A 144,179-nucleotide genomic window follows, 5' to 3' on the forward strand; every position below is an offset into this window, starting at 1 on the left:
ATTCACATCATACATGCACATATAGACACATTATAGATATTATTAATATATGGAGAAGCCGGCAGCAGCCTCATTCACCTCCCAGCTTGTCTCCCGTCCAGCTCCTCCTGGTCATGTGACTGTGCTGCGCTGATTGATGGCCACACACAGTGCACACTGACACATATCTCTCACAGGAGTGGCTGAGGGCTACAGTATATAAATGACAGGAGGGGCTGGGGTCATACGGTAGACATTACTGGGGGCATAGATGTTACTGGGGTAACATACAACTCTGTGGGGCATACACATTGCTGGGTTGGGTGGCATAGAGCTCTGTGGGGCCACGCATACGGCTCTGGGGGTCCTATACAGCTCAAGGGGGGGGCACCTACTGCATTGAGAGAGCCCATACAGCTTAGAAGTGGGGGCCCATACAGATAAGGGTGGGTGTAACATACAACTCAGGTGCAGGGGAGCCCCATACAGATTGGTGGGGGGTGGAACATAAAACTCAGGTGGAGGGGTAGAACATACAGTTCAGGTGGGGGGGGGGGGCATAAGCTGTGCTCAGTGTGCTGGCTCCTCTTCATCTGTGGGACTGGAGCACACTGCGCTGGAGCTCCGCCCACATATGAATTTCAATGCAGGAGGAGCATGGAGCATTCAGCAGTGAATGCTGTGTGCTAGTGTGAATTAAAGCCCAAGCACTGCAGTTGCCGGAACTCAGCCTGGGGCCTGCAAGACTGAAGACTGTGAGTGGGCTCCCCAGCTGTCCATGTGTGACGGGTGCTGACGCCGGCCCTGGTCAGTTGGACCCAAGTACATATCTTTTCCACTTATTACACATACCACACGCTCAGACGCTAATTATATGAAACAGTCCAAAACTTTTAATAAAATAACAAACATATATACAATAAATCAAACTTCTTTTATAGAGGTTTCATTGTTCTTGAGATATGTATGCACATAGTAACTGCAAAGACATTAGATAACCATCTAAACTTCAGGTATAATCATTGACAGAGTATACAATGCCTTTTCTGGTATCACAATATTAATGTCGTATCCTCAGGATTAATATCGATCGGTGTCTAACTCCCAACAAACAAGGCAGTGAATGGAGTGGAGACCGAGCTTCCTGTTTACACTGCAGGTGGACTGGGTGGTGTAAACAGTGAAGACCACCACGGTCCCTTCAAACATTGGTGGCATTTGCAGAAAGTTAGACTTCCACCCAGGGGCAGACATATCAATGGTACAGCCTGAGTGGCTGCCCAGGGGCCCCGAAGGTTAGGGGGCCCGTTTCTGCCCCCAAAACAAGAGTAATTGTGCATTTTGATGAGTTATTGGGCTTTACAAGTGCCCATATAGTGTTCTTGCATATGGGCACTCTTCGGTGTGTCTGCCAGTGCTTCCACAGATTTTGAATAATAAAAAAAAAAAAAAATGTTTGTGTAATGAACTCGAAACGTATTTTGCTCTCCCCCAATAATAACTAACATACAGGATTGCAAGGGGACAGTCTTATACCAATGATATTTGTTGAAGTCTCCTTTACTGAGCTGGGACTGTTATCCTGTGGACATTTTTGCAGGCAATCTGAGCAGAATCCCTGCAGGAAATAAATGTATGAGCCTCCCGGGAGGTCCAGGTTGCACCATAAGAACAGTGCTGTGATCTGTAGGAACATTTTATGAATATCCATTGATGGGAGCAGCTTCATTCAGTGTGAGGTAGTGCATCCAACAGTACTTGTGAACTGGATCTTGCTGTTCAGTTAGGATATGGAGGATGGAATGGAGTTCTGATTCTTCTGTTCCTCTGAAAGAAAATATAAATAATCTGAAATATGCCATATATTAGTAAATCAGAAGCTGTAAGAACTGCATTACATGGTTGGTTACAGATCACTACTAAGTTAGCAGTTTGAGCCCTTTAACTTAAATTTGGCATGATCCACTGGCAAATATCGCAACAGGATCCGGCAACAATAAAATGACAAAATGAATAAAAGGGCACCCTGCTGTTTCCTGACACCTTCCTTTGGGGAATCTAGAGTTTGGAGAATGTGGAAGGTTACGCTATGTAATGAAAAATAATGCAATACAAGCTAATTAGGACTTTTGACTGCTCTCCCTTAACCCCTTCACCCCTGGCCACTAAAACACCCTAATGACCGGGCCATTTTTTGCAATTCTGACCAGTGTCACTTTGACAGGTTATAACTCTGGAACGCTTCAACGGATCCTGGCAATTCTGACATTGTTTTTTCGTGACATATTGTACTTCATGTCAGTGGTAAATTTAGGCCGATACTTTTTGCGTTTATTTGTGAAAATTTAGGAAATTGTGCGAAAATTTGGAAAATTTCGCAATTTTCAAACTTTGAAAATTTATGCCCATAAATCTGAGAAATATGTCACACAAAATAGTTACTAAATAACATTTCCCACTTGTCAACTTTACATCAGCGCAATTTTCGAAATAAATTTTTTTTTCGTTAGGAAGTTAGAAGGGGTCAAAGTTCATCAGCAATTTTTCCAACAAAATTTACAAAATATTTTTTTTAGGGACCACCTCACATTTGAAGTGACTTTGAGAGGCCTAGGTGACAGAAAATACCCAAAAGTGACCCCATTCTAAAAACTGCACCCCTCACACTGCTCAAAACCACATCCAAGAAGTTTATTAACCCTTTAGGTGCGTCACAGGAACCAAAGCAATGTGGAAGGAAAAAATGAAAATTTTACTTTTTAACACAAAAATGTTACTTTAGCCATAAAATTTTCATTTTTACAAGGGAGAAAAGAGAAAGTGCACCCTACAATTTATTGTGCATGTTCTCCTGAGTACGCTGATACCCCATATGTGGTAAAAATCAATTGTTTGGGTGCACGGCAGAGGTCGAAAGGCAAGGAGCGCCATTTGAATTTTTGAACACAAAATTAGCTGCACTCATTGGCGGACGCCATGTCGGGTTTGAAGACCCCCTGAGGTGCCTAAACAATGGAGCTCCCCCACAAGTAACCCCATTTTGGAAACTAGAGCCCTCAAATATTTTTTCTAGATGTTTGATGAGCACTTTGAACACCTGGGGGCTTCACAGAAGTTTATAACGTTGAGCCGTGAAAAGAAAAAAAAACTTTACCACAAAACTGTTGCTTCAACTAGGTAGCTTTTTTTTTCACAAGGGTATCGGGAAAAAATGCAACATAAAATGTATTGTCCATTTTCTCCTGAGTACGCAGATACCTCATATGTGGTGGAAAGTAATTTTTGGGCGCATGGCGGGGCTCAGAAGAGAAGGGCACCATTTGACAGCAAAATTGATTGGAATCATTAGCGGACGCCATGTCACGTTTTTAGACCCCCCCCCCATGGTGCCTAAACAGTGGAGCTCCCCCACAAATTACCCCATTTTGGAACTAGACCCCTCAAGGAATTTATCTAGATGTTTAGTGAGCCCCTTGTACCCCCATGGGCTCCACTGAAAGTTGATAACGTTGAACCGTGAAAATTATTTATTTTTTTTTTATTTTTTTTTTTAAATTTTTGCAGCAACAAGGTAGCTTTTTTTTTTTTCTTTTTACAACGGTATCAGGAAAAAATGCACCATAAAACGTATTGTGCAATTTTTCCCGAGTACGCAGATACCTCACATGTGGTGGAAATCAATTGTTTGGGCGCATGGCGGGGCTCAGAAGACAAGGAACGCCATTTGACTTTTCAAACGCACAGACGCGGTGCACTGATCGGCTGCTGCAGGACGCACGGTCGGATGAGATACAAAAAGCGCTGGGGATACGGAAAAAAAAAGTCACGCCAAAAATTGAGCAGGGATGTTGATCCGCGCTCAGCGGGACGTACAGACAGATGCGATACTTTTTTTTCCGTATCCCCAACGCTTTTTGTATTGCATCAGTCCGTGCGTCCCGCCGAGCGCTGATCAGGGATGCACATAACGGATCGGCATCCCTGCTCAATTTTTGGCGTGACTTTTTTTTCCGTATCCCCGATGCTTTTTGTCACGCCAAAAATTGAGCAGGGATGCCGATCCGTTATGTGCATCCCTGATCAGCGCTCGGCGGGACGCACGGACAGATGCGATACAAAAAGCGTCGGGAATACGGGAAAAAAAGTCCCGCCGAAAACTGACCACGGATGCAGATACATTATCTGCATCCCTGATCAGCGCTCGGCGGGACGCACGGACGCATGAGGTGTAAAAATGGACAGGGGATAGAGGAAAAAAAGAAAAAAAAAAGTTATACTCACAGTACCCAGAGGATTTGCAGGAGGAACAGAAGGCAAGGAACAGCTTTACAGCAGCAGCCAGCAGGCAGGAAGTTGGACAGCTCAGCAGAAGACCCAGGAAGAAGGACCCAGCGATGGAGGCAGATGTGATCGGCCGGTGAAGACAGGTAAGAGGACGTCGGGGGGACAGCAGAGGGGGAGGGGGAGAGCAGAGGGGGAGAGCAGAGGAGGGAGATACCGGAGGAGCTGCAGAATAGAGATCACGGGGGAGGCCGGCAGACTGGGATGTCGGGGGGCAGACTGGGATGTCGGGGGGGCAGACTGGGATGTCGGGGGGGCAGACTGGGATGTCGGGGGGGCAGACTGGGATGTCGGGGGGGCAGACTGGGATGTCTGGGGGCAGATCGGGATGTCTGGGGGCAGATCGGGATGTCTGGGGGCAGATCGGAATGTCGGGGGGCAGATCGGGATGTCGGGGGGGCAGATCGGGATGGCGGGGGGCAGATCGCAGGGGGGCACGGGCAGGGGCCATTACGGGAGCGCGCAGGAGCAAATCACAAGAGCGCGCAGGGGCTGCAAGAGAGCAGGGGAGGAGGGATACCGGAGGAGCTGCAGAATAGAGATGTCGGGGGGGGCAGATCGGGATGTCGGGGGGGCAGATCGGGATGTCGGGGGGGGCAGATCGCAGGGGGGCACGAGCAGGGGCCATTACGGAAGCGCGCAGGGGCTGCAAGGTGAGCACAATACTCACCGCTCCTGCTCCTGCTCCGTGACAGCAGCGGCAGCAGCAGCGGTGGCGTGGTACCACTAGTACCAGCCAGTGCTGCACGCTGCAGACATGTTGGGGGAGGGTCCCCAGACCAGCACAAGCCTGGGGAGGGCGGCCACCGGCAGATCAGACCGCCCCACTGCACACTGATTGGAGCAATTGCGCGTCATAGCACGATCGCTCCAATCAGTGCTGCAGGGGGAGGCCACGGTGTCTGCTTGCTTCCAGCCAATGATCGGAGCTGCTGCAGCCCCGGTCCTAGCTGGATTTTACAAGATCACACTATTTTTGGCATTTTTCTTTGCCGAAAACAGCGTGATCAATGTGATTGGCGGTTCCGATTTGAACAGCCAATCACATCGATCGACCCCCCCTGGGGTCAAGCAAAGGTCCCCTGCTGTAAGAAACAGCAGGGGACATCATTTGAAAGCCGTTGCTATGGCCACGGCAATCAAATGAAGTTTAGGCCGTAAAATTACGTCCCTGGTCGTTAAGTCACGTTAAAATAGGACGTAATTTTACTGCCCGCGGTCGTGAAGGGGTTAAGGGACCTCTGCTGCCGTCATGCCCATGTGACCAGAAGGGGCGGGTCCTCCACCAACATAGCGGATACCGGGAAGATACATTATTTTTTTTAAGTCCACGTGGTTATGGAGATGTTTAATAATAAAAGCGGGGATGTTTGGGTAAGAACCCCCACATAGGGGGATACAGGGAGGGAGGGGGTGAAACATCACAACTCCCATCAACCAAGCCGTCCTGACCAGCCGAGCCGGTCCCGCCCACCAGCCGAGCCGGTCCCGCCCACCAGCCGAGCCGGTCCCGCCCACCAGCCGAGCCGGTCCCGCCCACCAGCCGAGCCGGTCCCGCCCACCAGCCGAGCCGGTCCCGCCCACCAGCCGAGCCGGTCCCGCCCACCAGCCGAGCCGGTCCCGCCCACCAGCCAAGCCAGTCCCGCCCACCAGCCAAGCCAGTCCCACCCACCAGCCAAGCTGGTCCCGCCTAAGGTCCTTATAGCCACTGGGATTTAACCACAACTGATAAATAGTGTTGGAGTAGGCAGGATATTTTGTGAGAAGTTTGGATTTCAGCAGCAGTGATGGCGCGGTAGCACTGGATGAACATAGATGTGAGAAAGTTGATTGTACTGGTAAGTATCTTGCACAAAATATACACAGATACATACAGGTACATATTTGTCCATAACTTTTTTTTTTTTTTCACTACACTTTTTTATTTTTTTTAATCAAAACCTTACCTGTCGTCTGCGACGATGCAATAACCACACTACTATTAGAAGTAAAAGGATTTGATATGGCCTGCGGAGCCGGATTGCAGGAACATGGCTGGGCATTTTCCCCCTCAAGCACACACTTTGCTTCCAAAATGGTGAATGAGAGGGAAGAGAGAGAAGAAGGAAATGACATCAATTTTTTTTTTCAACAAGCTTTATGGGCTTGCTTCTACTGAAAAGAAACAAATCAAATCAGAACTGACAAAAATGCACCAAAAACACAGCATCATTACAAGCGTTTTTATTTTTACATTTCCAGGCTCTCTGGGACAAGGTGCAGTTTTGGTTTTTTTTTGTGACAACAAAACTGCAGCGTGCGCATGTAGCCTAATGTATCTCACCAGTGAAAGCTGCAGCGTGCGCATGTAGCCTAATGTATCTCACCAGTGAAAGCTGCAGCGTGCGCATGCTAAATGTATCTCACCATTGAAGGCTGCATGCATTTTTGGGAAAATATAGTTTATTTTAAGCAGTTATTATGAATGTGTATAAATCCTGTCAAAATTGCATTTAAAAAAAACTTGGTATAAAAATACGTGTCCCTAAAAATAAATGCATTGGGTTTCAGCACTATTAGCATGGTTGTTACAACAGACACCGATTAAACAGGCATGTATATTCACACACACATATTCACGCATGTTGTATGTCATGGGCGGGGAGGGGACGCCGCTGCTGCGCTCACCACGCTCGGGAACGGCGCTGCTGCTGCTCGGTGGCTCGAGCGGTGGGCCGGATCCGGGACTCGAGCGGCGCTCCTCGCCCGTGAGTGAAAGGGGTGGTTTGTTGGTGTTTGGGATGTCGGTTTGTGACTCCACGCACGGTCATACCTCCCAACCGTCCCGGATACAGCGGGACTGTACCGGATTTCAGCGGGTGTCACGATCGTGAGGCTTTTTGTCCCACCCGTGGCTCCGTCCACCCGCTCTCTCCCCGTCTGACTTTCTCCCCCTCCTAATGCACATGAGCAGAGCAGAGCCGAGCGCTGCTTCACTGCTCTGGCTCTGTGCTGCCGCTGTTATGGGTGGGCGGCAGCAGCACTCTGGCTGCCGGCACTTTAAATCTGCAGCTCAGCGTGCACTCACTGCTCACTGCTGGGCTGTTTGTGTACGGAAGTGCATCTGTGGGCGGAGCTACCGAGAAACAAGCTGAGCTCTGTCCACAGATAGAGACTGCAGGAAGAGCAGCTGAAGACCAAGGAATGCTGTATGTGAACCCCCCCACCTACCAGAGCTGTATGCCCCAACCCCCTCCTCACCAGAGCTATATGCCTCCAGCCACCCCCCCTCACCAGATCTGTGTGCCCCCCCAGCCCCAACACTAGATTTGTATGCCCCCAGCCCCCCCATCGGAGCTGTATGTGCCCCCAGAGCTGTATAAGCCCCAACACCAGAGCTATATGCCCCTTAGTAATATCTATGCTACCAGTAATTTGTATGCCCCACAGTAAAGTGTATTTCCCCCAGTAATGTGTATACCCCTTAGTAACGTGTATGCCCCTGTGAAAAACACAGATGCTCTTCACTGACATGTTAAACACGCATATGTCCCTTCATACTCCGTGATTCACGGCACACAGTGGTTGTCCATGTGCAATCCATGATACGTGATCCGTACTCCGTGATTGCACATGGACATATACTCACCTGCCCCCGCTCCTGCTCTCCGTGGTGCTGAAGAGTCCCGCGATTCAGCATCCAGCCACCGCTCTCTCACCTCTGCAGCTGCTTCCGGGTCGGCTCTGGCTGCATAAATGAATATGCATGCCATAATGAACCAGCCAGGAAGAAGCAGAGAGCAGCTGCCGAACTCAGCATCGCTGGAGAAGGTGAGTTGAAAAAGATTTTTATTTTAAATGTTTCTGTGCGGCAATCACGGATACGCCGCCGCATGTACGCCACACGGAGGCACAGTCAGTGAAAAATCACTGATGTGTGTGCAGATCCATTGATTATAATGGGTCTGCATAGGTCAGTGATTCTGGTACGTATAAAAACTAGCACATACATACCAGAATCACTGACATCTGAAACAGGCCTAATATGTATGCCCCTCAAGTACTGTCTATGCCCCAAGACCCTCCTGTGCTGTATGTACTGTAGCCCCCAGCCTCTCCTGTGCTGTATATACTGTAGCCCCCAGCCCCTCCTCTCTCTCTCTCTCTCTATATATATATATATATATATATATATATATATATATATATATATATATATATATATATATATATATATATATATATATATAAATTAATTAGTATATTAAACCCCCATCCTCCCTTGTGATACATACACAGCGGTGTCAGTGTGCACTGTGCGTGGCTAGGTCTGTTAAAGTGTTGCCAAGTGATCACATGCCAGGAGGAGCTGGATAGAGACAAGCAGGGTAGGTGAGTGCGGCTGCTGCCTGCTTCCCCATATTATTACCGCCAATGTGTGTATATGTATGATGTATATATCTATGTATGTCAGTGCAGATGACTGTGTATAGATTTGTCTGTTTATATGTATTTTAGGGAATTTGTCTTCAAATATGTATCGTATATGTGCGTATGCCTGTGCCCACGATCAGTACTCACTGTGCCCTTGAGGCAGCGCGTTCTGATCTGCGGGGCTGCACGTCTCCTCCGCAGGAGACCACAGCTGCCTGTGCCCACGATCAGGACTCACTGTGTCCTGGAGGCAGCGGGTCCTGACCTGCGGGGCTGCACATCTCCTCCCCAGGAGAATGCAGCTGCCTGTGCCCACGATCAGGACTCACTGTGTCCTGGAGGCAGCGGGTCCTGACCTGCGGGGCTGCACGTCTCCTCCGCAGGAGAACACAGCTGCCTGTGCCCACGATCAGGGTTCAGTGCGCTGCGGTCTGCTGCTGTGTTCTCCCTACGGAGGACGCATGCAACTGCAGAAAACAATTGATATGCTGCAGCCTGGAAAGACTCTCCGCAGGTCAGTGTTTGCTGCAGAATAAACAAGCACAGTGGGCACGGGATTTCTAGAAATCCCTCCACTGTGCTTGTACTGTACAATGCGGCGTTTTAGACACAGCAAAAACACGCTACATCCAAAATGCTGCAAATACTGATCGTGGGCACGCAGCCTTAAACAATGTGATCAGCAGTGCTGAAAAGGATTGGATGTGGGCGTGACAGATTGCAAAATGGGTGAGGTTAGGGGGCGTGGCTTAAAATTGCCGCGGCGCGCGTAGCTTTGTCCCTCTTTCTCATCTTTATATGTTGGGAGGTATGCCCACAGTGTGTGGTGAGGTTGGGGCACCAGCGCTGCTCTGTACAGGGATCCCGGGAGCGATGACAGGGAGCAGCTGGGATGTTTTCCTCCCCTCCGTGGGTAGGGGGATTTTGGTAGTCCCGGGGCCCGGAGTTATTGTCTGTTTGGTGGATTGCGGGGCTTGGCCAGGTGCAGGGTCGCGGGGCAGCGCAGTGCCAGACTGCACGGTGGTACTTACTCAGCCAGTAACGCACACGGAGTCTCTGGTAAAACAAACGACTGGATGGACGAGTCCCACAGACGGCTGCTGCGGTCACTCCCGGTCGGTTGGCGGTAACTGTCTCTCCCTGCACCGGTGTTATGTTCTCGGCCCCGATGGCTTCCCACCGGTAACCCGCTCCCCAGCTGTATGTTGGCTAAGGGAGCCCCTTTTGTTGCCCGCAGGCTCTGGCCCTGGGAGCTCTAGCTCTGGCGGTAGCTTTATCTCCCTCACGGTTTGGACGGTTGCCTTCAGTCGGGTCTTTATTGCTGGGAAACCCCGGAGGTTCCCGTCGCTGACGGATTTGATCGGTTTAACGGCGACTCCTAGCCTGGTCGGGGTCCGTAGGCCCTGCCGGATGGTGCTGGCTTCTCTTCGCTCCCCCCGATCCGGTACCGGCGTGCCACCGCCCGTCCCCGGTCCTTACGGTTGTGCGTCAATCTGCCTCTCCTGCAGACGGTCACCACCGTCTGCCAACCTTGCTGTATGTGCCCGGGCCACGTACCCGGACACGGTCAGTCTGCTCCTCCACTACTACTTCCTTCAACTCCCAACTCTCAACTCCTCTGACCTTCTTTCCAGCCTCCAGGACTGTGAACTCCTCAGTGGGAGGAGCCAACCGCCTGGCTCCGCCCCACCTGGTGTGGACATCAGCCCCTGGAGAGAGGCAACAAGGATTTTGTGTGTGCAGCTGATGTGCCTAACCGGGGTGTGGGGTGTGTTGTTGCAGTACCTGTGACGTCCTGGCTTGTCCAGGGCGCCACATGTACATATACAGTGTATATAATATATAATCTCTTGTGTTTTCCCCCACAAATAAGACACTATTTTATATTATGGGTATTTTTTCCCCGAAGAATGTGACAGAGCTTATTTTTGGGGTAGGGATTATTTCCGGTGAAACACGTGTCAGGGTAAGTTTACCACCCCCTACCCCCCAAAAGTCAGAAACGCCCCCCAGGAGAATTATACTTACCAGACCCCGGATTATGATATATGTGCCTCCCCCGTGCCAGCATCCTCTGCCTCTCGGATCCGGACCTCCTAAGGGGGTGGCTTGAGGGTCTCCGGACCCAGGGGTCTCACGGACACGCCGAATAAATGGGGGGGGGGGCCTAGATGTAAAACCAAGGTGCTGGTGGCCAGCCACCGCAGCCGGTTGCATTCAGGTTCCCCCACTCAGACTGTTGACCTCTGTCCTTTTCCTCTGCACTGACTTTGTGTATGGTGGACTGCCTGGTCTGGAACTCAGGAGTCCGCTCCCGGCTGGATGTGGCCTAAGGATCCGTGCCCGCAGACGCTGGCCCGTGGGATCTATGGGCCCTGGCGGTGACCTCCTATCCCTATCGGTGGGCTGTTGTCTTCTATGAGGGACTTTGGGTGGGACAGGGCCTCTAGTCCTGGCCTCAATCGGTTAATTAACCAGGCCGCTGGTTTCTGGTCCTGGCTTCAGAATCCGAGTACCCCCCTTTGTCCTCCGGTTTCCGGGTCGATTCCCCGTGTCGGTATCGGTGGGCTACAACCCTGTCCCGGTCCACCTCGGTTCTGCCGAGCCGTCTTTCCGTCTCCTGCTGACGGATACCACCATCTGCCACCTAGCCAAAGGCACCAGGGCTCCTACCCTGGCACCGTTAAACTTGAACCTCCTCTGCTGGAGCTACACCTAGCTCCAGCCCACACTCCTCTCAACTTGAACTACAAAACTCATCTGCTTGTTTTCCCGCCCCGGGCTTTCTAAACCCCTGGGTGGGCATGTCTATCCATCTGGTCCCGCCCACTGGTGAGTCTATCTTTCCCTAAGGGGGGTGACTAGGGTTTCATGTCGGCTGTGTGTTTCCTAAAGCGGGCTTTATACGCTACAATATATGAAACGAAATGTCGTCGGGGTCACGTCGTAAGTGACGCACATCCGGCCTCATTTGACATATCGTAGCGTGTAACACAAATGAGCGACTGTGAACGAGCAAAAATACTCACCTAATCGTTACTCGTTGACACGTTGCTCATTTTCAAAAAATCGAACGTCCTTCTGTGCTCCGGTTGTTCATCGTTCCCGAGGCAGCACACGTCGCTCTGTGTGACACCCCGGGAACGATGAACTGCAGCTTACCTGCATCCCGCCTGCAATGCGGAAGGAAGCAGGTGGGCGGGATGTTTTCATCCCGCTAATCTCCGCCCCTCCGCTTCTATTGGCCGGCCGCTGTGTGACGTCGCTGTGACGCCGAACGTCCCTCCCCCTTCAGGAAGTGGATGTTCGCCGCCCACAGCGAGGTCATTCGGAAGGTAAATACGTGTGACGGGGGTTACCGAGTTTGTGTGACACGGGCAACACATTGCCCGTATCGCACAAATGATGGGGGCGGGTGAGATCGCACATGCGAACGCACGATACATTGAAGCGTGTAAAGCAGCCTTAAGTAAGGGAAGGGTGTTGTGCAGGGGCTTATCTGTGACTACCTGGTTTTGCCGTCACTATATATATATATATATATATATATATATATATAATATATATTACTGGCTCACTGATCTCCCAGTGTCGCGGGCAGAGGAGGGGACGCCGCGCACTCCCACTGCTCGGGTCCGGCTGCTGCGGCCTGCTGCTGCTCGGTGGCTCGAGCGATGGGCCGGATCCCGGGGACTCGAGCGGCGCTCCTCGCCCGTCGGTGAAAGGGGATTGGATTTTGGGATAGTTTATTGTCCGAGACGCCACCCACGGTTGTGGTGATTAAGTGGACACCACCGCTGCTCTGTCCGGGGAGCCCGGGAGGGATGGTATGGAGCAGCCAGTTGTTGATTTGCCCCTCCGTGGGTAGGGGACTTGGTGCTCCCGGGGCCCAGTGATGGGGTTGGTATGGTGGACAGGCGGGTATGGGGCCTGTGGGGGGTGCAGGGGCAGCGCTGTGCCGCACGGCACGGAGGTACTCACTCAGCCAGTAAACACGACACAGTTCTCGGTAAACAAACGGCTGGTTGGACGGGTCCCTCGGACGGTTCACGGTGCTGATGTTCCCTGCAGTTAGCGGTGACGGTCTCTTCCCTGCACCTATGTAAAGTCTCTTGGTAGCGATGGGTCCCCACCGGTTACCCACTCCTCGGCTTCAATCTGGGCCGAAGGAGCCCTACTTTGCCCGCAGGCGCTGGCCCTGGGAAACTGGTGCCCTGGCGGTGGCGGTGTCTCCCCTTCACGGTCGGGCTGTTGCCTTCAATCGGGACTTGGTTGTTAGGAGACAGAGGTCCCCTTCACTGACGGATTTGGCAAATTATGGCGACTCCTAGCCTTGCCAAGATCCGAAAGGCCCCTGCCCTGGTGCTGACTGTTCTTCGTATACTGCTCCGGTACCGCCGGGTCACCACCCGTCCGCGGTCCTTCCAGCAACCTCCGAGCAGTCCCCCTGCAGACTATCACCGTCGTCTGCTGACCTTGCTGTCACTGTCCGGGGCACACACCCAGACCAACTTCAGGCTCACTTAACTGTTACTTTCTGTCGCGACTCTTACTGTCCTCCTTTGCCACTTCACTGTTTACTCCTTCACTTCCCTAGCTCGACTCTGTTCTGCCTGGTTTTCCCGCCTCCAGGGCTATGAACTCCTCGGTGGGCGGAGCCAACCGCCTGGCCCACCCCCTGGTGTGGACATCAGCCCCTGGAGGAAGGCAACAAGGATTTTGGGTTAGCTTGGTGTACCTGCAGGGAATGTGGGGGTGCATGTGATGTTGTGACCTGTGACCCCTGGCTTGCCCAGGGCGTCACACCAGCAGCGGTCTTAAGATTTAAGATTACAATGGTGCCCGGAGGTGGCACTTGCGCAGATGGGATCTCAGCTTGCCATTGAGCCGAGAGCTCAATCTGTGCACGCACTGATTCCGTGCGCCATTTATTTGAAGCCCTCACCGCCTGGAGTTGCCGCACTGCTTTTGTCAGTTTTCCCCAAGAGAATAATGCACACAATGTACAAGTAGCTACTCATGTCTGCAATTTGAGGATGAGACAAGTATGTTTTCCAATATAGCTATCTGAACCCATCGTTAGGCTGGATTTACACATCTGTGATTTGTGGCCCAAGTATGCACTGTTATGCACTGGCCAACTGTCCCGTGCCTATGAGGTTATTAAATTCAGGGCAGGAGACCCAGGGCCGGTCCATACCGTACTTGTGCTGTCAAAACACGGATGTCGGAATCTGGCTTTAGACGAAACTTGGGGGACCGTATATCAAGGCTCACGTATCAACCATGACTTCAAGACTGATCAGGAGCATACTGACCTTATAGCACCCCTGAATACATCAGGGTGCTACAGGGAACTGCATCCTCCCAGGGTGCAGAGCCTACCCCCATGGGTCCAAGTTCAGAGAAATCGGTGTCACCTCCATCAGCACCACAAATACCAATCAACACCTCACATCATGACCTGTCAGACACACCAGTGGGTTGGTCTAGCTGGAAAAGGGCTACCCACTTAGGGGTCAGGCAGACTGGTGAGAGGGAAGAAGAAAGAGTCTAGTAAGAGCCCTAAAAGTGAGAGTAGCTGGGGAGTGTTAGCTCCCGGGGAGCTAAAAGGACCAAAGTTGGGTCGCAGACAGTGGTCCGGGACCAGAGGAGTCGGGGACCGGTAGCAGTAACATTGGAAACGGGTGCGATGGACATAGTCTTGGAGGCTGTCTGGAGCAGAAAGCCCAAATGAACTGACCGGGTACCGAGCACAACTGGGCACAAAACCCTAGGTCAGGAGCAGATTCAATATCCTGACAATTAACCTGCAGAGGAAGGGGACCTTCAGGGACCTTCCCAAAGAGCTCAGAGACTGAGGGCATCAGCACACCGTGGGGGACAGGGTTTTCTGCAGAAAGCAACTCACTAAAGTCCCAAGTGCCTGCCCTTGGGAGCAAGTCTTCACTTGAAAACTGAAGAGGGGGACCCTTCAAGCTTCAAGCTATAGGGACCCACACGGACATGAAACTGTGCACTGAGGCAGGCTCCAAATTACTATGTGACACCGGTGGGACCGGGTACTTGGATGGGCTCCCTGCAGTGGCATCGGCACAGAAAGAATTTGGTTTACCTACAGCGTGTGTGTTTCCTTTATAAACCTCATCCAGCACCACGACTACCAGCAGTGAGTACCTTGGTCCACTGCACCCTGCTCTCCCAAAGATCTACCAATACCCCTGAGTTCAGGGCCTTCCCTACCTGTGGAGGGACTAACATCAAGCTGCTTAACTCCATCTGCCCCGCTACTCCTTACAGCAGCGGTGGTACTCCCATTACCGCAACCCACAGGTGGAGTCACGAACTTCTCCCCTGTAAATATCCCCTTTTATGGATCAAAGTGTCCGCCAAGCCGGGTCCGGACCCCGCGAGCCACAACGATCCTGGATCCGAGCAGCCCGACTAACACCGGGGTGGTACAACCTGACCTCAACAGCCTCGTATATGCCAATTCGGCTGATGCGTTCAGGAAAGGAAATCCTCAGTAAGTTTGAAAATCACAGTCCATACTTGGATTGTATTACAGATCTCTAAATTTAGCTTTATCTTAATCTCTACTGTAAGTAGTGACTCCCCATTGCCACATTGGCTTACTACAGTATACATACTCATTTTGCTTGAATTCATCTAACCCTTATCACATATATGATCATTCTTTTCATGCCATTCCTTTGATAATAACCTGTGTTCATTTTTCAGCCTTTGAATACTTAATCTTTCTTGGTTATATGTAAAGGAAGTCATACACTTAGTGGCCAGTTCATTATGACCGGTAAAATATTTCATGTGGTTTACGTGGTTATTACTCAAATACGACTGAAATAAGTAAGTACATATAAAATAATTTAGCAATTTCTACAGCCTTCAGTGAGAAAGATGGGTGAAAAACAAGACCTCATTGTGAGCATAAGAAATGCTTTGTGAATTGTCCATAAGTAACAAGTGTTAAGGCCGCTTTACACGCTGCGATATCGTTACCGATATCGCTAGCGTGCGTACCCGCCCCCGTCGGTTGTGCGTCACGGGCAAATCGCTGCCCGTGGCGCACAACATTGCTCGGACCTGTCACACTACGTACCTGCCTAGCGACGTCGCTGTGTCCGGCGCACTACCTCCTTTCTAAGGGGCGGTTGGCGTGGCGTTACAGCGACGTCACTAAGCGGTCGCCCAATAGAAGCAGAGGGGGCGGAGATGAGCGGGACGAACATCCCGCCCACCTCCTTCCTTCCTCATTGCGTGTGGCCGCAGGTACGATGTGGTTCCTCGTTCCTGCAATGTCACACATAGCGATGTGTGCTGCCGCAGGAACGACGAAGAACATCATACCTGCAGCAGCAACGATATTTGGGAATAGAGCACAGTGTCAACGAGCAACGATATGGTGAGTATTATTGCTCGTTAACGGTCGCTCCTGCGTTTCACACACAACGACGTCGCTAACGAGGCCGGATGTACGTCACGAATTCCGTGACCCCAACGACATCTCATTAGCGATGTCGTTGCGTGTAAAGCGGCCTTTAGGACCATAAAGTAAAAAGGAGTGCACACCATGCATACGGTAGAAAATAGCTACTGGGAGCTAGAACGAACTTACTGGAGGGTAGATCTGTAAACAGGTGCCAGGAGTGCAATACGGAAAATGGGCAACCCAGTGGTGACTCAAACAGGTTTTTATTGTACAGTAAACAAATTTCCTTAATAATAACCCAATCCTGGCCCTTCCATGAGGGGAGAGTCAATGTTGCGGCCTTAAACCTGCTTTACATGTTACGATTCAGCATACGATATTGTATGCGATCGTAACCGCCCCCATCGTATGTGCGGCACGTTCAATTTTGTTGAATGTGCCGCACAAACGATTCACCCCGTCACACGTACTTACCCGTCCATATGACCTCGATGTGGGCGGCGAACGTCCACTTCCTGGAGTGGGAGGGACGTTCGGCGTCACAGCGACGTCACGTGACAGCCGTCCAAAAGAAGCGGAGGGGCGGAGACCTCCTTCCTTCCGCATTTCTGGCCGGGAGCCGCAGGACGCAGGTAAGATCTGTTCATTGTTCCCAGGGTGTCACACACTGCGATGTGTGCTACCCCGGGTATGATGAACAACCTGACGTTCAATTCATGAGGAATGTTCGACGTGCGTGCGATGAAGGTTTTAACGTTCATTCGCAATCGCACGTAGCTGTTACACACTACAATGTACCTTACGATGCCGGATGTGCATCACTTACGACGTGACCCCGCCGACACATCGTAAGATATATTGTATTGTGTAAAGCAGGCTTTACTTGTACTTATGGTATACAATTAAGCAATAAAACGTAAGCTCTATATGTGCCAATGTAGTGCCCCTGAACACCTCAGGGTGCTTCAAGGTTCTGCATCCCCACCAGGATGCAGGGCCTACCCCCTTAGGAACCCAGAACCCCAGTGCCTGTAACACCAAAAACCCAAGTAATCCCAATTTCCCCCAACAAACCCCAATAAAATGGTACTTAGCTAGGGTGGGACCAATGAATGGCCGCCTAGAGGTGGAGCCACTCCAGTCCACTAGTTGACCAAGTGGAAGGGGCAGACTGGAGAGTAGTCGGGACACATGAAGACAATAATCAGAACGGAGAAGGAAGTCTGCAGGGAAAGAGAGCAGACAGAGTTGAGTAGTGACTATGGAAGTGTGAAGGTGGAAGTGAAGTGACACCCTGAGTCGGGTTAACTGTGACCTGGCACCCAGGAGAAGTGGTTGCCGGTGGAGTACTCCCGGACCTACGCACTGACTGGGTACAGGACCCTAGGACAGGAAAGAGCTTTAAGCCGACCTGTTAACACCTGCACAGCAATGGGGACCATCAAGGCCCTTGCTGACTTTAAAGAATCCGAAGACTCAGTAGCAAAGGGAGAACCGGGGACAGGACCAGAGACTCCAACCCAACAGGGTTCACGCTACCGTCAGGCGGACAGAAGTGGAGAAACCACAGAATGGGGACCCCCAGCGTTCTATACCACAGGGACCCACTTACCAGAGACAGGTGCAGGGGAAGAAGGTACCAGAGAACCAGACTGGCACTGGGACGAAGGGGACCTGGAGGCGAAACCAGCCTGCCTCGGGCAACCAGTTAACATCATCAGCAGTGAGTAAACCAGTTGCACTGAATACCTGTCTGGACTCCTTCTCCCGACGCCCACCGCACCAAACACCCACGGGGCAATACCCTACTTGTGGAGGGCCTACCATACTAGCTGCAATACCATCAGCCCCAGTAGAGACATTCCGCAAGTGGCGTCACGAATAACTTTATTCACAAATCCCCTGTAAATATCCCCATTGCAAAAAGGGCCCAGGTCATGGAACCGGTAACGGCCACCATCGTGACATTCCCAAGACGTACACTGCCTGGAACAGAGTGCCTCATATCCCTGGGTGCTACAACCCTTTTACCTGGCGTCACGAACAGGATTGAACTGGACCCTGTCAAACCGGGTGACGTGTGCCATAAAAACTGTATTTTACGTACTGTACTTTATTACTTGAAAAAACGCCGCCATTTTGCTGTGAAAAATAACTGCACCACAGCAGACCAAAAGGCGCGAAAAGAAAGCCCTTCCCCTTGGGAGTATATGGAATGTAAAACAAAACTGGAAGCAGGGAGCCCAGAGGCCCTGCACCAGAGTGCCTCCAGGACTGTTACTGACATCATGTCCGCTCCAGGGGATCGTGCCAGTGTCCCAGCTCAACCGCGAAGAGACTAGAAGCGGAGGTCTAGCGGCTGTGCTGGACTCTGCGGACGGAACACTTGCAACCAGTCAAGGAGTGGAAGGCAGAGATGATGGAGGTGGTGGCAGCCATGCGGGCTCAAGAAAGTGGAGCGCTGCTTGACCAGGCTGCACCGATCCAGCTACCGGGATCCGTCCTCGACCAGGCCGTGTCAGTACCAGAGCCAGAAAAACCAGAAGCAGCCGCAGCACCTTCTTCGCTGGAGAAGGAACAAGCACCATCTTCTCCAGTGATGATTGCCCATGCTACCACGTCATCGGGAGCCGCGGAGGAGGCCTCCGCCGGTTGATGCGACCATCCCCAGGTATCGTGCCCAGTAGCTATGGGGAACCCGATTGGCCCGCTCCCCACATTGGCGTGAATTCCACCTGCAGATGGCGAAGTTGTTAATGTTGTGCTAAAGAGCTACCAGGTGTTCAGGCCCCGGGAGCCAAAGCTGGAGCACCTGGTGCGCCAATTCGCTGTCATCCCGTACCCGGCCGGACGTGAGGCTGGTGCTTGGATGCCACCCTATGTGCCGGCAGAGCCACCAGGAGGCAGTGCAGGTGCACGGGACCAGTGCATGCAGACTCTAAGTGCTGATGCCAGGAAGCCAAGTGAACCTGATGGCCCCTACCCAGCACCATGGTAGCCGTGACCTGATATGCTACCAGTTAAACTATTGTTGTTTACTGTTGAACTGTTCCAGATTGAAAAAGTTACGAGTTTTTGAAATGTTGATATAAAAATGGACCCAGCCTGCAAGACTGGCAGCAGCCAACACAGACTTGTGTCTTGTAAATAATTGCACCAGTTGTGCCCCACCAGGGTACACCCATCCAGTGGACGTTGCTGTGGGCACCACCACCAGGAGAGGTCAGGCGCAAGATAGGTCCGCGGCCTGGTCACAAGTGAAACAGGTGACTTGCCTCCTTAGAAAGGTTCTGGGACCAAGATCTTTGGGTGGTGGGTGCAGGGAGGGATACCCAGGTTGCAATGTTGAAGTGATGAACCTCCCATGTGTGGGAAGACCTGTTATGCCTAATGTTTAACCTGTTGAAAAAAAAAAATGTGTAACCAGTTTAACTTGCAGCCCGAGGATGTGCTGGAATTAAGCAAGGGGAAATGTAGCACCCCTGAACACCTCAGGGTGCTACAAGGTTCTGCATCTCCTCCAGGATGCAGGGTTTAACCCCTTATGGACCCAGAACCCCAGTGTCGGTAACGCCAAAAACCCAGGTAATCCCAGTTTTCCCCAACAATCCCCCATACAATGGTACTTAGCTAGGGTTGGACCAATGGATGGCCGCATTGAGGTGGAGCCACTCCAGTCCACTAGTTGACCAGGTTGGAAGGGCAAACTGTGGAGAGTAGTCGGGACACAGGAAGACAGTAGTCAGAACGGAGAAGGAAGTCTGCAGGGAAAGAGAGCAGACACAGAGAGTTGAGTAGTGACTGTGGAAGTGAAGTGACACCCTGACTCGGGTTAATGGTGACCTGGTACCCAGGAGAAGTGGTTGCCGGTGGAGTACTCCCGGACCTACGCACCGACTGGGTACAGGACCCTAGGGCAGGAAAGAGCTTTAAGCCGACGTGTTAACACCTGCACAGTAAAAGAGACCATCAAGGACCTTGCTGATCCTGAAGAATCTGAAGAATCAGTAGCAAAGAGAACTGGGGACAGGACCAGAGACTCCAACCCCACAGGGTTCACACTACCGTCAGGCGGACAGAAGTGGAGAAACCACAGACCGGGGACCCCCAGTGCTCTGTACCACGGGGACTCACTTACCAGAGACAGGTGCAGGGGAAGAAGGTACCAGAGAACCAGACTGGCACTGGGACGAAGGGGACCTGGATGCGAAACCAGCCAGCCTCGAGCAACCAGTTAACATCTAAAGTGAGTAAACCAGTTGCACTGAATACCTATCGGCACTCCTTCTTCTGACGCCCACTGCACCAAACACCCACTGGGGCAATACCCTACTTGCGGAGGGACTACCATACTAGCTGCAATACCATCAGCCCCAGTAGAGGCATTCAGCAGCGGCGGCTCCCTATATATATAAATAGCCGCAACACCGCAAGTGGCGTCACAAATAACTTTATTCACAAATCCCCTGTAAATATCCCCATTACAAAAGGGCCCAGGGCACGGAACCGGGTAACGGCCACCATCGTGACATTCCCAAGATGTATACTGCCTGGAACCGAGTAAACCATATCCCTGGGTGCTACACCTATCTATGTTAACGGTACACTAAACTTGGTGCAGTTGCATTGCAACTCACGAAGTCAGCAGTTTAACTATGGTATCTAGCTACTCTCTCTCAGTACCTTATGTAAGGTGGGAACTAATGGCCCGGCTCACTTGGACATTGCACCGGAGCAAATGTTTGTTTCCCGACCTCTGATTGTGCTCTATGTTCTTGCTTCAGTGCTTGACCATGTAGTCTGGTCTTCCACTGGTGACGGAACTAGTGTACATTCTTTGGGTTCCTCTGGCTATGGTATTTGATCTTTGGGTTCCTCTCGTGGTGGTATTTTGTGTTCGGTCTTCAGGTTCCTCTGCGACGGTAGGGCTCAGGTCTTCTTTGGACTCAGTACTCTTCCAGATGATTCCATTACAGACTACATGACCTGCTGTACTGCATATGACGCACCCATGGGGTCGGGGGTTACTCATTACCGTGCAGCAGCTGTTCTCCTGGGTTGCCGCAGTTGCCTTGCCCGACTGTGACCCCGGCAGTGTCAATAAAGATGGGGATGATGGAGTAGTTGTTCATGATGCCACCTGTTTTGTGCAGCCAATATTAGCCGCCGCTGTGGGACTTTTTCTCTGGCTTAAATGATAAGGCAGCTTGGATGGTACAGCTCTCCGCAGAGCTCAGGCCCCAAGGAGGATGATGGGGGTAGTAGTCTCCTGTGGCGGAGGGGCGTGAGGTTGTGAGCGCCGGCAGTGATGGGACGACATAGAAGGTGCAGCTCAAGTTCTTTTTACTCACTGAAAACACACTGCTGCTGGAGTGCCGTGCCACGCTGTGATGGGCTTCAGCCGATCCCTGATACTTCAGAGGTCGAGGCCGGTACTTCCTTCTGTGTGTCACCTTTTTGACGGTTTCCCTCCACCCCAGCTCATGGGCTGTGGAACGAGTAGTGGGTGCCATCCGCACTCCCCGCGAACCCTGGGATCCCCCTTCTTTCCTCAGAACCTGGGTCGAGCCTCCAGCTCCAGACCACAGGCCCTGAACTATCCGTGTCTTTGCTTGCTTGTCTGTTCCTGAGTCCGACCTGACTCTGACGCTGTCTGGTGCTAACTGCCTTGAGTGCGTCCTGACGCTTGCTGCACCCGGAGCTGACTTCTGACTGACTTGTTTGTGAGATGGATCCTAACTTCCCCTGTTGGTGCCCCACCTCCTGGGTTCCTGAACTAGTGGGCAAGAGGTCCCATACCTCATAATGGCAACCCCAGCACTTACCCTAGCCCAGTCCCAGTGGAAGAGCTCCTGTGTTGTGTTGGATGAGTGTATTGGTGGTGGTTACCATTGATAACCTCCTCCATATCCAAGATGAATACTGCACCTCGGGTGTGGTGCAGTACCCTGTGGGGCCTGAGCCTGAAGCCCCAGGGGCGCCACACATACACGACTGTTGTGAATGTCAGTTATGCTTTTGCTGCTGTGAGGCTCCCTCTTGTGGCCAGGAATGTTTGGGACAGAGACCAGGTGTGCTGGAGCAATGGGCATTTCCATTGCTAACTCTCTGCCTATTTAAACCCTGGCCTCTTAGCAGGCTGAGCCGGTTAACATTGTCCTGTAGCTCACCAGCCTTTTCATCTTGCTCCAGACCACATCTACCCCAGATAAGTGCTTGGTTCTTTCTTATGTTGTTTTGTTCTTATCTGGGTTGTTAATTTATTGTGTTTTTGTCAGTTTATTTGTATGCAGGAATCTTCCCTCTCTGTTGCTTTGCTGGGAAGCTCCATGCAGCTATGTTTGGAGTTTTGCTCCTATAAGTCCATTTGTTTGTTGCTTCTTGAATTTGTAATTGTTCCTGTTTTCTGTTCATTGGTTTGACAAGAGCGGTTGATATAGGTCGGAGTGCAGATCGTGCGATCTGAGAGCCTTTTTGTACTATCAGGTATTTTGTAGGGTTTTTCTCTGGCCACCATCCGTCTCTTTCCTATCCTTTCCTATTTAGTCAGTGGGGCCTCACCTTTGCTGATCCTATCATCCATCTGTGTATTGTATTTTCCTATATCACTGTAGTCTTTTAATGTGGGGGGGGCTTGCTATACCTTTTGTGGTCTATTTCTGAAGCAGAGAGTTATTCATCCTTCCTTCCTTTAGGATAGCTAGTTCTCCGGCTGGGTTCGCGGTGCAAAGTATGTTAGTTCACCCCTCAGCTACTTCTAGTGTTGATTGTTAGTAAGGGGATGGCGGCCAGATTAGTTGCCAATCCTCTTGTCACCTTTTTGCCAATGATCTATTGAGATCTTCCATGGTTCCGGATCATAACACACGACTGCTCCCCTTGTAATTGTGGCACCAACTCCACTTCTTTACATATGCAGCCTTTTATGTTTAACTGTACCACAGTTGTCACCTGATCCGCTGTTCCCTGCTAACTCTTCACTCTAGGAAATGCGCAACTTAAGGGGGCTTTACATGCAACGACATCGCTAACGAGATGTCGTTGGGGTCATGGAATTCGTGACGCACATCCGGCCTCGTTACCTACGTTGTTGTGTGTGAAACGCATGAACGACCGCTAACGATCAAAATTACTCACCTAATCGTTGATCGTTGACACGTCGTTCTAATCCAAAATATCGTTGTTGTTGCAGGACACAGGTTGTTCGTCGTTCCTGCGGCAGCGCACATCGCTATGTGTGACACTGCAGGAATGAGGAACCACATCGTACCTGCGGCCGCCGGCAATGAGGAAGGAAGAAGGTGGGCAGGATGTTACGGCCGCTTATCTCCGCCCCTCCGCTTCTATTGGGCGACCGCTTAGTGACGCCGCTGTGACGCCGCACAAACTGTCGCCTTAGAAAGGAGGCGGTATGCCGGCCACAGCTACGTCGCTAGGAAGGTAAGTATGTGTGACGGGTGTTATAGATGTTGTGCGCCACGGGCAGTGATTTGCCCATGACGCACAACCGACTGGGTGGGTGCTTTCACCAGCGACATCGCTAGTGATGTCGCTGTGTGTAAAGCGGTCTTTAAGTTCAGTTCTTGGCGATTCTGGTTCACCGGCAGATAGTGATGTTGATCTACAAATGCTGTAGTGCATTGAATAAGAGTATCTTCTGTCAGCCACCCCCTTACAGTTATATAGGCAGCTTATAATTAGATCAAATCCAAAGCAGCTTCTCAGTGTGCAGTTCCAGCCATTACAACTCATAGGTTATGCAAAAATGGCCTAGCATGTAGAAAAGGGTTTGTAAAACTCATTTGCATTTCATCAAAAGTAGTTAATTTTCCATCATCTGCTCGGATAAAATTTGATTAGTAAGATCTTTCATTGCTCCAGAACACCAGTTGCACTCTTTCAATTGCCAGGGGCACAGCTATAATTGGTGGATGCCATCTTACTGCAACTGTTGGATTCAGAGGAAAGTACAGCTCCTAAAATTTTACATTCACAAAAGTAGTAATATAATGGAATACACATGTACTACCATAGATTATAACAACAAAAAATGCCATTTCAATGTAAAATTTCCCATGGACAAATAAAGAAAACCTGTATTCTCCAACTTCCTGTAGCTTCTGCTGACCAATCGCTGGGCATGTGCTTTGAAGGCCGGGAAGGGCCCAATAAACATGGACCTTCCTAGCCTGATAATATCAGCCCCCAAGTCCTTTTTTTTTTTTTCCATTATTTATTTATGTAATTATTAATTAGATTAAACCAAGATAAACACACTTTAGTCCCATATGAAAGCATCAAGACCTCATATTTGATGGGAAAACTACTATTTGGGTAAACTACTCCGCAGGGCTTGGAAAGGAAGAAGCATCGTTTGACCTTTTTGGAGTACATAATTTGTTATAATAGATAGTGGGATGTGATGTTGCATTTCCAGAGCCCATGATGTGCCTAAACATTGCACTCCCCCACAAGTGACCACATTTTGGAAAATACATACCTCAAGGAATTTATCTAAATGTTTGGTAAACACTTTGAACCCACAGATGCTTCACATAATTTTATAATGTTGAGCCATGAAAATGGAAAAATACATGTTTCCCACAAAAATGTTGCTATACCCCAAATTTTTCATTTTCACTAGGGTAACAGGAGAAAATGGGCCATTTCACATAGTCAGAGACCCTGAGGTGTCAGAACAGCAGAACTCCCATTAGTGACTCCATTTGACAAACTACCCCTCTTAATGAGTTAATGTACAAGTGCAGTGAGCATATTGACACCACATATGTTATTGTGACGCCCTGGACCCCAGGGGTCACAGGTAACAACACCTACCACATTACACACACACACCCATCCCCTGTGAGGACACACCCGTCACCCGAAAGGGAGACCTGATGCCTCCCTCAGGGCCAGTAGGGCACACCAGGTGGGCGGAGTCAGGCGGAAAGGCACGCCTACCGAGGAGACTACTGTCCTGAGGCAGGAAATACAAACAGAAGAGTGTAGAGTGTGACCGTGACAGGAGGTGTAGAGGAGCAGAACTGTCAGGGACCCAGGTTGGAGCCTGGGATCCCCGTAACGTCAGTCAGGCAGACGGTGGTGGCCGTCTGCAGGAGTACCGGTACAGCAACCGGCGTAAAGCGTAGGGACCGGGCCAGGGTTGGAGCCCGCCGGCCCTGAACCGGGGAGTCAACCGTTTACCGGAGCACCAAAAACCGGGTACTCAGACCCCGTCCTAGCTTAGAAGCCACTGAGTTTAGGCAAATTGACTGATTGCTGGCTGGACCTCACGGGTTCATCCACACCCAAAGTCCCGAAAGAAGGCAAAAGCCCACAGATACCGGGTGAGAGCCACCGCCAAGGGCCAAACATCCGACGGGCCAGCGCCTGCGGGCAACCGAGGGCTCCTCCGGCAGCTCAACGCCGGGGAGCGGGCTACCACTGTCCAGGCAGGGGAGCCGATAAACCACAACAAGAGGTGCAAGGGAAAGGGGCCATCATCAACCTCACAGGGGACACAAGCAGCCGCCTGCGGGATCCGATCATATCCGAACTTTGGTTTACCAGTGACTCTGAGTGTGAATTAATCGTGAGTACACTAGTGCCATCCGGGCATGACACTGCACCGCAGCACGGCACCCTGCACCCCGACAACAACACCGTCGCCAGCACGTCCCTCACCGGGCCCCGGGACACACCGCCCCTACCCACGGAGGGGCTAACATCTAGGCTGCGGCCGCAACACCAATCACGGATGAGCCCGCCTTCACTCCAGCCGCAGCAGTTGTGCGTCGCGCCACCACGACCCGGGGGTGGCGTCACGACCAGTAGGACGACAACGCGGCACGCCCGGCTACGTGCCTCGTCCCGCACCACCACCCCACTGCTTCCCGTTTAACAGAGCGACGTGGCCCCTGGTCCGGAGGCGCTCGTGCCACCGACAACCCGAGCCCGGACCTCGAGTGGCTCGGCCCGAGCAGCGGAGAGCGGCCGAGCCCCTCTCAGGGCGGTACATTATCGTTGGGCGGTGAAGAAAAAATAATTACATTTTTACCACTAAAATGTTGTTTTAGCCCTAGATTTTACATTTTCACATGAGGAAATAGATAAAAAAGACCACATAATTATTACACAATTTTTCATGAATGTCACATTAGTCCATATGTGTCTGCACAAATACTATTTTGCCACATGGTGAGGGTTGTGTGTTTCCAGCGATACCAGATGTTTATTATGTTTTTTTTATGTTTGGCATCTATCACAAACTAAAAAATGCTTCTTTTTTTCCAGTTCCACCACCTTTTTTTGAGAGCTATTTTTTTTCTATATTCTCATGTGAGGACATGTGTTTTGCGGGATGAGTTAAAGTTTTTATTGGTACCATTTTCGGGCACATAATATTGTTTGATTGCTTTCTATTCTCACTTTTGGGATGCAACATGAACAAAAAATAGCAATTCAGAAATCGTTTTTTTATTTTTATTTATTTTTTTTTATTTGTATGCCATTCTCTGTATGGTAAAAATGATTAGACTTCTTTATTTTTCGGGTCAGTATGGTTACAGTGATACCACATTTATTTCATTTTTTTAAATTTTGCGACTTTTACAGAATAAAAACAATTGCCAAAATACTGTTTTTACATCGCTGTATTCTGACAGCTATAGTGCTTTATTCACTGATGGAGCGGTTTGGCACCTTTCTTTATCGTTCCTATGGGAGACCCAGACATTGGGTGTATAGCTTCTGCCTCCGGAGGACACACAAAGTACTACACTAAAAAGTGTAGCTCCTCCCTCTGAGCATATACACCCCCTGGATAACCAGATCTAGCCAGTTCATTGCTTTGTGTTCAGGAGGCATACATCCACACATGCATTCTCATCTGATTTTTCATTTTTGGAAAGTTTTTGAAGAAAAGCGGGTCCAAGCCTGGACTCCCAGCATGTCCCTTCTCACCCCACTGTGTCGGCGGTGCTGTTAAGGTTGATTTACAAGGCTGGAGCCTTACATGCCGGGCTCCTTCACCATCCCTCGGGCTCTGGCTTGAAGTGGGAGCCAGCACGGTTCTCCTTGCTTTGCAGGAGACCGGTCTCCATCCGCGGCCCTTCAGGATCCTGCTGGACGGAGCACTCATCCCCAGGGACTTGGAACCCTGTGTCTCAGCAAGCTAAGTACCTGAGACGTTTATATTCGGGGGGTCCCGGTACTTTATTATGGTGGGAGAGTGTGCTATGTAACTTTTGTGACATTTCCGGCCGGTTCTCTGGCTGTCGCCTGAGAACCGCGCCGATGGTGCCTGCGCGCCGGCCGCATCGCTTAAATTTAGGCACCGGCTTCGCCGGAGGCCTACTTTCGATTTCACTGCCCTCGCATGTCAATCATGCAGAGGGACAGTGCGGCTCCGCCCAGCGGCCGTTTGGCACAGGGGAGGGACACTCCTCTCTGAGTACATGTCCCCTCCCCTGTAAATCTCCTTGGCCCTCCAGATCCCGCTCTCAGAGCAGGTCCCGCCCCCTCTCCTCGCTCCGGCGCCATTTTCTTAGCGTTTTTCTCTGGATCAGCGCTGGCTGCAGCATCCCTGCTAAGCTGCTTGGGGGTCCGGGCTGTGGGATCTGGAGGGCACACAAACGGTCTGGTAAGCCACAACCTCCGGTTGTGGACCTTCTTATATACTCTCTGGGGGTCATTCTGGCTCAGAGCCCCCACTTCAGCAGCATGTCTCACACGAGGAGCAAGGCTGCAAGGCTGTACTCAATATGCACTGCATGTAAGCTCGTGCTGACTGAACCGAGCACATATCCACATTGTGATGCCTGCTCTAACCTGACAATGCCTCAGCCTGGAATCGCACCCACAGTGGTCCCTCCGGCTGCTCCGGCTCCGGTGGCTGAACCCCCGGCTTGGGTAGAATCCTTCTCTAGGTCAATCTCCCAGTCTTTTGCCGACTCCATGGGACAGCTGTCCCGGACTTTGTTGAACATGCATCAGCCCCCTTCTCAGGGCGCCTCTGCTGCTAGGGCTCTCTCAGCAGAGCTCACAGAGGATTCTTCATGTGGTCCCAGACCCCGTCCTCCTAAAAGGAGACACAGGGTCCCCTCTCCTTCCTCGTCCCGCGGCTCCGATTCACGAGCTGACTCGCAGGACGAGGAGGATGCCTTTACTGGGGGCTCGGATGCTACCTCCATGTGCCCCATTGATCTGTCCGAAAGTGACGCAGATGTTAGTGATTTGATTGCGTCCATTAATTCTGTACTGGACCTCAATCCGCCAGTATCAGAGGAGCAACCCTCTCTGGCAGAAAAGCACCAGTTTACCTTGCCTAAGAGGACAAGGAGTGTGCTCTTTAACCACTCCAGTTTTCAGGCCACTGTGACCAAGCCTAGGGCCTGTCCTGACAAACTCTTCCCAAAGCGTGGTTCTGATGACCGTTTTCCCTTTCCATCTGAGGTGGTCAAGGAGTGGGCTCATTCACCAAAGGTAGACCCTCCGGTGTCTAGACTCTCAGCCCGGACCGTTGTATCAGTGGCTGATGGCACCTCTCTTAAGGATTCCACTGACCGCCAGGTTGACCTTCTGGCCAAATCTGTATATGAGGCGGCAGGGGCCTCGTTCTCCCCATCTTTTGCAGCAGTGTGGGCTCTCAAGGCCATCTCAGCTTCTCTAGAGGAGATGCATTCCCTCACCAGGGAATCTATGCCCGAAATAGTTGTCTTAACTTCCCAAGCTTCAGCTTTTTCATCCTATGCCATGTCTGCCATGCTGGAGGCTTCTCACCACACTGCGGTGGCTTCGGCTAATTCCCTCGCTATCCGCAGGATCTTGTGGCTTCGAGAGTGGAAGGCAGATGCTTCTTCAAAGAAGTACCTTGCTGGGCTCCCTTTTGCAGGATCCAGGCTATTCGGTGAACAACTGGATGAAATTATTAAGGAAGCTACTGGCGGGAAGAGTACTTCCATGCCACAAACTAAAACCAGGAAACCTGCCCAGGGTAGGAACCAGTCGAGGTTTCGTTCCTTTCGTTCCTCCAACTGGTCATCCTCTAAGCCCTCGGCCTCGTCCACTAACTCAGCCAAGGACCAAAAACCCAACTGGCGCACAAAGGCGCGTCCACAAAAGACCGCAGGAGCTGCTGCCACTAAGGCAGCCTCCTCTTGACTATCTGGCCGCGCCAGCAACGTCCTTAGTCGGTGGCAGGCTCTCCCACTTTGGCGACGTGTGGTTTCAACACGTCTCCGATCAGTGGGTGCGGGATATCATCTCCCACGGCTACAGGATAGAATTCTCTTCCAGCCCACCAAACAGATTTTTTCTGTCAACTCCCCCCTGCTCCAAGGCCGCCAACGGAGTAATTGTACCGGTTCCCGCCCGGGAACGGTTCAGAGGTTTCTACTCAAATCTCTTCCTAGTCCCCAAAAAGGACGGTTCCTTCCGGCCCATCCTGGATCTCAAGCTTCTCAACAAGCATGTTCAGGTGCGGCATTTTCGCATGGAGTCTCTGCGATCAGTCATTGCCTCAATGACCCAAGGAGATTTCCTGGCATCCATCGACATCAGAGATGCCTATCTGCATGTGCCAATTGCAGTTTCACACCAGCGTTGGCTACGTTTTGCAATCTGAGAGGAACATTTCCAATTCGTGGCTCTCCCCTTCGGGTTAGCCACGGCCCCTCGAGTATTCACCAAGGTCATGGCAGCAGTGGTTGCGGTTCTGCACCTCCAGGGGTTGGCAGTGATTCCTTACCTGGACGACCTTCTAGTCAAGGCTTCATCCAGCGCAGACTGTCAGCGGAGTGTCTCGCTCACTCTCGCCACTCTAACCCAATTTGGGTGGCTTGTCAATCTGCCCAAATCCACTCTGACTCCGACCCAGAGGCTCACGTACCTAGGGATGCAGTTTGAGACTCTGCCAGCACTTGTGAAGCTGCCCTTAGTCAAACAGCAGTCCCTCCATCTGGCGGTGCGCTCTCTGCTGAGGCCCCATCGTCATTCCATCAGGCACCTGATGCAGGTGCTGGGTCAGATGGTGGCGTCAATGGAGACTGTTCCCTTTGCCCAGTTCCATCTGCGTCCTCTGCAGCTGGACATTCTCCGCTGTTGGGACAAGCGGACTTCCTCCTTGCACAGGCTAGTGGCTCTGTCGCCACAGACCAGGGGCTCCCTTCAGTGGTGGCTTCGGCCCCTCTCTGTCTCAGGGACGCTCCTTCCTGGCCCCGTCCTGGGTGATCCTCACCACGGATGCCAGTCTATCCGGCTGGGGAGCAGTATGTCTCCACCACCGAGCACAGGGCACTTGGACTCCGTCCGAGTCAGCCCTCTCGATGAATGTGCTGGAAACCAGAGCTGTGCTTCTGGCTCTCCTAGCCTTTCACCACCTTTTGGCAGGCAAGCACATCCGAGTCCAGTCAGACAACGCGACAGCGGTTGCCTACATCAATCACCAAGGCGGGACACGCAGCCGCCTGGCAATGTTGGAGGTTCAACGCATCCTTCAATGGACGGAGGACTCCAAGTCCACCATATCCGCAGTCCACATCCCAGGCGTGGAAAACTGGGAAGCAGATTATCTCAGCCGTCAAACCGTGGACAGTGGTGAGTGGTCCCTGCATCCGGCAGTGTTTAAGTCAATCTGCCGCAAGTGGGGCACTCCGGAAGTGGATCTAATGGCATCCCGGCACAACAACAAGGTTCCGGTTTACGTGGCTCGCTCCCACGATCCTCAGGCCCTTGCAGCGGACGCTCTTGTTCTAGATTGGTCCCAGTTTCATCTGTCCTACGTGTTTCCCCCTCTAGCTCTCTTGCCCAGAGTTCTGCGCAAGATCAGAATGGAGGGCCGTCGGGTCATCCTCATTGCACCGGACTGGCCCAGGCGAGCTTGGTACCCAGACCTGCTCCATCTGTCCGTAGAGGTGCCGTGGCATCTTCCGGACCGTCCAGACCTTCTCTCACAAGGTCCGTTTTTCCGCCAGAATTCTGCGGCTCTCAGATTGACGGCGTGGCTCTTGAGTCCTGGATCTTGACGGCTTCTGGTATTCCTCCTGAAGTCATCTCCACTATGACTCGGGCTCGGAAGTCTTCCTCGGCCAAAATCTATCACAGGACCTGGAGAATTTTCCTGTCCTGGTGTCGCTCTAACGGCCATGCTCCTTGGCCTTTTTCCTTGCCGACCCTTCTGTCCTTTCTACAGTCCGGTCTGCAGCTAGGACTATCCCTCAATTCCCTCAAGGGACAAGTCTCGGCTCTGTCAGTGCTGTTCCAGCGGCGTATCGCCCGGCTGGCTCAGGTCCGCACCTTCATGCAGGGCGCGTCTCACATCATTCCGCCTTACCGTCGGCCCTTGGATCCCTGGGACCTCAATCTGGTCCTCACGGCCTTGCAGAAACCCCCCTTTGAGCCTCTTAGGGAGGTTTCTTTGTCTTGTCTTTCACAGAAAGTGGTCTTTCTAGTGTCCATAACTTCCCTCAGGAGAGTCTCTGATTTGGCTGCGCTCTCTTCGGAGTCACCTTTTTTGGTTTTTCATCAAGACAAAGTGGTTCTCCGTCCGACTCCGGATTTTCTCCCTAAGGTGGTTTCTCCTTTCCACCTTAACTAGGACATTTCCCTGCCTTCCTTTTGTCCGGCTCCTGTTCATCGCTTTGAAAAAGCGTTGCATACTCTGGATCTGGTGCGGGCGCTCCGGATCTATGTGTCTCGCACCGCTGTTCTGAGGCGGTGCACCTCTCTTTTTGTGCTAACCACAGGTCGGCGTAAGGGCCTCTCGGCTTCTAAGCCGACCTTAGCTCGTTGGATTAGGTCGGCCATATTCGATGCCTACCAGTGTACTCAGGTGCCTCCCCCGCCGGGGATCAAGGCACACTCGACCAGAGCTGTCGGTGCCTCTTGGGCTTTCAGGCACCAGGCTACGGCTCAGCAGGTCTATCAGGCTGCCACTTGGACTAGCCTGCATACCTTTTCAAAGCACTACCAAGTGCATGCTCATGCTTCGGCAGATGCGAGCTTGGGCAGACGCATCCTTCAGGCGGCTGTCACCCATTTGTGAAGTTAGGCTCCGCCTACTTCTCAGTTTTCTGTTTATTCCCACCCATGGACTGCTTTGAGACGTCCCAATGTCTGGGTCTCCCATAAAAAAAATTGTTTAAAAGAACAGAGAGTCCTCAGTGGTTGATACCTTTTAATGGCTAACTGAAAAGGAACGTCCCATAGGAACGATAAAGAAAAAGAGAATTTTGTTTACTTACCGTAAATTCTTTTTCTTATAGTTCCGTATTGGGAGACCCAGCACCCTCCCTGTTGCCTGTTGGCAGTTTCTTGTTCCGCGTGTTATCACCGGCTGTTGTTGTAGACAGAGGCTCCGGTTGTTCCGGTTCTTGCTCTGTCTTTACTTGTAGGTGGCTATTCTCCTTCAGCTTTTGCACTAAACTGGCTAGATCTGGTTATCAAGGGGGTGAATATGCTCAGAGGGAGGAGCTACACTTTTTAGTGTAGTACTTTGTGTGTCCTCCGGAGGCAGAAGCTATACACCCAATGTCTGGGTCTCCCAATACGGAACTATAAGAAAAATAATTTACGGTAAGTAAACAAAATTCTCTTTTTTTTGTTTTTTTGTGAGACAAGATGATTATTACGATATACATTTTTATTTACAGTTTTTATTTCAGAACTATGATGAAAAACTATAGTTTTTTTGCCACTTATTTTTTTTTACGGTGTTCGCTTTATAGGTTAAATAATGGGACAGTTTTATATATTGTGTCATTCTGGATGCATTGCAATGGTCATGTATTGCAATACATGAGTCTTATCAGATTACCCCAACAGAATGCCTGTTAGACATTGCCAGTGGCTGTGTCTAACAGGCCCCTATACCTGGAACACCAGTAGTTCATTGTTTGACCTCCATATGTCATGACAATGATCGGCTTTCCTTGATTTTGTCGCAGGGGTGCTGATGGGGGTGAGAGAAGGAGCCCCTTCCCATAACCTTCTAAATACCTCAAACAATATAGATCACGGCATCTGAAGGGTTAATCAGCATGCCACCCCTAGCTGTTACTGCAGGAGCTCAGCTGTCAGCTAAACCGAGGCACTGTGGTGATCGTGCTGGAAGTGCTGATATTTCAGCACCTCCCGCCGATCAAATGCTTTGATCAGGGACCGCTGTAATTGGTTGCAGCTTAAAATGTAATACAAGGCGATCAAACCATCGCATCTACCCCAAAATTGTGTCCGTAAAAATGCCATCTTAGATCACAAAATATAAGCCCTTACACAGCCCCATGTCCCAGAAATTTTAAAGCGCAATGGACCTTGGAAAATAGTGAAAAGCAACATTTTATTTTTTTTTTCTTTAAATTACAAATTTCCAAGTTATTTTTCACCACTTAAATAAAAAAAAAAAACAAAAAACAAAAAAAACAAAACCATACATGTTTGGTATCTGTGTACTGACTTGGAGAAACATTTTCTTAGGTCAGTATAGTGAACATGGTAAATAAGAAACTAAAAAACCTTTAAGGAATTGCACTTTTTTTTTTTTTTTGCAATTTCAAAGGACTTACTGTATTTTCCAGATTGTAAGACACACTTTTTCCCCCAAAACTGGGGGTAAAAAGGGGGTGCATCTTACAATCCAGATATGGCTTATCGGGGCGGCGGTGGTGGAGCAGGGTCATAAGAAGCAGAGCTCGGAGGAGCAGTGGAGTGGCTCAGGAGGGTCACAGTACGGGCTCTGTGGTGCTGCGGCGTTGGGCGCCATTGATCTGCCAGTGGGCTGGGGGGGTGTCACTGCAGTGGAGCGACTCAGGAGGGTCACATAAAGGGGTGTCTCAGCGGCGGGTGCACTAAGCTGACTGTGGTCTCCATTGAATCATCCGCGGTTAACTCGATGGACTTCAAGAAAATGGCCGCGGAGTCCTAGATGCACACACGTCGCCTTCGCAGACATTTTCTTGGAAGTCCATCTTGTCAACTGCGGACGATTCAACATAGCCCGCAGTCAGATCAATGGCAACTGCCGCTGAGATACCCCGTCCTGTGACCCTCCACTGCAGTGACACCACCGGCAGATCGATGGTGCCCGCTGCCGCCGCGACACCCCCGCAGCCCACCGGCAGATCAATGGCCCCCGCCGCTGTGACACCACCGAGCCTGCAGTATCGCCAACCCTCCTGAGCCGTAACACCCCCTCCTCTGAGCCCGCAGCATCTCTCTGCCTCCTGTGATCTTCCTAAGCTGCTCCACCACTCCCCCCCCCCCCTCCCTTCCCCCCCGGTGAGCATTAGGATTAAAAGGAACCAATCACCAGGATTTTTTCATATATAACCTAAATCCAGTGCTATACTGGCGCTATCAGGCTGATTCTATATACATGCCTGTAGTGGTCAGCTCGGATGTTTAGGTTTTGAAATCCAAAAAATTAAAGTTTATAAAATGAGTTGCTTGTTTAGTGACAGTTGCACTGGAGCAGATATGTTCATAGTTATCCCCTCCCTCTGTAAGAATTATCATATACAAACAATTCACTTTGCTGCAGGACCTGTGTCATACCCATGTGACCAGAAGGGGTGGGGCCTCAGCCAACAAAGCTTGATACCAGGTCACATGGGTTTGACCTCACACAAGTCCTGCAATGTTTGTATATGATAACTCTAACAGAGGGAAGGGATAACTATGAACATATTATCTGCTCCAGTGCAACTGTCACTAAACAAGCAACCAATCTTATAAACTTTACTTTTTTGGTTTCCAAAACCTAAACATCCGAGCTGACCACTAGAAGTATGTAGAGAATCAGCCTGATAGCGCCAGTATAGCACTGGATTTAGCTTCTATACGAAAATCCTGGTGATTGGTTCCCTTTAAGATGCAGTAGGATTATAAGACGGACCCTCATTTTAACCCCTTAACGACCGCGGGCCGTAAAATTACGTCCTAAATGACATAATCTTACTGCCCGCGGTCCTCCGGCGGCAGCATGCCGCGATCGGCACACATCTCAGCTGATTTTCACAGCTGAGATGTGTGCCTGCTAGGCACGAGCAGAATCGTTATCTGCTCGTGCCGATTAACCCCTTATATGGCGCTGTCAATACATGACAGCGCCATTATAAGCGCGATCGCGGTAAAGTTTTTACTTACCGCCGAAACCGGAAGTCACGTGACGCGATCACGTGACTCCCGATAGTTGTCATGGTAGCACAGGGTCATGTGATGACTCCTGTACTACACCTGACTTAGTTTCACTTTCGCTGTGCCCGGGGCACAGCAAAAGAGAAAGAGAGCGTATCTGCTGTTTACAGCCTTGCAGCTGTGATCAGCAGATACTGCAGAGCGATCGGAATGCTGATCGCAATAGCCCCCTAGGGGGACTAGTAAAATAAAAAAAAAAGTTAAAAAATAAGTTTTAAAAAATTAAAAAAAAACAAAAAAACCTAAAAGTTCAAATCACCCCCCATTCGCCCCATTGAAAATTAAAGGGTTAAAAAAATAAAAAATATACACACATTTGGTATCGCCGCGTTCAGAAACGCCCAATCTATCAAAATATAAAATCAATTAATCTGATCAGTAAACGGCGTAGCGGCAAAAAAATTCCAAACGCCAAAACGACGTTTTTTTGTCGCCACAACTTTTGCGCAAAATGCAATAAGAGGCGATCAAAACGTAGCATCTGTGCAAAAATGGTACCGTTAAAAACGTCAGCTCGAGACGCAAAAAATAAGCCGTCATTGAGCCTAAGATCCTGAAAAATGAGAACGCTACGGGTCACGGAATATGGCGTAAAACGTGCGCCACTTTTTTCGGACAAACTTCCGATTTTTTTTTAACCCCTTATATAAAAGTAAACCTATACATGTTTGGTGTCTACGAACTCGCACTGACCTGAGGCATCACACCCACACATCAGTTTTACCATATAGTGAACACAGTGAATAAAATATCTCAAAAACCATAGTGCTATCGCACTTTTTTTGCAATTTTTCAGCATTTGGAATTTTTTTGCCATTTTCTAGTACACTATATGGGAAAACTGATGGTTTCATTTAAAAGTACAGCTCGTTCCGCAAAAAATGAGCCCTCACATGACCATATTGACTGAAAAATAAAAAAGTTACGTCTCTCAGAAAAAGAATGGCGAAAAAAAAAAACGGAAAGCGAAAAATCGGCCGGTCGTGAAGGGGTTAACATTAAAAACTATGTTTTCCTATTTTCCTCCTCTAAAGTTGGGTTGCATTTTATAATCCAGTGCGTCTTATAAAACAACAAATACAGTAAATTTAATTTCATGCTTTCCAGTGCATCACACGCTAAGATGAATGGTGTCATTCAAAAGTACAACTCATCCCACAAAAAACAAGCCGTCTTATGGCTATGTGGACAAAGAATAAAAAAAGGTTTAGCTTTTGGAAGAATGCGAGGAAAAAGCGAAAAGCTCAAAAATGAAAATCGCCAGATTGTGAGGGGGTTAAGCCCATTAAAATTATATAATGTCATACTTACATTCTATTATTGTAGCAGTTTTTTCCCTTGTCTGACTTTATAAGCCATAAAAACCATTCCACATACAAATACAAGGGAGATCAGAATCAGCCAGATGATGCCGAGTGGTCTTGTGTAAACTGTTTTTGGAAATGAACAAACAATGATGGATGACAAGTATGAATATACAATATATGAAATATTCACACACACATATATGTGTGTGTGTGTGTGTGTGTATGTATATATATATATATATATATATATATATATATATATATATATATATATATATATTATATAATATTATATACAGTGCCTACAAGTAGTATTCAACCCCCTGCAGATTTAGCAGGTTTACACATTCGGAATTAACTTGGCATTGTGACATTTGGACTGTAGATCAGTCTGGAAGTGTGAAATGCACTGCAGCAAAAAAGAATGTTATTTCTTTTTTTTTTTTTTTTAAATTGTGAAAAGTTTATGCAGAGGGTCATTTATTATTCAACCCCTCAAACCACAAGAATTCTGTTTGGTTCCCCTAAAGTATTAAGAAGTATTTCAGGCACAAAGAACAATGAGCTTCACATGTTTGGATTAATTATCTCTTTTTCCAGCCTTTTCTGACTAATTAAGACCCTCCCCAAACTTGTGAACAGCACTCATACTTGGTCAACATGGGAAAGACAAAGGGGCATTCCAAGGCCATCAGAGACAAGATTGTGGAGGGTCATAAGGCTGGCAAGGGGTACAAAACCCTTTCCAAGGAGTTGGGCCTACCTGATAATGATTTATTTATTAAAAAATAAGCTGCATGCTGTTCCTCTTATTTTGATACACAGCCAGGATAAGCGCACAGCTGGGGGCTGCAGCCTGAAGCCGTATGCTTTTTCCGTGCTGAGTATCTTAATATGGGGCACCTTACCCCAATTTTTTTAAAATTTATTTTTATTGTACTATAGTGACCCGCACACAGTCTGTCATTGGAAGCGTCAGATACCCAGTCACATAAGGATGGGGCGTGTCTGACTGCAACCAATCACAAACGCCGGTGGGCGGGGAAAGCAGTGCATATGCAATGAAGGTAATGAGCAGTCCCAGAAGTGAATGAGTAGTCCGGGTCCGCCAATCACTATTCTTGACTCGACATAACAAAACCAATGATTATTGTGAAAATGTATTTAAAGAAAGTCTGAAAATCCCGCAAGCAAAATGTGCTACTCACATGGAACTTGACTTTCAAAGTGTAAGGAGACATTGATGAAATCATGAACAAGCTTTAAGTCTTCATGATGCAACAGATCCATTGTTCCGTTATATCCTGTAAGATTACTAATGTGGATCTCAAGTGAGAAAGGAACAGAGAGATACTCATAATCTTGAGAATCCATCACGACAAAGTGAGGCTCCACTTCAGAGTAATAGAAATATTGTCCTCTTATGTTCACTGAGACATTTAATGGCTTTCCTGCAGTAGAACATGTGCAAATTAGTTCATTATATCAAATCTTCATGAGATTACACTGAATATATTGCTTATTCGATTTTTAGTTTCTGATTGCAGATTTATTTACTCTTTTTGTACATAAGGCAGGCAGCCATCTTACAGCTTTGCTCTGTTCACAGCAGAAGGAGAAGGAGGTGAGCTGTAACCATCATCTCTTGTACATGGTGGATCTTGTGTTATTTATATATATAAATGTTACCTGTCATTGTCTTCTGCCTGTGATGATAATGAGATAACTGTGAGTGATCTATACAGAACAGGAAGTGTCAGGCTCTAATAGTCAATATAGACATACATAGTTGCAATTTATTTATTTTCTGGACACTATGCCTAATATTAATCTAACCCGTCTTCTTCTCAGATGTCATTTCATTATTATTACAGGCATTAATGCAACAATATATATAGATAGATAGATAACACAAAATCCACCATTCACTGTGATGATCACAGCTCGCCTCCTCTCCCTTCCTGCACAAGTCACAGAGAATGCTCACAACACTCTCTATTAGAAATCAGTAAACATCTCCACTTTAGCCCATGTGGTTGCTGTAAAGCAAGTTTCTAAATACTATTACAAGCTCAAGCATAACAGTTGTCCAAATAATTTTGTATAGAAAAGAGAAAATCTAGACAAATTAGAAAAAAATCATGTCCCCAATTCAGCATTGCTGTTTCTCTACTTTTCTGGAGTAATTTTCACTTTTCTAGTGATATTAGCTTTTGCACCTTATTCTCTATATACTTTGCACCACTTTTTAATTTGTTTTTTCTTTTTTGTCTTATTTGATATTTTTCCTCAACAACTTTGTTTATCCAGTCGTTTTACACAAATTCATGTTAAAAGAAAAAGGTTTGGTACCGTGTTAGCCAGTTGAAAAATGATTGATTGTTCTCAGTGAGAGAAACAAAATTAAAATTTTGTAGTTGTGATACCTTTTAATGGCTAACTAAAATAAAATAAAATGATGTTACAAAGCAAGCTTCTCAAGTCCCTTCATCAGGCATGGTATGACAAAATATATGAACAAACACAAATATATACAGAAACCGAGCAGAGGCATGGCATAATAAAAGGACATTTAAATAAAGAAACATTGAGCTTCGAAAATGAATTCTTATTTAGCTTTGATTAGTGGTGTGAGAGTTTTATTGTCCCAATATCCATGTAGGATCAGAGGCCTGGTGCCCTCAGACTCCTCAGATTCTGTAGTGTCATAAATCCTCCTGACAGGTTGAGTCCTGTATGCACAGAGTTAAACATTGTGATGAATTTGTATTCCCAGACCCTGCGATGTCTCTATGATCTGAAGTTGCCCTTTAATATGACCAGTTTCATGTGGTTTATGTTGTGTCCTGGAGCACAGAAATGTTTGGCCACAGGTAAATGGTTTTTTTTGTCTGTTATTGTGTAGCGGTGAAATCTCATTCTTTCTCTTAGTCTGTCCTGTTTCTTGAAATTAGCAAAAAGATCAATACCAGTAGGTAGCAAATGGAACTCTTACATGTAAAATTTCTGTGAATGTAGCAACATGTGATATTAAAACTTAACTTTTAATTGGGTTCAATAATATCTGTTACAAAAGTGAAAACCGTGATCCAAAACACCAAATTAAAACCTGAAAGATGATGAGGCCAATCAAGGACTATAGCGCCATCACTTTCATTCGCGTAGGGTGAAGTTTTCATTCACCCATACTATATTTCACAGGAGAGATAGAAGGTGGGATATCCTATGTGTATGTGTCCCCTCCAGGGATGATAGCTGAAAAGATGGTAGATAAAAATAACCAACAATATTGTAAGAGGTCTATATCGAGCACCCCAAACACAGTTTATCATAAATGGCTTTAGGCACATACAAATACCTGCACAGCCTATAGATCACACGCTGTGAGTTCGCAGGCTAAGGGACACCCTATTAGGCATATATCAATGAATTGCGATATCCAACAAATGGTAGCTTTTGATGAATATAGTACATGTAGCAAACATTACATCAGCTAATTGACCGAATTCTTGAATTATGCAATGATGTTAATGACATATAAATGGAACAATCTCAACCAAATCTTGTGTCTCACTGGGAGTCAAGGTTCTCCTGTGTTGCTGAAATCCATATAACAAAACAACAGGAGAGGTGGATTGGTCACTAGCCCTATTAGGGGTTAGAATGACCCTTATTTTTCTATATACAGTTCATGCCTTGACAGGGGCCGTCCACGACTGGCCTTGTTACCATATATCACAAGTGAGACAGAGGGTGGGATGTCCCATATACGTGTATCCCCTCAATGGATAACAGCTGGGGGGATGATAGAAATGACTGGCCTACAATACCATATAAGATCAATGTCAGAACCCCAGACAAAGTCTAACATAAATGACTATGGGCATATACACAAAACTGCACAGCCCATAGATCACATACTGTGACTTCACAGACTGGGGGACACCTTACTAAGCATATACCAATTAATAAACAATGTCCAATAAATGGTAGCTTATGATAAATATAGTACATGCAATAACCATTAGGTCGGCTCAACTGACTGAGTCGTGAATTATGCAAGGATGTTAGTAACATATAAATGGAACAGTCTCACCCGAATCTTGTATCCCAATGGGGGTCAAGGTTCTCCTGTGTTGCTGAAATCCATATGTCAGGATGACGGGAGAGGTGGCTTGGTCACTGACCCTGTTAGGGATTAGGCTGACCCTTTTTCCACATAAAACTCCCGCCCTGACAAGGGCAGTCCACAGCTGGCCCTGTTGTGGCTAGCCCTAAAGTCCAGACCAAGTGCCTCCCGACGCGTTTCACATCATATGCTCATCAGGGGAGACATATGGCACTTTAAGAATACTGGTGATGGCTCGATGTGGAGCTCAACCCTGCGTGGCCTGGTATCTAATTTTAATTTGGTGTTTTGGATCACGGTTTTCACTTTTGTAACAGATATTTCTGTCCTGTTTCTCCAACATAGAGACCCCCAATAGAACATATAGTGCACAGGATATAGTACACCACGTTGGACAAGGAACATGTGAATGTCCCAGGAATCGTATAGTCCTGCTGTGGGTTAGGAATCTGTATCCTGTTTTTGGTCTCTACATGAGAGCAATTTTGCAGCTTTTTATATTGCAAGGATAAGTTCCTCTTGGTGTGTCTGAGGGCATTGAGCTTCGGATCATGATGTACCTTAAATTAGGAGGTTGTCTGTAGCATAGCAATGGAGGATCTTTGAATATTGTGTTTAACCGGTCATCCTTGTGTAGAATGAGGTGACGTTTCTTGGCCATTTTTCTCAGTACCTCAAGCTGTGGGTTGTAGGTCACCACCAGAGGTACTCAACTATTTTCCTCTTTTTGTTTGTATTGAAGCAGTTCACTTCTAGGGGTCCTTGTGGCTCTAATGATCTGATCATCAATGGTGGAGTGGTAGCCTTAGTTTAAAAATGTCTTTTTAAGATGGGTTAAGTGTTCGTCCCTGTCTGCTGGGCTGGAACAGATATGATTATATCTGAGGGTCTGGCTGTAGACAATGGACTTTTTAATGTGTTTGGGATTGAAGCTATCCCATCTCAGGAATGTGGGACGGTCAATAGGCTTTCAAAACACTGATGTCTGGATTGAGCCATTTTGAATTTTTATGGTGGTATCCAAAAAGTTGATTTCTGTTTTTGATTGGTCCAATGTCAAGTTTATGCATTGAATTTTTCATGGAATTTTAGAAGCTCTTGCTCAGACTCTGTCCAGATTAAGATGTCATTGATGTAACGAAAATAAGACAATGGTTTGAGGGTGCAGGATGCTAAAAAGTCATTTTCCAGTTTAGCCATGAAAAGGTTGGCATACTGTGGTGCCATTTTGCTTCCCATAGCAGTTCCTGTGCATTGTAGATATAGTTCCTCGCCAAAAGAGAAAAAGTTGTGTGTGAGGATGAATCTGGTGAGTTGTAATACAGACTCAGAAGGGATCCCATTAGCTTCAAGAAACATTTGGCAAGTGGTTAGCCCATCTTCATGTGGGATGTTGGAGTATAAGGATTCCACATCCATCGTGGCTAAGATGGTACTCTCTGGCAGGGGACCTATTGTAGATAGTTGTTTGTTTTTTTTGTGTGGTTTTGGGTTTTTTTTAAATGTCAGTGGTGTCCTGTATATAGCTGGCTGTCTTCCTTACCAGTGGCTTAAGGACATTTTCTACCCACCCAGAGATTTTTTTTCAGTGAGTGTTCCCACCCTTGAGATAATTGGCCTCCCTAGGTTACCTGGCTTATGAATCTTGGGAAGCATATAAAAAATTCTCATCCTTGGATTCTCTGGTATTAGGTCCAGAAGGTTTGTGGAATCTGTACCCAGACATCTGATGACTCTTTTCAGACATCTGATGACTCTTTTCAACTCCTTCACTACACCAGTCTAGTGTAGTACTGTATATCCATCAGTTGTCTGTTTGCTTCTTTAATGTAGTCCTTTCTATTCAGGAGAACTATGGCGCCCCCTTTATCTGCTGGCTTAATAGTGATCTCCTTGTTTATCTTCAGGCTGTGGATTGCCCTTCTCTCCTGCACAATGATGTTAGATGTTTCTTTTGCTTTATTGTCCAATATCGTGGACTGTACCGAATAGCTAAATGAGTCAATATACTGGTCCAAAATGGTGTTGCGGCCAGGAGGAGGTGTCCAGTCAGAGGTTTTCTTGCTCTCTATTTTGATTTGTGTTTGGCTGTTTGGAAGCCTTAACTCTTCTTTAACATCAAAGAACTCCTTCAGTCTCCAGAGAGGCCATACTGGGCTCTGCCTTAAAAGGGAGGCCGACATGACTGGGTTAGGACTGGAATTAAATTGGGAACAAGTGATTGGAGTTAGGCAGGGGTTAAAGATATTTAGAGGGTGCGGAAATAAGGAAAATAGAATTGGGGGCGTAGTCAAGAGGAGGAGGGAACATTAGGGGATTTATAAGGGTTGGTCAGTTAGTGGGGTCAACCATTTTAGGCACAGAAACAGAGCAATCTTGTGTTCATATGAGGCCAGATTGTTTAACTGGTGCCTCTGAGCCGGTGCTTGAGCAGCTGGAGGTAAAGCATCAGCTTGGCTACAGTTTGGGTAGAATACCTTTCGGCAGGTTTGGGGCTTCGAGGACCACCCTCTGTTTTTTTGTGTTGAGAATGTGACGCCCTGGAATAGTCAGGTCATCTTAGGTAGTCCCATGCACACACACCCCCCTCCCTAAAAAGGTGACAGCAGCCAAACTTAAAATCCTTTTCACCACCCTCCAGGTTTGATGTCCACACCAGTGGGGTGGAGCCAGGTGGTTGGCTCCACCCACCGAGGCGTTCACAGGCCTGGAGGCGGGAAAAAGACACAAGTTCAGTGTGTAGTAGTCTAGTCTTGACAGTGAAAGAGAGAGGTCGAGTTCAAGGGCAGACCTGTGACCAGGCCTGCCAATAGTCTACTCAGGTGGCTGGGTTGGAGCCCAGTCTCCTCCGGCAAGGAGGCAGACGGTGGTGGCTGCCTGCAGGAGCTGGAATTACAGCCAGTGTAACTGTAGGGACCGGGGTCGGGTGGTGGCCCGCCGGTACCGAAACCGGGGAACCGATTGGAAACCGGAGCACCAGGAGGGGTACTCAGACCCAGTACGAAGCCCCGAACCGACAGGGCGGAGTCAAATCAACTGATTGAGGACTGGACTTAAGGACCTTTCCCACACAAGACCCGTTAGAAGACAACAGCCCAGCCATACAGGGTAAAGCCACCGCCAAGGTATAGAGACCCAAAGGGCCAGCATCTGCGGGCAAACAGGGCTCTTCCGACAACCAGCAAGCCGGGAAGCAGACTACCGTTGCTTAGGCATAGGAGTCAAACATTCACACAAAGAGGTGCAGGAGAAAGGCGGAAACCACCAACCTGTTAAGGGAGAAGCTGCAGCCGGCTGCGGGCCCCGTTCATCATCCCGTTTGGTTTACCAGAGACTCCAGTGCATTGTCATAGTGAGTACACCAGTGCCTTCAGGCTGTGCACCGTACCGCACCAGCATCCAGCCCGCGCCTGTCCCCTCGCCTCAGCACCTCCCTCGGGCCCCAGGGACCATTACTCCCCTACCCACGGAGGGGTCAGCACCAAGCTGCGCAACACCATCCCCGGGAGGCCTAGTTAACGGCAGCGGTGGTGTCCATCTATATAAAATGAAAAATACAGCATATTAAGGGGCAAAACTTCAAAGATAACTGGTTCCTCTGATTTCTACTCTTAGTTCACAAGTTTTTGGGGCGTTTTTCCATGAAGGTTTTGTATGCAAAAAAATGCTGTATTTTACAGTAAGAGAAATATAAATGAGATTTTCTAAAATCTCATTTACACATTAGTATTTTTTTTTGTTGTGTTTTTGAATCTGTGATGTTTGTGGGTTTTTTGTTGTTTTTTTTTAATGCGGTGTGTCAATTCTCTTCGCTTTTTTTCCTACAGTTTTCCCCCATGGTGGTCAAAATGGCTTAGTACAAAAAAAAATAACCGCACATAGTTTCCTGGGTTTTTTGGGCTGCAACCTACTTTTTTCATGCAGAAAACACATAAAAAATTGTACATGAGAACATTCCCTAATAGTAGAGCTGCAAATAAACATTACTGCCTAGTTCTTATGACGAGCATGCACATAATGTGTCCTCAAGTTACACAATTTAATTCCTCAAAACTGTCGTTGTTGCCCATAGCAACCAATCACAGTGCTGCTTACACTTTAACATAGCTCTGTAGAAAATGAAAGCTGATCTATAATTGGTTGTTATGGGCAACAACAGTTTTGTCTCTAGACTGAGGCCCATTAAGTTAACATTACATTCGTACCTTGTACACTGATTTCCTCAGCTTCCTGGTGTGTATTTCTTTGCAGGGCACAGAAAAAAACGGCAGAATTATTCATATTAAAGCCGAATGTGATGGAAGACAATGTAGCGTTTTGTGCCGCCTCTATTAACTCTTTGTTTTCACTTCCTTGCAAAAGACTTACTAATGGCGTGACTGTCACTCTTGAGATGTAGGACTTATCCTTCAGACAAGGATCAATGCACGATAAATTCACGGAGATACCTAGGATAATTATTGTGAGATAATTATTGACAAAATTTTCTGTCAGGATAATTTCTTATTTATCAATCAAGGAAGCCAAAAACATCTCCTCTAATTGAAGATTTTATTCTCCTATATGAGGAAACAACTCAAGAAGCACCTTCCCAGATCAATAGGCGAGAGTACAGTGTCTGACCTATTTATGATTACATTTTTTTTTTTATAGTAATACTTCAAAGGATCAGCTGCAAAAATCATGTATCATCTTAACCTTTAAACATGTCCCTTAATTTCCAGCCCACCAGATAAGGAACTTGTAGCAATAATCTATTTTAGAAAGTACATTGTTTGTCCTTGGAAAAATATTTCATCTCCTGCAATATTGTCCAGATAGGAGAAGCATAGATAGACAAAGTCTGGTGAATAGCTTGCTCTTCTCCTCTTCATATATCAGTATATACAAAAATGATGAATACAGAGAATTAAAATTACTTCTAATAGCTATTATACAAGACTAAAATTCCTATAGCACTACTTATAATGAATACAGACTATTACATTTTAATACAAGATTAAAATTCCTAGAACATTTTGTAATATACAATACCATGCAAAAGTTTTAGACAGTGGGTGAAAAAAGAAGAATGCTTTAAAAAATAAGTGTTATTAGTTTATTTTTAATTAAAAAAATGGAAAGTGAAAGCATGAAAGGAAAATCCAAATCAAAACAAGTATTTGATGTGCTCCATTTGCTTTCACAACATCATAAAGTCTTCTATGTATACTTACACAAAGTCAGGAGTGTTGTAGTATTATAGCAAGGAGTAAGACTAAATGCCTTTTCTCATCCAATAAAATCAGATAAATTAATGTAATCACTCTCTCTGATTGTAGTGTGATTTGATTTTCTCGGATGTAGAGGAGAGAGAATAAAATGTCATTGTGTCAGTCTGTGAAAATTAGACTGGGTGAGGTCCGATCATTGGACGTGATTCTTTCCTCCGACTGAGTCAGCCTTGTGCACGGCCCCATAGCATAACATTGGTCCAAGTGCGATACAATGTTTTGTCGGATAATACTTGGAGACAAAAATACGGTCATGTGCATAAGGGCTCATTTAGCTGACTGTTCCGTTTGTCCTGAACAGTTCCTTCTTTTTTGCGGACCTACTGACAAGACCAACTTTTCAATGTCTTTTGTGTAGGATCGGATGGCATACAGAAGCACTTCCATGTGCTTTTAGTTTCTACAAGAAAACACATCAGAGTCTGTATGTCCGGTCCGTTATTATGGAACATATCCTATTCTATTCCGTAATTGCGGGCCATGACTCAATGTAAGACATACGGAAGCACATCCATGTGGCTTCCGTCGGGTGCCCCTGCAGTCTGTGTCCCACTCCCACGCCAGCCTTGCAGCTGCCCACACTGCGGTGTGTCGGTATCTGCTCACACAACAGTGTGGGTTTGATGAATGCCGACATCAGGAGGTTAGCTAAGTTCATTACCTGTGGTGATGATCTCCGCTGTACTCCTGCGGTGAGATGTCAGTGGTCATTGAACTCAGTGACGAGCGCTGATGTCACGAGATCAGCAGAGTTCATCACTGCAGGTAATGAACTCTGCTAACCTCATGACGTCGGCGCACATCATGCTCTGCAGTGACCTGGCCTGACTTATTGATGTTGGCTCAAGTCAGAGCACCGGTCTCCCAGCCAACGGGGAACATTCTGTTCTTCATTGACTGGAAAAGTGAGTATGGATCGTTATGGGACCCCCTTATTGGATTACGCTGGACCCAATTTGTTTTTTCTTTTCAATAAATTGGTGAAAGAGGGAATGTGTTGGGGAGTGTTTTTCCAAATATAAATTTGTTTGTCTGTTTTTTTTTCATTACTAACTGGGTTAGTGATGCCGGGTATCTGATAGATTCCATGACATTACTAGCCTGGCTTGATGCCAGGTGACATTACACAGCTGCTATCAACCCCATATATTATCCCGTTTGCCACCGCACCAGGGCAACGGGATGAACTTGTACGAAGCACCAGAATTGGTGCATCTAATGGATGCACCACTTTTGGGGCTGTGCGGCCTGCTATATTTAGGCTGGAGAGGATCTCCATAGCCTGAGCATACCAGACCACAGCTGTCCACTTTACCTTGGCTGGTGAATAAATTTTGGGGGGACCCCACGTTTTTTCTTTTAAATTATTTTATTTAATTTAAAATAACAGCATAGGGTGTCCTTTGTTTAGGATTACCATCCAAGGTAAAGCTGCCAGCTGCGGTCTGCAGGCTGCCGCTGTCTGCTTCACCTTATCTTGCTAAAAAAAATAGGGGGGACCCCACGGCATTTTTTTTAATTATTAATTTATTTTTTGACTAAGAGAGAGGCTAAACACCCGTTAGTGCCGTATGAAAGGCGCTAAAGGGTGCAAAATTACAAAATGCAGGGTAGAGGGACATTATTTATGTCTTTAACATCTATCTATCTAACCCTCTATTTATTTATCTATTCAGCCATCTATCTTTCTAGCTTTTGACTGTATGTAATGCTCCTTCTGTTTTGTTTTTTTTTTGTTTTTTTTGCAGTCAGTAAAAAAATTGAAGGCACATTGATGAAACATAGATGACACACGGACAGTATACAGAACGGATATGGATGTCACACGGATGTCATACAGATGCATCCTTGGAAAAACTGGACCATTTTTTGCGGACCGCAAAAAAAGGGACGGTTGTGTGAATGTAGCCTAAGCCCTAAGACTAATGGTGGTGTCACACACAGCAACGACAACGACATTGCTGCTAAGTTGCCATTTTCTGTGACGCAGTAACGACCTCAACAGCGACGTCGCTGTGTGTGACACATAACAACGATCAGACCCCTGCTGCGAGATCGCTGCTCGCTCTTGAATATTCCAGGTCATTTTTTGATCGCTGCTATCCCGCTGCGCCACATGCATCCTTGTGTTTGACACTGCAGCAGCGACGGTTGCGACGACTTTGAAGGCAGTGACGTAGGACTGAAGGCAGGACAAGGGCGTGTTTTTGCGGTGTTTTTTACAACGCCCCCACGACTCCGATTGGTGGTCATAACAGCGTTCCGATTGGGTAACTTGCCGAAGGCGTTACAGTGATTTCATTCTTTAAGTTCCATTCTTTGTTCCACGTAGTAGAGTCTCTGTCTGGTGTCGCTAGTGTGTCGTTCTTTTTTGTGTCTTCCTTTTGTTTGGCACGGTCACCCAATCAGGCGCCGCTGTAGTGATCACCAATCGGAACAGAGGGGCGTGAAAAAGGCAACGCAAAGGCACTGTAGCGATCACCAATCGGAACAGAGGGGCGAGAAAAGAGGCAACGCAAAACATGTCTAGGGGTAAACACCACGCCTCTATCAAGGTCTGAGTCGTCGCACAGCGACGCGTGTGACACGTCCCAATGACCGTCGAGTTCGCTATGATCGCTGCTCAGTCGCTGCTTAAAATTACATGTTTGACAGCTAACTAGCGATCATGTAAGGCTAAGTTCACATTTCCGTTGATTTGTATCAGTCACATGCGTCGCTTGACGCATGTGACTGATGCGCTGTTCAACGCTGTACAACGGATGACAAAGAACAGAATTCTTTGTCGGATTCCGTTGTGTGCGGGGGGCGGAGTTCGGGGGCAGAGCCGAGCGGGGGGCGGGGCCAGGCGCTGAGGATGTCAGTGGAAGTGCTGCGGTCTGCATGGCTGGGGACAGGTGAGTGTATCTGTGAGTGAGTGAGTGTGTGTATGTGCATGTATGTATGTATGTATGTATGTGTGTGCACATGCAAAGTGCGGGAGGGGGCGGAGCCGAGCGGGGGGCGGGGCCAGGCGCTGAGGATGTCAGTAGAAGTGCTGCGGTCTGCATGGCTGGGGACAGGTGAGTGTATGTGTGAGTGTGTGTATGTGCATGTATGTATGTATGTATGTATGTGTGTGTGTGCACATGCAAAGTGCGGGAGGGGGCGGAGCCGAGCAGGGGGCGGGGTCAGACGAGGGTGTCAGTGGCAGTGCTTGTCTGCATGGCTGGGGACAGGTGTGTGTGTGTGTGTGTGTGTACACACATGTGCGGAGTGCGGGAGGGGGCGGGGCCGAGCGGGGAAGTGTCGGCCTCCCTGCACACGTAACCAGCCTAAATATCGGGTAACAGCAAAGCACCCGATGTTTACCTTGGTTACCCGATATTTACCTTGGTTACGGGCCTACACCGCTTAGCGCTGGCTCCTTGCACCGTAACCAGGGTAAATATCGGGTAACCAACCAAAGCTGGTGACGTGTGCAGGGAGCCAGAGAGCATGCGCAGCGAAATCCGACGGATCTCGCTGCTCAAAAAACGTTACATGCTGCGTTCCCCCCGCCCGGCGGTCAGCCGTTCCACGACTGATCAGTCGGGCGGAGGGTGCAACTCAGCATCATCAGTCACAATCCGCTGCTCATACAAGTCTATGGGAGCAGCGGAATCCGCTAAACGGATTCCGCTGTTTACAAGAGCAGCGGATTGTGACTGATAGATTTTAGCGGAAATGTGAACTTAGCCTAAGCAATTATTATCACCAAACAGGAGATAATCATCATTTGCATAATCAGGTGGTTGAAACACATTCATTAACTGAAACAGACACAGCTGTGCACAAGAATTAAAACTGTGAGGAGCAGACAAGCACTGCTACAAAAGTTAGGTTGTGAAAAACCGTATCATGTCACAGGTGATACACCATGGAGAGGCTGAGCACAGAAACAGGACAGAAGGTAGTTGTACTTCAACAATGTCTATCCAAGACAGACTGTGGCTTCAAGATGTGCTGTTTAAGTTCTTTTGAAGAAGCACCAAGAAATATGCAGCACTGAGGAACATAGACCTAATGGTTGGCCAAGGAAACATTGCAACAGAAGAAAGATACATCATGCTTACTTTTGTCTTTTCTAATACAAATGTATATAACAATATTTGGAAGATTTTTTTGGATCCCAATCCCTATGTAACGTTGAATGTTTCTTATTTATTGAATTACCAAACAATTCAGATTAAATTGACATTTCAAGCTGACACTGACTGTATTATTGCAGGTCAAATGCACTGCCACAGACTTGAGAATTAGGTGAAGATGTGGAGATTTCTTTGTCCTTGAATTTATAGAGCTGAGCACAAAAATATTGAATATAAGGGGTACTTTGCACGCTGCGACATCGCTACTGCGATATCGTCGGGGTCAAATCGAAAGTGACGCACATCCGGCGCCGGTAACGACGTCGCAACGTGTAAATCCTAGATGCACCGATTAACGATCGCAAAATCTTTGAAAATCGGTGATCTGTGTAGTGTCGGTCATTTTCATAATGTCGCACCAATAGGAGATACGATGTTGTTCGTCGTTCCTGCGGCAGCACACATCGCTGTGTGTGACACCGCAGGAGCGAGGAACATCTCCTTACCTGCCTCCACCAGCAATGAGGAGGAAAGGAGGTGGGCGGGATGTTTACGTCCCGCTCATCTCCGCCCCTCCGCTTCTATTGGCCGCCTGCCGTGTGATGTCGCAGTGACGCTGCACGACCCGCCCCCTTAGGAAGGAGGTGGGTCGCCGGCCAGAGCGACGTCACAGGGCAGGTAAGTGCGTGTGAAGCTGCCATAGCAATAATGTTGGCTACGGCAGCTATCACAAGATATCGCATGTGCGATGTGGGCGGGTACTATCACGCTCGGCATTGCTAGCCGATGCAAAGTACCCCTAAGTACTTTAGGGTGCTATAGACCACTTAGAGGATATTTTTCTATGCTGAATATTCCAAAATTCTTTTTTCTCCCTATCAGACATGAAATTAGAATAAACCTTTCCCGTTGTAGGGCAATTAGGAACCAAAATTATTTATATTTGCCAAATACCAGAATAATGAGACAGAGAGAATGTTTTAAGGCATTTTTATCACTTTCTGCAAGGTCAAAAGTTTCCATCCATTTCATTAGTACTTTGTACCATTGCCCTTAAACTGTATGACTTGGTTCAAATATTTTAGATCTCCTTCCACAGGCTTCTCACAATAGTTGGTAGGAATTTGGGCCCATTCCTCCTGTCAAAACTGGTGTAACAGCCATATTTGTAGGTCGCCTTCCTCACACCGGCCTTTTCAGCTTTGCCCATAAATTTTCAATAGGACTGAGATCAAGGCCACTTCAAAACATTGACTTTGTTATCCTTAATCCCTTAACGACCGTGGGCCTTAACGGTACCTCCTAAGCCATATAGTTGTAATCACTGGAGTGAATCTGCGATCCACTCGTGCCTGTTAATCCTTTAAATTGCACTGTAACAATGGGACAGAGCGATTTAAATCCCCGCAGCGGTAAATTTTCAATTACCCGGCCCCATCGGCGGTGCTGTGACATGATCACTGGGAGCCGATGGTTGCCATGGTAGCACAGGGTCATGTGATCACTCATATAGCTCTCATGGCTCACTTCCTGTTTCACCCGGTTGAGTGCTGTCAGTAACAAGCGGTATTTCTAGTGATCACAGCTGTGTAGCTGTGATCAAACAAAAATGAATGAGCGATCAGATTGCTGATCCTTATAGTCCCCCAGGGCAACTAGTAAAATAAAAAAAGTAAAAAAAGAAGTTTTAAAATATAAAACCTAAAAGTTTAAATCACCCCTTATTCGCCACATTGAAAATTAAAGGGTTAAAAAAATAAAAGATATAAAATCAATTAATCTGATAAGTAAATGACATAGCGGCAAAAAAATCCAAACGCCACAATTAAGTTTTTTGGTCACCGCAAATTTTGCGCAAAATGCAATAATAACCTATCAAAACGTAGTATCTGCGCAAAAATGGTACCATTAGAAACATCAGCTTGAGACACAAAAAATAAGCCATCACTGAGCCATAGATCCCGAAAAATAAGACCGCTTTTCTAGGTCGTGGAAAATGGTGCAAAAAAGCACCACTTTTTTTGGACAAACTTCTGAATTTTTTTAACCCCTTATATAAAAGTAAACCTATACATGTTTCGGTCTAAACAGGCATCATACTGACATATCAGTTTTACCATATAGTGAACACTGGGAATAAAATATCCCAAAAACAATCATGCAATCACACTTTTTTTGCAATTTTTCCACATTTTGGAATTCTCTTGCTGTGTTCCTGTAAACTATATGGTAAAACGTATTGTTTTATTTAAAAGTACAACTCATTCCACAAAAAAGCAAGCCCTCACATGGTAGATTGATGGAAAAATAAAAAAGTTACGGCTCTCGAAAGAAGGGGAGCAAAAAAAAAAACAATAAAAAAACAGAAAATCGTCCGTGTGTGAAGGGGTTAAGCCACTTTGGAATCAGTTTGGCAGTTGGTTTCGGGTCATTGTCCATTTTGAAGACCCATTTCCACCCAAGCTTTAAGTTCCGGGCTGATGTCTTGAGATAGTAGAAGGCAAAAGGCCACACAATATAATTGGGGAAAGGACAGCATGATGCACCTTCCTACATGGCACACTCTAAGCATATAAGAACAAGGAGAACAAAAAGAGTGTATTGCAAAATTAACAAATTTATTGAGACACAGGACTGGCACAATAGAGGATAAGCGGCAACATCAAAGGCATGTGTGAGACAGAAAATTGTATAGATGATGTTAAAACATACAATATAATATCAATGGGCCACCATAAGATAATGAATATTGCATAAACATGAGTAACTGTTGGGATGGCAACAAAATTACATATATGTGACCAATATGCACGTGCAATTACAGCCAATTGCAATGAAAAAATGGAGGAAATGTCATAAGCACAAGATACGTGCCCCCCATTAAATCATGCATTGGGAATAATCAAGGCCATCAGCACAATACCCATGATAGTTATCATATAGCATTTGCAAAAATTGAAACATAGGTGTTCATAAAAGGGTCATAGATGAATATTATAATCAGTGCTGGTACGCATAGGTAAGGCAGGAATCATAAATTGTAAATGCAATGATCCAACGCAGCGTCAGCATCACATATAACCCATAAGACACAGGCAAAATGCTATAATGGACATGAGAAATACATTTGCATAGCAAAGCAAGGTGGCAGGCACATTGAGCCTGAATCAGGCATAGAGTAAAAAAACAATGGGCGCAGACCCTGAATGGAAGCATACCCATAAAGCACACACAGCCAGTGAGTAGCAGCAAGAGGTCCCCCTGGAGACCCCGACGTATACGTTTCACGATCCTATGAGTGTGATCATTTCATCAGGGGGATGACCACGCTGTGAATGAAACATGCTTTTAAGCATGGAGCCATACCTCCCTGGTCACTCCCCCAACAGCGTCAGCACAGACCGCATCACAGGAAGTCCCGGGCCCGGAATCCCCGGCAATCAACGCCCATCAAAGTGGTATGCGCATGCGCGGAGATGAAGACGCGTCACTCATAACCAGCGCATGCGCAGAGGCGATTAAAGATGCCGAGGAGACCGGCTGTTACCCGGAAATGCGGCTGACAGACGCAGAGGGGAGGGAGGGACCAGGGAGGGGGCATGAGAAAAGAGTAACATAGATCACATGGAAGGAAAATACAATGCAAACGATCTTGTAGTCTTGAGTATAAGTCCAAATCCGTGATCCCAATCATAGAGAATATGAGAGAATGCCATGCAGAGGTATTCAGCGCTCCTAAAGAAGTGCCAGGAGAAATTTATTACTGAAATTAAAAACAAAAAAGTAGATAATTAAAAAACGAGGCACTTAAAACCAGGGAGACAGGAAAAAGAGACAATGCATTATCACAAAAATGGTGCAAAGCTAAGGTGTTCATTTAACCCCCTAGGGGACATTGTTCCCAAGGTGTAAATCCAGCGAGTTTCACGTTGTGCTAGAATTTTTCGTACATTCCCTCCTCGTGCACCCCCATGGATAACATCTATACCCCTAACAAGCAGGGATCTAGGATCACATGCATGGAAGGCACGAAAATGACGTGGGAGGGTCTTAAGGCTGGAAGTATCAACCACCGTCCGGGCCGCAGCAATGTCCCTCACATGTTCCCTCACGCGTTTGCGTAACTCTCTGCTGGTGAGACCTATATATATCATGCGGCACCCACAAGTGGCATAATAGACCACATTGCTGGTGCCGCACGATACATAGTGCCGAATATCGTAAGTACGGACCCCATCAGCAGAGGTGAAGGATGAACTGCGAAGGACATTGCTGCAGGCCAGACAGTGGCCGCAGGGAAAACAGCCCTTGAGGGGGCTACCAAGGTCCAAAAAAGTACTGGGCTGACGTGGGATGTAATGACTCCGGACAAGAATGTCACGGAGATTACGTGACCTACGAGATGTCAAAAGTGGATAATCAGATAATAAATTGCAGAGGGTAGAATCAGACTGGAGGACCCCCCAATGCCTGTTCAGGATAGACCGCATACTATTCCATTCGTGATTAAATGTGGAGATAAACCGAATCGGACCAGGATTAGAGGAGATGCCAGACTTAACCGCCCCACCATAAAGCAAAGTTGAATGAGGGGTATGTTTTGCCCGTAAATAAGCTCTTTTTATGCTCCTATTACTATAACCCCGCTCTTGAAACCGAATTGTAAGATCCGCCGCTTGCTCCTCAAACTTAGAGTCGGAGGAGCAAATGCGCTTCATGCGCAAAAATTGACCCGTCGGAATGGCTCGAATAGTAGACTGATCATGGGACGACGAGGCATGAAGCAAGGAGTTAACCGAAGTTGTTTTACGGAAAACATCTCTCTGGATAACCTGATTGCCATCAATCTCAATGTCAATATCAAGGAAATCCAGACGTCTTGCATTACTCCTATGGGTTAATTTAATATTATAGGAGTTCATGCCCAGTCGGCCCATGAATTCGTCAAGTTGCTCCGCCCTGCCCGCCCACAAAATAAACAAATCATCAATATATCGCAACCAGCACTGCACATGGGCATCGGCCGGCCCGCCTCCGTCACATAGCAAACCCCTCTCCCAGAAACCCAGGAAGAGGTTTGCGTACGAAGGCGCACAGGCCGCGCCCATGGCAGTGCCGCGCTGCTGCAAATAATAATTATCTTTAAATAAAAAGAAATTGTGGGTAAGGACAAAGCAGAGCAACTCAAGGATTAAGTCACACATCGAGCCATCCCGACCTGAAGCCAACAAAAAATGCTTAGTAGCCTCCAGACCATCCTCATGGCAAATGCAGGTGTAGAGGGACTCAACATCTGCAGTAACAAGCAGTGTCCCCTCATCCACAGAGATGCCATCTATCCTCCTGAGAACGTCCGTAGTGTCACGGACATATGAGGGGAGTGTTTCGACCAATGGTTTTAGGTAATAATCGATAAATCGACATGTTGGCTCACACAGCCCCTCAATGCCGGACACAATGGGACGGCCAGGAGGACAGAGGGCATCTTTGTGGATTTTTGGCAGTAGATAGAAAGTAGATATTTTGAAATATCTACTTTCTATCTACTGCCAAAAATCCACAAAGATGCCCTCTGTCCTCCTGGCCGTCCCATTGTGTCCGGCAATGAGTCCCTCTACACCTGCATTTGCCATGAGGATGGTCTGGAGGCTACTAAGCATTTTTTGTTCTCTATGATTGGGATCACGGATTTGGACTTATACTCAAGACTACAAGATCGTTTGCATTGTATTTTCCTTCCATGTGATCTATGTTACTCTTTTCTCATGCCCCCTCCCTGGTCCCTCCCTCCCCTCTGCGTCTGTCAGCCGCATTTCCGGGTAACAGCCGGTCTCCTCGGCATCTTTAATCGCCTCTGCGCATGCGCTGGTTATGAGTGACGCGTCTTCATCTCCGCGCATGCGCATACCACTTTGATGGGCGTTGATTGCCGGGGATTCCGGGCCCGGGACTTCCTGTGATGCGGTCTGTGCTGACGCTGTTGGGGGAGTGACCAGGGAGGTATGGCGCCATGCTTAAAAGCATGTTTCATTCACAGCGTGGTCATCCCCCTGATGAAATGATCACACTCATAGGATCGTGAAACGTATACGTCGGGGTCTCCAGGGGGACCTCTTGCTGCTACTCACTGGCTGTGTGTGCTTTATGGGTATGCTTCCATTCAGGGTCTGCGCCCATTGTTTTTTTACTCTATGCCTGATTCAGGCTCAATGTGCCTGCCACCTTGCTTTGCTATGCAAATGTATTTCTCATGTCCATTATAGCATTTTGCCTGTGTCTTATGGGTTATATGTGATGCTGACGCTGCGTTGGATCATTGCATTTACAATTTATGATTCCTGCCTTACCTATGCGTACCAGCACTGATTATAATATTCATCTATGACCCTTTTATGAACACCTATGTTTCAATTTTTGCAAATGCTATATGATAACTATCATGGGTATTGTGCTGATGGCCTTGATTATTCCCAATGCATGATTTAATGGGGGGCACGTATCTTGTGCTTATGACATTTCCTCCATTTTTTCATTGCAATTGGCTGTAATTGCACGTGCATATTGGTCACATATATGTAATTTTGTTGCCATCCCAACAGTTACTCATGTTTATGCAATATTCATTATCTTATGGTGGCCCATTGATATTATATTGTATGTTTTAACATCATCTATACAATTTTCTGTCTCACACATGCCTTTGATGTTGCCGCTTATCCTCTATTGTGCCAGTCCTGTGTCTCAATAAATTTGTTAATTTTGCAATACACTCTTTTTGTTCTCCTTGTTCTTTGATGTCTTGAGATGTTGCTTCAATATTGCCACTTAATCTTTTTTCATAATGACGCCATCTATATTGTGAAGTGCACCAGTCCCTCCTGCAGCAAAACAACCCCAAAACATGATGCTGCCACCCACGTGTTTCACTGTTGGGATGGTGTTCTAAGGCTTCAAAGATCCTCCCTTTTTCTTCCAAACTTAACGATTATTATTAATTATTATTATTATTATTATTATTATTATTATTATGGCCAAACAGTTAAATTTTAGTATCATCAAACCACAGGACATGTCTGCAAAAATGAAGGTCTTTGTTCCTGCATGCATTTGCAAACATTAATCAGCCTTTTTTATGCTTTTTTTGGAGTAATGACTTCTTCCTGGAAGAGTGGCCTTTCAGCCCATGTTGATATAGTAGTTGTTTCACTGTGGATAATGACACACTCTTACCAGCTTCCACCAGCATCTTCACAAGGTGTTTTGCTTTTGTTCTTCGGTTGATATGCACATGTCTGACCAAGCACGGTCATCTCTGGTACACAGAACCTGTCTCCTTCCTTAGTGGTATTATGGCTGGACATTTTCATCTTGTTCGTACTTGCGTATGATTGTTTATACAGATATGCAAGGCGCCTTCAGGTATCTGGCAAGTCCACAATTCTCTTGCTGAGATCTTGGCTGATTTCTTTTGACTTTCCCATGATGCTACACACAGAAGCCATGTGTTTCAGGTGTGCATTAAAATACATCCACAGGTGTGTCTCTAACTCAGTTGTTGCCAATAAACCTATCAGAAGCTTCCAAAGACATAACATCATCATATGGGCTGTCCCATATTGTTTAAAGGCATAGTGCTCTTAGTGTATGTATGTGCCTCCCCCGTGTCAGCAGCCGGGCTGCTCGGATCAGGATCCGCGGTGGCTTGAGTCCGGACCCAGGGGTCGTGCAGCCACTCAAATGAAAAGGGTATTTACAGGGGGTTATGTTTAGAGTCCGTGATGCCACCCGTGGTATGTGGTAATGTGGAATACACCTCTGCAGTTGGGAGTACCCGGGGGTGATGAAGTGGGGCAGCCAGATGTTAGAACCCTTCATGGGTAGGGGGGATGCCCCGGGACTCAGTGATGGGAGTTTGGGGATGCCATGAAGAGCGACACTGTCAAATGGATAAACCAAAGTTCTGGACATCGCTACCGCTGAGGGAAGCTAGTTTGGGTCCCGTCCCCGATGGTGCTGCCTGGTGATCTGTGACCTTCCTCCTGGCACTTATTTAACTTCTTGGTTGGTCCCGGTAGCATAAAACTAGTAGGGTCCTGCTCCCCAGTGTGGCTAACTGAGGGAGCTTGCTCTCAGGGTTCACGCTTGGGATTTGCTGGACCGTTTTAGTGGAAGTCCTATCCCCCTCATTGCGCTAGTACCCCGATTTTGGGCGGGTGGAGAACGGATCTTGAAGGCTCCGTTCTCGATGGGTAAATTGTCAGGTTGCCTGAAGCTGCTCCCTGACCTAGGGTCCACGTACCCCGTCGTGCCCTGGTCCCAGCCCGGTGATGGTACAAGGCCGCCGGCTGTCCTCCTCGACAGTTCTGTGCCCCTTGTCATGATCCCCTGCAACCGGGGGTCCAGCTCCTACTAAGCCCAGACCACCATCTGCTACCTAGTTGCTTCCAAGGAGCCCGGCTCCTGACCTCGTCTCTCCTTCACTTCCTACACTTCACCCTTCACTCTCCAACAACTCTCTGACACTCCTGACCTCGCCAACCAACCCCCCAAGTGGGCGACCCTATTCCTCTCAGGCTGTCCTTTGGTGTGTCTGGGGGGTGTGGTGCAGAGTGTACCTAGGATTTTAATTGGCTGATGTAGGCAACACCATGTAGTTGGGGACCCGTAACCAAGGAGGAGGTGGATATTGCACAGAAGGGAAGATGGCACAATACCCTGTGACGACCTGATAGGCCAGGGCGTCACATGTAAACTTTTGACTTTGCAGAAAGTAATAAAAATGCCTTGAACATGCTCTTTCTCTAATTATGCTGACATTTGGAAAATACAAAAAATTTTGGTTGCGTATTGACCTAGAACGGGAAAGGTTTATTCTGATTTCATGTCACATAGTGAGAAAAACATGCAGATGTATCTTTATAGATAGATGTAAACTTCAGATTTCAACTGTGTATAAATATACATTTACAAATGTACAGTCCATGCATACAATTTTACAGGAATTTAGGCTTTTAAAATACTATAACAGTGAGTAGTACAAGTGTATTTGTTTTCTAATTTTCTGTCACATTTCTGATATGTGGCTTTGATTATGCACTTGTGACTTTTTTCCATTACTGCTATCTTGTCTTATCAGGTTCCTTGATTCAAATCGGACACCGCTAACAACAGATCAGCACCACTTATAAATAATATAATATTAAAGAATAGTAACAGCAAAATGCTGCAAAGTAATAATGCTTTCAAAAATAGAAGTATTAGTAGTTTATTTTTATCAATTAATAAAATGTAAAGTGAATGCAAAAAAGAGAAATCCTAAATCACCTCAATAATTGGTGTAGGCCTAAATATCTGCTATCAGAATACTGGGTGAGGAACAGAAAAACTATTGTTCCAGTCAAAATTGGAAGATGTCCAGCAGTACCATCAATTCAGAACTAGCAGCAAACAGTAGGAAGTTTTCTTTTGGGCTGATCAATCAAAACGGAAATATATTCCCAATTCCTGAAAATTTGGGATGCTGTGTAAGATGTAAAGAAAACAAGAATACAATAATTTGGAATTTCTTTTCAACAGATTACAAGTTAAAAGTTAGAATTTTTTGCATGTCATTAAAATTTTTTTTTTACTAATTTAGAAATTGATGGCAGCAACACATCTCAAAAAAAGATGGGTCAGCGTAATGTCTGCCATTGTGAAGCATCCACTCTTCTACAACAGTCTGTAAACTGTCCAGAGTTTTGGGAGTGGAGTGTTGTCCTATTCTTGTCTGATGTAGGGTTCTGCTCAACAGTCCTAGGTCTTCTTTGCCAAATTTTGAATTTCCTAATTCACCAAATGTTTGTCATGCTGGTGGGTGTGGACCCACAGCACCACGATGCTCAGCTTACCTGGGAGGGGCTTGACTAAACAGTTACCTGGTTCTTCACTAGAGCCACTGATGGTGTGGTTAGGCTTGCTGCTGCAGGTAGCCCCCAGGTGCCACTCCAGGGCGGTCCCCAGTACTGTATCAGCAGACTCCAAGGGTCAGGAAGGCAGGTACAGAGTCAGGGTATCAGATGAGACAACTGGTACAGACTGGACGTCTGATACATTTAGGATGGCTGGTACAAGCTGGACAACTGATACAGGCAGGACGGGTATTACAGGCTTGCCAGGAACACATGTATGGAATTATTGAACAGGTTCTCGTTTTGGAACTTGAGTACGAAAACACAAGGCAGGCACTAGTCACTGAAACGCAGATTTAAGAACACAGGACTAGCACAAGGTGTTAGCTACCTTATAACTAGCAATCATGCAGGCAGACTGAATTTACACATTGCTCTGGCACTTCCCTAAGGGGGAGGATGCCTTAAGCATCAAGTGCCTCTCATCCTACAGCTGAGAGACACTTCCGGATTAAGCATGTTGCCACTTTTATAATATGGGTGGGCAGTGGGCACATGCCCTAAGCGTGCACTCAGGAAACCTGTGCAGCAGGTGCAGACTTCAAAAACAGGAAGCTGCAGTAGGGACTGGAGACACAGCAGAGCGGCTGAGTTGGTGAGTGTGTTGGCGTCCCCACTGGGTGGCGGAAATGGGACAGCACTGGGATGCTGGCGCTGGCGTTACAATGTCTTCTGTTGCTGAAAGGTCAGGACTGCAGGCAGCTAGATCATCACCCAAATTCTCTATTGCCTTGCTGAAATTTGCAATATCTTCCCTGACATAGACTTTGTCTGGATGGGAGCATATGTTGTTCTAAAACCTTTATATAATGCCCAGCATTGATGGTGCCTTTTAACATGTGTTAGCTGCCGATGTCATAGGCACTAATACAAGATGCAGGATTGAGAACTATGCGCTGATAACAAGCTGGATGGTCTCTCTCCACTTGAGTGTGCAGTACACAGCATTCATGATTTCCATAAAGAATTCAAATTTTGATTTATCTGACCACAGAACAGTTTTCCTTTTGCCTCAGTCCAATTTAAGTGAGCTGGCAGAGAAGATGGCAGCATTTCAGGAGTGGATTTTGTTTAAACATGGCGTTCCATTTGCATGATAAAGTACGTTCCCTAAAAAGGCAGGGGGTAAGTAGTCCAGTATTCAAACTCCAGAAAAAATATAATAAAAAACAATGATACAATCTATATTAGGTATAATGAAATCAAAAGAAATAAAAACAGAACATCCTGGAAAAACAACTAACACTAGCCTACACATTTCAAACTCAAAATGTGTGGACAGTTCTTGGTCATGGCATGACTTCTTTGCATAATAGAGCGTTAATTTGCATTTGTCATTTGCACAGCATACTGTATTCACGATATTCCTGAGCCCATGCAGTGATTTAGATGACCAAATCATGCCTGTTTTTGAATGCAGTACTACCTGAGAGCCTGGAGATCACGAGCGCCTAATATTATCAGCCTTGTCCCTTGTGCACATTGATTTCTGCAGTAGCTGTGAATTTTTGGATGATATTATGTACTGTAGATGACGGTATATTAAAGTCTTTATAATTTTAAGTTGTGGAATTTTTTTCTGCAATTGTGCCTCAATTTTTAGACACAATTGTACACAGATTGGAGAACCTCTAAAGCCAGCTTTACACTCTGCAATGTATCTTACGATGTGTCGGCGGGGTCACGTCGTAAGTGACGCAAATCCGGCATCGTAGGGTACATTGCAGTGTGTAACAGCTACGTGCGATTGCGATTGAACGGTAAAACGTTCATCGCATACACGTCGTTCATTCCTCATGGATTGAACGTCAGGTTGTTCATCGTACCCGGGGTAGCACACATTGCAGTGTGTGACACCCCGGGAACGATTAACTGATCTTACCTGCGTCCTGCGGCTCCCGGCCAGTAATGCGGAAGGAAGGAGGTGGGCGGGATGTTTACGTCCCGCTCAGCTCCGCCCCTCCGCATCTATTGGACGGCTGCCGCGTGATGTCGATGTGACGCCGAACGTCCCTCCTACTCTAGAAAGTGGACGTTCGCCGCCCACATCGAGGTCGTATGGACGGGTAAGTACGTGTGACGGGGGTTAATCGTTTGTGCGGCACGTTCAACAAATTGAACATGCCGCACATACGATGGGGGCGGTGATGATCGCATACGATATCGTATGCAGAATCGTAACATGTAAAGCTGGCTTAACTATCTTTGCTTCTGAGAGACTCTGCCTCTCTAACATGCGATTTTTATACACAGTCATGTGATTTAGTTGAAAGTTTACCGTCCAAGGTTTTTTCATTAGTACCAAATACTTTTGCAACCTTTTGTTAACCCCTGTCAGCAATTTTTAACTTAGTTAATTTTTATTAAATGAAATGGAAAAATGTTCAATATTCATCTTCTGATCTGTGTTCTGGTGTGAAAAAAATGTGTATAAGAGATTTCCAAATCATTGCATTTTTGTTTTCTTTACATTTTACACAGTCACAACTTGTTTGGAATTGGGGTTGTTTAAGGTTGTAACAAAAAGCAGTTTGTTCACCAAAGGGCTGGAGAGCGGTACGCAGGCAATATTGAAGCTTGATGGAAGTTCCTTGCAAGTTTGGAGATAAGTTTCAGAAAATGGAGTTTATTCAGCAATAATGATGTCCTCAATGCCTACATATTCAAACAGACACTTATTCATCATGAAATATCATGAGGGAGGCATTTGACTGGCTCACAATTTATTCTGCAGCAGGACAATGACCCCAAACATATAGCTAATGTCATTAAGATGTGTCTTCAGTGTAAAGAAGAACAAGGAGTCCGAGGGCGCGCATCCAGCTAAAATACATTGCAGCACACAGACTCATTGAGTCCCTGCACTGCGATGTGCCGGCCGCCGATTTAGGCTATTAATATTCACTGCTCCCCATGCCCATAATCCAGGGTGTGGGGAGCAGAGAATATGACGACACCTGACCATGCTGTAAGTGGGCGCAAAGTGACGTCATGCACTGAAGCCAGTTGCGGCATGCCATCATTGGAGAAGTGTGGCGCCCTGGACAAGCCAGGGGCCACAGAGAACAGCACCTACACACCCCACACTCCCGGTCAGGCACACCGAAGTCAGACAAAAACCCTTGTTGCCTTCCTCCAGGGGCTGATGTCAAAACCAGGGGGTGGGCCAGGCGGTTGGCCCCGCCCACCGATGAGTTCACAGTCCTGGAGGCGAGAAAAGTAGGGCAGTTGAGTTGAGGAGTGGAGGGAGTTCAGTTTGAGAGTGGAAAGTGGAAGGAAGGAAAGTGGTAGTAGAGCAGACTGAGGTTGGTCCGGGTGTGTGGCCCGGACGGATCAGCAAGGTTGGCAGACGGTGGTGACCGTCTGCAGGAGTGGCCTATTGGAGCTAACCGTAAGGACCGTGGACGGGCGGTGGCTCGGCGGTACCAGACCGGTACGCAAAGAGAAGCCAGCACCATCCGGCAGGGGCTTACGGACTTACGGCTGAGTGAGTACCACCGTGCCATGCGGCACAGCGCTGCCCCCGCAACCCTGCACCTCACCAGGCCCCGTAACCCGCCTGCCATCCATCCCTACCCCATCACCGGGCCCCGGGACAACCAACCCCCTACCCACGGAGGGGAGAACTAACATCCAGGCTGCTCCCTGCCATTGCTCCCGGGATCCCCGTCCAGAGCAGCGGTGATGTCACCAACCTCACCACAACCGTGGGTGGCATCACGGACAATATCCCCAAACTACACACCAACCCCCCCTTTCACTCACGGGCGAGGAACGCCGCTCGAGTCCCCGGGATCCGGCCCACCGCTCGAGCCACCACCGAGCCGCAGCAGCCGCGGCCGGACCCGAGCAGTGGGAGAGCGCAGCGTCCCCTCCTCCGCCCGCGACAGAAGGACATCAGGGGAGCAGGGGGAAGGTAAGTATAATCTTTTTTTTTTTATTTACTGTGTGCGGTGCCCGGGGGTCTCATATGTTCCAAGCTGCGGCCAGGATGGGTAAATAAACCAGGCTGGGGCCATTATAGGGAGATGCAAACCAGGATGGGGTCATTATGGGGACATGTATACTAGGATGGGGCCATTATGGGGACATGTTTTACAGGATGGGGGCATTATGGGGACATATATACAAGGATGGGGCCATTATTGGGATATATATACCAGGATGGGGCCATTATAGCGACATCACTAGCAAGATGGGGCCATGATGATGACATCTTTACCAAAATACAGACATATATACCAGGATGGGGCCATTCTAGGGACATATATACCAGAATGGGAGAATGGGGACATATACCAGGATGGGGCAAGGATGGGCCATGATGGGAACAAATATATACCAGGATAAAGCCATGATGGGGTAATACACCATTATGTGGCCATAATGCGGACATATACCAGGGTGAAGCCTTGTTAGAGACATATATACCAGGATGAGGTCATATATACCAGGATGGGCTATGATAGGGACATATATACCAGGATGGGGCTATATATACCAGCATATAGCCATGATGAGGTCATACACCAGAATGGGGGACATATTTACCAAGACGTGGCCCAGGGTGTGGAACATTAGTACAGAATGGGGGTCAGTACTACACAATCAAGGGGGAGGGGGGGGCAACTCGTATGTCTTTATAGGATTTAGAGCGCTACGACCCCCCTTACTTCTGACCAACATGTAGCAGGGGGGCCATCGGACTCTAGTTATGTCACTGTTTGCAAGTCTACATCCACAGAAGATCTGAGCTTAAGTCTCCAAGATGTGTGGAACAACTTGCCTGTCAAAAAAAGCTGTGTACAAGTGTACCTAGAAGAATTGATGCTATTTAGGGTGGTCGCATCAAATATTGATTTTATTTAAATTTCTCTTTTGTTCATTCACTTTGCATTTCGTTAATTGATAAAATAAACTATTAATACTTCTATTTTTTAAAGCATTTTTATTTAGCAGAATTTTTTCTACTTCTGCCTAAAAGCTTTACACAGTATTGTACATTTGAGATCTACTTTAATTTAGTATGCAGTGGCCTACTAAATAGCAAACAATGATTTTCTCTTTTCTTCCCTTACAGCTAGTGATGAGGGAGCACTACCATGTTCGAGTGCTCAGTACTCGTAACAAGTAGTTGGATGCTCAGATGGGCACGACTTGAGTACCGAGCAGTTGAATGCTTGGATGGATGCGACTTGAGTATGTAATTATAATGGAAGTCAATGGAGAACTCCAGCATTTTTCCAGGAACTCTTCCTGAAACATGCTCGGGTTTCCTATTGACTTTCTTAATACTCGGATACTCGGTACTCGTAACAAGCAGTTAGATGCTCGGATGGGCATGACTTGAGTACTGAGTATAATGGAAGTCAATGGGTAACTCTAGCATTTTTCTGCGAAATCTTCTTGAAAAATGCCTGTTTCCTATTGACTTCCTGAATACTTGGGTACTCGATAGCACTACCATGCTCGTATCAAGCAGTTGGATGCTCGAGTGGGCATGACTTGAATACCAAGTATAATGGAAGACAATGGGTAACTCTAGCATTTTTCTGTGAAATCTTTCTGAAAAATGCCTGTTTCCTATTGACTTCCATAATACTCGGGTCGTGCCCATCCAAGCATCCAACGCTCGTTACAAGTACCGAACACCCAAGCATGGTGCTGCTTGCTCATCACTAATTGCAAGTACCGAGCATCCGAGCATGGTACTGCTCGCTTATCACTAATTACAAGTACCGTGCACCCGAGCATGGTAGTGCTCACTCATTACTAGTTACGAGTACTGAGCATAGTAGTGCTCGCTTATCACTAGTTACGAGTACTGAGCATAGTAGCGCTCGCTCATCACTAGTTACGAGTACTGAGCAAGGTAGTGCTCGCTCATCACTAGTTACGAGTACTGAGCAAGGTAGTGCTCGCTCATCACTAGTTACGAGTACTGAGCAAGGTAGTGCTCGCTCATCACTAGTTACGAGTACTGAGCAAGGTAGTGCTCGCTCATCACTAGTTACGAGTACTGAGCACCTGAGCAAGGTAGTGCTCACTCATCACTACTTACAGCAATTTCTTTATATCCTTCTACCCCCTGATAGGCATGTATTACTCCTAAACTAGAATAGAAACTGTAGATATCACAGGCACATAACCAACTGTAAAAAAAAGAGAAAAAAAAGAAAGAAAAAAAGGAACCAGCACGATCTGAAATTGGCATGCATCATATAAAAAGTGAAAATTCACAGATTTATTCCAACTGTACTATAATAAAAAAAATGAGATTTTTAGCAAATAATTGATCAATTTTTTGAGCCACCCCTGCCAACGTCACGGCAAATCTCAATAGGGGGGTCCTACTCTACATTCTGTATTTCATGTGCCATGCGGCCTCCTAGATAAAGTTAAAAGCAGAACCATAATGGAGCACACATACCTGCAACCTGTATATAGCCGCTTCCATGTTGCAAAAAAGGCACTTGTGGATGGAGACCAGCCCAGGTCCCAGCATGTGGAGCAAGCTCTGCACATACCAGGACTATGTCAGAACTGATCCTCCCAGTGCCAAACAGCAACCATTGATAAAGGCGGACCAGATCCAAGAATGGTGCTTAATTAGCATTGCCTGTGGAAAGGGGTGAGGTAACTGAATCTGAACAGCTACCAACAGGAGGAATACATTGCAAACCAAAATCAGGCGTGCATGGTATGGTGTTGGTCAGTCACCAGATTGTAGCATAACTACGGTCAAAACAGAGAAAAAAAGGAACCAGCACGATCTGAAATTGGCATGCATCATATAAAAAGTGAAAATTCACAGATTTATTCCAACTGTACTATAATAAAAAAATGAGATTTTTAGCAAATAATTGATCAATTTTTTGAGCCACCCCTGCCAACGTCACGGCAAATTCTTTATATCCTTCTACCCCCTGATAGGCATGTATTACTCCTAAACTAGAATAGAAACTGTAGATATCACAGGCACATAACCAACTGTGAAGTCTTGACCTGTATCTTGCTGTGTCCAGATGGCCTCTCTCCGCATCCATACTGAGCCTAATCCTCTTTCCCACAAATTCACTAGTTCCAATTCCATGCATGTATTTTTATTTATTTATATGATTCTCCAGAACAAAGTTTCTTTGCACATTCCTAAAACAATCTTAGCCTTGATAAGCTTCCTATATCACATGGCATAATAGGGAGTAACAGCCCATGTGAGTGGTTGCATTGTCTGTATTGTATTTGGAAATATATTGTCTGAATATTTATCAAGATAGAGATTTAATTGATAATAAAAAATTGAAAAATAGGCCTGTTGTATATCTGTATGGATCACATTCTACCTACTAAATCTTCACGATCATGTCATATTAAGTCATATTTAATGCCATTAACGCTCGTATGAAGATAGACACAACTTACCTTCTTTATTCTTAAACCATTCCGGAATACAAATGATAAGCACGACTGTTATTCCAATAAAGAGTTTAAGCAACAGAGACGCTGTCATTGCAGACACGTGTCACGGCCAGAACTAACTAAACCATGGGCTGCCATCCCCCCACATATGTAGTTACTAGTCATTTCCTCAGTGAGTTCCAGCACTCGCTTTCTGTTCTCATCATAGTTTTTCATCATCGAAGTCACATGTGTTTAAAAGGGAAGTGTAGATCAAATACTTAGAGTTTACACTGCTCAATTATCTGCATCAACACCCCCAGCTGTAGGCAAAGGAACATATTGTAAAAAAAAAGTTGTTTTTTTTATTATGTGAACTGGGTGTGTGGATCTGTTTGGTTTTATAAATTTGCCACGTCATTCCCAGTGATTATCTTCTTCTCTTTATTGATTATGTGACGCCCCTGGACTATCAGGTCGTCACAGGGTATTGTACAATCTGCCCTCCGGTGCAATATCCATCACCTTCTTGGTTTTGGGTCCCCAACTACTTGTGTATGTCGCGGGCGGAGGAGGGGACGCCGCGCTCTCCCACTGCTCGGGTCCGGCTTCTGCGGCGGCCTGCTGCTGCTCGGTGGCTCGAGCGATGGGCCGGATCCCGGGGACTCGAGCAGCGCTCCTCGTCCGTGAGTGAAAAGGGATTGGTTTTTGGGATTGTTTATTGTCCGTGATGCCACCCACGGTTGTGGTGATTGTGTGGACACCACCGCTGCTCTGTATGGGGATCCCGGGAGCGGTGACAGGGAGCAGCAAAGTTGTTGGTTCTCCCCTCCGTGGGTATGGGGTAGTTGTCCCGGGGCCCAGTGATGAGGTGGGTGATAAGGGATGGCGGTGCAGGGCTTGGTGGGGTGCAGGGACGCGGGGGCAGTGCTATGCCTCACGGCACTGTGGTACTCACTCAGCCTGAGACGGGGACACAGTTCTCGGTAAAACACACGGCTGGAAAGACGGTTCCCACGGACGGCTGCTGTTGCTTTTCCCCAGTAGTTGACGGTGACTGTCCCTTTTCCTGCACCTAAGATGATGTTGGTAGCGATGGGTTCCCACCGGTAACCCGCTCCCCGGCTTGGATATGGGCCGGAGGAGCCCCTCTTTGCCCGCAGGCGCTGGCCCTGAGAAACTGGTGCTTTGGCGGTGGCGGTGTCTCTCTCTAACGGTTGGACTGTTGCCTTCAATCGGGACTTGGTTGTTGGGAGACCCAGAGGTCCCCTTCACTGACGGATTTGGCAAATTCACGGTGACTCCTAGCCTTGCCGGGATCCGAAAGGCCCCTGCCAATGGTGCTGGCTTCTCTTCGTATACCGCTCCGGTACCGCCGGGCCACCACACGTCCACGGTCCTTTCGGCAACCTCCAAGCAGACTCTCCTGCAGACGGTCACCACCGTCTGCTAACCTTGCTGTTCTCAGTCCGGGGCACACACCCGGACCAACTTCAGGCTTTCTCAACTGTCACTGTCTCTTCCACTTTATTCCTCTCTCTTGCTCCTCTACCACTTCACTCCTACTTCACACTCTCCCTAAACTGCTCTGTCTGGTTTTCCCGCCTCCAGGGCTGTGAACTCGGTGGGTGGAGCCAACCGCCTGGCCCACCCCCTGGTGTGGACATCAGCCCCTGGAGGAAGGCAACAAGGATTTTTGTGTAGCTTTGGTGTACCTATCTGGGGTGTAGGGTGTGTTGGTGTCATGACCTGTGACCCCTGGCTTGCCCAGGGCGTCACATTCCCCCTTAGCAAAATGCAGCCCGTCCGCAGGCTGCCCGTCCAACACCGGTTTTATTTTTCTGAAAAGATATAAAAACATGACATACAAGTAAAATAACTTCATCCCACATCGGGAGGTGCTTTGCTTAAACGTTACATAACATTTTAACCGGTTGCTGCTGCCGCTCTCTCCCACCCAAGTAACCTGGCCCTGATGCTGCCCCTAAGAAACAGGCAGCACCCCTTGACCCCAGTCCTGAACCAAATTACCCGAGCGGGATCTGTCCTTCCCCTCCAGAGGGTAGCCACCGGTTCCTGTGGTGGCTGGGCCCCAGCCTGCTCCACTGCGGGCCCTCCCTCCAACCTGCCTCTCCGGAGGCGGTAACGGTTAGCTGCAACAAACATATTTATTTACATGCCACTAACGTCTGTGGTTGCCCTGCAAGTTCACGGGCTTGTTCATAAAGAGTTCTTTATGCAACTTTTCAAACGGTCCCCACGGGGACAACAATGGCGGCAACGGCCGGTTCTAATCACGGTTGCAGACAATCAGGTTACTGTTCGGTAATCATTTTTCCATTTTTCAAAACTTTTCAAACTCAAAACTTTCAACACACTGGTGGTCCCTACTGGGACGGTGCAATGGTGCTCCACTGCCTTTACTGTGCACTTTCGTCCTCCTCACCCGGCTCTGGGTGGAAGAACACGGGCACCAGCCCCTCCAGCGTATAGCAAGCGCGGCGAGGAAGGGCCGCCCGATACCCGTTGTTCCCACTCCGGGGGATGTAAGTGGCCTCCGTGCCCTGCAGAGCGACGACTCCTTCTTCTTCCTCCGAAACGGGCTCGGTGTCAGGCCCGGAATCACTATCATCCGTCTCTGCGCCAGGCGGGTTGCCGCCAGCTGCCAGCTGCCGCAGCTTCCAGGCTTGCCACTCTCTCCGCCCCCGTCACGGGGGAATATACGCCCGACGGGCCAGGCGCAGTGCGGTGCACGGGCAAGGAGGACAGAGGTGGCATGGGGGCCAGGGGTAGACCGGGTCCCTCAGCCGCAGCGGCTGGTCCCTCGGGGACATAGGGGCGTGGGTCACTCACCAGCTCCTCCATCATGGCCTCCATTCCATACACTCGTGCAACTGCAGCTGCATCCTCCACCTCCGCGGTCCACTGTTCCATCAGCCGGCAGATCTGGCTCCGGTAGTGTCGGCAGATCCCTGCCGTCCGGGCCCTCAGCCATGCCGCTGTCCCGGGTACCGGTTCGGTAGCCTCCGCATAGCTAGATGGAGCGGACATTCTTTGCAGGGGTCGGCGGATCGCGGGGTCCCAGCGTCCTTATCTGTATAGCCGCGGCTACATGCGACCAGTCGCCATTTCGTCCCCCTTAGCCTCTTTTCCGGCCCCTCCTGTATCGGGGCGGGGTTTTGGCCTTCGCGCCTCCGCTACTCGAGAAGACGCTCGAGCGGGAACCCTTCGCGCCAAATATGGCGGCTTCTGAAATTTTCCGGCCGGACACCTCCGGCGGTAACTAGGCGCACCTCTACCCAACGGCAGAGCGGTAAGATCCTGTTCGTGACGCCAAGTTGTCGCGGGCGGAGGAGGGGACGCCGCACTCTTCCACTGCTCGGGTCCGGCTGCCGCTGCTGCGGCGGCCTGCTGCTGCTCGGTGGCTCGAGCGATGGGCCGGATCCCGGGGACTCGAGCGGCGCTCCTCGCCCGTGAGTGAAAAGGGATTGGTTTTTGGGTGTAACGCCTGGTCCCACCAGACCCCGGGGGGGGAGCTCTCCCTTTCATCTGCCCAGTCCCAGCAAGGCTCCCACATGCACTCCTGCCCCCACTCCCAGGCAGAGAAGGCCTTCCACTTACCGGCCCCAGGGCTCTGCAGACGTTGCTCCCACTCCTAGGCCTGCTGCAGTTTCCTCCTCACACAGAATTGCTGTAGGTGATTCTAGGCTGCGTGCGAGGCCACGCCCCCTTTCTTAAAGTGGCATGCCCCAAATCCTGGAAGTGATCTCAGAGGTCACCTGCTGCCTAATAGGTATTTAAGTTCACTTCCCCCGGCAGCAGGCGCCCGAGCTACGCCTCTATTAGTGCATTGCCAGTGTCCTAATCTGTTTCTGCTATTGTTTATGATCCGTACATTTGTTACCTGATTCTAATCCTGTGTCTCACCGTAGTGCCATCTATACCATTCCGGCTGTGGACGTCACCACCTATTCCTACCGTGGACGTCACCGTGCCATACCTGCCGTGGACACTATCTGTACCGTTCCGGCTGTGGACGTCACCACCCATTCCTACCGTGGACGTCACCGTGCCATACCTGCCGTGGACACTATCCGTACCGTACCGGCTGTGGACGTCACCTGCTGTGAAACATCTCCGGTGCCACTTCCGTGTTCCGCCTGTCGCGGACATCGTACCCGAGCCACGCCTGGCCGTACAGAGACTCCTACCTCCGGTCCCTGGCTGCCGTGCATTTAGGCCTTCTGGGGAGGCGCCGCACAGTCCCTGTATAGGGGTTCGCTGCTGGCCGTCTTCTCAGGGGAGTCCGGTGCACGGTCCAGTGGGTCCACCTCCGGACGTTCGCCGCTCCTCGGTGAGTGTAACAGTTTGCTCGGGCCATGGACTCGCCGGGATCACGGTTAACCCGCTGAATGACCTGCAACAGGAGCTCTCCCGCCAACGTGAGACCCAAGCAAGGTTCGTGGCTTACATAAAGTCTGTGGAATCCCGTCTGGCATCCATGCAAACCTCCGTATCCTCCGATAGCTCCCAGTTGAGTGAACTACTGCAGGAACTGTCCCGCCAGCATGAGGCCCAGAGACGCATGGCTGAAGACATGGCGGCCGTGGATTCCCGTCTAAATGCCCTGCAGAATCCGGCCTCCTCTACAACTCCCGACTCTGCAGGATTATCGACATACATGTCTCCTTCTCGCCTGGCCTCCCCACCCATGTATGGAGGGGATCCCCGTTTGTGTCGCGGTTTCTTAAACCAGTGCTCCCTGCACTTTGAGCTGTCGCCGCTGCAGCAAGCGACCGATCGCTCGAAAATCGCATTTATCATGTCTCATCTGACTGGTCAGGCTCTGGCTTGGATGAATCCGCTCTGGGAAAAGAATGACCCGACCGTCCAAGTCCTGTCCGTCTTTCTGACCACCTTCCGTAAGGTGTTCGATGAACCAGGCCGTCTCTCATCTACTGCCTCTTCACTCATGAGAATCCACCAGGGGAATCTCACCGTGGGACAGTATGCAATCGAGTTCCGCACTCTGTCCTCCGAGCTCAAGTGGAACAATGACGCCTTGGTAGCTGCCTTTTGGGAAGGGTTATCCGGAAAAATCAAGGATGAACTGGCCGGCCGGGATGTACCTACCACCCTGGAAGAGCTGATCTCTCTGGCTACCCGTATTGATCTCCGCTTCCAAGAGCATGCCAGAGAGGTCACCCGGGCAAGAAGAACCCCATCCTTGCGCCCACCTTCCAAAGGCCGATGTTACCTTCCTCCACCAGGCCTACTGCTCCGCACGAGCCCATGGAGGTCGACCGCGTCACTGAGTCCAGACTGCGACAGAGGAATCGGAGAATGGCAGGAGAGTGCTTTTACTGCGGAAGTGCCAAACATCTGATTCAAGACTGTCCAGTAAAGCCGGGAAACTACAGAGCCTAGGGTCCATTGGAGAGGCCACCCTAGGTCATGCCAAGTCCTCTCCTTTTCTCCAGGTGCCTGTATCCCTGTCCTGCGGCTCCATCCGGTTGTCAGTACATGCGTTCCTGGATTCAGGCTCCGCCGGGAACTTTATCCAGCAGTCCATGGTGGATCTACATCAGATTCCCGTCCGATGTCTTGCTACCCCCATCAGTCTGTCTTCCGTGGATGGAAAACCGCTCTCCGAACCCATCCGGTTCATCACAGAGAACTGTACTATGCAAGTGGGGTTGCTACACTCTGAGACAATCGCCTTCCACGTGCTCCCTGGCATGGCACATGCTCTTCTTCTGGGAATACCCTGGCTTCGGTCACACAAGCCTGTGCTCGACTGGGATTCCGGAGACATCCTGCAATGGGGTGCTTCCTGCCACAGTCACTGCCTGACACCAGTGCATCCTCCGCACCCACCAGTCAAACCGGTCAACCTTCCCGGGTTACCTCCTGCCTACTGGTCCTTTGCAGATGTCTTTGACAAAAAGGAAGCTGAGACGTTGCCGCCACACAGACCTTACGATTGTCCCATCGACCTGCTCCCAGGTACAACCCCTCCTCGTGGGCGCATCTACCCACTGTCGCGTGAAGAGACCCAAGCCATGTCTGACTACATAAAGGAGAATTTAGCACGAGGTTTCATCCGGAAATCCTCCTCTCCCGCCGGAGCGGGCTTCTTCTTTGTGGGGAAAAAGGATGGGGGTCTACGGCCCTACATTGACTACCGCGGATTGAATAAGATCACGGTGAAAAACAGGTATCCACTACCCCTTATACCGGAACTGTTTGACCGTTTCCGAGGTGCCAAGATCTTTTCCAAACTAGATCTCCGGGGTGCGTACAATCTGGTTCGCATTCGGTCGGGAGACGAATGGAAGACCGCGTTCAACACTCGTGACGGGCACTATGAATACCGAGTGATGCCCTTCGGGCTCAGTAACGCACCGGCGGTCTTCCAGGAGTTTGTGAACGACGTCTTCCGTGACCTTCTCTACACCTGCGTAGTTGTGTATTTAGATGACATCCTTATCTTCTCTCCGGACTTGCATACCCATCGAAGACATGTCCGTCTGGTCCTGCGGAGATTGAGAGAGAATCGCCTTTACGCCAAACTCGAGAAGTGCCTGTTTGAGCTGACCTCGTTACCCTTCCTTGGCCACATAGTCTCGGATACCGGCCTGAAGATGGATCCTGACAAGGTTTCAGCCGTACTGAAATGGCCCCGTCCGGAAGGGTTGAAGGCTATCCAGCGATTCCTGGGATTCGCCAACTATTACCGGCAATTCATTCCACATTTCTCATCTCTGGTGCGCCCCATATCCTCTCTCACTCGCAAAGGTGAGAACCCAAAGAAATGGACACCGGAAGCTGACGAATCGTTCCTGTCCCTTAAACGTGCCTTTGCCTCTGCTCCAGCCTTACACAGACCCGACATTACCCAGCCGTTTATCCTTGAGGTAGATGCCTCCTCATCCGGAGCCGGTGCGGTCCTTACACAGAAAACGTCAGAGGGTAAGACAGTAACCTGTGGCTTCTTTTCTAAGGCTTTCTCCCCAGCAGAACGAAACTACTCAATCGGAGACCGTGAGTTGCTGGCAGTCAAGCTGGCTCTGGAGGAATGGCGATACCTGCTGGAAGGGACATTGCATCCAGTCACCATCTATACGGACCATAAGAATCTGGCATATCTTCAGACAGCCCGCAGGCTAAACCCCCGACAGGCCCGATGGTCGTTATTCTTTGCCCGCTTTGATTTCGTTCTGCATTTCCGTCCAGCCGAGAAGAACCTAAAAGCCGATGCGCTATCTCGATCATTCCTGTCAGAGGACCAGGAGGATGAACCTCGGCACATCATTGAACCTTCCAAACTAATGGCGGCTCCAGTCGGCATGCATCACCTTCCTCCTGGCAAGACGTTTGTTGCTGATGTCGATAGAGAACGCGTACTCCGGTGGGGACACTCTTCCAGAATAGCAGGTCATGTGGGGCAAAAGAAATCTCTGCAATTGATATCCCGATATTACTGGTGGCCAGGGCTACGTCGAGACGTCCAGGACTTTGTTTCATCCTGTTCCTCCTGTGCCCGAAACAAGGTCCCGAAGACCCCTCCGGCGGGCCCTTTGCTGCCTTTACCGATACCATCCGCTCCATGGCAACATATCGGCATGGATTTCATCACGGACCTGCCAAAGTCATCTGGCTGCACAGTCATCTGGGTGGTAGTGGACCGGTTCTCCAAAATGGCCCACTTCACACCACTCTCCGGGCTACCGTCCGCTCCGGTTCTTGCTGACTACTTCATCCAACACATCTTCCGGCTTCATGGCTTGCCTCTCCATATCGTGTCCGACAGAGGGGTCCAGTTCACCGCTCGGTTCTGGAGAGCAGTCTGCAAGATGATGGATGTAGAATGGGACTTTTCTTCTGCCTACCACCCTCAGTCCAACGGGCAAGTGGAGCGCATTAACCAAATCCTGACTAATTATCTCCGCCACTTCGTGGACGAACACCACAGCGACTGGGTCAAACTGCTTCCATGGGCCGAGTTCTCCTATAACAATCATGACAGTGAGTCCTCTGCTAAATCTCCGTTCCAGGTGGTGTATGGACGACGACCCAAGGTGCTGTGTCCTGTGACGAGTTCCTCAGGCAACCCTGCGGCTGATGACCTCGTGAGGTCCTTCTCTGCCGTCTGGGCTGAGACCAAGTCGGCTCTGGAACGGTCCTCTGTCCGCATGAAGAAACACGCTGACAAGAAACGTCTGGATGTTCCTTTCTTCCGGCCCGGAGATAAAGTCTGGCTCTCGTCCAAGTATGTCCGCCTGAAACAGCCGTCTTACAAGCTGGGTCCCCGCTTCATTGGTCCCTTTGAAGTGCTTCGCCGAATCAATGAGGTATCCTACAAGTTGAAGCTGCCGTCGACACTTCGCATCCCGAACTCCTTCCATGTGTCCCTCCTCAAGCCGGTGGTCCTGAGTCGTTTCCATGGTGATCCTGGGGTCTCGCCTCCTCCTGTTGGTGATGATGACGTCTATGAGGTAAAAGCCATCCTTGCGGCTAAGGTGGTCCGAGGTAAAACCTACTATCTGGTGGACTGGAAGGGGTTCGGTCCTGAGGAGAGGACGTGGGTACCTGCGGAGGACGTGGATGCTCCTCGTCTCCTCCGGAGCTTCCTGAGGAGGAGGGGGCTTCAGGGGGGGGTACTGTAACGCCTGGTCCCACCAGACCCCGGGGGGGGAGCTCTCCCTCTCATCTGCCCAGTCCCAGCAAGGCTCCCACATGCACTCCTGCCCCCACTCCCAGGCAGAGAAGGCCTTCCACTTACCGGCCCCAGGGCTCTGCAGACGTTGCTCCCACTCCTAGGCCTGCTGCAGTTTCCTCCTCACACAGAATTGCTGTAGGTGATTCTAGGCTGCGTGCGAGGCCACGCCCCCTTTCTTAAAGTGGCATGCCCCAAATCCTGGAAGTGATCTCAGAGGTCACCTGCTGCCTAATAGGTATTTAAGTTCACTTCCCCCGGCAGCAGGCGCCCGAGCTACGCCTCTATTAGTGCATTGCCAGTGTCCTAATCTGTTTCTGCTATTGTTTATGATCCGTACATTTGTTACCTGATTCTAATCCTGTGTCTCACCGTAGTGCCATCTATACCATTCCGGCTGTGGACGTCACCACCTATTCCTACCGTGGACGTCACCGTGCCATACCTGCCGTGGACACTATCTGTACCGTTCCGGCTGTGGACGTCACCACCCATTCCTACCGTGGACGTCACCGTGCCATACCTGCCGTGGACACTATCCGTACCGTACCGGCTGTGGACGTCACCTGCTGTGAAACATCTCCGGTGCCACTTCCGTGTTCCGCCTGTCGCGGACATCGTACCCGAGCCACGCCTGGCCGTACAGAGACTCCTACCTCCGGTCCCTGGCTGCCGTGCATTTAGGCCTTCTGGGGAGGCGCCGCACAGTCCCTGTATAGGGGTTCGCTGCTGGCCGTCTTCTCAGGGGAGTCCGGTGCACGGTCCAGTGGGTCCACCTCCGGACGTTCGCCGCTCCTCGGTGAGCGTAACATTGGGATTGTTTATTGTCTGTGACGCCACCCACGGTTGTGGTGTTTGTGTGGACACCACCGCTGCTCTGTATGGGGATCCCGGGAGCGGTGACAGGGAGCAGCAAAGTTGTTGGTTCTCCCCTCCGTGGGTAGGGGGTAGTTGTCCCGGGGCCCAGTGATGAGGTGGCCGGTGCAGGGCTTGGTGGGGTGCAGGGACGCTGGGGCAGCGCTATGCCTCACGGCACTGTGGTACTCACTCAGCCTGAGACGGGGACACAGTTCTCGGTAAAACACACGGCTGGAAAGACGGTTCCCACGGATGGCTGCTGTTGCTTTTCCCCAGTAGTTGACGGTGACGGTCCCTTTTCCTGCACCTAAGATGATGTTGGTAGCGATGGGTTCCCACCGGTAACCCGCTCCCCGGCTTGGATATGGGCCGGAGGAGCCCCTCTTTGCCCGCAGGCGCTGGCCCTGAGAAACTGGTGCCTTGGCGGTGGCGGTGTCTCTCTCTAACGGTTGGACTGTTGCCTTCAATCGGGACTTGGTTGTTGGGAGACCCAGAGGTCCCCTTCACTGACGGATTTGGCAAATTCACGGCGACTCCTAGCCTTGCCGGGATCCGAAAGGCCCCTGCCAATGGTGCTGGCTTCTCTTCGTATACCGCTCCGGTACCGCCGGGCCACCACCCGTCCACGGTCCTTTCGGCAACCTCCAAGCAGCCTCTCCTGCAGACGGTCACCGCCGTCTGCTAACCTTGCTGTCCTCAGTCCGGGGCACACACCCGGACCAACTTCAGGCTTTCTCAACTGTCACTGTCTCTTCCACTTTACTCCTCTCTCTTGCTCCTCTACCACTTCACTCCTACTTCACACTCTCCCTAAACTGCTCTGTCTGGTTTTCCCGCCTCCAGGGCTGTGAACTCCTCAGTGGGCGGAGCCAACCGCCTGGCCCACCCGCTGGTGTGGACATCAGCCCCTGGAGGAAGGCAACAAGGATTTTTGTGTAGCTTTGGTGTACCCATCTGGGGTGTAGGGTGTGGTGGTGTCATGACCTGTGACCCCTGGCTTGCCCAGGGCGTCACTTGTACCACCCCCGTACCAGCAGCAGGGCTGCTCGGATCCGGATCCGCGGTGGCTCGAGGGGTCTCCGGACCCGGGGGTCGTGTGGCCACTCGGATAAAGGGGGTGTATTTACAGGGGATCGTGTGGAAAGTTTGTGACGCCACCCGTGGTGCATGGTAAGATGGAGTACCACCGCTGAGATTGGTAGTACCCGGTGGCAATGGTGTGGGCAGTCAGGTGTTTAACCCCTCCACGGGTAGGGGGAATACCCTGGGACTCGGTAATAAGGACAGGGTTGTGCCATTGGGATGGTAAGGGTCACTTGTTTACTCACTCAGTCCAATAACGCTGACACCGACAACTGTGGTAAACCAAAGTTCTTGACACCGCTACCGCTTAGAGGGAGCACGCCTGGATCCCGTGCCCATTGGTGTTGCCTGTTAGTCTGTGACCTTTGCCTTGGCACCTTGTCTTCTAGTTGGCCCCTTTTAGTGGGGAACTAATCGGGTCCCGCTCCCCACTATGGCTAACTGGGTGAGCTTGTTCTCAGGGTTCACGCTTGGGATTTTCTGGGCCGTATGTGTGGAAAGTCCTATCCCCCTCGTTGTGCTAGTACCCCGATTTTGGAGCGGGTGGAGAACGGATCTTGAAGGCTCCTTCCTCGTTGGGTAAATTGCCAGGACGCCTGAAGCTACTTCCTGACCTAGGGTCCATGTACCCCGTCGTGTTCTGGCCCCTGCCCGGTGTTGGCACAAGGCCGCCGGCTGTCCTCCTCGACAGTCCGTGCCCCTTGTCATGATCCCCTGCGACCGTGGTCCAGCTCCTACCAGGCCCAGACCAACATCTGCCACCTAGTAGTTCCAAGGAGCCCAGCTCCTAACCGCCTTTCACTTTCACCTCCAACAGTGCACTCTCCTCTTCTGACACTCCTGACCTCCCCTTAACCAACCCCCCAAGTGGGCGACTCTATTCCACTCAGGCCGTCCACTGGTGTGTCTGGTGGGTGTGGTGCAGAGTGTTACTAGGAGCGTCACACGCACAGCCTACAACCTGCCGTAACCCTTACTCTGATACAGCGCCGCACAATCAGCTCTACTCTCACCTACTGTATCCTCACCTATCCCTTGTAGACTGTGAGCCCTCGCAGGCAGGGACCTCTATCCTCCTGTACCAGTCTGTGCCTTGTATTGTTTATGATTATTGTACTTGTGCCTATTATGTATACCCCTTTCACATGTAAAGTGCCATGGAATTGATGGCGCTATAATAATAATAAATAATAATAATAATAATACCTGTTCAGCGACGTCGCTGTTGCTGTCGAACAATCCCTCCTTCAAGGGGGAGGTGTGTTCGGCGTCACAGCGACGTCACAAAAAGGCTGCCCAATAGAAGAGGAGGGGAGGAGATGAGCGGCCGGAACATGCAGCCCACCTCCTTCCTTCCTCCTTTCCGATGGACGCAGGTAGGATGATATTCGTCACTCCTGCGGTGTCACACACAGCGATGCGTGGTGCCACAGGAACGACAAACAACCTGTGGAATGAAACACCAATGACATTATGATTTGGAGCGACGTGTCAACTATCAACGATTTTTGCCGTTTTTGCAATCGTGGATCATCGCTCCTAGCTGTCACACGCTGCGATGTTGCTAACGATGCCGGATGTGCATCACAAACACCGTAACCCCGACTATATATCGTTAGCGATGTCGCAGCACGTAAAGCACCCTTAATACAATCCCCTGTTAATACCCCCCCTCATTTGAGTGGCCGCATGACCCCCGGGTCCGGAGACCCCTCGAGCCACCGCAGATCCGGATCCGAGCAGCATGTGCCCGCCCTGAGGAAGCTGAGCTGTGCGAAGCGAAACGCGCGTTGGATGGGTCTGTTTGATTTGTGGGACGCAGCTGCGATGCTCTTTTAACAATGGGTAAGCAGATGACTTAAGGCTCGATATATTTTTGTACTTTATTATCTATTTATTAGAACCTATTCTATATTCCCATGTCTATGATGAATTTATGAGCGTGCTTCTCTGTCCCACACTTTGTGGGTGTTTCTCCCCCTTTATAGCACTATTTTAATCTGTATGTCCTTTCATCTTATGTGATTTTTGGTGATTTTGTGCTATTTTTGCTGTAATAAAATTTTGTAGTTTGCCCTTTCAAAGCTCCTGTTCCTTCTATTTCTTTATGCTATTGTGACGCCCTGGGCAAGCCAGGGGTCACAGGTCATCACACCACCACACCCTACACCCCAGTTAGGAACAGCAAAGCTAACCCAAAATCCTTGTTGCCTTCCTCCAGGGGCTGATGTTCACACCAGGGGGTGGGCCAGGCGGTTGGCTCCGCCCACCGAGGAGTTCACAGCTCTGGAGGCGGGAAGAACCAGTCAGTCAGCTCAGGGGAGAGCTTAAGTGAAGGATTAACCATGAGTTGAGTTAAGGAAGAGAACCGTGAAGGAAGTGAGGTGGTAGAGGAGCAAAGGAGAAAACTGGAAAAAAGGAGTAAAAGTGACAGTAGAAAAGCCTGAAGTGGTCCAGCTGTGTGCAGGACAGAGTCAGCAAGGTCAGCAACGGCGGTGATTGTCTGGAGGGGTGACCGTTTGGAAGTTCCTGGAAGGACCGCGGACGGGTAGTGGCCCGGCGGTCTGGAGCAGTGTACAAAGGACAGTCAGCACCAGGGCAGGGGCCTCTCGGACCCCGGCAAGGCTAGGAGTCGCCATAATTTGCCAAATCCGTCAGTGAAGGGGACGTCGATCCCCCAACAACCAAGTCCCGATTGAAGGCAACAGCCCAACCATTACAGTAGAGACACCGCCACCGCCAGGGCACCAGTTTCTAAGGGCCAGCGCCTGCGGGCAAAGAGTAGAGCTCCTCCGGTCCAGCTTGAAGCCGGGGAGCGGGTTACCGGTGGGAACCCATCGAGACCATCAACAACATTAGGTGCAGGAAAAGGGACATCACCGTCACCTACTGGGGAAAGCAAGTGCAGCCGTCCGTGGGAACTGTCTTTCCAGCCGTGTGTTTTACCGAGAACTGTGTCAACGTCTCAGGCTGCGTGAGTACCACAGTGCCGCAAGGCACAGCGCCGCCCCCGCGTCCCTGCGCCCACCAAGCCCTGCATCTCCCACGTCCTCACTGGGCCCCGGGATCACCAACCCCTACCCATGGAGGGGCAACACAACAACTTGCTGCTTCACACCATCACTCCCGGGATTTTACACCGAGCAGCGGTGGTGCTAACAAATCACCACAACCGTGGGTGGCGTCATGGACAATAGACTTTATCCCAACACCCAATCCCCTTTCACTCACGGGCGAGGAGTGCCGCTCGAGAACCCCCGGGATCCGGCCCACCGCTCGAGCCACCACTGAGCAGCAGCAGCCGGACCCGAGCAGAGGGGTGAGCGCGGTGCTGACACCCTCCTCCCCGCCCGCGACAACTTAGCGTCACGAACAGGATCTTACCGCTCTGCCGTCTGGTAGAGGTGCGCCTTGTTACCGCCGGAGGTATCCGGCAGAAAAATTGCAGAAGCCGCCATCTTTGGCGCGAAAAGTTCCCGCTCGAGCGTCTTCTCGAGTAGCAGAGGCACGAAGGCCAAAACCCCGCCCCGAGAGAGGAGGGGCCGGAAAGAGCTAAGGGGGACGCGATGGTGGCTGGCTGTATGTGAACGCAGCTATAAAAGCAGGGACGCCAGGACTCTGCAGACATCTTGTTCCTGGGAAAAGCCGCCAGCAAAATGTGGATGCCGTCCCGCGACACCGTAGCCCCCGCGCCTGGGACCGCGGCGTGGGTGGAGATCCGGACTGCACAGCTCTACCAACGGCTGCAGGTCAAGATGCAGCTCCTCATGGAGGAGTGGGAGGCCGACATGGCGGACGTTATAGCAGCCGTGCGGAGACGCGAGGAGGAGGCGGAGGAAGGGAGGGTTTGTGACCCACGCCCCGATGCCCTGGAAGGGCCGGTCATCGCGGCTGCGGGACCCGGTCCAAGCCCTCTCCCCCCGTTGCCTCCCTCGCCACCCGTCTCGGAGGTTGTGACCCCGCCACTAGGCCTGCTACTACCGCAACCGGTAGCCATACCCAGCGTCCCCGCCCAGGCGGGCCGATCTGTAGCCGGAGCCCGTAGTCGACCGGAGGTGTTGCCCTGGAAGGTCCCAAAAACTTAACCGGAGGCATCCCATGAAAAGTCCCCCGAGCCGGAGCTGATGACCCGCTCCGAGCCGAAGGCCCAGCAGCGGAAAGCCCCTATGCCCATCCCCCACACCTCGGCTGAGGTAGCGCCGGGTTGTTGCTGTAAGGCAGCGCCCAAGGCCAAGACACCGCGGGACACGCCGCCCAGATTCCTGACAGTGGGCAACGTCCAGAATGTCCCGCGGGGCCCGACCCGTGCGCCAGAGCTCGCAGCAGCGCCATATTGGGAGCCGGTACCGTTGGGCCTGGAGATCGGTGAACGGGAGAGAAAGAAGGCCGAGCTGGTGGCCAGAGCCATTAGAGAAAAAGAGAACCTCCGACAAGCAACATTCCGTGTCCGGGGACCGCTGTACGAGGGGCAGGTGAGGCGGTTTGATGTCCGCCGGGGCTACGGGTTTATCTATGAACCGGGCCTGGAGGCCGAAGTGCAACATTCCGTGTCCGGGGACCGCTGTACGAGGGGCAGGTGAGGCGGTTTGATGTCCGCCGGGGCTACGGGTTTATCTATGAACCGGGCCTGGAGGCCGAAGTGTTTGTAGCCCGGCGGGATGTGAATGCCCACCTGCCTGAAGAACATCCTGGCTGTAACCTAATGCCGGGTGATATTGTACAGTACACCCGGCACTGTGGAGAGAGAGGGTGGTTTGCCCTGGATGTAAAACTGCGGGGCAGCCAGGAGAGCAGAGTGAGTCCCGCACCCCCTCCCTCGGAAGAAGCTGAAAGTCCGGAGTAGGGCAGCGGATGCCCGCTGCAGCAGTCCCCCGTTGGGACCACCACTGAGTTTCTGTGTGAATTTTTGTTTGAAAGTTTTGAAAATAATGATAAGTGAAATGGAACCGAAAAATGATCTGATTTGACCGTGATTTGGAAAACCGGCCGTTGCCGGCACCGTTGTCCCCGTGGGGACCGTTTGAAAGTTGTTCTGCATGGAGGACTTTCCATGGACAAGCCCGTGAACTTGCAGGGCAACCACAAACGTTAGTGGCTTGTAAATAAGTTGTTTACCGTTACCGTTTCTGCAATGCCGCCTCCGGAGAGGCAGGTTGGAGGGAGGGCCCTCAGCAGAGCAGGCTGGGGCCCAGCCACCAAAGGAACCGGTGGCTACCCTCTGGAGGGGAAGGACAGATCCCGCTCGGGTAACTTGTGCTGGACTGTGGGTCAAGGGGTGCTGCCTGGGTTTTAGGGGCAGCATCAGGGCCAGGTTGCTTGGGTGGGAGAGAGCGGAAACCGTAACCGTGAACCGTTATGCAACGTTTAAGTAAATGTGCCTCCCGTTATGGGAAGAATTATTAAAAATGTAAATATGTTACCGTTTACCTTTTATGCATTTACAGAAAAATAAAACCGGTGTTGGACGGGCAGCCCGCGGACGGTCTGCATTTTGCTAAGGGGGAATGTGACGCCCAGGGCAAGCCAGGGGTCACAGGTCATCACACCACCACACCCTACACCCCAGTTAGGAACATCAAAGCTAACCCAAAATCCTTGTTGCCTTCCTCCAGGGGCTGATGTTCACACCAGGGGGTGGGCCAGGCGGTTGGCTCCGCCCACCGAGGAGTTCACAGCTCTGTAGGCGGGAAGAACCAGTCAGTCAGCTCAGGGGAGAGCTTAAGTGAAGGAGTAACCATGAGTTGAGTTAAGGAAGAGAACAGTGAAGGAAGTGGAGTGGTAGAGGAGCAAAGGAGAAAACTGGAGAAAAGGAGTAAAAGTGACAGTAGAAAAGCCTGAAGTGGTCCAGCTGTGTGCAGGACAGAGTCAGCAAGGTCAGCAACGGCGGTGATTGTCCGGAGGGGTGACCGTTTGGAAGTTCCTGGAAGGACCGCGGACGGGTAGTGGCCCGGCGGTCTGGAGCAGTGTACAAAGGACAGTCAGCACCAGGGCAGGGGCCTCTCGGACCCCGGCAAGGCTAGGAGTCGCCATAATTTGCCAAATCCGTCAGTGAAGGGGACGTCGATCCCCCAACAACCAAGTCCCGATTGAAGGCAACAGCCCAACCATTACAGTAGAGACACCGCCACCGCCAGGGCACCAGTTTCTAAGGGCCTGCGCCTGCGGGCAAAGAGTAGAGCTCCTCCGGTCCAGCTTGAAGCCGGGGAGCGGGTTACCGGTGGGAGCCCATCGAGACCATCAACAACATTAGGTGCAGGAAAAGGGACATCACCGTCATCTACTGGGGAAAGCAAGTGCAGCCGTCCGTGGGAACCGTCTTTCCAGCCGTGTGTTTTACCGAGAACTGTGTCAACGTCTCAGGCTGCGTGAGTACCACAGTGCCGCAAGGCACAGCGCCGCCCCCGCGTCCCTGCGCCCACCAAGCCCTGCATCTCCCACCTCCTCACTGGGCCCCGGGATCACCAACCCCTACCCATGGAGGGGCAACACAACAACTTGCTGCTTCACACCATCACTCCCGGGATCCCCACACCGAGCAGCGGTGGTGCTAACAAATCACCACAACCGTGGGTGGCGTCACGGACAATAGACTTTATCCCAACACCCAATCCCCTTTCACTCACGGGCGAGGAGTGCCGCTCGAGAACCCCCGGGATCCGGCCCACCGCTCGAGCCACCACTGAGCAGCAGCAGCCGGACCCGAGCAGAGGGGTGAGCGCAGTGCTGACACCCTCCGTCCCGCCCGCGACACTATCATGGAGTGGTACTTTTGAGATATAGAGAATAATGATTGAGATGTGTTCTTTGTTGAAATATATAACATAGCATGTGCTGGGGGCGGCACATGTGTGTAATGCAGTCACTACTTACGTGTTGTACAAATAGAAGAGTAGTCAGGAAAGCCGGGGTCTGGTAGCAGAGAGACACGTATGGATTCAGGGAGTACACAGAGGTGAAGTCAGGTCACAATCCAGGGGCCAGAATTCCAGGAAGGCACGTAATAGATTCGGGGAGTAAACTGAGACATAGTCAGGTAACGGTCCAATATCTAAAGCCAGGAGGTCATGACAAGAACAAGGAGCTGGCAAAGAGGAGTCAAAGAAACAGTCCGGGGTCAAGAAACAATACATCACAATACTAGTAGAAACACAGGCCAACAGCACAAGAACTGAACCAGATTGTATGACTGGCAAGGTTCTGGGGAAGCATGCTCAGTAAAGAAGCAAAGAAATTACCAGTAAGATGAAACACCTGAGCAATCAACACCTCTGCAGGACAAGCATGGAATCCTGCGCTGTCAATCAACCCGCCAGCTTAGTAGCTTAGGAAAACACAGCAGAGCATCTCCTAATGTGCAAGATGCTCTACACAGAAGAATCGTGACAGTGTGGTGGTATGCTTACCACACTTCCTTTCAGAATTTAGTGGTTGTGTGGTGATTTAAGCTTTGGTTTCTAACAACATAATCGAAATGACTACAAGGGGGTGTCTTAATCCACTCGACACTTTTTGCTACATTTGCGGTTGTCTTGTAGTGAAGGAACATTACAGACTCCATTTGAAAAGTGTATCATGTGTTCTTTGGTCTAAAACTAGGGGATCAGGACACGTCCTGGACATGTAGTGTGTTCTGGTTATGTAGAATAACTAAAGCGGGCTTTACACGCTATGATATATCTAACGAGATGTCGGCGGGGTCACGTCGTAAGTGACGCACATCCGGCATCGTTAGTGATATCGTAGCATGTGACAGCTATGAACGAGCAGAAATACTCACCTTCTCGTTCATCGCTGACACGTCGCTCATTTTCTAAAAATCGCACGTCCTGCTGTTCATCGTACCCGGGGCAGCACACATCGCTTCGTGTGACACCCCGGGAACGATGAACTGCAGCTTACCTGCGTCCTGCCGGCAATGCTGAAGGAAGGAGGTGGGCGGGATGTTTACGTCCCGCTAACCTCCGCCCCTCCGTTTCTATTGGTTGGCCGCTGTGTGACGTCGCTGTGACGCCGAACGTCCCTCCCCCTTCAGGAAGTGGATGTTCGCCACCCACAGCGAGGTCGTAGGAAGGTAAGTACGTGTGACAGGGGGTTACGACATATGTGTGCGACACGGGCGAGAAATTGCCCGTGCCGCACAAACGATGGGGGCGGGTGCGATCGCAAAGGCGATCGAACGAGAAATTGCAACGTGTAAAGCAGCTTTTAAAGTGAATAAAAAGAGCTCTAGTTTTTGCATACTTATGATTTGGAGGGAACTGCAAAATCATAATGATGACTGCTACTTTTGTAAGTGCAACGTGAAGGAATTAAATTTTAAGAATATAAATTAAATAATATACCCGGACCGACCATCAATGATTCACTCTATGCCTCATGGTCCAGGAATACCTGTTCCTTCACCTCTGGAGAAACTTGAAGATACACCTAGCGCAGAAGATTCAGAACATGAAAAGTGTAACTTCGCCGTATCTGTAGTTAAATACACCAACATCCCAAAGCTTACTAGCGCCGATGTCCCTGCACTCTCCTCTTCCCTTGCCCAGCATGGACACCGATGTCGTTACCTCCACGGTCACCCACTTGTCCTTGCAGGTGTGCTTATTTTGGGAAGTTCCCTGCTCTCCTGCATGGCCTTCCTCATGCTGCGTGGTCCTCTGCTCGCTTGCATGGCTGCCCCCTGGTTTGCGTGGTCCTCTGCACGGCCATCTATGTGCTGCATAACCCTCTACTCTCCTGCACTGCTTCCCACATGTAGTGTGGACTCTGGTTCTTTTCTGCAGCTGCTCACATGTGTTTCGGTCCCTGGCTCCTGCTAAGGTTCCTAGGCTCCAGGTCCTGCTCACACCACACAGAGTTTTCTAGTCTCCCGCCTAAGGTGCATATGTGCTCCCCACCTCTTAAAAGGGCAACCCACAGACCTTGAAAAGGTGACCCTCAGCCTGTCGCTGGGAGGCACCAGGTATTTAAGGCTCCCTCCCCAGTTGGGCGAGGCCTTAGCAACACATTGGGTTCCTAGCCTAGACCATTGTGTTGGTCCAGCCTGTTGCTCTGGCCTGCCTGTTTTCAGCTCCAGTCTTGCCTGTAACCAGTTCTGTGGTTGCTGAAGTTCCTGGTTCCATCCAACCTGTGTTCCTGTACCTGACCTATTCCGTGTACCTGGAACTGTCCAGCTTGTCTTTCCTATCTAAAATCCTGGACCTTGCACCCGTTCCGGTATCCTGCCTGAGTCCTGTTTCCTGCCTGTGTGGCGCCCCTGACCTGGTCAGGCACCACTGAGTGCTGCACCCATGCTGGGAACAGCACAATACAGGTAATCCAGAAGGCTGACCGGGGTGTGGAACACAGGCGCATAGTGACCAGGCCTCCCACATCACCAGAGGGGACCCTTGAGTAGCCAGAAGGAGTTAACTTTCAATTCCCAGCTGGGGGTGTGTTCAGGGGCTGGTTGCTAGGTGGCGTAGGCAAGAACAGGAGAGGAGGAGCAGTGAGTCAGTTAGAGCAGAGAACTCCAGAGGGCTCAGTGAGGAGCAGACCTGTGGGGCTGATGCTGTCTAACAGCGCCCGCGCAGTGACTACAGACGGGGGAGAACGGTCAACTAGGAGTGCTGCCTGAAAGCCAGCTTCAGCTAGAGAGTGCACGGAGTGGGAAGTAAGGAGACTTCTAGAGAGCACCAGGCCCAACCGGGCGGCAGATCCCGAAGCGAGGATAGATTCACCTTCCCCTGCTAAACCTGCCGGTGTGGGGCTCTTACAGCCCACACCACAACAACCAAAAGCCGCAGCCACGTAACCGCAAGTAGGGCCCATAGGTCACAGGAGGCAAGAGGCTGGAGTGGCCTGGCCCGGGGAACAAGCACACGGCAAAACAAGAAGGGGAGAGAGGCTTGGAGCATCTTCCCTGGGTGACCCCCATAGGGACTCAAAGTCGGGGTCACCCCAAACCACCAAGGGCTAAGGAAGGCGAGTTTGTAGTCACCCTCATACAGTCAGCCGGAAGGATACCTGGTTCCCACCTGGTTCATCCCAGCTACGCCCGGGTTACTCACCCTGCCACCTGAAGTGAGTAAAAACCCTGAAAGACACTCTGCCTGTGTGTGGTCATTCTGCGACTTGTGGTACTACAGCTTTACAAAGGGCCCTGGGGCTTGCCTCACTCTCAGGAGGCTACTACACCCGACTGCACCCACCATCGGCCCCAGGTGCCTCCTAATCTGCAGTGGCGGTCCCCTCTGACCGCAAATCTGAGAGTGGCGTCACGATCAAAACTGAAGATTCCCTACCTGTGACCAGCACCAGCTACGTGGAGTCCCTGAAGGTATGCACTGATACAACACCTGCGGGGCTTTACATCTGGCGTCACGAACAGGATAAGGACTAGACCTGTTCAGACAGGTGACCATGTGCCTGGGCGGTCCGCTTGAAAAATTGGAAGCGCCGCCATATTGCCACCATGAAAAGCGCGCTGAAAAACAACAGCAGCCCGCGCTGGAAGAAGTTACCGCCCACGAAGAGGTGTGGCTACCCAGAGATCCCCTGCAGAGTTCTGACCTTGCCAGCTATGAGAGTGGAAGCGTCCAGAGACGGCGGGAAGGAAAGGAAGCCACAAGCCTGCTGCTGGGAGAGGAGCTGCTGAAAGAGGCAGAGCAGAAACTGGACAGCTTGTTACAGGAGGCAGCGAAGAGTCCACTGCTGGGAGACCGTGCAGAAGACGGCGCAGAAGAAATGGCGTCTGACCGCAGGAACCCAGAACCAGGCTCCGCTGCCTGGTGGTACCGAGAGCTGGCCCAGTTTTGCAACCGGCTGGAGACCCGGGTCGTGGAGCAGATTCGGGAGGAACGGATGGAACTGCAGGAGATGACCGCGGCGGTTCGGGCCTATGAAGGGAGAGCTGCGCGCCGGGTGTCAGGCGGGACGGCGACGACGCAGACCCCAGTGCTACCAACAACGGGTGAGTCGAATGATGCCCCGGCCCGCGCAAGTGCCCCGACCCCTGCTGCCACGTCCGCGGTCCCTGAAGAGGCGTCCGGTGCGGCGACGCTGAAGCAGGCCGCAGCCACGCCAGGTGCGGCCCTCCAAGCCCCAGCGGCTGCAGCGATGCCCTGCTCGGCCCACCAAGACCCAGTCCCTGCAGCGATGCCCTGCCCGGCCCGCCAGGACCAGGCCGCCGCCATCCTGGGCGCGGCCCGCCAAGACCAGGCCGCCGCCATACAGGGCGCGGCCCGCCAAGCCCAGACTGCTGCAGCGACGTCCAGCCCAGCCTGCACAGAGCCCCCTGCAACAGCGACACTGATCCAGGCCGCCGCCATGCCAGGCGCGGCCCGCCAAGACCAGGCCGCCGCCATGCCAGGCGCGGCCCGCCAAGACCAGGCCGCCGCCATGCCAGGCGCGGCCCGCCAAGACCAGGCCGCCGCCATGCCAGGCGCGGCCCGCCAAGGAAAGACTACCTCAGCATTTACCCCGGCCTGTAAGGCCAGAGCAGACACCGCTCCCCGGTCCACAGAGGTCCCTGATAGGCAGCCCACGGTGGGTGAAGACCCTGCATATTGGCAGATGAGGGCTGACCTGGAGGCCAAATTTCCACAATGGTTGGTGAGCCAGTACATACCCCCTCCGCATACCCCAAAGAGACTCCTGCTAACTCCTGCAGCAGCTACACCAAGGAGTCCCTCACCTGGGCCGGCTGAAGAGCATCCATCCCCGGCACTGCCACAGCTGGAGTGCCAGGAAGAACTAAGGGGGAGAGGAGGCCAGGAAGCAGAAGGGTTGACTCCGACTCCAGTGCCACCCGCGGCAGATGTGTACTCAGAGCCGGAAATGCTGCCATACTCCCGCTGGGATGAGGAAGACCTGACACCGTCTGTTGACGAAGATCAGCCCCAAGACCTCACCTGGGAGTTTGTGAGCTGCCCTCTACAGAATCCAGCCCGCAAGACACGGCGCAGAAGAACACAGTTTGCTCCAGCACCACAGTCTCCTGAACAGAGAGCAGTCACCGCCAGAGACCTAAAGGAGAAGCGTTTGTTGAGAGAGTCCAAAGCCCAGGCTAGAGGACCCCTGTGTTATGGCGTAGTGGAAGATTTCAACTTGAAAAGTGGTTATGGCTTCATTGTAGCACCAGGAATAAAAGAAGGGATATTTGTAAACCGCAGAGATGTGAACGCTCATCTGCCAAGAGGACACCCTTGCAGAAATCTAAAGATGGGAGATTCCGTTCAGTTCACCCTGCATCAAGGCGAAAGAGGATTGTATGCTCTGGACGTAACGCTATGTCCCAACAAACCTTACAGCCATCCCCTGCAACAAGAAAGACAAGAAAGACAAGACAGAGATAAAGAAACAGATACAGAAAAGGAATCAGATGCAGACCAAGAAAGGAAAGACACAGAACCTATAGATGAGGCAACCACAGATGAAGAAAGAGACAAAGAGCAAGAAAGTCACAGGTGCCAATGCCCAACGTGCCCTCGCCCTAGTGAAAAAGAGGAGTAAAAAGTAAAGTAAAGTAAGAAGTTACTGTTTTGACCAGTTTTGAAAAGTTTTGTTTGCAACGTTAAAGAAATGCGCCCACAAAAACTATTGTGAGAAATAAACTTAAGGCTATGAACTTGCTTTAGCCACAAACTCTCGCAGTGTAAATAGTTACACCAGTGGCACCACCACCAGGGCCAGCCTGTTTAGGGGCTTGGCTCGTCTGCAACCAGGGGGGCCCGTCCGTAGAAAAGGGCCTTGGCTCACCTGCGACCAGAGAGCACGCCTGTTTATGGGGCCTTGGCTCACCACCACAAAGAGGGTACCTGGTCAGCACCAACTGTGGAGGCCGCCTCTGCATCCTGCCAGAAGAGGCTGACGGCGCGGATCCACCAGGCCAGGTATACCCTGAAACCACCAGCCCATGAAAGCCGCCTCTACATCCTGCCAGAAGTGGCTGAAGTCGCGGCCAACGGGAGAGGAAGATTGGAGGAAAGGTCTGGGGAAGTAGATGGCCCAGATCTGGTTACCAAAAGGACCGGTGACCTGCCTCCTGAGAGGGTTTTGGGTGGGTTAACGGACTTGTGGGTGGAGGGAGGTGATGTCTGATACCTGGTGCTTTTAAATGTTTTACATGTTTTAATGTTTTATGCATTTTAAAATGTTGTCTTGCAGCCCGAGGACGTGCTGGTGATAACTAAGGGGGAATGTGGCGCCCCTGACCTGGTCAGGCACCACTGAGTGCTGCACCCATGCTGGGAACAGCACAATACAGGTAATCCAGAAGGCTGACCGGGGTGTGGAACACAGGCGCATAGTGACCAGGCCTCCCACATCACCAGAGGGGACCCTTGAGTAGCCAGAAGGAGTTAACTTTCAATTCCCAGCTGGGGGTGTGTTCAGGGGCTGGTTGCTAGGTGGCGTAGGCAAGAACAGGAGAGGAGGAGCAGTGAGTCAGTTAGAGCAGAGAACTCCAGAGGGCTCAGTGAGGAGCAGACCTGTGGGGCTGATGCTGTCTAACAGCGCCCGCGCAGTGACTACAGACGGGGGAGAACGGTCAACTAGGAGTGCTGCCTGAAAGCCAGCTTCAGCTAGAGAGTGCACGGAGTGGGAAGTAAGGAGACTTCTAGAGAGCACCAGGCCCAACCGGGCGGCAGATCCCGAAGCGAGGATAGATTCACCTTCCCCTGCTAAACCTGCCGGTGTGGGGCTCTTACAGCCCACACCACAACAACCAAAAGCCGCAGCCACGTAACCGCAAGTAGGGCCCATAGGTCACAGGAGGCAAGAGGCTGGAGTGGCCTGGCCCGGGGAACAAGCACACGGCAAAACAAGAAGGGGAGAGAGGCTTGGAGCATCTTCCCTGGGTGACCCCCATAGGGACTCAAAGTCGGGGTCACCCCAAACCACCAAGGGCTAAGGAAGGCGAGTTTGTAGTCACCCTCATACAGTCAGCCGGAAGGATACCTGGTTCCCACCTGGTTCATCCCAGCTACGCCCGGGTTACTCACCCTGCCACCTGAAGTGAGTAAAAACCCTGAAAGACACTCTGCCTGTGTGTGGTCATTCTGCGACTTGTGGTACTACAGCTTTACAAAGGGCCCTGGGGCTTGCCTCACTCTCAGGAGGCTACTACACCCGACTGCACCCACCATCGGCCCCAGGTGCCTCCTAATCTGCAGTGGCGGTCCCCTCTGACCGCAAATCTGAGAGTGGCGTCACGATCAAAACTGAAGATTCCCTACCTGTGACCAGCACCAGCTACGTGGAGTCCCTGAAGGTATGCACTGATACAACACCTGCGGGGCTTTACACCTGTGTTAGGTGTATCCTGTGATCAGCGTATGTGTCGCCCAGGGATAGGGGGTACTCAGATCTGGGCCAAGGGGTCACTTCTGTAGGTATCACGGTGGCGTAACCCGGTCTGTGATCCCAGGCTCCACAACCAGAAAGGGGGATTATGTACAGGGTAATTTGTAAGTCTATGATCCGTGACGCCACCCGTGGTGTGCGGTGAGGTAATGGAGCACCGCCGCTGCCGGTCAAAGGATCCCGGGGATGGTGATGGGCAGCAAGGTGGTGATTTTCCCTCCACGGGTAGGGTGTTGATGTCCCGGGACCCTGGTGTAGTGGATTGGGGAGTGACGGGTCAAGTCCACGGCTTGGACCGGGTGGTGCAGGAGTACTCACAGTATAAAGCAATAACTGACACGAGTCCAGGAATTAACCAAGTTGCTGGTAACTGGTGCCCACGGATGCTGTGAGGACGGGTCCCACACCCGTGTGTGTAATTCAGGTTCTCTTCTCCTGCCTGAGGTCTGTGTCTGAGTCTGCTTCATACACAGGTCCGGACTGGGTCCCGACAGTCAACACCAGGGGGCCACTATCCTCTCCCGGTCCACTTCGGGCCCCACAAGCGGCTGGCCTATTCCTGAGGCCCTTACTGCCACTTTTCCTAGCTCTGCACAGGAGCTGCTTCCAGACTTCTCTCATCCTGCAGACTGACTACAGCTCAAACTCTGCTCTGCTATTTCTAAGCTACTCTCACCCCCCTCCCTTTTTCCTGGGGAGGGGGTGAGTAGGGCCTGATTGGCTTGTGTGTATCTGTGTGGGAAACTCCCCAAGGGAGAGTGAGATCTGCACAAAAAGATGGATGCAGACCTCTGTGACACCCTGGTTTTGCCAGGGCGGCACATATCCAGAGATCGGCGTATCCAGAGATCGGCATATCAAGAGACCAGCATATCGAGAGACCGGCATACCCAGGGTCCAACATATCTTGAGTCCTGTGTTGCCAGCCTTACCTGTGTTTCCATACCTGCCAGGATCTGATGTCCTGTGCCAGTATCTGATGTCCTGTGCCTGATTACCTGTGCCTGTAGGATATTCTGTGCATTTGAAGGAAAGCTATGAGAATTAAGACTTTATTCTTGAGAAACTTAGCTGCGAGGATCAAGGATGATCAACATGTGGTGATCTGAAAGGAAGGCATTTTTGAGGGTCCAGATATTCAGAATCTCATGAAGGACGACGTGTTTGAAACAAAAAGTGAAAGCTGTTGAGAAAAGGGCTTGGGATTCTTTGAAAGACGTTGTGAAGAAATTTCTATGTAACAACGAAGATCCAAAATTTATCATTGAGAATATGCAGAAATGTTTCAAATCCTTGAGTTGTCTGACGATTTTGAAGTTGCGTTTTTTACATTCACATTTAGACTAAATTCCTGAAAAACTTGGTGCTGTTAGAGAAGAATTGATTTCATCAGAATATCAAGGTGATGGAACGAGGATACCAAGGTAGATGGAGCGTGAAGATGATGGGGGATGACTGATGGATGCTTCACAGAGAAGATCCGCAGCCTTCTATAAGAGAAAAGGGATCAAGAGGAGCTCTGGAGAGAAGAGGGATAAAGTGCAAGAATTAACCTGGGCCCGGCCGGGCCCCCCTCTCTTCACCGGGCCCGGTACACCAGTCACAGTAGTAATGCCCTGATGGCGGCCCTGACTGTACTAACCATATGAACTTTTTATACATGTAATATCAGAATTGTACCACTAGGTGGCAGTGAGGGCTCACTGAGCAATTATATGCTTCCTCTGTATATAGTTTATATTTATGAATTTGTTCAGTTTTAAAGGGAATCAGGTTTTTGCTACTTAATCTGAGAGAAGCATAATGTTGGGGCAGAGACCCTGAGTGCTAGTTTCATAGTTTTTAAGGTTGAAAATAGACTTAAATCCATTGAGTGCAACCTATAGCCTTACATGTTGATCCAGAGGAAGCAAAAACCACATGGGGGCAGACGGTGAGCTCCACATTGGGGGAAAAAATTCCTTCCTGACTCCACATTCGGCAATCAGACTAGTTCCCTGGATCAACGTCTGAATCTAGTGCCCATAATCTGTAAGATTATATATTTCCAGAAAGCCGCCCAGGACCTTCTTGAATTGAAGTATCACTTACTTACAATGTAGTTTTTAAAAAAATCACTGTTTTATCAACAGGAGATTACTTGAGGACTAGTCAACCTGCGGTCACGTAGTCCAGCCACTTCCCACTCAATGATTGGCGGCTTTCTGCCTATACACAGTATACACAGAAAGCTGCCAACCAGTACTGTGGGTGGGTTTATACACAGCCCAGCATTCAAAGAACTGGTAGTGCTGCAGCAGAAAGAAAACTGTTTTTTTTATCAAAACTGCAGCACCCAGTAAAGTAAGGGATACATTGCTGGAATCAGGGTCTCTGCCCTACATTATGCTACTATCAAATGTAGGAGAAAAAACGTGGTGACGGATTCACTTTAATAGTTTTCCTGTACTGTATAATCATGAGATGTGTTCTACACATGATGTGTTGTTACTATAATCTGTAGGTGATTTTGTGGCATTTTTTATAGAATTGGTCAATGATTAATATAATCTTTCAGTCTCTTTAACATACACACAAGTTGTTCCCGGGCAGAAACGTAGATTTCAGATTATTCTTCTGGGTGAGTACACTTGTTTCTTGGTAATGGTGATAGCTTGTAACTATTTCCCATTTCCCCAACCTATTCCACATCACTGTACATACACTAGATGTTAATTACTCTTATTAGTGGATACGTCTAATCTAAATGCTGGCCCAACTAGAATGGACATCTGCCCTTGTGATTTAGGGCGCTTTCACACTTGCGTTCAGCTCAATCCGCCACTATGGAGAATAGCGCAGTCCGTTAACGCACTGCGCTATTCTCCATAGACTTGTATTGATGACGCACTGTAACGCAAGTGTCTGCGTTTAATCCGCTGGACGACGCTGAGTCGTTAATTTGACGCAGCGTCAGGCGGAGGGAACGCTGCATGTAGCGTTTTTTGGGTCGTTAAAATATCGCACCTTGACGGATTCTGTTAGAATCCGCCAAGGTGTCTAATTATTGTCTATGGGGGTGGATTCCGCCGCAAAGCTCCCGTCACGTTCTACTGCGCATGCTCAGCATGTCCAGCAGAACGTTCCAAATCGTTTAAAATCACTCCTGGTCTCTCTCCCCCCTCCCACCTCTCTCCCCCCCCTCTCTCATACTCACCGATCACCGGCACGGCGCTGCACAGCTGTCACACTGCTCTGGCGGCTTCTCCTGCTTTTGAAAATGCCGGCCGCTCATTATTCAATCTCGTATTCCCTGCTTCCCCCGCCCACCAGCGCCTATGATTGGTTGCAGTCAGACACACCCCCACGCTGAGTGACAGCTGTCTCACTGCAACCAATCACAGCCGCCGGTGGGCGGGTCTATATCGTGCAGAACAATAAATAAATAAATAATTGAAAAAAAACGGCGTGCTGTCCCCCCTAATTTTGATACCAGCCAAGATAAAGCCACACGGCTGAAGGCTGGTATTCTCAGGATGGAGAGCCCCACGTTGTGGGGAGCTCCCCAGCCTAAAAATATCAGCCAGCAGCTGCCCGAAATTGCCGCAACCATTATATGCGACAGTCCCGGGACTCTACCCGGCTCATCCCGAATTGCCCAGGACCGGTGGCAATCGGGGTAATAAGGAGTTAATGGCAGCCCATTAGGGGTGCTTCTCACATAGCGAGATCGCTATCAAGATCGCTGCTGAGTCACGGTTTTTGTGATGCAGCAGTGACCTCATTAGAGATCTCGCTCTGTGTGACACTGAGCAGCGATCTGGCCCCTGCTGTGAGATCGCTGCTCGTTACACACAGCTCTGGTTCATTTTTTTATGTTGCTCTCCCGCTGTGAAGCACACATCGCTGTGTGTGACAGCGAGAGAGCAACAATCTGAACGTGCAGGGAGCAGGGAGCCGGCGTCTGGCAGCCTGCGGTAAGCTGTAACCAACGTAAATATCGGGTAACCAAGCGAAGCCCTTTCCTTGGTTACCCGATATTTACCTTCGTTATCAGCGTCCGCCGCTCTCACGCTGCCAGTGCCGGCTCCCTGCTCCCTGCACACATAGCCGGAGTTACACATCAGGTAAATAAGCAAATGTTTGCTTATTAACCCGATGTGTACTGTGGCTAGGAGTGCAGGGAGCCAGCGCTAAGCGGTGTGCGCTGGTAACCAACATAAATATCGGGTAACCAAGCCCTTGGTTACCCGATATTTACCTTAGTTACCAAGTACAGCGTCGCTTTCACGCATCGCTGCTGGCTGGGGGCTGGTCGCTGGTGAGATCTGCCTGATTGACAGCTCACCAGCAACCATGTAGCGACGCACCAGCGATCCTGACCAGGTCAGATCGCTGGTGGGATCGCTGGTGCGTCGCTAAAGTGTGACGGTACCCTTAGTCCTAGGTTAATCATGGCAGGTGTCTCCCCGAGATACGTACAATGATTAACCTGTAAGTGAAAGTAAATAAACACATACACCCCAAAAAAATACTTTATTTGGAATAAAAGACAAAAAAAAACCCCTCTTTCACCATTTTTTTTAAAATCCCCAAATACCCCTCCAGGTGCGGCGAAATCCACGAGGTCCCGCTACGCATCCAGCTCTGCTACATGAAGCTGACAGGAGCGGCCATAGAATACCACCGCTCACTGTGAGCTCCACGCAGAAACTGAGGGGAGTCGCGCTGTCAGTGGGGACGTCCCTGAGGTAGTGGCGGCGTGTGCGGTGATGATGAGTGCAGTAGTGTCGGGGTGTGTGCGGTGATGATGGGTGCGGTAGTGCCGGGGAGTGTGTGGTGATGATGGGTGCAGTAGTGCCGGGGAGTGTGTGGTGATGATGGGTGCAGTAGTGCCGGGGAGTGTGCGGTGATGATGGGTGCAGTAGTGCCGGGGAGTGTGCGTGGATGATGGGTGCAGTAGTGCTGGGGTGTGGGCGGTGATGATGGGGGCTGTAGTGCCGGGGTGTGTGCGGTGATGATGGGTGCAGTAGTGCCTGCGTGTGTGCGGGGATGATGAGAGCGGTAGTGCCTGCGTGTGTGCGGTGATGATGGGAACGGTAATGCCGGGGTTTGTGTGGGGATGATGTGTGCAGTGATGATGAAGGCGGCGGTAGTGTCGGTTTGTGCGGTGGTGATGATGGGGGCGGTAGTGCTGGGATGTGTGCGGTGATGATAAGTGCACTAGTGACGGGGTGTGTGTGGTGATGATAGGTGCAGTAGTGCCAGGGTGTGTGCAGGGATGATGGGTGCAGTAGTGTCGGGGTGTGTGCAGTGATGATGATGGGGACGGTAGCGCCAGTGTGGGCGATGGTGATGATGGGGGCTGTAGTGCTGGGGTGTGTGCAGTGATGATGAGTGCGGCAGTGCCGGGGTGTGTGCAGTGATGATGGGGGTTGCTCTCTCTCTCTCTCGGCTTAACACAACCCATTATTTTACAGGAATTTGTTGCCTTTATATGACATTATTTACAACGCATCTGTCACATGCGTCACACAACGCATTGTGATGGATGCCATTCAACGTAAGTGTGAAAGCAGCCTTAAGGGTGCTTTACACGCTGCGACATCGCTAACGATATATCGTCGGGGTCACGTCATTAGTGACGTACATCCGGCGCCGTTAGTGACATCGCAGCGTGTGACACCTAGGAGCGACGATCAATGAGTGCAAAAAACGTGAAAAATCGTTACTCGATGACACGTCGCTCCTTTTCATAATATCGCTGCTGCAGATACGATGTTGTTCGTCGTTCCTGCGGCATCACACATCGCTATGTGTGACACCGCAGGAACGACAAGCATCTCCTTACCTGCGTCCACCGGCAATGAGGAAGGAAGGAGGGGGGCGGCTTGTTCCGGCCGCTCATCTCCACCCCTCCGCTTCTATTGGTCGGCTGCCGTGTGACGTCGCTGTGACGCCGCACGAACTGCCCCCTTAGAAAGGAGGCGGATCGCCGACCAGAGTGACGTCGCAGGGAAGGTAAGTCGGGAGACGGGTGTTAGCGATGCTGTGCGCCACGTGCAGCGATTTGCCCGTGACGCACAACCGACGGGGGCGGGTACGGTCGCTAGCATTATCGGTACTGATATCGCAGCGTGTAAAGTACCCTTTACTGTTTATTGCCATCTCCAAAGAATCCATATGTTCTCAATTAATCTGTAGAGCATATAGACCAAATCCATGTTAAAGTCCATTATTCAAGTAGAGGCACAGTGATGCCAATTTCTTCAAGGTTCTGTAGTCCTAGTGTCTGAGTGTATTAAAAGGGAATTTAGATTGGAATCTGCTTCTTGTGACAAGGACCATCACAAGTATCTAATTCCCCAAACATTAAACGTAACCCATACTCTATCTCTAACCCTGCACGACCCTCATTAAAGGGAACCTGTCAGTTACATTATCCACCCAGAACCACGAGCAGTTCTGGGTGCATATTGCTAATTCCTGCCTAACTGTCCCTGTATACAGTAGCATAGATAAAGGGATCTTCAGAAAAAGTATTTACAAAGATCCTTTATGATATGACTAGAAGGTGGCCCGATTCTAACGTATCGGGTAGTCTAGAATGTGTATGTAGGTTAGCAGATTGAATAATAAGGTAATGAATGGACTGGATGGGTTAGGTTTAATTTAGTATTTTTATAATTGTTTATTGGTTTTAAAATGACAAACAACAGAAGGAACAGTTTTAATAGATGTGTCTAATGTTTAATGATGTCCATGGCTTGTAATGAAAGAAGGCCATGAACAGTGTGAAGTTAAGTAAAAATATGCTGATGCTGTGATGTGGCCCAATGCTGGTATGTGCCCCATCATGGTGCAGCCACCATCCTGACATGTGCCCCCATCCTGCGGGGTAATGTGTGCGGGGGAGCGGAGTGCGGGGGGTGGAGCCGAGCAGGGCCATGGCGCTGAGGACGTCAGTGCCGGGGTCTGCATGGCTGGGGACTATCCAGGTGTGTGTGTGTGTGTGTGTGTGTGTGTGTGGCCGACTGGGGTAATGTGTGTGTTCAGAGCACGGTATCTTGTATGCCGTAGCGACCGCATGATAACACAGGCCTCACTATTTGGTTGTGAATTTGGTTAACATTTTATTCAGGTGCAGAAAGGGTTAACAAATTTTCAGTCAGTGGCTCTGAGGTATTCTGGCTCTGACAGGTTTAGTCTGGTTTTTGCGCGCCCGTTTTGTTGCCAGCTGATTGGATCAGCTGGGAGAAAGTGCGGGAATTTTAACTATAAAAGTAGCTGCTTCCGTCAGCTGGCTGTCAGAAGAATTGAAGATCAAGAAGAACAGCTGATGGAGAGCCTGCTACAGGAGTTCATGAAGAGGGCGAGCGAGGACGGCGGAGAAGCCTGGCTTAAACAATGCCTGGCGGTGCCTAGGCGGCCAGCAGAAGCTGAGGAAGAGATGGACTGCGACGCTGCGGTGATTCAACTCACCGCTCCTGAGGAGAGGGCAGCGCTGACTGAGGAAATCCCAGCAAGGAGGAGGTCCCAGAGACGCAGCAGCTTCCTCCCTCCGGTGTCATCGTCCAGAGAAGAGGGGAATGCCGGAGCGGAGTTATCACCGCCCATCTTGTCTGCCGGGACTTCAGCACGTCATCCTCCTGCACTCGGTCATGTGTCCAGGAAGAGGAAGAGTGGATCATCTAGTCAGCGCCGTCGTAAAAGCGCGGCGCTGACCCAGGGATTTGAAAATCCTAGCAGGAGCAGGGCTGCACCAGCAAGTGTGAGCGTGCCGGAGGCCGGAAGAGCGACGGGGGCCCCCTGGTCTGACTCCCCGTCTGAAGAAGATGATCTGCCAGCTGGAGCCAGAGAACAGGATCGTCAGCGTGGCTCAGCTGCAGAAGCTGGAATTCCTGAGGAGGGCCGAGGATCGCAGAGCGGAAGGAGGGGTGAGATGTTCAATGTTCCCCTGTCTGTCTCGTGTGTCGACCCTCTGTCTGTTAGTATGGAGTCTGTAGTTAGGAAGGTGTTAGGAGAATTGTTAGCAGGGGGAGGGACGCCTAGGGGGGGTAGTGCAGCCCCTATTGGTAGTCAGGAGTCCATGTCATTGCCGGGTTATTTATTTAAGGAGGCATTGACATGTGACTTGTCTCCCCTGGGTTTTCATCTGCCGCAGCCAGTTAAAGAAAAGATTTATAAGGGGGAATTTATTGATTTATTTTCTCTGCTTCCGTCTAACAGAGAAAATGTTAATAAAGAGGATAAGACGGAGTTGGATGATAGGAAGAAAGGTCCCCTTAGATCTTTTCATAACTGGCTGCAGGCATTTTGCATCTTTTCCTCTGTTTTAGGGGAAAGGAACCCTTCTGTTTGTTCGGGGTTATTTCAGCACCTTGACAGCATACTGGAAGCTTATCGCAGCTTCGGCGGTCAGGCATGGCTGACTTATGATGAGAGTTTTCGTCAGAAGTTAGCCATCCATCGCAGTATGCTGTGGGGTCAAAAAGACATCGGTCTTTGGCTGAATCTGATGCTTCCTCAGAGAAGCCAGTTTGGTGGACAGAGTATTAATAATTCTACTGTTAGTAAAGGATTTTGTTTCGCTTACAATGAATCAAATTGTAAGTTTGCATCTAACTGCAGATTTCGGCATGAGTGCTCCTTCTGCGGGGGCAATCATGCCGTCATCAAATGCTTTAAGAAACAGAATCAGAGTAACCAGCAGCAACACAACAGTAAAGAGTCCATTTTTAAAGGCGGCGACTCTAGTGAGGTTACAAAACATGCTGGGTTGGTTAAGGCGCTTCCTAGTCAGACAGAAGGCTGATACTCAGGGATTATCATCTTCGGGTTCTTATATTAGTTTGGCACATCAGCTTAAGGAAGATTTGTTTATGTGGCGGTACTTTTTCGGCGGGAGTTTTGAACTTTCCTACGTTTTGTAGTTGTTTTTTGGTCAGGGTGAGTACGGTGTTGGTGTTTTTTTTTTTTTTTTTTTTTTTTTTTTTTGTCAAGGTGAATTATTATTTGAGTTTTGGCGCAATTATTGGAAGGTTAGTGTTGTGACGGGCAATAGTACGGTAATGTCCTTATTTCCAGTTTTGCGGTTGGTTGAGGTCTGGGGTAAGTTGTGGTCAAATCAAAGGATGCTGTTGGTATCAGATAGCAGGAACCAGACAGGGTTAATAAGTTGGACAATGCTCTGTCTCTGCAGGATCGGGAAGAACTTTTTTGTATGGAACCGATGGCAATTTCTCTCGGGAGCCCGTGCCCAGAAGCTTTATGGAATGTAGTGATGGCTTAGTTGTTTCGGCTATTAAGAGGTCTATTGCTGATTCAACATGGGCCAGGTATTCGGCCGCATGGTTAGAATGGCAGAATTTTTTGTGTTTTTCATAAAGTGGATTGTTTTCAGAGTAATGTGAGTTTAGCGCTTGAATTTCTGGATTTTTTGATGAGAAAGAATTTAGCGGTGGGGTCAGTTTCTAATATTTTTTCAGGTGTGTCTTTTTTCTTGAGATTGCATGGTCTGTTATCATTGAAGAGTTTTTTTCCAGTTCAACAGGCTTTGAAAGGTTCTAGGAAAAGGACGTGGAAGACGGATAATCGTAGACCTATTTCGCTTAAGTTATTGCTCTCATTGTGGAATGTGTTGCCATATATTTGCGTTAATGACTTTGAGTCAATGGTGTTTAGGGTGGCATTCGTTTTAGCATATTTTGGAGCTTTTAGGATTAGTGAGTTAGTTTCTGTTAGTAGGAGTCGGTTGTCAGGATTGATGTTTTCAGATGTTTTTGTTACTGATAAGTCGTTGAGGATTTGTATTGGTAGCCCATTCTTTTCGTATAGGGGCAGCTACGGAACAGCCATAAGGGGGTTACCGGCTAGTAAAATTATGGGGATTGGGAGATGGGAGTCAAAGCGTTACAAAATTTATGTCCGTCCAAGGTTGTTAGTATAAAATTTCTTTTTCTTTTTGTAGGTCCCATTGTCATTTGGATAGTGGGACACTCTTACATATTTTGGGCCAAGAGAAGAGCATCAGGAAGGTCATATGGAGAGAATTTAGCCATTAATATTGAACATTTTAACATTAAGAGACCTTTCAATCATTAGGTCATGGTTTCCTGATGCGGGTTTGGTCTTTTCCGAAATCGTTCCCCGTTTGCAGTGGCATTGTGACAGGCTGAGGTTCAGGGAGCGGATTCGGAAAAGGATAAACCGTGCCATGGAAAGGTTTTTACCAGTTATAAATGGGTCAACCTACAGACATCTTGATCTGGAGGGTTTTCTGAGTGGCCTTTACAGGGATGATTTAGTCCATCTGTCAGACGTGGGATTGGACATATTCAATTTAGGGCTCCAAAATTGTATCGAGAAATGGCTGTGATATTTGTTAGTGGGGGTGGGCCAAGGACTGTTAGTCCTTGGCGTTTGGGTAAAGTCGCCAGTTTTACTGGCGGACTGGTTGTTTATGGTATATGGTTATGGAAGAATTTTAATAAAATATTGGTTTTAATTATTTATTAATTAATTTATTTATTATGTAACCCTTAATAAATGTCACGGCCATTTTATGCCATTTACTTTATTCAAGTGTGGTGTCTTTAATTTAATGGGTAGGCCTTGTGTTGTCATGTTCAGAGCACGGTATCTTGTATGCCGTAGCGACCGCATGATAACACAGGCCTCACTATTTGGTTGTGAATTTGGTTAACATTTTATTCAGGTGCAGAAAGGGTTAACAAATTTTCAGTCAGTGGCTCTGAGGTATTCTGGCTCTGACAGGTTTAGTCTGGTTTTTGCGGGCCCGTTTTGTTGCCAGCTGATTGGATCAGCTGGGAGAAAGTGCGGGAATTTTAACTATAAAAGTAGCTGCTTCCGTCAGCTGGCTGTCAGAAGAATTGAAGATCAAGAAGAACACCCACCCCCCCCCCCCCCTGGAGAAAGACTACTTCATGAGCTGCTCTCGTCGTGACATTTGTTAGTGGGAAAGTCGCCAGTTTTACTGGCGGACTGGTTGTTTATGGTATATGGTTATGGAAGAATTTTAATAAAATATTGGTTTTAATTATTTATTAATTAATTTATTTATTATGTAACCCTTAATAAATGTCACGGCCATTTTATGCCATTTACTTTATTCAAGTGTGGTGTCTTTAATTTAATGGGTAGGCCTTGTGTTGTCATGTGTGTGTGTGTGTCGGAGGCGAGCAGCGGGTGTGGCCGAGTGGGGTAATGTGTGCGGGGGGCGGAGGTGAGCGTCTGGTGTGGCCGAGTGGGGTAATGTGTGCGGGGGGCGGAGGCGAGCGACGGGTGTAGCCGAGTGGGGTCATGTGTGCGGGGGGTGGAGGCGAGCGGCGGGTGTAGCCGAGTGGGGTAATGTGTGCGGGGGCGGAGGCAAACGGCGGGTGTAGCTGAGTGGGGTAATGTGTGCGGGGGGCGGAGGCGAGCGGTGGGTGTAGCCAAGTGGGGTAATGTGTGTCGGGGGCGGAGGCGAGCAGCGGGTGTGGCCGAGTGGGGTAATGTGTGCGGGGGCGGAGGCGAGCGTCTGGTGTAGCCGAGTGGGGTAATGTGTGCGGGGGCGGAGGCGAGTGGCGGGTGTTGCCGAGTGGGGTAATGTGTGCGGGGGGTGGAGGCGAGCGACGGGTGTGACCGAGTGGGGTCACATGTGCGGGGGCGGAGGTGACCGGCGGGTGTGGCCGAATGGGGTAATGTGTCCAGGGAGGCGAAGGCGAGCGGTGGGTGTGGCCGAGTGGGGTAATGTGTGTGGGGGCGGAGGCGAGCGGCGGGTGTGGCCGAGTGGGGTAAAGTGTGCGGGGGCGGAGGCGAGCGGCGGGTGTGGCCGACTGGGGTACTGTGTGCGGGGGGCGGAGGCGAGCGGCGGGTGTGGCCGAGTGGGGTAATGTGTGCGGGGGGCGGAGGCGAGCGACGGGTATGTGTCAGCTGGGTTGCCAGTGTGGGATCTCGGGGGTGCTGCACTCACCGGGGAGTCGGGGCTTTGTGTGGGTGAGGGGAAAAGTGTCGGGCGTTTTCCTGTCGGCCCGTAGTTCGGGCTGTTCAGTTAGCTGAGCCTTTGGTCGCAGGCTCTTTAGCGCGCGTGGTGTGGCCTCGGCTGTCACTGTAATGACGTCATTTTGGAGCAGACAGACAGAATAAGGCAATTATATATAGACTAGAAGGTGGCCCGATTCTACGCATCGGGTATTCTAGAATTTACGTATTGTGTAGTTCATGTATGATTTTTGTTATATATATATATAGATGTTGTTGTGTGTAGTTACCAAGTGTTTGTGTAGGGCGCTGTACATGTTCTGGATGTTGTCTGGGTGTGATGGGGGGTGAGAGCAGTGTTGTTTGTGTGTTGGGTTGTTTGTGGAGCGCTGTGTGTGTAGCGTTGTGTGTGTGTGTTGCGCGGTTTGTGTGTGTGTGGTGTGTTTTGGGGGGAGGTATGTTTTGTGCAATGTGTGTGTTGTGCGGTATGTGCGTATATTTGTGTGTGCAGCGTTGTCTGTGTGTGTGGGTGTCTGTGTAGGGCAGTTGTTTGTGGTTCCCAGTGTGTGTGTGTGGTGTGTTGTGCAGTGAGCACGCACGTGTGTGTGTGTGTTGGGGGGAGGTGTGCACTTCCCATCGTGCTCCATCCCCCATGCAGCGCACTCCCCATCGTGCTCCATCCCCCATGCAGCGCACTCCCTATCGTGCTCCATCCCCTATGCTGGGCCCCCCCCCTTCGTGCTCCATCTCCCATCCTGCGCACTCCCAAACGTGCTCCATCCGCCATGCTGCGCACTCCGAAACGTGCTCCATCCACCATGCTGCGCACTCCCAAACGTGCTCCATCCGCCATGCTGCGCACTCCCCATCGTGCTCCATCCCCCATGCTGCGCACTCCCAAACGTGCTCCATCCGCCATGCTGCGCACTCCCAAACGTGCTCCATCCCCTATGCTGCGCACCCTCCATCGTGCTCCATCTCCCATCCTGCGCACTCCCAAACGTGCTCCATCCGCCATGCTGCGCACTCCCAAACGTGCTCCATTCGCCATACTCCGCACTCCCCATCGTGCTCCATCCCCCATGCAGCGCACTCCCCATCGTGCTCCATCCCCTATGCTGCGCATCCCCCATCGTGCTCCATCTCCCATGCTGCGCACTGCCAAACGTGCTCCATCCGCCATGCTGCGCACTCCCAAACGTGGTCTATCCGCCATGCTGCGCACTCCCAAACGTGCTCCATCCGCCATACTCCGCACTCCCAAACGTGCTGAATCCCCCATGCTGCGCACTCCCAAACGTGCTCCATCCGCCATGCTGCGCACTCCCAAACGTGCTCCATCCGCCATGCTGCGCACTCCCAAACGTGCTCCATCCGCCATGCTGCGCACTCCCAAACGTGCTCCATCCGCCATGCTGCGCACTCCCAAACGTGCTCCATCCGCCATGCTGCGCACTCCCAAACGTGCTCCATCCGCCATGCTGCGCACTCCCAAACGTGCTCCATCCGCCATGCTGCGCACTCCCAAACGTGCTCCATCCGCCATGCTGCGCACTCCCAAACGTGCTCCATCCGCCATGCTGCGCACTCTGAAACGTGCTCCATCCGCCATGCTGCGCACTCCCCATCGTGCTCCATCCCCCATGCTGCGCACTCCGAAACGTGCTCCATCCGCCATGCTGCGCACTACCCATCGTGCTCCATCTCCCATGCTGCGCACTCCCAAACGTGCTCCATCCGCCATGCTGCGCACTCCCAAACGTGCTCCATCCGCCATGCTGCGCACTCCCAAACGTGCTCCATCCGCCATGCTGCGCACTCCCAAACGTGCTCCATCCGCCATGCTGCGCACTCCCAAACGTGCTCCATCCGCCATGCTGCGCCAGCATCAGCCTCTCTACCCGCAGCATCAGCCTCTCTGCCCGCAGCATCAGCCTCTCTGCCCGCAGCATCAGCCTCTCTATCCCCAGCATCAGCCTCTCTGTCCCCAGCATCAGCCTCTCTGTCCCCAGCATCAGCCTCTCTTCTCCCAGCATCAGCCTCTCTCATCCCAGCATCAGCCTCTCTGTCCCCAGCATCAGCCTCTCTGTCCCCAGCATCAGCCTCTCTGTCCCCAGCATCAGCCTCTCTGTCCCCAGCATCAGCCTCTCCTCTCTGTCCCCAGCATCAGCCTCTCCTCTCTGTCCCCAGCATCAGCCTCTCTCCTCCCAGCCTTCCCCAGCATCAGCCTCTCTCCTCCCAGCCTCCCCCAGCATCAGCCTCCCCCAGCATCAGCCTCTCTTCTTCCAGCCTCCCCCAGCATCAGCCTCTCTCCTTCCAGCCTCCCCCAGCATCAGCCTCTCTCTCTCAGCCTTTCCCAGGATCAGCCTCTCTCCTCCCAGCCTCCGTCCTCCCAGCCTTCCCCAGCATCAGCTTTCCCCTCCCAGCCTCCCTCAGCATCAGCCTCTCTCCTCCCAGCCTCAGCCTCTCTCCTTCCAGCCTCCCCCAGCATCAGCCTCTCTCCTTCCAGCCTCCCTCAGCATCAGCCTCCCCTTCCCAGCCTTCCCCAGGATCAGCCTCTCTCCTCCCAGCCTCCTTCCTCCCAGCCTCCTCCTCCCAGCCTCCTTCAGCATCAGCCTTCCCCTCCCAGTCTCCCCCAGCATCAGCCTCCCCCTCCCAGCCTTCCCCAAGATCAGCCTCTCTGCTCCCAGCCTCCTCCAGCACGCCGTGCTCCTCTGCCGACACTCACACACACGATCGCATACACTCACACACACCCGATCCCGACACTCACACACACCCGATCCCGACACTCACACACACCCGATCCCGACACTCACACACACCCGATCGCATACACTCACACACACACAGACACTGACGATATCGCACATACGCGCTCACAGTCACAACATCCGGAGATACCACATGCTTCTGGCCATGTGATCCTCCGTCAGGTCCTGGAAGGTCACAACAGCACAGTATCGAGGCCTGAGAAGCAAGCGATTATCGCCGGATGCTGTGAGTGTGTGGATGCGATGTGATGTGTGATGTGTGTGTGAGGTGTGTGTGTGAGAGTGAGTGTGATCTGATGTGTGTGTATGTGTGTGTGTGTGCTGTTATGTGTACTCACCAGGGAGTCGGGGCTTCGTGTGGGTGAGGGGAAAAGTGTCGGGCGTTTTCCTGTCGGCCCGTAGTTCGGGCTGTTCAGTTAGCTGAGCCTTTGGTCGCAGGCTCTTTAGCGCGCGTGGTGTGGCCTCGGCTGTCACTGTAATGACGTCATTTTGGAGCAGACAGACAGAATAAGGCAATTATATATAGACTAGAAGGTGGCCCGATTCTACGCATCGGGTATTCTAGAATTTACGTATTGTGTAGTTCATGTATGATTTTTGTTATATATATATATATATAGATGTTGTTGTGTGTAGTTACCAAGTGTTTGTGTAGGGCGCTGTACATGTTCTGGGTGTTGTCTGGGTGTGATGGGGGGTGAGAGCAGTGTTGTTTGTGTGTTGCGTTGTTTGTGGAGCGCTGTGTGTGTAGCGTTGTGTGTGTGTGTTGCGCGGTTTGTGTGTGTGTGGTGTGTTTTGGGGGGAGGTATGTTTTGTGCAATGTGTGTGTTGTGCGGTATGTGCGTATATTTGTGTGTGCAGCGTTGTCTGTGTGTGTGGGTGTCTGTGTAGGGCAGTTGTTTGTGGTTCCCAGTGTGTGTGTGTGGTGTGTTGTGCAGTGCGCGCGCACGTGTGTGTGTGTGTTGGGGGGAGGTGTGCACTTCCCATCGTGCTCCATCCCCCATGCAGCGCACTCCCCATCGTGCTCCATCCCCCATGCAGCGCACTCCCTATCGTGCTCCATCCCCTATGCTGGGCCCCCCCCCTTCGTGCTCCATCTCCCATCCTGCGCACTCCCAAACGTGCTCCATCCGCCATGCTGCGCACTCCGAAACGTGCTCCATCCACCATGCTGCGCACTCCCAAACGTGCTCCATCCGCCATGCTGCGCACTCCCCATCGTGCTCCATCCCCCATGCTGCGCACTCCCAAACGTGCTCCATCCGCCATGCTGCGCACTCCCCATCGTGCTCCATCTCCCATGCTGTGCACTCCCAAACGTGCTCCATCCGCCATGCTGCGCACTCCCAAACGTGCTCCATCCCCTATGCTGCGCACCCTCCATCGTGCTCCATCTCCCATCCTGCGCACTCCCAAACGTGCTCCATCCGCCATGCTGCGCACTCCCAAACGTGCTCCATTCGCCATACTCCGCACTCCCCATCGTGCTCCATCCCCCATGCAGCGCACTCCCCATCGTGCTCCATCCCCTATGCTGCGCATCCCCCATCGTGCTCCATCTCCCATGCTGCGCACTCCCAAACGTGCTCCATCCGCCATGCTGCGCACTCCCAAACGTGGTCCATCCGCCATGCTGCGCACTCCCAAACGTGCTCCATCCGCCATACTCCGCACTCCCAAACGTGCTGAATCCCCCATGCTGCGCACTCCCAAACGTGCTCCATCCGCCATGCTGCGCACTCCCAAACGTGCTCCATCCGCCATGCTGCGCACTCCCAAACGTGCTCCATCCGCCATGCTGCGCACTCCCAAACGTGCTCCATCCGCCATGCTGCGCACTCCCAAATGTGCTCCATCCGCCATGCTGCGCACTCCCAAACGTGCTCCATCCGCCATGCTGCGCACTCCCAAACGTGCTCCATCCGCCATGCTGCGCACTCCCAAACGTGCTCCATCCGCCATGCTGCGCACTCCCAAACGTGCTCCATCCGCCATGCTGCGCACTCCCAAACGTGCTCCATCCGCCATGCTGCGCACTCTGAAACGTGCTCCATCCGCCATGCTGCGCACTCCCCATCGTGCTCCATCCCCCATGCTGCGCACTCCGAAACGTGCTCCATCCGCCATGCTGCGCACTACCCATCGTGCTCCATCTCCCATGCTGCGCACTCCCAAACGTGCTCCATCCGCCATGCTGCGCACTCCCAAACGTGCTCCATCCGCCATGCTGCGCACTCCCAAACGTGCTCCATCCGCCATGCTGCGCACTCCCAAACGTGCTCCATCCGCCATGCTGCGCACTCCCAAACGTGCTCCATCCGCCATGCTGCACCAGCATCAGCCTCTCTACCCGCAGCATCAGCCTCTCTGCCCGCAGCATCAGCCTCTCTGCCCGCAGCATCAGCCTCTCTGTCCCCAGCATCAGCCTCTCTGTCCCCAGCATCAGCCTCTCTGTCCCCAGCATCAGCCTCTCTTCTCCCAGCATCAGCCTCTCTCATCCCAGCATCAGCCTCTCTGTCCCCAGCATCAGCCTCTCTGTCCCCAGCATCAGCCTCTCTGTCCCCAGCATCAGCCTCTCTGTCCCCAGCATCAGCCTCTCCTCTCTGTCCCCAGCATCAGCCTCTCCTCTCTGTTCCCAGCATCAGCCTCTCTCCTCCCAGCCTTCCCCAGCATCAGCCTCTCTCCTCCCAGCCTCCCCCAGCATCAGCCTCCCCCAGCATCAGCCTCTCTTCTTCCAGCCTCCCCCAGCATCAGCCTCTCTCTCTCAGCCTTCCCCAGGATCAGCCTCTCTCCTCCCAGCCTCCGTCCTCCCAGCCTTCCCCAGCATCAGCTTTCCCCTCCCAGCCTCCCTCAGCATCAGCCTCTCTCCTCCCAGCCTCAGCCTCTCTCCTTCCAGCCTCCCCCAGCATCAGCCTCTCTCCTTCCAGCCTCCCTCAGCATCAGCCTCCCCTTCCCAGCCTTCCCCAGGATCAGCCTCTCTCCTCCCAGCCTCCTTCCTCCCAGCCTCCTCCTCCCAGCCTCCTTCAGCATCAGCCTTCCCCTCCCAGTCTCCCCCAGCATCAGCCTCCCCCTCCCAGCCTTCCCCAAGATCAGCCTCTCTGCTCCCAGCCTCCTCCAGCACGCCGTGCTCCTCTGCCGACACTCACACACACGATCGCATACACTCACACACACCCGATCCCGACACTCACACACACCCGATCCCGACACTCACACACACCCGATCCCGACACTCACACACACCCGATCGCATACACTCACACACACACAGACACTGACGATATGGCACATACGCGCTCACAGTCACAACATCCGGAGATACCACATGCTTCTGGCCATGTGATCCTCCGTCAGGTCCTGGAAGGTCACAACAGCACAGTATCGAGGCCTGAGAAGCAAGCGATTATCGCCGGATGCTGTGAGTGTGTGGATGCGATGTGATGTGTGATGTGTGTGTGAGGTGTGTGTGTGAGAGTGAGTGTGATCTGATGTGTGTGTATGTGTGTGTGTGTGCTGTTATGTGTACTCACCGGGGAGTCGGGGCTTCGTGTGGGTGAGGGGAAAAGTGTCGGGCGTTTTCCTGTCGGCCCGTAGTTCGGGCTGTTCAGTTAGCTGAGCCTTTGGTCGCAGGCTCTTTAGCGCGCGTGGTGTGGCCTCGGCTGTCACTGTAATGACGTCATTTTGGAGCAGACAGACAGAATAAGGCAATTATATATAGACTAGAAGGTGGCCCGATTCTACGCATCGGGTATTCTAGAATTTACGTATTGTGTAGTTCATGTATGATTTTTGTTATATATATATATAGATGTTGTTGTGTGTAGTTACCAAGTGTTTGTGTAGGGCGCTGTACATGTTCTGGGTGTTGTCTGGGTGTGATGGGGGGTGAGAGCAGTGTTGTTTGTGTGTTGCATTGTTTGTGGAGCGCTGTGTGTGTAGCGTTGTGTGTGTGTGTTGCGCGGTTTGTGTGTGTGTGGTGTGTTTTGGGGGGAGGTATGTTTTGTGCAATGTGTGTGTTGTGCGGTATGTGCGTATATTTGTGTGTGCAGCGTTGTCTGTGTGTGTGGGTGTCTGTGTAGGGCAGTTGTTTGTGGTTCCCAGTGTGTGTGTGTGGTGTATTGTGCAGTGCGCGCGCACGTGTGTGTGTGTGTTGGGGGGAGGTGTGCACTTCCCATCGTGCTCCATCCCCCATGCAGCGCACTCCCCATCGTGCTCCATCCCCCATGCAGCGCACTCCCTATCGTGCTCCATCCCCTATGCTGGGCCCCCCCCTTCGTGCTCCATCTCCCATCCTGCGCACTCCCAAACGTGCTCCATCCGCCATGCTGCGCACTCCGAAACGTGCTCCATCCACCATGCTGCGCACTCCCAAACGTGCTCCATCCGCCATGCTGCGCACTCCCCATTGTGCTCCATCCCCCATGCTGCGCACTCCCAAACGTGCTCCATCCGCCATGCTGCGCACTCCCCATCGTGCTCCATCTCCCATGCTGCGCACTCCCAAACGTGCTCCATCCGCCATGCTGCGCACTCCCAAACGTGCTCCATCCCCTATGCTGCGCACCCTCCATCGTGCTCCATCTCCCATCCTGCGCACTCCCAAACGTGCTCCATCCGCCATGCTGCGCACTCCCAAACGTGCGCCATTCGCCATACTCCGCACTCCCCATCGTGCTCCATCCCCCATGCAGCGCACTCCCCATCGTGCTCCATCCCCTATGCTGCGCATCCCCCATCGTGCTCCATCTTCCATGCTGCGCACTCCCAAACGTGCTCCATTCGCCATGCTGCGCACTCCCAAACGTGCTCCATCCCCTATGCTGCGCACCCTCCATCGTGCTCCATCTCCCATCCTGCGCACTCCCAAACGTGCTGAATCCCCCATGCTGCGCACTCCCAAACGTGCTCCATCCGCCATGCTGCGCACTCCCAAACGTGCTCCATCCGCCATGCTGCGCACTCCCAAACGTGCTCCATCCGCCATGCTGCGCACTCCCAAACGTGCTCCATCCGCCATGCTGCGCACTCCCAAACGTGCTCCATCCGCCATGCTGCGCACTCCCAAACGTGCTCCATCCGCCATGCTGCGCACTCCCAAACGTGCTCCATCCGCCATGCTGCGCACTCCCAAACGTGCTCCATCCGCCATGCTGCGCACTCCCAAACGTGCTCCATCCGCCATGCTGCGCACTCCCAAACGTGCTCCATCCGCCATGCTGCGCACTCCGAAACATGCTCCATCCGCCATGCTGCGCACTCCCCATCGTGCTCCATCCCCCATGCTGCGCACTCCGAAACGTGCTCCATCCGCCATGCTGCGCACTACCCATCGTGCTCCATCTCCCATGCTGCGCACTCCCAAACGTGCTCCATCCGCCATGCTGCGCACTCCCAAACGTGCTCCATCCGCCATGCTGCGCACTCCCAAACGTGCTCCATCCGCCATGCTGCGCACTCCCAAACGTGCTCCATCCGCCATGCTGCGCACTCCCAAACGTGCTCCATCCGCCATGCTGCGCCAGCATCAGCCTCTCTACCCGCAGCATCAGCCTCTCTGCCCGCAGCATCAGCCTCTCTGCCCGCAGCATCAGCCTCTCTGCCCGCAGCATCAGCCTCTCTGTCCCCAGCATCAGCCTCTCTTCTCCCAGCATCAGCCTCTCTGTCCCCAGCATCAGCCTCTCTGTCCCCAGCATCAGCCTCTCTGTCCCCAGCATCAGCCTCTCTGTCCCCAGCATCAGCCTCTCTGTCCCCAGCATCAGCCTCTCTGTCCCCAGCATCAGCCTCTCTGTCCCCAGCATCAGCCTCTCTGTCCCCAGCATCAGCCTCTCCTCTCTGTCCCCAGCATCAGCCTCTCTCCTCCCAGCCTTCCCCAGCATCAGCCTCTCTCCTCCCAGCCTCCCCCAGCATCAGCCTCCCCCAGCATCAGCCTTTCTTCTTCCAGCCTCCCCCAGCATCAGCCTCTCTCCTTCCAGCCTCCCCCAGCATCAGCCTCTCTCTCTCAGCCTTCCCCAGGATCAGCCTCTCTCCTCCCAGCCTCCGTCCTCCCAGCCTTCCCCAGCATCAGCTTTCCCCTCCCAGCCTCCCTCAGCATCAGCCTCTCTCCTCCCAGCCTCAGCCTCTCTCCTTCCAGCCTCCCCCAGCATCAGCCTCTCTCCTTCCAGCCTCCCTCAGCATCAGCCTTCCCTTCCCAGCCTTCCCCAGGATCAGCCTCTCTCCTCCCAGCCTCCTTCCTCCCAGCCTCCTCCTCCCAGCCTCCTTCAGCATCAGCCTTCCCCTCCCAGTCTCCCCCAGCATCAGCCTCCCCCTCCCAGCCTTCCCCAAGATCAGCCTCTCTGCTCCCAGCCTCCTCCAGCACGCCGTGCTCCTCTGCCGACACTCACACACACGATCGCATACACTCACACACACCCGATCCCGACACTCACACACACCCGATCCCGACACTCACACACACCCGATCCCGACACTCACACACACCCGATCGCATACACACACACACACAGACACTGACGATATCGCACATACGCGCTCACAGTCACAACATCCGGAGATACCACATGCTTCTGGCCATGTGATCCTCCGTCAGGTCCTGGAAGGTCACAACAGCACAGTATCGAGGCCTGAGAAGCAAGCGATATCGCCGGATGCTGTGAGTGTGTGGATGCGATGTGATGTGTGATGTGTGTGTGAGGTGTGTGTGTGAGAGTGAGTGTGATCTGATGTGTGTGTATGTGTGTGTGTGTGCTGTTATGTGTGTGCGTGTGGATCTTCCGCCGCTGCAGGACCTTGATGCGCTTGTAACCATGCCAACGCATCCCGTCCCCCGCTCGCATGGGAGCCCACACCACTCCCGTGCGAGCGGGGGATGGGGGACGGGGGGGGGGAGTACAGTACTCACCTCCGTGACAGCCGTGTCAGTTCGGGAAATGCGCGGGGGGAGGTGAGCGGGGCCAGAGCTAGCGTGCGTTGCGTGAGGGGGGCGGAGTGTGGCGTGGCCGAATTGCCAATGCCTGCAGGGTGCCGGGGCGAGAGGCCAATCTGTGGGGGAGGCGGAGCCTGGCCGAGCGGCTGGCCAATCCGTGTGGGGGCGCAGCCTGGGCGAGCGGCCAATCGGTGTGGGGGGCGGGGCCATGGCGAGCCCAGCGGCCAATCAGCTTTGTGTCACCGTAAGGACACAATGTCACCGTAAGGACACAATTTTGAAGCATGACAGACAGACAGACAGACAGAATAAGGCAATTATATATATAGATAATGAGTGCAGGGACTAGTTACAAGTGTGTTAGTTCCTGCGCTCATTCCGCCCTGTTAGCATGCTAATACACCTACAGGGGCGTACTAACATGGTATTCAATGCCCATTGCCCAGCATCATCAGAGGTGACGCACGTCCCTTCTTCGTTGTCACTGCATCAGATGCCGGGTTTAAGCGGGCTTTACACGCTGCGACATTGCTAGCCGATGCTAGCGATGTCGAGCGTGATAGCACCCGCCCCCATCGTACGGCCGATATGTGGTGATCGCTGCCGTAGCGAACATTATCACTATGGCAGCGTCACACGCACATACCTGCTCTGCGACGTCGCTGTGACCGGCGAACCGCCTCCTTTCTAAGGGGACGGTTCGTTCAGCGTCACAGCGACGTCACTAAGCGGCCGCCCAATTAAAGCGGAGGGGTGGAGATGAGCGGGACGAACATCCCGCCCACCTCCTTCCTTCCTCATTGCTGGAGGGACGCAGGTAAGGAGAGGTTCCTCGTTCCTGCGGCGTCACACGTAGCGATGTGTGCTGCCGCAGGAACGAGGAACAACATCGCTACTGCAGCAGCAACAATAATTGGGAAGAGGGGGGCATGTCACCGATTAGCGATTTTGAACGTTTTTGCGACGATTCAAAATCGCTAATAGGTGTCACACGCAATGACATCGCTAACGCGGCCGGATGTGCGTCACAAATTCCGTGACCCCAACGAGATCGCTTTAGCGATCTCGTAGCGTGTAAAGCCACCTTTAGGCTCGGTGTGCATGATCAGACGTCCCCGCACTTGCGGTCATGCGCACTATGAAGCCAGGTGTACGCTTCCTGGCTTCAGAGATATCTAGTGCGCATGACCGTAAGTCTCAGTACTCTGATCATGCACACTTGCCAGTGTCTGATGCAGTAACAATGGATACAGGTTCGTGTGTCACCGCTTATGACGCTAGGCAATGGGCATTTAGTAGCATGTTAGGACTATGTTCCCATGCTAAGAGGGCGGAATGAGCGCAGGAACTAATGCCCTTGCGACTAGTCCCTGTGCTCATTAGCATATCATAAAGGATCTTTAGAAGAGGTGTACCTGTGACGCCCTGGCGCCGCCAGCTGGTCACAGAAGAACACACACCCCACACAACACCATCCCACATCAGATTCCATCTGCCACAATATCCTAGCCACTCCCCTCAGGGTAAGAAGGACACACCAGTGGGTGGGACCAGGCGGATTGGGAGCGCCCACCTAGGGGTCTTGAGGATCCGGGGGAGGGAACCAGTCAGTTTGAGTTTAAGTTCAGTTCAAGTGGAAGTCAGAGTGGAAATGGAGGTGCAAGTGAAGTGGAGTCAAGTTTGAGCCTAGTGAAGGGTAGCCAGGTGTTGTGAATGTTAGTTATGTTTTGGCTGCTGGGAGGCTCCCTCTGGTGGCCAGGAATGGTTTGGACTTGGACCAGGTGTGTTGTGCAGTGGGTGTTTCCTTTGCTAACTCTCTGCTTATTTAAATCCTGGTCTGATTGCAGGCTGTTGCCGGATGTCAGTTGTTCTTTGTATCTCCAGCCTGCTTAATCCTGCTCTACACCACATCTTCCCCAGATAAGTGCTTGCTCTTTATTTATTGTCTGGTTCTTTTGTTTATCTGGATTTGTCATTTGCTGTGGTTGGTTTCAGTTTATTTGCTTGCAGGGATTTTCCCCCTTAGTGGATTGTTGAGGAACTCCCTGCAGTTCTGTGTGGAGTATAGCTCCTTTGGGTCATGTGTTTGTGGCTTGTTGACTTTATGATTCTTGTTTTCTCTTCATTGGTATGACAAGGGCACCTGGTATAGTACGGAGTGCAGATCATGCGATCTAAGGGCCTTTTTGTACTATCAGGAATTTGGAATTTTGCAGGGTTTTTCTCTGGCCACCATCAGCACCTTTCCTGTCCTTTCCTATTTTAGTCAGTGGGGGCCTCACCTTTTGCTAATCCTATCATCTGTCTATTGTGTTTTCCTATATCACCGCAGTCTTTGCATGTGGGGGGCTTGCTATTCTTTGTCTATTTTCTGAGGCAGAGAGTTATTCATCTTTCCTTCCTTTAGGATAGCTAGTTCTCCGGCTGGGTTCGCGGTGCACAGGATGTTAGTTCACCCCTCGGCTACTTCTAGTGTCTATGGTTAGTAAGGGGATGGCGGACAGATTAGTTGCCAATGCTCTTGTCACCTTTTTTGCCAATGAGTTATGGTGATCTTCCATGGTTCCGGATCATAACAGGGTAGGTCCTGCATCCCCATGAGGATGCAGTTCCTTGTAGTGCTTTGAGTATCTCAGGGGCGCTACATTCCCCCTTGGTTAAACACAACACGTCCTCGGGCTGTAAGTGAAATAGAGTTTTTATTGTAACCGGAATAGAAAAAATAGTTAAGTACTTCAGACATTCTTCCCGCACAGGGGAGGCTCATTTCTTAAATGTTGCAAACTTTAAGTATCCCCCCCATCAACCCACCACCCAAAAAGGTCCTGGTTCCCAAAAACCCTCTGAAGAGGCAGGTCACCGGTCCCGGTGGTGACCAGGTCTGGGCCTTCTCTATCCCAGACCTTTCCTCCAACCTTCCTCTCCTTGGTGGTGGTATCAATGTCCTGATGGTGTAAAGGATTACTCTGGGCGGCATACTTGGTGCAACTATTTACAATATAAGTTTTTGGCTGCTGCCAGTCCTGCAGCCGTGGTCCATATTTAAATTAACTTTTCAAACAGGTCAATCAGGTTACCTTTCCAAGGATTATTCAACATTTTTCCAAAACATTTTCCAGATTTATGAAAATTCTTAAAGAAAATAACAAATGCATACATAACATTTCAACATTATTTACATTAATAACTGTATATTTCTCCTATTCTCTATTCCTAAGTGGGGGTTGCCCGAAATTGCTACGGGTAGACCTACAAAACTCTGGTCCTTCCTCTAACCCCTGTTGTGTTCTGATGTGTAGAGCAGGTGTCTCCCTACTGTCTGCAGGTGGACTAGGCAATTGTCTACGTGTTCTTCGTAAGCCTACTAGTATATGGTCTGAGGGCTCCTCTGGAACTGGTTCCTCCGCAGATTGTGAGAATGTAAGGATGGGCACAATGACAGCTCCATTATACTAAGGCCAGTTTTCTGGAAAGTCTCCCAAGATAGTATGGATCACTTTTTCTTCCTTTTCTTCAACTTGAAGTAGATTTGGTGCTTCTTCTCTTGGTTTCAGTAGTTCTGGACATTTTTTCAAGTGGTCACATGAGGTAGTAGATGTTGTTATTCCCTGATCTTTGCTGATTAGACAGGTTTTCCGATTATCAAAGTTTGAAGGTAGCACAACATAAGGTTCCTTCTCTCATTGATCGTCAAGTTTGTGAAGTCTTCTCTTTCTCTTGAGAACTATCTCTCCAGGCGTGAGAGGATTAGCACCCGCTTTCTTGTTGAAGTCTTTTTCTTGTTTCTCTCGACTGCGATCTAAGTTCTGCTCAACATAGTCTTGGTTTCTTCTATATTGGGCTTGGCGGTGGGAGTCCCAGTCTTTATTCAGTGAGCTGTTTTCTGGTATTTCTACCTCCATTTCAAGATCTACTGGTAGTCTCCCAGGTCTCGCTCTCATGAGATATGTGGGGGTGCATTTGGTGGAACTTACTCGAATGTTGTTATACATATCCACCAGATCAGGTAACTTCTCAGGCTACAAATTTCTCTCTTCAAGTGACAGGATCTTCAGCATATTGATGACAAGGGGGTTCATCTTCTCAAATATTCCATTTGTTTGTGCATGGTAGGGTGTAGTACGTATCTTTTTACATCTGTACAGATTACAGAATTCTCTGAAGATGTCCGCTTCAAAAGCAGGGCCTCTGTCTGTCAACATCTGTTCTGCGTAACCGTGAGGCCTGCAGAAATGGGCTTGGAAAGCTTTGGCTGCGGTGCTTGCTGTTAAGTGTTGTGAATGTCAGTTATGCTTTGGCTGTGGGAGGCTCCCTCTGGTGGCCAGGAATGGTTTGGACTTAGACTAGGTGTGTTGAGCAATGGACGTTTCCATTGCTAACTCTCTGCTTATTTAAATCCTGGTCTGATAGCAGGCTATGCCAGATGTCAGTTGTTCTTTGTATCACCAGCCTGCTTCATTCTGCTCCACACCACATCTACCCCAGATAAGTGCTTTGCTCTTTATTTATTGTTTGGTTCTTTTGCTCTTATCTGGGTTTTTCATTTGCTGTGGTTGTTTTCAGTTTATTTGCATGCAGGGATTTTCCCCCTCAGTTGTTTGGCTTGGGAACTCCCTGCAGTTCTGTTTGGAGTATAGCTCCTTTAAGTCCATGTGTTTGTGGCTTTCTGAATTTGTTATGATTCTTGTTTTCTGTTCATTGGTATGACTAGAGCACCTGGTATAGGACGGAGTTCAGATCGTGCAATCTGAGGGTCTTTTTGTACTATCAGGAATTTTGAATTTTGCAGGGGATTTCTCTGGCCACCATCAGTCCCTTTCCTGTCCTTTCCTATGTTAGTCAGTGGGGGCCTCACCTTTTGCTAATCCTGTCATCTATCTGTGTATTGTGTTTTTCCTATATCACTGCAGTCTTTGAATGTGGGGGGCTTGCTATTCTTGTCTATTTTCTGAGGCAGAGAGTTATTCATCTTTCCTTCCTTTAGGATAGCTAGTTCTCCGGCTGGGTGCACAGGATGTTAGTTCACCCCTCGGCTACTTCTAGTGTTGATGGTTAGTAAGAGGATGGCGGCCAGATTAGTTGCCAATGCTCTTGTCACTTTTTACCAATGATTTATGGTGGTCTTCCATGGTTCCGGATCATAACAGTTAAGTCTTTGACAGGTACTACCACCAAGAATCTGGAGTAGTGATCTACCATTGTTAGAGCATAGGTGTAACCATTTCTACTGGGTGTCAGCTTGACGAGATCCAGGGCAACAATTTCCAAAGGTTGCTTGGTGACTATGGGCTGTAGTGGAGCCTTTTGACGGTTACCATCCTGTCTTCTCAAGGTACAAGGACCACAATTTCTGCACCATTCTTCTATGGTGGCTCTCATCTCAACCCAATAGAACCGATCACGCAGCAAGGCTTCAAGTTTCTTCCAGCCGAAATGTCCTCCTTGATCATGGTACGCTTCTAAAAGTACCGGAACATGGCTTTTTGGTATCACCATCTTACATACCCTCTCATGTGTCTTGGGATTGGTGAGGCTTCGGCACAGCTTTCCCCAATGAAGATACAATTGACCTCTGTCCTTCCACAACTTCGGAGTTTCTTGTGGAGCTCCAGGATCCAGATGCGAGTCTGGTTGGACTATCAGCTCTTTGATCAGCTTGATTGCAGGATCGTTATCTTGTACCTCTCTCCTCCCGTTGTGAGGCAGGCGCTCTAATGTGATTTCTTGCCACATACTGTAAGGTTGATGGTCTCCTAAGTCACTAGGGCGGTGAAAAGCTGGCAACTCGATTTCTTCTAGTTCATATTCATCTGTCCCTTCATCAGACAGGTGAGGCATCCTGGATAATTCATCCACATTGGCATTCTTGTGACCAGCTCTATATTTGATGATGAAGTCGTAGTTCGCAAGTCTTGCCACCCAGCATTGTTCCAGCACACCCAGCTTTGCGATGTCTAGATGGGTCACAGGGTTGTTGTCAGTGTACACAGTGAATTTTTGCAGCTGCCCGGTAGTGCTTGATCCTTTCAGTCAGTGCCCAGAACAGTGACAGGAACTCCAGCTTGAAGGAACTGTAATTTTCCGGATTCCTCTCAGTAGGATGGAGCTTCCTGCTTGCATAGGCAATCACTCTTTCTTTGCCACTCTGTACTTGGGATAGTACAGCTCCAAATCCCACATTACTGACATCTGTGTACAGCACAAAGGGAAGATGGTAATCCGGATACGCCAGAATCTCATCTCCTGTCAGAGCAAACTTCATCTGTATGAAGGAGCTTTCTTCTTCTTCGCCCTATGTAAATGGTGGGCCGGGAGTCTTGCTTTCTTGGTCTGGCCTACCAGGAGCTCTAGTAAGGGCCCAGCCATCTTCAAGTACCCCTTCACGAACCTTCGGTAGTATCTCACTAGGCCCAGGAGCTGGTGCACCTCCTCGACCGTAGTTGGCCTAGGCCAGTTCTTGATAGCTGTTATCTTCTCAGGGTCGGGGGCCACTCCCTCGACGCTGACCACATGTTCCAGGTACTGGACCTTGGGCTTCACTAAATGACACTTGGACAGCTTCAGCTTCATCCCATACTTCGCCAAGGCTTCGAATACCTCTGCCAGGTGTTCCAGATGATCTTCGTAAGTTTTTGAGTATGCGATCACATCATCTAGGTATAGCAATACGGTCTCGAAGTTGCGGTGGCCCAGGCAGCACTCATTAGCCTTTGGAACGTTCCTGGTGTGTTCCACAATCCAAACGGCATGCTGTTGAATTCACACAGGCGCATAGGAGTGGCGAAGGGAGTCTTCTCCCTATCCTCTTCAGCGACTGAGACCTGCCAGTAGCCACTGGTTAGATCTAGGGTAGAGAAATAGTTAGCAGCCTTCAATGCAGCCAGCAACTCTTCAATAGGGGGCAATGGATAGGCATCCTTATGACTGATTTTGTTGATCTACCTATAGCCCACGAATATTCTCATAGTGCCGTCTTTTTTCTTAACCAGAACCAGTGGAGCTGCCCAGGGGCTGCAACTATCTCGGATGACCCCTGCCTCCTTCATGTTCCTCAACATTTCCTTGGCACATTGATAGTGTGTGGGTGGTATAGGCCTGTATCTCTCTTTGATGGGTGAATGGTTGCCTGTGGGTATGTGATGTTGTACCTCTTTTATGAACCCAAAGTCTAATGGGTGTTTACTAAAGACCTGCTCATACTCTTGTACTACCCGGTAGACTCCTTGTTTCTGATGTGAGGGTGTAGAGGGTGCAGTTCTTGGCACCAACCCTCTAATGGACCTTGGGGACTGTCATGTTCTGTCTGCTCCCATGGGGTTGTGGGTTCCGCTGCCTGGGTGGACTCTTCAGTGACAGTGAATACTTTGGCAATGGTGGTATACCTGGGCAATTTGGTCTCCTCATCCCCGTAGTTCAACACTCGCACGGGCACTCTCGCCTTGCGGACATCCACTACCCCCCTACCTGTCAAAACAGTTGGCCAGTGCTCAGAATGTAGTGTCTCTACTACTGCCTGGTAGTCCTGTCCGCTAAGGCCTATGGCCGCCCGGCACCATATCATCATTTCACTTCTCGGGGGTACTACTAGAGGACCAGCATCTATTACCCTCACACTGCCGATTTCACCACCGGACAAGTTTACTTGTTGTCTCTGCAGGATGGCTTGGATCTCTCGTTGCAGAACCCTCTGCTGCCCACCACCTGCAGTCTCAGCAATCTGTTGAAGCAAAAACAATACTTCTCTTAAACAGTTTTCAATGACATATGTCCTCAAAATCATTTTAGGATTTTTATCACTAGCATCATTTTCTACAACAATCAGTCCTTGTTTTTCTAACTCCACCCGTCCCAACTTTATAGTCACCTCTTTAAACCCAATCTGGGTCACTGGTGAACCGTTGACCACATGGATGGTAAGGCTGGCATGGGGCCGAGTGAGTTCAGCATCTGACTGTATACAGTACATACGGAATGGTTGTTACCTGCGAGCCGGTGTACAACAAGGCAGAGGTAGGGATCCTGTCCAACGTGATGGAGATGATGAGATGCCCCACTACATACCGGTCTCGCCAATCAATGGGGCCTTGTTGTCCTACTTCTGGGGACTGGCCCTTGGCCCCAGGGGTTGCCAGTTTAAAGGACACCTCCTGACAATATGGCCAACCTTGTGACACCTTCGACAAATTGGCTGTCCAGATGCACTGTAGCGGTCGCTGCTCCTCCCTCAAAGTGGTGGGGTCCTCCTTCCTCTCATCCAGGGGACATCCTTAGGGCAATCAGCTAGCTGGATCTGTTCCTCCGGCTTGTCCTCTGATTGGACCTGCATCGTCTCTAGGATTCAAGCCATATCTTTACTCAGACGCTGTACTTGGAAACACAGATCACTGGGTGCACGGGGGGGGTTACCTGAGGTATAGCCTTTGCCAGAGTTAAAGAAGGGGGTTCCGCTTGCAGGGGGGGGAAGTGCTGGCTTTCCAGGACTGTGGATTAGAGTCAATGGTCTCAGGGGGTTGCAAGGCTTTGATGGCCCGGTCTTTGAGGACAACAAAGTTCACATTTGGGTGTTCCAGGGCCCACAGCCGCAGCTGCTTGCGGTCCTCCATTGATTGTAGACCCTGTAGGAATTGCTCAACCATCATTTTGTTTCCTTCCTGGTCAGTAATGGGGTCCACTAGGTTTAGGGTCCGCAGGGCTTTTTGCAACCTCAAGGCATAGTCACTGATGCTGTCCTGGGACCGCTGTTTACAGTTATAAAATTCCATTCTGAGCTCTGCCTCAGTACGAGTTTCAAAGGCAGCTTTGAGTTTGTCAAATATAGTATTTACTGACTTCCGATCGTCATCTGACCAGGTCTCCACCTCCAACTCAGCTGCACCTGTGACGCCCTGGGCAAGCCAGGGGTCACAGGTCATGACACCACCACACACCCCACATTCCCTGCAGGCACACCAAGGTCAGAACACAAATCCTTGTTGCCTTCCTCCAGGGGCTGATGTCCACACCAGGGGGTGGGCCAGGCGGTTGGCTCCGCCCACCGAGGAGTTCACAGTCCTGGAGGCGGGAAAACCAGTCAGTTTAGTTTGAGAGTTGAAGGAAGTGGTAGAGGAGCAAGTGAAAGGAGTTGAAGTGAAGGAGAAAGTGACAGCAACAAAGCCTGAAGTTGGTCCGGGTGTGTGCCCCGGACTGAGACAGCAAGGTTGGCAGACGGCGGTGACCATCTGCAGGAGTGGCCTATTGGAGTCTACCGTAAGGACCGTGGACGGGTGGTGGCCCGGCTGTACCGGACCGGTACACAAAGAGAAGCCAGCACCATTGGCAGGGGCCTTTCGGATCCCGGCAAGGCTTGGAGTCGCCGTACAATTTGCCAAATCCATCAGTGAAGGGGACCTCCGGGTCTCCCAACAGCCAAAGTCCCGATTGAAGGCAACCGTCCAAGCATATTGGAGAGACACCGCCACCGCCAAGGCACCAGTTTCTCAGGGCCAGCGCCTGCGGGCAAAAGAGGGGCTCCTCCGGCTCATATCCAAGCTGGGGAGCGGGTTACCGGTGGGAATCCATCGCTACCAACAACCGTATTTAGGTGCAGGGAAGAGACAGTCACCGCTAACTTGCAGGGAACATCAACACCGCAGCCGTCCGAGGGACCCGTCCAACCAGCCGTTTGTTTACCGTGAACTGTGTCATCATCCTTGGGCTGAGTGAGTACCTCCGTGCCGTGCGGCACAGCGCTGCCCCTGCGTCCCTGCACCTCCACAGGCCCCATAACCCGCCTGTCAACCATCCTAACTCCTCATCATCGGGCCCCGGGACCACCAACCCCCTACCCACGGAGGGGAGGGCCAACATCTAGCTGCTCCATACCACCACTCCCGGGATCCCCATACAGAGCAGTGGTGGTGTCCACACAATCACTACAACCGTGGGTGGCGTCACGGACAATAAATCCCCAAAACCAATCCCCTTTTCACTCACGGGCGAGAAGCGCCGCTCGAGTCCTCGGGATCCGGCGAATCGCTCGAGCCACCGAGCAGCAGCGGCCGCGGCAGCAGCGGCAGCCGGACCCGAGCAGCGGGAGAGCGTGGTGTCCCCTCCTCCGCCCGCGACAACTTGGCGTCACGAACAGGATCTTACCGCTCTGCCGTCTGGTAGAGGTGCGCCTTGTTACCGCCGGAGGTGTCCGGCCAGAAAATTTCAGAAGCCGCCATCTTTGGCGCGAAAAGTTCCCGCTCGAGCGTCTTCTCGAGTAGTGGAGGCGCGAAGGCCAAAACCCCGCCCCGATAGAGGAGGAGCCGGAAAAAGGCTAAGGGGGACGGAAACAAGATGTCTGCGCCCGACGGAGCTGCTGGGGGAGCGGCGGTCGCAGCCGCAGCGGCACCCGTGGATGGGAATGGGCCTGCCCAGGTCCTGGCCGCGCTTGCGGGGGGTGCCGCGGCCCCAGCTCTCGCTCAGGTAATGCCGTTCTCCTTGCCCTATGTGCCCGGAGCTACCTGGCTACCGCAGTACGATGGTAAGCCTGATGCGTTACAGGTTTTCCGGAAAAAGCTAAACCCGCTCCTGGAATTGTACCCCCTGACTGATAAGCAACGTGCAGCGGTAGTGCTGGGCCAGCTAACCGGCGCGGCTGAGCAGGAGGCGGAAACCTGGGCCGAGGGGGACCAGTTCTCTGTAGCCACTATCTTTGAGAAACTACAGGCTGCCTTTGAGACCCGTACCGGAGCTGAGCTGAGGATGCAGTTTTACCAATGCCGGCAACGGTCCGTGGACAGCATTCGAGACTACGCTTTACGTCTGCAAACCGCCCTCCGCACGCTGAAGCGGGTGGACACCATCAATGAGGCGGACAGCAACAAAATGTTAGTAGAGCAATTTGTGCAGGGGATGAGATCCTCTGAGGACCGCAAACAACTCCAGCTGTAGGCCCTAGAACACCCTGACGTGGACTTTGCAGTGTTAAAAGAACGGGCCATTAAAGCTCTGCAACCCCCAGCTTCACAAGTCTTGGAACCAGCCCCGTGGCCAGTTGAGACGGCCCCCGTCGTGGTGGCCCCTGCCCTACCAGCCTCTCCAGTACCTTCAGCTCCAAGCAGCACAATGGAAGAATTGGCTACCCAGATCCGCCGCATGGATGGAGACCTCGCAAAGATTCTCGCCGCACTCCAACCTCTGACCAGATCTCAGCCTCCAGCCAAGATACAGCTCGCCGACAGTCCTGAGGATGTTCCCTGGATGCAGCGGAGAGGTGCTAACAACTCGCGGAACAGATCTCCAACCTGCTACAAGTGCAGCAAGTCTGGCCATTACTTCCGACAGTGCCCGTTAAACGAACAACCCCTGGGGCCACGGGCCAATCCTCAGGAGTAGAACCCCGTGGCCCCCTAGACTGGCGGGACTGGTATATCGGGGCCCGGCCCATCATCCCCGTAGCTGTGGACGGCGTACCGGTGATGGCTCTCTTGGACACGGGATCACAGGTAACCACCATACCATACACATTGTACCAACGGTATTGGGGGACAGACGAATTGGCTCCCCCAGATACTAGTATAACACTAATTGTGGCTAATGGACTCCCATTGACCCAAGTGGGGTATAAACAAGTGGCCATGACAGTGGGGCAAGCTGAACTGCAACACCAGGGTATGATTGTGATCATGAATGAACCCAGTGATCATAACCCAAAGATAGTGCTGGGAACCAATGTGATGGAACACTGTATGAGTGATGTATTGGCCCTACTGCAGCAGTTGGCCGCCACGGCGGCGGGGAGCTGACAGAGAGCTGTGCAGCGTGAGATCCGAGCCTTGATGTACCGCCAGCATGTAAACTCAACAGGAGGAGAGATTGGTGGAGTGAGAGTGATGGATGCCGCCCTGTTGACTGTGCCCCCCAGGAGTGAGATGATGATTTGGTGTAGGGCAGCAGTAGGGCCTCAGGGGCGTGACTACCCTGCCATGATAGAGCCCATGCCCTCTGAACACTGGTCCACAGTAATGGCCGCCCGAGGGGTGGTAGATGTAAAAAAGGGGAGAGTGCCCGTGAGGGTGCTGAACTGTGGGGAGGAAGAAGTCAGGCTTCCCCGGTATGCTACACTTGCCAAGTTGCTCACCCTAGATCCCCACACCATCCATGACGCAGCTCCTCCAGTCTCACTACCCACTGCCAACACTCACCCGCCCCAAGGGGAGTTAGAGGGGTGGCACCAACAGCTACATGTGGGCACTGACGAGACTCCTACACATCACAAAGAAGGGGTATACAGGGTGGTACGGGAGTATGAGCAAGTTTTTAGCAAACATCCCCTAGACTTTGGTCAGATTAAAGGGGTCCAACATCATATCCCTACCGGTGAACACCCCCCTATCAAGGAGAGGTACAGGCCCATTCCCCCTGCACACTACCAGTGCGCCAAAGACATGTTGAGGAATATGAGGGAGGCAGGGGTTATCAGGGACAGCTGTAGTCCCTGGGCCGCCCCGTTGGTACTGGTTAAGAAGAAAGACGGCACCATGCGGATGTGTGTGGATTACCGGAAGATTAACCAGATAACACATAAGGATGCCTACCCTCTGCCCCGTATTGAGGAGTCCTTGTCCGCGCTGAGAACCGCCAACTACTTCTCCACCCTTGACCTCACCAGTGGGTACTGGCAGGTGGCCGTAGCGCCCAAAGACCGAGAGAAAACTGCCTTTACCACCCCTATGGGACTCTGTGAATTCAACAGTATGCCGTTTGGGCTGTGCAATGCCCCGGGTACCTTCCAACGGCTGATGGAGTGCTGTTTGGGGCACTTGAATTTTGAAACCGTCCTGTTGTATCTGGATGATGTAATTGTGTATTCACAGACATATGAAGCCCATCTGGAACACCTAGCCGAGGTGTTCGCGTCCCTTGCCAAGTATGGGATGAAGTTGAAGCCCTCCAAGTGTCATCTGCTGAAACCCAGGGTGCAGTATCTGGGGCATGTGGTGGGAGCAGAAGGTGTCGCCCCCGACCCCGAGAAGGTCACTGCCATCCAAGACTGGCCGAGGCCAACCACCGTGAGGGAAGTAAGGCAGTTCCTGGGTCTGGTGGGGTACTACCGTCGCTTCATCAAGGGATACACAAAGATGGCTGCCCCCATGCAAGACCTCCTCGTGGGACAGACCAAGGGTCATAGACCCATCGGAGCCCCACTGCTGTGGGAGGAGAGGCATGAGGAATCTTTCCGTCAGCTGAAAGCGGCCTTGACCGGGGAAGAGATCCTGGCTTATCCTGATTATAGCCACCCATTCATCCTCTACACCGATGCCAGCAATGTGGGCTTGGGGGCCGTCTTGTCCCAGGTCCAGGATGGGAAGGAAAAAGTGATTGCCTATGCTAGCCAAAAACTTCGACCGACTGAAAGGAACCCTGAAAATTACAGCTATTTCAAGCTGGAGCTCCTGGCGCTGGTGTGGGCTATCACCGAGCGGTTCCGCCATTACTTGGCCGCAGCAAAATTCACCGCTTTCACGGATAACAATCCGTTGACCCATCTAGACACGGCCAAATTGGGTGCGTTGGAACAGCGGTGGGTGGCCAGGCTAGCCAACTACGACTTCACAATTAAATACAGGGCTGGTCATGCCAACGTTAATGCTGATGCACTCTCTCGGATGCCCCACTTGTCAGAAGAAGGGTGCGAGGATGATGACCTCGAAGAGATTGAGTTGCCTGCATTTCACCAGCCACCAACTGAGAAGGTACATGTCCACCAACAACGGGTGAACTTGGATCCACTGCCCAGCCAGGAGTGACAGGAAGCTCAAAACCAGGCGCCCGCTGTCCGCCTAGTCAAGACTCTGGTGGAGCAAGGCGCTGCTGGAATAGACCCTGCCGCCCCAGCTGAAGCCCAACACCTGTGGAAAGAACGGACCCGGCTGTATCTACACCAAGGGACGTTGTACCGCGAGCTGATCAACCCAAAGACTCATGAGAAAATCCGCCAGTTGGTGATTCCCCAAGCTAATGTGTCCACCATTCTACAAGCGTACCATGATGTTGCCGGACACTTTGGATGGAAGAAATTGGAAATGCTGTTGAGGGAACGGTTCTATTGGAGTGGGATGCGGGAGTCTGTGGAGGCCTGGTGCCGAGAGTGTGGCCCGTGTACGCTGAGAAGGAAGGACGAGGCCAGCCAGAAGGCACCCCTGCACCCGATCGTTACACATCAACCGCTGGAGCTGGTCGCCCTGGACCATGTGAAGCTCACCCCCAGCCGAAGTGGGTACACTTACGCTCTCACCATAGTGGATCATTATTCAAGATTCATAGTGGTTGTCCCGGTCAAGGACCTAACCGGCCATACCGCTGCTAGAGCGTTCCAAGCTTACTTCTGTCGACCACATGGATACCCTGAGAAGGTGCTCACTGACCAAGGCCCAGCCTTTGAGGCAGAGGTGTTCCATGAGTTCTGTCAGCTGTACGGCTGCAAGAAGATCCGGACCACGCCTTACCATGCCCAAACCAACGGTATGTGTGAGAAGATGAACCATTTGGTCCTTGGCCTCCTCAAGACGTTGCTGCTAGAAGAGCGGAACCTGTGGCCAGAGTAGCTGCCTGACTTGGTCGATATGTACAACAATATCCCATCCAGCTCAACGAAGTGCACCCCAGCATATCTGATGAGGGCTCGCCCCGGCCGACTGCCGGTGGATCTGGAAATGGGACTGGAAGCCCCAGAGACACTCCCCTCGATGGCTGAATGGGACACCCGGCGGAGGGTTCAGTACCGACAGATTCAAGAATATGTGGAGAAGAACTTAAGTCGGAGTCGAGAACAACAGGAGCGGCGCTTCAATCAGAAGGCGTCTGCTGGCCCTTTCCAGCCTGGAGATGTAGTGCTGAAACGGAAGAGGAGAACCCACAAGCTGGATGATCAATGGGAACAAATCCCATACATCGTACAGCCCACAGGATGGGAAGATAGGAAGGCTTACCAAATCAGTCGTGACCAAGGGGGCACTTTAGCCACGGTTTCCCGGGACCATCTGAAAAGGTGCCCACCAGCATTGAGGGCAATGGCTGAAGAACCGGTTCCTCCACCAGCAGAGAAGGCAAAAGAGGTAATCCACACCGTGATGGGTGACTTCCCAGCGGACTGGCCCACACAGAACGGCGCGGTGATTCTTCCAGTGATACTGTTCCCACAACCCGTGGATGAAGAAGTGATGGAAGTGGTCAACCGTGAGCCAGAGCCAGTGCCAGTGCCCAGGGATGAACCTGTGCCCAACTCCCCTATGCCTCCGCCTGCCCCACACATTAGTAGGGAAGAGGAACTGATTGTTCCCTCTCCCCCGCTGCCTGTCACCACTGACGCCGGCCCCCGGAGGTCCACTCGTCCCAACCTAGGTAGACCCCCACTTAGGTACAGGGAAACTGTTCTTTAAAAGTGAATGTGTTTTGAAAAGTTTTGAGTTGAGTTAAGTTTGAGAAAATGAAAATGATCACCGAAGTCTCATCTGATTGTCAGCAACCGTGATTGAACCGGCCGTTGCCGGCACCGTTGTCCCCGTGGGGACCGTTCAAAGTTGCGTAAGGGACTCCTTACGGACAAGCCCGTGAACTTGCAGGGCAACCAAAAACGTTAGTGGCTTGTAAATAAATTGTTTGTTACCGCTGCCACCGTACCGCCTCCGGAGAGGCAGATTGGAGGGAGGGCCCGCAGTGGAGCAGGCTGGGGCCCAACCACCACAGGAACCGGTGGCTACCCTCTGGAGGGAAAGGACAGATCCCGTTCGGGTAACTTGGTTCAGGACTGGGGTCAAGGGGTGCTGCCTGTTCCTTAGGGGCAGCATCAGGGCCAGGTTACTTGGGTGGGAGAGAGCGGCAGCAGCAACCATTTGAAATGTTACCGTAACGTTTAAGAAAAGTGCCTCCCGTTGTGGGATGATGTTACTATAATTGTATGTGTTACCGTTTTTCTTATCTTTTCAGAAAAAAAAGGAAAATTAAAACCGGTGTTGGACGGTCAGCCCGAGGACGGTCTGCGTTTTGCTAAGGGGGAATGTGACGCCCTGGGCAAGCCAGGGGTCACAGGTCATGACACCACCACACACCCCACATTCCCTGCATGCACACCAAGGTCAGAACACAAATCCTTGTTGCCTTCCTCCAGGGGCTGATGTCCACACCAGGGGGTGGGCCAGGCGGTTGGCTCCGCCCACCGAGGAGTTCACAGTCCTGGAGGCGGGAAAACCAGTCAGTTTAGTTTGAGAGTTGAAGGAAGTGGTAGAGGAGCAAGTGAAAGGAGTTGAAGTGAAGGAGAAAGTGACAGCAACAAAGCCTGAAGTTGGTCCGGGTGTGTGCCCCGGACTGAGACAGCAAGGTTGGCAGACGGCGGTGACCGTCTGCAGGAGTGGCCTATTGGAGTCTACCGTAAGGACCGTGGATGGGTGGTGGCCCGGCGGTATCGGACCGGTACACAAAGAGAAGCCAGCACCATTGGCAGGGGCCTTTCGGATCCCGGCAAGGCTTGGAGTTGCCGTACAATTTGCCAAATCCGTCAGTGAAGGGGACCTCCGGGTCTCCCAACAGCCAAAGTCCCGATTGAAGGCAACCGTCCAACCATATTGGAGAGACACCGCCACCGCCAAGGCACCAGTTTCTCAGGGCCAGCGCCTGCGGGCAAAAGAGGGGCTCCTCCGGCTCATATCCAAGCTGGGGAGCGGGTTACCGGTGGGAATCCATCGCTACCAACAACCGTATTTAGGTGCAAGGAAGAGACAGTCACCGCTAACTTGCAGGGAACATCAACACCGCAGCCGTCCGAGGGACCCGTCCAACCAGCCGTTTGTTTACCGTGAACTGTGTCATCATCCTTGGGCTGAGTGAGTACCTCCGTGCCGTGCGGCACAGCGCTGCCCCTGCGTCCCTGCACCTCCACAGGCCCCATAACCCGCCTGTCAACCATCCTAACTCCCCATCATCGGGCCCCGAGACCACCAACCCCCTACCCACGGAGGGGAGGGCCAACATCTAGCTGCTCCATACCACCACTCCCGGGATCCCCATACAGAGCAGCGGTGGTGTCCACACAATCACCACAACCGTGGGTGGCGTCACGGACAATAAATCCCCAAAACCAATCCCCTTTTCACTCACGGGCGAGGAGCGCCGCTCGGGTCCCCGGGATCCGGCCCATCGCTCAAGCCACCGAGCAGCAGCGGCAGCCGGACCCGAGCAGTGGGAGAGCGCGACGTCCCCTCCTCCGCCCGCGACACACCCGTTAACTGTCCCAACACCACAGACGCCCGTTGTCTGCCGGTCATCGCGTACATGTCCAGTACAGTGAAAATTTTCTTTTTAAATCCCAGTAAGGCGTCGGGTTTGCCATCATATCGGGGCAGCCAGGCTGCGCCGGGTACATACGGTAAGGTGATCGGCATTATCGGAGCGGCCGCCACGACTACGGGTAACGCTGCTTGTTCTACCGGAGCAGGTCCCACCGCGTTGGCATCTCCTTGCACGGCTCGGGAAGGCCCCGAGGCTCTCCCATCGTCCAGTGCCTGCATTCTTTGTTCCCCCTCAGTCATTTCTCATCACTCTCGCGGGGACTGGGGCACACTGGGAGCTTTCGGGTCTGGTTACTTCCGACTTCTGCCCGCACTCTCAGGACTCATGGGCGGGGCTTCTATTTGCACGCTTTTGAAGTTTCGCGCACTTTTGGGCACAGTGCTGGTGCAGCCAATTTTTCAGCATTAAAGATGGCGGCAGACTTTACACAAACAGTCCATTAAATACAGTTCCTTAAGGCACACGTCACCCATGTTAACGGGCCTTGTCCGAATCCTGTTTGTGATGCCAGGAAGAAGAAGCTGTAGCGCCCAGGAAAGGGGGTACTCTGTCCCGGGAGGTAACAAATGGGAATGTCACTCTGGCGGCCGTTGCCCGGTCCCATGCCCTTGGTCTTCTTTTGTAAAAGGGGGTATTTACAGGGGTGAATAGAGTTAATGTCATGTGACGCCACCTGCGGGTTGCGGTTAAGGATAAAGAACCGCCGCTGCTAAATGTCGGTACTCCCAGAGCTGGTGGTGATTGCAGCAATGGTGTTAGGCCCTCTGCAGGTGGGGCCGTGCCTGGGAGATGGTGAGGGATAATAACGGAGACCACACCAGGTTGTCTTTAACAGTCTCTACTCACTTGGACCCAGGAGTTACTGGTTCAGGTCCCTTGGAGTATCAGTGCCAATGTAGTGACTCAGGTTGCTCAGTCCCCGGCACTCTCTATTGGATGGGTCCCCATAGCGTGAAACGTTTGGGGCCCGACTGTCCCTTTTGAGGTACAGTCTCCTTCTCCGTATGGCGGGCAGTGCAAACCCTGTGGGGAGGTAAGTGTCCGAACCCCGATCCTAGTTTACTGCTGATGCCCCCGGATTATTTGGTTCGGTGACGTCCGTGAAGGTGTCCTCATCGGGCAGGTATTCATCAAGCCGTGTAGAACTGGCAACTGATCTAGGGCCCTTTGCCCCATGCGTGCTCCGGTGCCAGCGGTATCTCCGGTACGCGTCCTGGCAACCTCTCCTGTGCCCCCGGGTCACCGGTGCACGGACCCAGCTAAGGTACGTCCGCACATCTCTCCTGTGTGACACACTTCTCTAGTCTCCCTACTGACTGCTGACCCCTCCCACTAGGCTGGCTAATCCCAGGGACTTGTTCCTTTCCATGACGACCATCCCCTTACATGGTTAATCCTCTATGCCCGGTGTGGAGTGGAGAACTAGGATTTTAGTTGTGCTTTAGTGGTATCGGCATTGGTACTCCAGGTCCCAGGGGGTAGGTCCTGCATCCCCAAGAGGATGCGGTTCCTTGTAGTGCCCTGAGTGTCTCAGGGGCTCCACAGGAACATATATACCATGATGGGGACCATATATACCAGAATGGGTCAAGGATGAGGACATATATACCAGGATGGGAACATATCTACCAGGATGTGTCCAGGATGGGGACATACATACCAGGATGGGGATATATACCTGGATGGTGACATACATGCCAGGATGGGCCGAGAATTAGGACATACCGTATATACCATGATTTGGGACACAAATCAGAATGGGGAACATACAGTTGAAACCAGACATTTACATACACTATCTAAAAAGACACATATGTATGTTTTCTCCTGAAATGCAATCAGAATAAACCTTTCCCATTTTAGTTCAATTAGGAACCAAAATTATTTATATTTGCCAAATGCCAGAATAATGGAAGAGAGAGAGAATGTTTTAACCAAGAAGGGAGACATATATACCAGGATGGGTACTAGGATTGGAGACATACAGTACAGACCAAACGTTTGGACACACCTTCTCATTCAAAGAGTTTTCTTTATTTTCATGACTCTGAAAATTGTAGATTCACATTGAAGGCATCAAAACTATGAATTAACACATGTGGAATGAAATACTTGACAAAAAAGTGTGAAACAACTGAAAATATGTCTTATATTCTAGGTTCTTCAAAGTAGCCACCTTTTGCTTTGATTACTGTTTTGCACATGTCGTGGGCGGAGGTGACGCGCTCGCCACGCTCGGGTCCGGGGCTTCTACTGCTGCTGCTCGGTGGCTCGAGCGGTGGGCCGGACCCGGGGACTCGAGCAGCGCTCCTCACCCGTGAGTGAAAAGGGATGGTTTGTTTAGGGAGAGAGTTCGTGACGCCACACACGGGACGTGGTGATGATGGCACCACCGCTGCTGGTGACGGGGATCCCGGGAGAGATGGTAGGAAGCAGGTAGGATGTTGTCCCCTCCGTGGGTAGGGGTTGGTGATCCCGGGGCCCGGTGGTGTAACAGGGAGGCTGGATGGCTGGGGTGCAGGGGCAGCGCGGCGCAGTGCCGGATGGCACTGGTGTACTCATTTAGACAATCAATGACAGAGTCTCTGGTAAACCAAACGGCCGGATGGACGGGTCCCGCAGCTGGCTGCAGTGTTGTTGTGTTCTCCCCAGACGGCTGATGGTGGCTGTCTTTCCCTGCACCTGTTAGAATGTTCTGACTCCTTGACGCTTGTGCTTGCAACTTCAGGAGTCCGCTCCCGGCTTGTAGTCGCCTAAGGAGCCCTTTCCCAGCAGACGCTGGCCCGTGGGATGTCTGTCCGTGGCGGTGGCCATTTATCCCCCTCGTTGGGCTGTTCCCTTCAGTCGGGTCTTTGGGTGGGACAGGACCTCTAGTCCTGGCCGCAATCAGTTAATTAGCTAGCCCCCAGTAGCTTCTGGACCTAGCTTCAGGGTTTGAGTACCCCCCTTTGTGCTCCGGTTTCCGAGTCGGTTCCCCGGGTCGGTACCAGTGGGCTACAACCCTGTCCCGGTCCACCTCGGTTCCACCGGGCCGTCTTCCCGACTCCTGCAGACGGAGACCGCCGTCTGCCTCCTAGCCAAAAGTACCAGGGCTCCTACCCCGGCACCTTCTCAAATTGGGTTTTCTTCGCTGCTGGAGCTGCACATGTACCGCCCAGGGGCTCGGCCGGCTGCCGAGCCACTCGGATCCGTGCTCGTCGGTGGGTGGCTTGAGCTCCTCACGGACCCGGGGGTCACGTAGCTCTGAAAGGGAGTTGCTGGCGCTACGTGAGGGGTGGTGTTTGGTGGAGAGGTCCACGGCCGGGGCCGCGGTTGTTTGGGGATTAAGTTCGTGACGCCACCCATGGGTTGTGGTGAATAGATGGACACCACCGCTGCCGTTGACTAGGCTCCCGGGGACGGTGTTGCGCAGCTTGGTGTTGACCCCTCCGTGGGTAAGGGGATGATGGTCCCGGGGGCCCGAGGGAGGTGCTGAGGCGGGGGGAATGGATGTATGTCGGTGCAGTGGTGCGCAGCCCGAAGGCACTGCTGTACTCACTATTACAAACACTCTGAAGTCTCTGGTAAACCAAACAAGATGGTGGACAGTGCCCGCAGCCGGCTGCGCTTTTCCCCTTTTCAGGTTGGTGATGTCCGCCTTTCTCCTGCACCTCACTTTTGTAGAAAATGATGACTCCTATGCCTGAGCAACGGTAGTCCGCTCCCCAGCCTGATGTCTGCCGGTAGAGCCCGTGTGCCCGCAGACGCTGGCTCGTGGGGTCTCGATGCCTGGGCGGTGGCTTTCTACCCCTATCGTTGGGCTGTTGTCTTCTGTCGGGTCTTAAGTGGGAAAGGGCCTAAAGTCCAGTCCTCAATCAGTTGATTCGACTCGGTCCAGTTGTTTCTGGGCCTCGTACTGGGTCTGAGTACCCCTCCTGGTGCTCCGGTTTCCAATCGGTTCCCCGGTTTGGTACCGGCGGGCCACTACCCGGTCCCGGTCCCTTACGGTTGCACCGGCTGTAATCCCAGCTCCTGCAGGTGGCCACCACCGTCTGCCTCCTTGCCACGGTACCAGGGCTACGACCTCGGCACCGGTGAGTGTTAACACTGCAAGCCTGGCACCTCAGGCCTGCTGCACTTGAACTCGACTCTCCACTTCACTGTCCAAAACTCAACTCCAAACTAAACTGACTGTTTGTTTCCTGTCTCAGGCTCTCTGGACTCCTCGGTGGGCGTGACCAATCACCTGGCCCCGCCCCCTGGTGTGACTATTGAACACTTAGAGAGGTGACAAGGGTTTTGTAGGTTGGCTGCTGTCACCTTATTCAGCTGTATGCGGTCAGTTTTCTTCCTTCCTTCACTGGGCTTCTACCCAGGCCGCTGTCCCGGGCACGGGCTTGCCAGTCGGGTCGACCATGTCGCTCTCTCGGGGTCCAGGAACCAGAAGGGTGGCAGGGTCCTGGAGTCCCTGCCCTTTATCTGCTTGGTCACATGTCGCAGAATTTTCATCCGCCCCCCTTGGTCTTTTCGTGGCACTCTACTAGCCAGACGGTAAGTTTAGTTTTCCGACTTCCGGCTTTTTCTTTATGGCCATGTTCCCAGGGGGCGGGGCTTCAGCTTCGCGCCATTTCTCGAGGAAGGAGACCTTGGGCGGGAATTTTCGCGCCAACAAGATGGCGACAAGATGGCGGATTCTGAAAATCTTGCAACGGATCACCGCTGACTTCAATACAAGGCGCACTTCCACAAGGTAAGTGGATGGGTAAGTATCCTGTTCGTGACGCCAGAAAGTTGAGGTGTACCGCCCCATGCTCGGTAGCCGAGCCGCTCGGATCCGAACCTTCAGTGGGTGGCTCGAGGGTCTCCGGGCCCGGGGGTCTCGCAGTCACTTCAACTGAAAGGGGGGTTGTGGTTTGGGGACGTAGATGTACGGCCGGAGCCGTGTTAAGTTCGTGACGCCTCCCACGGGATGTGGTGAAGGTGGACACCACCGCTGCAGTTACGGGGCACCCGGGGGAGATGTTACTCAGCAAGTTGTTTAAACCCTCCATGAGCAGGGATGGTGGCCCCGGGACCCGTTGGGAGGATGTTTGGCGGTGCAGGGAGATGGGCGACCGGAGGGTGCTGTTGTACTCACTATTAGTAAACACAGGAGTCTCTGGTAAACCAAGGTGATGGTGGTCGGTGCCTGCAGCCGGCTACAGTCTTACAGTCTAGTCCCTCACCCGGCTGGTGGCCCTATCTGTGACTACCTGGCCCGGCCAGGGCGTCACACATATATACCAGGATGGGGACAAGTAAACCATGATTGGGGACATATTCACCAGGAAGTGGCCCAGGATGGGGGACATTACTACATAAAGAAGGAGAATGGGGGCGGCAACTCATATGTCTTTATAGGACTTAGAATGCAACAATGGCCCATCCATCTAACCAACATGTGGGAGGGGGGTCAAGGCCTAAATGTTGCACCGGACCCATCAGACTCTAGTTAAGCCATCGGTAATAATGCCTCCTTTGTGCCATCTAGATGTTAAATTGCCATTGACCCTAGAATATATTAATGCCCTGTGCAAATGCCCCCAAAAATAGTGTCCACATTTTTACCGTAGAAAGTTATTATGCCCCCCTGTACTCCTTTGATGGTGGCAATACCCAGAATGCCCCTATACCAATAATGCTTATTAAGTGCCTACTTAATATTTATTTATGTCACCTGAAATTCCAATGCACAGCTCCTCTATACACAGTATGATGGGGCCCACAACTCTCCTATACACAATATAATGCCCCCACAGGTCCTGATACACACAATGATGGTCCCACAGCTCTCCTATATTCAGTATAATACCCCTACCGCTCTACTATACACAGTATGGTGGACCTACAGCTTCCATAGTTCCCTCTATATACATTATGATGGGTGCACAGCTCCCCTAAACACAGTAAGTTGGCCCACAGCTCCCTTATACACAGTATTATGCCCTCACAGCTCCCTTATACACATTATGTGGGCCCACAGCTCCCCTATACACAGTATGATTGGCCCATAGCTCCCCTATATATAGTATGATGGGCCACAGCTCCCCTATGCACAGTATGAAGGGCACACAGCTCCGTAATACACAGTATGATGTTCCCACAGCTCCCTTATATACAATATGATGTGCTCACAACTCCACTATACACAGTATGAGGGGCCCACAGATCCCGTATACACAGTATGATCAGCCCATAGCTCCCCTATGCACAGTATAATGGGCCCAAAGTTGCCTTATACAAAGTATAATTGACCCTCAGTGGTTCTATACACAGTATAATGCCCCACAGCTCCGCTATACACATTATGATGACCCCATTGTGTGACACCCTGGCCTATCAGGTCGTCACAGGGTATTGTGCAATCAGCTCTTCTGTGTAATATCCACCTCCTCCTTGGTTACGTGTCCCTAACCAATGGTGTTGCTAAGACCAGCTAATCAAAATCCTAGGAACACTCTGCACCACACCCACTAGACACACCAGTGGACAGCCGGAGTGGAATATGGTCGACCACGTGGGGGGTTGGTTAAGGGGGAGGTCAGGAGTGTCAGGAGTCAGTCAGAGAAGAGGAGAGTGTAGTGTTGGAAGTGAAGGAGAGAGGAGGTCAGGAGCTGGGCTCCTTGGAGGTACTAGGTAGCAGACGTTGGTCTGGGCCTGGTAGGAGCTGGACCCCCGGTCGCAGGGGATCGTGACAAGGACAAGGGGCACAGCATTGTCGTGGAGGACAGCCGGCGGTCTTGTACCATCACCGGGCTGGGACAAGGGCACTACAGGGTACGTGGACCCTAGGTCAGGGAGTAGCTTCAGGCAACCTGACAAATTACCCGACGAGAACGGAGCCTTCAAGATCCGCTCTCCACCTGCTCCAAAATCGGGGTACTAGCGCAACGAGGGGGATAGGACTTTCCACACATACGGTCCAGAAAATCCCAAGCGTGAACCCTGAGAGCAAGCTTCCTCAGTTAGCCACACTGGGGAGCGGGACCCGACTAGTTTCAAGCTACAGGGGCCAACTAAGAAGAGAACAAGGTGCCAAGGGAAATGTCACAGATCAACAGGCAACACCAGCAGAAACGGGACCCAAATAAGCTCCCCTCAGCGGCAGTTGTGTCCAGAACTTTGGTTTACTAAGTTGTCGGTGTCAGCGTCATTGGACTGAGTGAGTACGCAAGTGACCTTTACCTCTCCAACGTCACACCCCTGTCACCATCACCGAGTCCCGGGGCATCCCCCCTACCCGTGGAGGGGTTAAACACCTGGCTGCCCACTACATCGCCACCGGGTACTCCCCAGCTGCAGCGGTGGTACTCCACCTTACCACACACCACAGGTGGCGTCACTGTGCCACCCCCGTGCCAGCAGCTAGCGCTGCTCGGATCCGGGCCTTCTGGGGTGGTGGCTCGAGGGTCTCCGGACCCGGGGGTCTCGCGGACACGCCGAATAAAAAGGGGGACGTAGATGTACAGGCTAGGCTGTGTTAAGTTCGTGACGCCACCCACGGTGTGTGGTGAGGTGGGACACCACCGCTGCAGTTGTGGGGCACCCGGGTGAGATGTTGTAGCAGCTAGATATTAACCCCTCTGTGGGTAGGGATGGTTTCCCCGGGACCCAGTGTATTTATGCAGGGTATAGCGACGGCAAGGGGGTGCTTGATTACTCAGTCAATGAATCACACGAGTCTTTGGTAAACCAAGGTGCTGGTGGCCGGCGCCGCGGCCGGTTGCATTCAGATCCCCCACCCGGGCTAGTGGTCTCTATCCTTTTCCTCTGCACTGACTTTGTGTAAGGTGGACTTCCAAGTCTGGAACTCAGGAGTCCGCTCCCGGCTGGATGTGGCTTAAGGAGCCATGCCCGCAGACGCTGGCTTGTGGGATCTATGAGCCCTGGCGATGACCTCCTATCCCTTTCAGTGGGCTGTTGTCTTCTATGAGGGGCTTTGGGTGGGACAGGACCTATAATCCTGGCCTCAACCAGCTAATTAACCAGGCCGCTGGTTTCCGGTCCTGGCTTCAGGGTCCGAGTACCCCCCTTTGTGCTCCGGTTTCCGGGTCCGTTCCCCGTGTCGGTGCCGGCGGACTACAACCCTCTTCCGGTCCACCTCGGTTCGGCCAAGCTGTCTTCCCATCTCATGCTGACAGAGACCACCATCTGCCACCTAGCCAAAGGCACCAGGGCTCCTACCCTGGCACCGTTCAACTTGACTTTCCTCTGCTGGAGCTACACTTCTCTCCAGCCCACACTCCTCTCCACTCGAACTCCGAACTTAATCTTCTTGTTTTCCCGCCCCGGCTGTCTAGACCCCTGGCCAGGCATGTCCAACCGCCTGGTCACGCCCACTGGTGTGTCTATCTTTCCCTAAGGGGGGGTGACTAGGGTTTCAGGTCGGCTGTGTGTTTCCTAAGTGAGGGAAGGGCCCTCTGTGACTACCTGGCCTATCTGTGACTACCTGGTTTTGCCAGGGCATCACATTCCCCCTTGGTTTAATACAGACAGTCCGCGGGCTGTCCGACCACCAACATTTATTCAATAGGAACTAAAAAAGATAGAAAAGGGTAAAACACAATACTAACATATTTACATTGAAGCATATTTGGTTTCTTCCCTTACGGGAGGCACTTTTAAACTTAAATGTTGCACATATAAAACCGGGATGGGACGGACCGGGTCCTTCTCACCTCACCCACCCAAAACAACCTGCCCCCTGGTGCCACCGCTAAGCACTGGTGCGCACCCCTTGCCCAAGTCCAGGACAGGTCCGGGTGTTGGCCGTACGGGCCGGGGAAAAAGTTCCTTACCCGGCAGTCTTTTTTTCAAGGGCCCCACGTCCAGGGGACCCCTGACCCGGAGGGTATTCATCGGTTTTTCTGGTGACAGGACCTAGGCCAACTCCACCGCAGGCCCATCCTCCAATCAGCCTCTCCAGAGACTGCTGCAGGGTGAAAAGGTTGGTCAGGGACTATTAACAAGACCCAAAAGTTCTTGGGTTGGCCTGCCAGTTCAAAGCCATTGTCTTTTAACTGTAAAACAGGAACAACAGACGGTCCCAACGGGGACTTTGCAGGGTTAATGTCGCGGGCGGAGGAGGGGACGCTGTGCTCTCCCACTGCTCGGGTCCGGCTGCCGCTGCTGCTGCGGCCTGCTGCTGCTCGGTGGCTCGAGCGATGAGCGTCACATTTCCAGCCGTGTGTTTTACCGAGAACTGTGTCACCGTCTCAGGCTGCTCCCTGTCACCGCTCCCGGGATTCCCATACAGAGCAGCGGTGGTGTCCCTACAATCACCACAACCGTGGGTGGCGTCACGGACAATAAACTATCCCAACAACCAAACCCCTTTCACTCACGGGCGAGGAGCGCCGCTCGAGTCCCCGGGATCCGACCCATCGCTCGAGCCACCGAGCAGCAGCAGGCCGCAGCAGCAGCGGCGGCGGCCGGACCCGAGCAGTGGGAGAGCGCAGCGTTGACACCCTCCTCCCGGCCCGCGACAACTTGGCGTCACGAACAGGATCTTACCGCTCTGCCGTTGGGTAGAGGTGCGCCTTGTGACCGCCGGAGGTGTCCGGCCGGAAAATTTCAGAAGTCGCCATCTTTGGCGCGAAGAGTTCCCGCTCGAGCATCTTCTCAAGTAGTGGAGGCGCGAAGGCCAAAACCCCGCCCCAATAGAGGAGGGGCCGGAAAGAGGCTAAGGGGGACGGAAACAAGATGTCTGCGCCCGACGGAGCCGCTGGAGGAGCGGTGGTCGCAGCCGCAGTGGCACCCGTGGATGGGAATGGGCCTGCCCAGGTCCCGGCCGTGCTGGCAGGAGGTGCCCCGGCCCCCGCTCTCGCTCAGGTGATGCCGTTCTCCTTGCCCTATGTGCCCGGAGCTACCTGGCTACCGCAGTATGACGGGAAACCTGATGCTTTACAGGTCTTCCGGAAAAAGCTTAACCTGCTTTTGGAATTGTACCCCCTGACTGATAAGCAACGTGCAGCGGTAGTGCTGGGCCAGCTAACCGGCGCGGCTGAGCAGGAAGCGGAGACCTGGGCCAAGGGGGACCGGTTCTCTGTAGCCACCATCTTTGAGAAGCTACAGACTGCCTTTGAGACCCGTACCGAAGCTGAGCTGAGGATGCAGTTTTACCAGTGCCGGCAACGGTCTGTGGATAGCATTCGGGACTATGCTTTACGTCTGCAAACCGCCCTTCGCACCCTAAAGCGGGTAGACACTATCAATGAGGCGGACAGTAACAAGATGTTAGTAGAGCAATTTGTGCAGGGGATGAGGTCCTCTGAGGATCGCAAACAGCTCCGGCTGTGGGCCCTGGAACACCCTGATGTGGACTTTGCTGTGTTAAAAGAACAGGCCATTAAAGCACTGCAACCCCCAGCTTCAGAAATCTCGGAGCCAGCCCCGTGGCCAATTGAGGCGGCCCCCGTCGTGGTGGCCCCTGCCCCACCAGCCTCTCCAATGTCTACAGCTCCCAGCAGCACAATGGAAGAACTGGCAGCCCAGGTCCGCCGCATGGACGGAGACCTCGCCAAGATTCTCGCTGCACTCCAACCTTTGACCGGATCCCAGCCTCCAACCAGGATACAGCTCGCCGACAGCCCTGAGGATGTTCCCTGGATGCAGCGGAGAAGTGCTAACAACCCACGGAACAGACCTCCAACCTGCTACAAGTGCAACAAGCCTGGCCATTACTTCCGACAGTGCCCGTTAAACGAGCAACCCCTGGGGCCACGGGCCAATCCTCAGGAGTAGAACCCCGTGGCCCCCCAGACTGGCGGGACCGGTATATCGGGGCCCGGCCCATCATCCCCATGGCTGTGGACGGCATACTGGTGATGGCTCTCTTGGACACTGGATCACAGGTAACCACCATACCATACACATTATACCAGCAGTATTGGGGGACAGACGAGCTGGCACCCCCAGATACTAGTATAACACTGATTGCTGCTGATGGACTCCCATTGACCCAAGTGGGGTATAAACAAGTGGCCATGACCGTGGGGCGAGCTGAACTGCAACACCAGGGTATGATTGTGATCATGAATGAACCCAGTGACCATAACCCGAAGATAGTGCTAGGAACCAATGTGATGGAGCACTGTATGGGTGATGTGTTGGCCCTACTGCAGCAGCTGGCCGCCATGGCGGCGGGGAGCCGACAGAGAGCTGTGCAGCGTGAGATCCGAGCCTTGATGTACCGCCAGCATGTAAACTCAACAGGAGGAGAGATTGGTGGAGTGAGAGTGATGGATGCTGCTCCGTTGATTGTACCCCCTAGGAGTGAGATGATGATTTGGTGTAGAGCGGCAGTAGGGCCTCAGGGGCGTGTCTACCCTGCCATGATAGAGCCCATGCCCTCCGAACACTGGCCCACCGTAATGGCCGCCCGAGGGGTGGTAGATGTAAAGAAGGGGAGGGTGCCCGTGAGGGTGCTGAACTGAGGGGAGGAAGAAGTCAGGCTTCCCCGGTATGCCACCCTTGCCAAGCTGCTCACCCTGGATCCCCACACTATCCACGAGGCAGCTCCTCCAGTCTCCCCACCTACTACCAACACTCACCCGCCCCAAGGGGAGTTAAATGAGTGGCACCAACAGCTACACGTGGGCACTGACGATACCCCTACACATCACAAAGAAGGGGTGTACAGGGTGGTGCGGGAGTATGAGCAAGTTTTCAGCAAACATCCATTAGACTTTGGGCAGATTAAAGGGGTCCAACACCACATCCCCACCGGTGAGCACCCCCCTATCAAAGAGAGGTACAGGCCTATTCCCCCTGCGCATTACCAATGCGCCAAAGATATGTTGAGGAACATGAAAGAGGCAGGGGTTATTCGGGACAGCTGTAGTCCCTGGGCCGCTCCGTTGGTGCTGGTCAAAAAGAAGGATGGCACCATGCGGATGTGTGTGGACTACCGGAAGATTAACCAGATAACACATAAAGATGCTTATCCACTGCCCCGTATCGAAGAGTCTTTGGCCGCACTGAGAACTGCAAATTACTTCTCTACCCTTGACCTCACCAGTGGGTACTGGCAAGTGGCAGTGGCACCGGAGGACCGGGAGAAAACCGCCTTCACCACCCCAATGGGGCTCTGTGAATTCAATAGTATGCCGTTTGGGCTGTGCAATGCCCCTGGAACCTTCCAACGGCTGATGGAGTGCTGTCTGGGACATCTAAACTTCGAGACCGTCCTGTTATACTTGGATGATGTGATTGTGTACTCCCAGACGTATGAAGCCCATCTGGAGCACCTGGCCGAGGTGTTCGCGTCCCTTGCCAAATACGGGATGAAGCTGAAGCCCTCTAAGTGTCACCTGCTGAAACCCAGAGTGCAGTACCTGGGGCATGTAGTGAGTGCAGAAGGTGTTGCCCCCGACCCTGAGAAGATCACTGCCATCCAAGGCTGGCCAAGACCAACCACAGTGAGGGAAGTAAGGCAGTTTCTGGGTCTGGTGGGGTACTACCGACGCTTTATCAAGGGGTACACGAAGATGGCTGCCCCCATGCAAGATCTCCTCGTGGGGCAGATCAAAGGTGGCAGACCCATCGGAGCCCCACTGGTGTGGGAAGAAAGGCATGAGGAATCCTTCCGCCAGCTGAAAGCGGCCTTGACTGGAGAAGAGGTCCTAGCGTACCCTGACTACGGCT

At 51.2% G+C, this 144,179-nt stretch overlaps 1 protein-coding gene across 1 annotated transcript; it reads right to left on the reverse strand.

The window, feature by feature from the left end:
- Positions 1 to 916: 916 nt before the first annotated feature.
- Positions 917 to 67,658, reverse strand: TMEM156 (transmembrane protein 156). The gene is made up of 5 exons (XM_075333812.1): positions 67,568 to 67,658; positions 45,019 to 45,261; positions 37,893 to 38,135; positions 36,689 to 36,807; positions 917 to 1,806 (listed from the first exon to the last, which is right to left on the reverse strand). Exons 1-4 carry the CDS (start codon positions 67,653 to 67,655, stop codon positions 36,695 to 36,697), a joined length of 687 nt encoding a protein of 228 aa, XP_075189927.1. The 5' UTR covers positions 67,656 to 67,658; the 3' UTR covers positions 917 to 1,806; positions 36,689 to 36,694.
- Between the last annotated feature and the right edge of the window lie 76,521 nt (positions 67,659 to 144,179).

The sequence above is a fragment of the Anomaloglossus baeobatrachus genome, chromosome 1 (assembly GCF_048569485.1).
Source record: "Anomaloglossus baeobatrachus isolate aAnoBae1 chromosome 1, aAnoBae1.hap1, whole genome shotgun sequence".
Lineage (NCBI taxonomy): Eukaryota > Metazoa > Chordata > Amphibia > Anura > Aromobatidae > Anomaloglossus > Anomaloglossus baeobatrachus.

Excerpts from the sequence above, each read along its gene's own strand:
- TMEM156 (XM_075333812.1), bottom strand. The coding sequence starts at position 67,655 with ATGACAGCGTCTCTGTTGCTTAAACTCTTTATTGGAATAACAGTCGTG. Across the intron at positions 45,262-67,567 it reads ATGGTTTAAGAATAAAGAAG|GTATCTCCGTGAATTTATCG; the intron begins GTAAGTTGTGTC and ends TAATTATCCTAG. Across the intron at positions 36,808-37,892 it reads CTTTGAAAGTCAAGTTCCAT|TTTACACAAGACCACTCGGC; the intron begins GTGAGTAGCACA and ends TTCCAAAAACAG.